General features: G+C 48.3%; 1 protein-coding gene across 2 annotated transcripts; it reads left to right on the top strand.

Annotated features, from left to right (window-relative positions):
- The first annotated feature begins 67,109 nt into the window (after positions 1–67,109).
- Positions 67,110–112,684, top strand: LOC125946007 (uncharacterized). Of its 2 annotated transcripts, XM_049668477.1 has the most exons (9): positions 67,110–67,244; positions 69,325–69,526; positions 79,410–79,488; positions 81,065–81,120; positions 89,910–90,056; positions 96,174–96,205; positions 97,522–97,589; positions 106,636–106,725; positions 112,399–112,684. In XM_049668477.1, exons 3-9 carry the CDS (start codon positions 79,419–79,421, stop codon positions 112,545–112,547), a joined length of 612 nt encoding a protein of 203 aa, XP_049524434.1. In that variant the 5' UTR covers positions 67,110–67,244; positions 69,325–69,526; positions 79,410–79,418; the 3' UTR covers positions 112,548–112,684. The 2 variants fall into 2 exon arrangements, with proteins under 2 accessions (XP_049524434.1, XP_049524433.1); XM_049668476.1 differs by lacking the exon at positions 69,325–69,526 and having other exon boundaries at positions 67,145–67,244.
- The last annotated feature ends 31,495 nt before the right edge of the window (positions 112,685–144,179 follow it).

Genomic DNA, 144,179 nt, shown 5'->3' with positions numbered 1-144,179 from the left:
TTGGCGTCACAAAGGATTGGATTGGATTCGAAATGCAACCTCGCTGGCTATCACGTGGGGTTCACCAAGTCGAAGCTTCATTTTCCACTCGATAAAATGGACCGGTAACTCATTACAAGCACCCGTCTAGATACTTCATGAAGAAATAAGTTATATATTTGCGTTGTTCGTTGTAAAAGTGACAAAACGGTTTTTTATTTTGTTTCACTACGCTGAATTTGTCCAGAAGGCGCTGCAACTACGAAAGGTCCGCTCCGCTACGCTACACGCATAACTAAAACGTTAAAATCGCCCGCCGCTCCGCTGTGGCTTAGCGGGGCAACTTTGAGCGGAGCGGACCGTAAAGACGCTCAACTAAAACACTATATTTTGCTTGTGTTTCTCTATCTCCTGAATATAGATAACGTCGGGAGGAATTGGCGCTGATTCTACATAGTGCGGGAAATTAGACAATTTCTTGCTTGGCATGCCGCAATTTCACTGCCAGATTTCAATGTCTCTGGTCTTTGTATTGTTTGTAGTCCTATCCATGAATGGTACTGTCATTATCGGTATGATCTACGGCTTTCGGTGTCCGGGTAGGAGCTCCCCGGCTCGGGCTGACTCTTTTACGGGGGGCGGGTATTGATTTTATTTGTGCATCCTCTAACACTTGAGTTTGTGCACCTCTGCGAACATTATCTGCATGTTTTGTGTTAACTGTCGCTGCGTTACCGATTGAGCGCTGGAGGCGGTACTTTGTAGCAGTAGTGCCTGCGGTGCTTTGGAAGTGTGGTCCGCAATTTGTATGCGCTGCTGTGATTTCTCGTTATTTACTATGCGCTTAAAAGCTTCAAAGTCGGCTCGTAACTGGGATAAATTGTTACGATTGTAAAGCGTTTATTAGAGATTGGAGCAGCACAGCGTCGCCAGTCAAATGAGACACAGCTTTCAAACACGAGCGCCGTTGCGATCAAAAGCGCTGGACCCACTAGCGTCTGGCCAGACTAGAGCTGGACCCACTAGCGCCTCTCTTCGCTACAATTACCCCGGGAGTGATAAAGGAGCCGTCCGGCGACCTAACAGCTCGTCAGGATGACAGGATCGTAGTATGGCCTGATGCGGTCGACGTGGACAATGTCTCGTCCATGACGGCGCTGGTCCGGAGACGGTTGAACTGGTTCTATGACAAAATTCACGGGAGATGCGCGTTTAACGACGCTGTAAGGGCCTTCATAGTTCGAGAGTAGTTTCGATGAGAGGCCAGGGGCGGTGAACGGGACAGAGAGCCACACAAGCGCGCCAGGAAGCAAGGTGACCGCGGAAGTGGAGTCGCTGCGAGTGCTCTTCTGGCGCGCTTGGTCGTTTGAAGTAAAGGCACGTGCGAGGTCACGGCATTCTTCAGCATCCCGTGCTGTGGCAAAAATAGGTGAGCCCTTGGATGCATCCGGACGGTAAGGTAAAATTGTGTTGATGGTATGCGGCAGGTGGTGACCGTATACAGTAAGAAAAAGGGCGAAAAGCCAGTGGTGCTCTGAGTAGCGGTGTTGTACGTGTAGGTGACGGAGGGTAGAATGGCGTCCCAGTTCGTGTGGTCGGAGGCGACGTACATTGAAAGCATGTCGCCGAGCGTGTGGTTGAAGCGTTCTGAGAGGCCATAGGTTTGGGGGTGGTACGCCGTAGTTGTGCGATGAATAACGTGGCACTCTTTCGGAATGGCTTCAACCACTTCCAGCAGGAAGACACGTCCGCGATCACTAAACAATTCCTGGGGTGGGCCATGCCACAGGATGAATCGGCGAAGCAGGAATGAGGCAACATCGCGCGCTGTAGCTGCTGTGAGAGCAGCGCTTTCGGCGTATCGTGTGAGCTGATCTACTGCCACAATAGCCCAGTGGTTACCAGTCGACGTCAATGGAAGTGGCCCATACAAATCAATTCCAACGCGCCCGAACGGCCGGGTAGGGCAGGGTAGAGGCTGCAGACCAGCCGGCGAGAGCTGGGGTGAAGATTTCCGGCGCTGGCAGTAGCGGCAGGAGCGAACGAACTGTTGAACGCATTTGTACATTCCTCGCCAGTAGTAGCGCTGTCGAAGGCGCTGGTAGGTTTTGAAAACTCCTGAGTGTTCGCACTGTGGATCGGCGTGAAAGGATGCGCAGATTTCGAAGCGCAGACTGCGTGGAACTACTAACAACCACTGGCGGCCGTCTGCGGCATAACTGCGTCAGTGAAGCATGTTGTCGCGAACCGCGAAATGGCGAGCCTGACGACGCAACGTACGAATGGTTGACTGTGGTGATGGGTCAGCAAGCAAGTCTATAATCTACGGGTCCTTGCGCTGCCCGGAAGCGATAGTCTCAAGGTCAATTGTAGAAACAGCTAGCTGGGATAGTGAGCAGCAGCTTTTGTCGTCAGGCAAGGGAGAGCGTGATAGGGCGTCGGCGTCAGAATGTTGACGTCTGTTGCGGTAGAGCACGCGGATATCGTAGTCCTGCAGGCAAAGTGTCCAGCGGGCAAGATGACCTGAAGGATCCTACAACGATGACAGCCGACATAGAGCATGGTGTCGCCATAGTGCATTGCGCCCATTTGATGTCGGTGACGACATCAAATGGGCGGCCATACAAATAAGGACGGAACTTAGTAAGAGCCCAGATGATCGCCAGACATTCTTTTTCCGTGACAGTGTAATTGGTCTCGGCTTTCGTAAGGGTGCGACTGGTATAGGCGACGACTTATTCAGGAAAGCCAGGTTTGCGCTGCGTAAGGAGAGCGCCAAGGCCAGCACCGCTTTCTTCTGTGTGTACCTCTGTAGGCGCCATCCGGTCGTAGTGGCGCGAAATTGGGGGAGTCGTCAGCAAACGACGGAGATTTTCGAACGCTTCCTCGCACTGTGACGACCACGAATGAAGGGGTCCGTTGCATCCAAGGAGCTTCGTCAGAGGTAATATGATGGCGGCGAAATTTTGAATGAAGCGTCGGAAGTAGGAACACAAACCTACGAAACTTCGCAGTTCTTTGATGGACGTAGATTTAGGGAATTCGGCGACGACACGAAGCTTAGCTGGATCGGGGAGAATTTCATCCTTGGAAACGACGTAACGCAGTGTCGTCAGCTGCCGCGCTTCAAATCGGCACCTCTTTAAATTCAGTTGTAGGCCGGCGTTTCTCAAACACGCCAAAACCCGCCGGAGGCGTTGAAGGTGCGTAGAGAAGTCCGGAGCAAAAACAACAACGTCATCAAGGTAGCACAAACACGTGTGCCATTTTAAACCGCACAGAACGATATCAATCATGCGCTCAAAACTTGATGGTGCATTACAAAGTCCAAACGGCATGACGTTAAATTCGTATAAGCCCTCGGGCGTGACGAAGGCTGTCTTCGGTCGATCGTCATCTGCGATAGGTACTTGCCAATACCCTGAGCGCAGATCGAGACATGAGAAAAATTCTGCTCCTTGTAGGCTGTCAATAGCGTCGTCGATTCGTGGAAGCGGGTAAACGTCCTTAGGAGTGATCTTGTGGAGGCGCGATAGTCCACACAGAACCGTACAGAACCGTCTTTCTTCGTATCAAGGACGACGGGAGATGCCCATGGACTGTGGGAAGGTCGGACCACCTGGCGGCGGACCATTTCGGCCACTTGTTCATTAATCACGCGACGTTCTGTAGCCGATACACGATATGGGCGTTGCCGCAATAGCGATTGGGAGCCAGTATCGATGTGGTGCGTAAACGTTGACGTCTGGCCCAGGGAAGGTTGCCCGAAGTCGAAAGAAGCGCGACATTCTTGTAGGAGGCACAGAAGCTGTGATTGCTGGCCCGGTCTAAGGTCATCAGCAACAGAAGAATCGAACACATCTATAGGCAATGGGCGAGACGTAGAAATCGAGCCGAGCATACTGTAACGGGCACAGTAGGGGTCTTCGGGAACATCCATAATTTGTACGCCTGCGAAAGCTTCGGCACTGCCTAGACATTCTCCTTGCAGTAGCAACACAGGGTACGAGAACGGGTTACAAATAAATATAGCACTAGAGCCCTGTGTGATGTTCACCATCGCAAAAGGTAGCAGTATACCTTTTCGAGTGGAAAAGCGGCCAAACGGAAACATAATGCGACGGCGTCGGAGAGGCTGCTGCAGTACATATAGACAACCACTGACGATTTGGGAGGAACGGTGGTGTCGTGTCTGACGAGGAGTTTGTTCGGAAGAGAAGCATTGTCGGAGAGCGTCAAATCTGAGAGAGGCGACAGTTCTTGTTCGGCCCGTGCACAATGAATGACGGCTTTGTGGCGGGAGAGAAAATCCCAGCCGAGGATAACGTCATGGGAGCACGACGAAATTACAATAAATTCGATGGCGTATACAACGTCCTCAATGACAACACGAGCTGTGCATGCCGCTAACAGGTCAATACGCTGTGCGCCGGCTGTGCGGAGGGACAGTCCATTAAGGGGCATCGTGACTTTCCGAATCAAGCGACAAAGTTTTGCGTGCATAACTGATACGGCGGCTTCGGTGTCCACGAATTCAGATGTGTGAACACCATCAACAAACACGTCTATCACATTCGTCGGGCTACCCTGAGGACTTTCCCGTTTCGCCGGCGTCGCAGCCCTTGCCTCGTGGACTGCGACGATTAGTTTTCCTCTTCGCGGGCTGCGGGACTAGGCCGCATCGGTGATAGTGAGCGTCGGTGTGGAGAAGGTGAGTGGCGGGTATTGGGCGGAACGTAGGTGACGATGCCGAAGGGTCATCGTAATATGGGCGGGCAGAACCAACCACACGATTTGGCACGTATGTTGTAGCGCTAGGCGACTGCAAGCAATTACAGTAGCGTGCGACGTGACCTGCGTAGCCACACGCAAAACAGATAGGCCGGTTGTCAGATGTACGCCACCGATTCGCTGTGTTGGGCCCCGTCCATGTAGGAGGACGCGTTGTGCGGGTCGGCTGGTGATATGGTGGCATGGTGGGCTGTGGTCGGGGCACAGTGAAGGAGTCGGCGTAGGTGAGAGGCCCACCTTGAGGGAAGGGGTGGGGCCTGGGGACGACTTCCGCGAAGCTGAGGGGCGCAGCCGGAGGGATCTGTTGGGGCCTGGTGACGACTTCAGCGTAGCGGAGAAGTGCGGCCACAGGAACGTGTTGGTGCCGCTCAGGCAAAATCTCGTTGAGTTTCTGCGCAATGCCGCGGCGGAGCGGGGCCTCAAAACTTGACGTTGGCTCTTGTACGGGTGGCGGTTGTGCAAAGGACATTAAGGAGAACTGGCGTGCAATTTCCTCGCGTACGAACGCCTTCATTTCTGCCATCAACGCTGACTGCTTTAAATGTCCGTCAAGCAAGCGAGGTGTTCGTTGCGTGATGGAGGGCGACGAGTCAACGACCGCTGCCTGGGTAGCTCCTCGTAACTTTGTCCCAGTGTAATTATCTCTGCCACAGTTCGAGGATTTTTGGCAAGCAGGATGTTGAAGTCATCGTCTTCTATACCTTTCATAACATTCCTGATCTTATCAGACTCCGACATGGTCGCGTTGACTTCCTTGCATAAGCCCAGGATGTCTTCGATGTAACTTGTGAATGATTCACCGACTTGCTGAGCTCGTTTCCGAAGACGCTGATTTGGCGCGCAGCTTACGAACAGCAGGACCACCAAAAATATCCACAAAAGACGTCTTGAAGTCTGACCACGTCGGGAAATCGGTTTCATGGTTGTTGTACCATAAGCTGGCCACACCCGCGAGGTAGAAGAGCACGTCGCTGAGCTTAGCTGCTTCGTCCCATTTATTGTGGGCGCTTACCCGCTCGTAGGTCGTTAGCCAACCTCAACGTCGGTGTCATCTGCGCCTGTGAAGATAGCAGCGTCCCTGTGGCGATGCACACCAGAGCAAGGTGCCGGTGCAGGGGGAGGCACTTGTTGGGAGGCTTCTTCAGGCATGGTCGAAGGTACAGTGCGCAATCGAAGTACCAGGTTGCAGGTTTTGAGGGCGCAGCACCTCCACCAAGTGTAAAGCGTTTATTAGAGATCGCAGCAGCGCAGCGTCGACAGTCAAACTAGACACAGCTTTCAAGCAAAAGCACTGGACCCCCTAGCGTCTGGCCAGACTTGAGCTGGACCCACTAGCGTCTCTCTTCGCTACACGAAGTACTTTGTTTTCGCCGACTATTTTCTTGTGCTCATGGTTGAACTTAAAATAAAAATGGATGAACAAAACAACTTGCCGCGGGTGGGGAGCAATCCCACATCTTGGCATTACGCGTGCGATGCTTTTACCAATTGAGCTTCCGTGGCACCGTTTTCCTATCCGCTTTCTGGGGGTATTTACGTTTTACTGATAAAACTAGCCCTACGTGTGGTACTGGGTATTTGAGCACTGGATATATCACACTCGCTTTGTGGGGGTCGTCAATCTGTCAGTCAGTAAGCAAACTTTATTAAGGTCTTAAGGAACTACTAAGTCATAGTTGCGGGCCGCTCTCACGTTGGGGCGGAAGACAATGGTCCTCCGCCCGTTCGTGGGCGTCAATGAACCCCTTTTACACTTAAGTCACTGGGTATGTACCAGCAGGTGTGTACTGGTCTTAAGTGAATGTCTTTGACACCAACTTGGGTAGCTTGGTATGTGCCACTGATAATGTGCCGCTCTACACTGACGAAAAAGGCCGCAAAAGTTTATTCAATGCAGAGCATAATTGAACCCAGGTTGCATGGGTTCCTCATGGACACCAACCCTACGCATTAGCAGGCTGCGTCACAAATACTCTGGGTATGTACTGCATTTCAATGAACGCCTTTCACGCCATAGCTTTACCCAGCTGCGCCATGAATGCAGTGGGTATGTGCCGCTTTTGATTGAAAGTCTCGCGAACTTTGGTAACTGAGTATGTGCAGTTGAGTGTACGACAAGCCAGGGAACAATTCTGAGCATTCGCAGGCACCGCTGCACCACAATTCTCGCCTTGGAGGTCGCGCGCGCGCTTCTCGACAGTGCCACAAGATGGCGCAACGTGTCCAGACAGAAGCGCAAAAGAGGTGCCCGGTTTCTGCATGACGCCATGCGCAGGCGTCGAGGTGGCTGCGCAACATGGCGCCAAATTTTCTTAAGGAAGCGAGAAAGAGCAATCCTGCTACAGCGCACGCCGCATACTTTACACGTATCGACGGCGACAATACGTTTTGTTACTATGTCGAATCATTGCTAATCGCATTACCGTGGACAGTCCTCATGAGACAGAATCCGCCGACTTTTTTTATTGCGTTAGCATTCGCAGTGTATTTACGCGCTTTCTGGGGGCCAACTATTTACCTATGTTTGTATGCATGTTTGCAGGGTATACATACGTTCATGTCTGTGTCTAATCGTTTTCCCGCCTGCGTGGGACACTGGGTAGTCCGTGGCTAAATGAGAAGAAGATCTGGACGCTGTGCTGAGGGACCGGAGTTCGAAGCCAACCATCGGACCAACATGGGTCAATGAGTATGTTGCAATGTGTACATACATGCCGCTCTCCAACGACCCTGTTTCATGCCGACATGGGTCACTGCAATGCTGGACAGCGTAGATACCGCTGTTCGAGAAACATTGTGACGCCGACTTGGAACGCTTGTTATGTGCCGCTCTGTCAGTGCTGGTCTTCAATGAAACTCATTGATGTCCACTTGGTCACTGCCTATGTACCAGTAGGTCTTTGCAGCTCTTTAAGGTGAAGAATATACTTTAAGTTTCTCCTGTGCTGGGCGGAATCGAGCCCACGTCGCACGGGTTTCTAAAGAGCACCAATGCGACGCTTTTCCAGAGTGCGTCACAAGTGCACTTGGTGTAGGCCGCGCTTCAGTATACCACTCGACAACTTGGCTCAATGTGTCCGTGCGATAGGGTGTGCTGCAATCGTAGGGCAATTCTCGGTGTTCGCATGCACCGTGATGCCAGGCTTCTTGTCTCAGAATCCGCGCGCGGTCTTCCCTGCCGCGTCACTAGATGGCGGAGCAAGTTTTAGAAAGAAACGCGAGAGAAGAGCGTGGCTGCCTAACAGCACGTTTCTTATAGTTCGCACGCACCGGCACCCATGCATTTCGGTGCCATGCGCAGGCTTCTTGGTGGCCCCGCTTGATGGCGCCGATTGTTCATAAGGAAGCGACAAATAGCAGTCCCGTTGCTGTACATGGCTCATGGATAACTCATTTAGACGGCGGAAATACAGGTGACCCTATATTGACTCAATGCTAAACGCATTACCCTCGACAGTCATCTTGAGACGTGCTCTGCCGGATTGTATTTTTAGCACATGAACAGCTCTAACGCCCCCATTCGTGCGTTGAACGGCGTCGGCGTCGCCACAGCTCAAACCCATAACACACCCCACCACACGGCAATGGGAGGCAGCGCTGTCCAGCTTCGACTCGACGGACCAGCTCAACCTGGTCAACCGAGCGAGAAGGGCAGCTAAGGCCGCTGGACTCCTGGACTGAGGGGACCACACACTGCAGAGCGGAGGAGCTACCAACGCTCGCGTGCTCTTTCGATTAAAGTTTATTCTCTCTCTCTCTCTCGCCGTAACCGAGCAAACGATCAATTGGTACAGGGGAAGATGAAAGAGAGCGAACGATGAGCGCAGTGCAGAGTGAATGACAGTGATAGCGAAGACAGCGAGATAAAGAAAATTGAGGAAGGTACAGCGGAAGCATGTAAAGGAGAGCGCAGGAGGAGAGGAGCGATCGAGGGAACACAGTGCGGCATGAGTGGAGGTCTGTCTGTGGCGGCTAAGAGGCGGCGCCAGAGTAGCGCGCCGTCGTCCGTTCGCCGATGACTTCATCAGTGAGGTGTGCGGTGAGCACGTCCGCCTATACCCTAAGTAGAAACAAAGCGGTGCTCCAGCGGAGGTCTGTCTGTGACGACCGCTGTGAAACGCATCCATGGATCAATGTATTGTACCGCACAACATTTTGTCCACGCCAGCCACGCTACTCACAGGACCCAGCAGGTGGAATTGCGTCGTCTGCAGCTGCTGCTAAACTAGCTGTCCGAGCAGAGGTGCAGCGATGCGAACACCAGAATACAGAGGTTATCGCAAAGTCAAAACACCTAAAGACCTGCGCTCAAATTTTTCATTACGGATTATCGTAATCTTCGGTAAATTTCTCGTCCTAGTCTTAGCATTCCCCCTTTTCAGACTGTGCACACTTCTTTATCTATGCTAATGCGCTTAATAGAAGAAGAAAATGAAACGCTGTGATGTTCTTACTGCACACTGCGAGATGAAACGAAAACCGAGGGATATATCATAAACATGCTAACCCACGCGAATATATCACACCTTCGTCTCTGTCTCCTGCTACGAAAATATGTTTTTTTGCTGTAACAAATGCGACGAAACGGTTACGTAGTTCATGCATCTACACAAGCTGCTTTTGGCGTGTAACGCTGGTATTAAAAAAATTTAGTCTTGCATGCTCGTAAGAGAAAATGTTGGTCTTAATACCTATGACCTCTTTGAGCTGCCCGTAGATGTCGAAAAGTTATATATATATATATATATATATATATATATTGTTACGGTAGGCAAGCAGACAATGTAGACGACGGAGAGGAGGACGAAGTGCTGTTCGTGGAAACAGCCTCCCTGTATTCTCAGCTGCTGTTTATCTATCTCCTGTAAATACACCTTGTAAATAGTTTATACCCGTGACATTTTTGGTGGAGGTGCTAGGTACGCGTCTTCGCCACGGAGCTCCGCAGCTGACGTCTCGCCCAGCCTGGGAACATGCATCAAGCGGCAGGCACCGCGTCTGCAGCTGCATCGCCGACTACGCAGACCCAGTACGTTGTTCTACCTCAGCCGCAAGACCCCGGCAAGTTCAACGGCCTCAATGGTGTTGACGTAGAAGAATGGTTGAAGATGTATGAGCGCGTCAGCAAGGTGAGCAGGTGGGATCCGACCATAATGCTGGCCAATGTCGTGTTCTACCTCGACGGAACACCGCGAACGTGGTATTACACACACGAGGAAGAGCTCACCAGCTGGGAGTTGTCTAAAGAGAAGCTGTCCGACGTTTTTGGCAATCGAACCGGTCGACAGCTAGCCGCCAAGCAACAACTCGCCACGCGTGCCCAAACTGCCACCGAGTCGTATGTCTCCTACATTCAGGACGTCCTCGCCCTCTGTCATAAGATCGACATGTCAATGCCAGAGGCGGACAAGGTTGGGCACATTATCAAGGGCATCGCGGACGACACATTCAACCTTCTGGTCTTTAGAAACTTATCGACTGTCGACGCCATCGTGAAGGAATGCCGCCGTTTCGAGCAGGCGAAGAGCCGCCGTATACATAATCAGTTTACACGGCTTCCAAATACTGCAGCGACCTCTTCTTGCACCGACCCAACCGACCAATCTAGCTTGCCACCACCAAGTGAAAATGTGACCCGCATTGTGCGCCGTGAACTCGAAGCAGCGTTTCCTGTCTCGCCTCAACAGATGTCTTTGACCAATACTGCTGAGACAATTTCGCTGATCCAGTCCGTGGTTCACCAGGAGATCACTAATATGGGTCTCCCCAGCGCCTGCTCCTTGAGTCGTCCTGACACCGGCCCTGCTCCTATGCCTCGGTCCTATCACAGTCCACCCTACAGTGCCCGTTATCCCTACAGTGCGCGGAATCCATCGGACTGGCGTACACCTGATGACAGGCCGATCTGTTTCTGCTGTGGCCGAATCGGTCACGTTTCCCGTCACTGCCGTAGCCGTTGGCCGTCCCCGCCTCGAAACACATTCTGGAATCCAAGTTCGCCCCGCAGTTCTTCACCCCGTCGCTTCTACGACTCTTCCGACGCCGCTACCTCTCCTCGCCGCTATACTCGCTCGCCCTTGCCTCAACGTCGCCAGCCACGTGCGCCCCAGCTTCACCGCTCGCCCTCGCCGACCTACCCAGGACCACCCCAGCCGGAAAACTAGGCAATGCGGCACCTTGGGGTAGTGCTGCAATGTCGAATTCGCCGCAAAATCCTCCTTTGACGCTGTTTACGAGACATAACCTTCTTGACGTCCACGTTGATGGTACACCCGTCACAGCACTCATAGATACCGGAGCGCACATATCGATTATGACCAGCCGCCTTTGCCGCCATTTAAGGAAAGTTGTTACGCCTGCCGTTACTCGGGTCGTACGAATCGAGGACGGCAGCACGATAGCCGTGATCGGACTGTGTACTGCACGTGTGAGCGTTTCCGGCCTCCAAACTGTCGTCCTTTTCACTGTGCTTGACCAATGCCCCCATGACCTCATACTAGGCCTCGACTTCCTCTCTGCCCACTCAGCGCTCATCGATTGTTCCTCTAGTACTGTGCCTCTTGACCTGCCTCTGCTGGACGATCCTCCGACACCTCGAGAAATTAGCCTAAGACCGACTGATTTTGTTCCCGTTCCACCACAGGCCTTGACATACGTTGAAATGGCGCCATCTACGCCAGTTCCCGATGGTGATTACATCTCCGCTCCTATAACTACATCATTCTCAGCCACGACATTACTGTCCCGCACACAATACTGAGAGTCACAGACAATCGCACGTATCTCCCTGTGGTGAATTTCGGGATCACAATGCAAATTCTGCCTAAAGATATCACCCTGGCTACGAGGAGTTCACTGCGCTGAGACTTTTGCGGTCGACGCATCCTGTGAATCTTTCCGGTCTGCCACTTGTACTGACCACGAAATTAGGAAAATGATGGCCCCGAATCTCACACCTGTGGAGACTGACCAGCTCTGCAGTTTATTGGTTTCGTACAAGGACATATTCGACCTGAACAACGGTCCCTTAGGCCAGACGTCACTTGTAAAACATCGTATACATACAGGCGATAATAGAGCACTGCACGGGCAGTGCTCTATTATCATTGGGCGGCCCGCCCGAGCCCGATAAAAACTTTTATGGCGAGACCCGGGCCCGGCCCGGGCCCGGAAATAATCTACGTTACCCGCCCGGCCCGGCCCGCCACCCCATTACCTTAAGCCCGAGCCCGGCCGGATCCCGACTCGAAACCGGCCCGAATCCGGCCCGAGACCGAAAAATACATGTTTTTCAGAGTTGAGATGCCCGAGAATAACTCGCAGAAAGCCCGAGCCCGGCCCGGGCCCGGGTCAAAAAGCACACGCCGTGCCCGAGCCCGGCCCGAGCCCGTGAAAAAACTCCTCTACCCGGCCCGGCCCACAGGCCGAGCCGGGCTCGGGCTTTCGGGTAAGCCCGAGCCCATGCAGTGCTCTAGGCGATAATCCTCCTATCCATCGGCGCCCCTACCGAGCTTCAGCTACGGAGCGCCAAGTCATCAAAACGGAAGTAGACAAGATGCTCACGAAAGACATCATTGAGCCGTCGTCAAGTCCCTGGGCGTCACCTGTTGTGCTGGTCAAAAATAAGGACGGCACATGGCGATTCTGCGTCGACTACCGGCACCTCAACCGCATCACGAAGAAGGACGTCTACCCTCTACCTCGTATAGATGACGCCCATGATTGCCTATACGGGGCACAGTATTTTTCATCCATCGACCTACGGTCCGGATATTGGCAAATCGCTGTGGATGATCTCGATCGTGAAAAGACCGCCTTTATAACACCTGATGGTCTTTACCACTTCAAGGTTATGCCTTTTGGGCTATGCAACGCTCCGGCTACCTTTGAGCGCATGATGGACTCATTACTGCAAGGATTTAAGTGGTCGACTTGTCTCTGCTACCTAGATGATGTTATTGTGTTCTCGCCGACATTCAGCACACACCTTGAGCGCCTTTCAGCTGTACTTGCTGTTTCTCGCAAGGCCGGTTTACAGCTCAACTCGAAGAAATGTAACTTCGGCCACCGTGAAATTACAGTCCCTGGACATGTCGTCAATGCGTCTGGCATCCGACCGGACCCGGAGAAAATTCGCGCCGTGAAAGAGTTTCCTGTCCCGCAGTCCGCAAAAGATGTCCGAAGTTTCGTGGGCCTTTGCTCTTACTTCCGCCGCTTTGTTAAAGGTTTTGCCACCATAGCACGCCCTCTGACAGATCTTCTGAAGAAAAGTGTGCCGTTTTCATGGGGAGACTCTGAGGCCGCCCCCTTTTCACGCCTTACCACCATACTCACCACCCCGCCGATTCTAGGACACTTCGACACGTCAGCCCCTACAGAGGTGGGCACCGATGCCAGTGGCCACGGCATCGCTGCCGTCTTGGCACAAGTTCAGCACGGCCGTGAACCTTGTGTTTGGCACTTGTGTGGGCAGTAGTGAAATTCCGCCCCTATTTATACGGCAGGACCTTTTCTATTGTAACGGACCACCACGCCCTCCGTTGGCTTTCGTCCTTAAAAGATCCCACAAGGAGGCTCGGACGATGGGCTTTGCGGCTACAGGTGTATTCCTATTCTGTAGTGTATAGGTCTGGTCGCCTACACAATGACGCTGACTGCTTGTCCCGTTACCCTGTCCACACGCCCGCCAACGCCATCACGGATGCTTCCGCAAGTGTCCTTTCCATTTCCCAGCTTTTGGACATGGCCCACGAGCAACGCCTTGACGCTACCTTGAGGACCCTCATTGACCGAATGGAATCTGCTCCCACTGATCCATCGTTACGGTGGTTCGTCGTCAACGACGGGATATTGTACCGCCGCAATTTTCACCCTGACGGCCCTCCCCTTCTATTTGTCGTTCCCCAACACCTCCGCTTAACCGTGCTTCAGGAGCTTCATGATGCACCTACTGCCGGAAACCTAGGGGTTGCTCGCACTTACGACCGCGTGCGCCGTCGCTTCTATTGGCCCGGCCTCGCACGCTCCGTACGGCGATACGTAGCTGCTTGCAAGCCCTGCCAACATCGAAAAAAACCAGCAATGCCTCCTGCCGGGTACTTACAGCCGATCGCCATTCCAACTGAGCCATTCTTCCGCGTGGGTTTGAATCTCCTTGGCCCTTTCCCCGAGTCCAGCTATGGCAACAGGTGGATAGCTGTGGCTACTGATTACGCGACGCGCTACGCCATCACTCGGGCGCTTTTCACGAGCTGCGCGACTGACGTCGCCGATTTCCTACTCCGGGATATCATTTTAGTCCATGGGGCCCCGCGACAGCTCCTTACTGACCGTGGCCGCACTTTTCTCTCCCAAGTCATCGCCGATATCCTACACTCCTGTTCTACCAAGCACAAACTCACTACCTCCTATCATCCCCAGACCAACGGCCTTACTGAGCGGCTTAATCGGACCATCACTCACATGCTATCGAAATACGTTTCACCCAACCACAAGGACTGGGATATTGCGCTACCCTATGTCACGTTCGCCTATAATTCGTCACGCCACGATACTGCTGGGTATTCCCCCTTTTACTTGCTCTTCCGTCGTGACCCTGTATTACCACTGGACGCTTCGCTCCCCTTGGTACGGAATTCCCGGGCCGAGTATGCCCGCGACGCCATCGCCCACGCTGACCATGCGCGCCAGCTTGCCCGTACTCGTTTGTTGGCATCGCAGGAAACTCAAAAGCAGGCTTACAATTGCCGCCATCGTGAGACATACTTTTCACCAGGCTCTCTGGTACTACTTTGGTCCCCTTGCCGACGAGTGGGGCTCTCCGAGAAACTCCTTCCGTGCTACAAAGGTCCTTACCGCGTTCTACGTCGCGTGACTAATGTCACCTATGAGATCATTCCAGTGACATCCGTCGGGCCACCCGGTTCCACATCACCTGACGTCGTACACGTCTCTCGGCTTAAGCCCTATTATGCCCTTACCGACGGCCCCATCTGAAGCACCGGGACGGTGCTTTTTCCGCCGGGGGTTGTGTTACGGTAGGCAAGCAGACAATGTCGACGACGGAGAGGAGGACGAAGTGCGGTTCGTGGATACAGCCTCTCTGTATTCTCAGCTGCTGTTTATCTATCTCCTGTAAATACACCTTGTAAATTGTTTATACCGGTGAATATATATATATATATATATATATATTGTTATGGGAATAACGTTTATTTAGCTATTGGAACTATATACAAGCAGTGGCGACGGATGTAAGGCTGTCGCGCGCTTCTGAACACATCGTCGCCGTCGCCTTCGTCTGACCCAGAGTAGCAGCCCCTTCACTGTCTCGTGGCAATATATATACATATATATTTATATATATATATATATTAGAATACCTCAACTAAAGGAAACACATAGCGTAATACTGACGGATGGTTTCCGCCATTTTATTCTAACTCAAACTGCCCTCCTCGTCCTCCTCTTCCTTCGTCCCCTTTGTTCTTCCTCTTCTTTCGTGGCCTAAATGCGGCACGCTTCACCATCCCTGGCTCTCTGTTCACACCTCCTGGTGTGGTACTTGAAAACATTTCCGATGGAGGCACACTCTTCTTTACCAGAGGCTCCCAGATACCATATTGTCTTCAGGATGCCATGCTGTGACGCCGTCTTCATCACAGAAAAGGGTCCATGAAATTTCACATTTGAAGCCCCAACGCCTTTTCTTATTAGGACCTTGTCATCAACCTCTATGTGTGGCATTTCGTTGTTGCGTCTTCTGTCAAAGTTTCTCTTCATGCGTTGTTTGTAGATATCCTCCGTCTGCGCGCTTTTCTTTGTTTCGGTAAGTTGAAGCTTGCCAAGGATACCCAGTTCACGATCCGCAGGAAGTGTCGGCGGGACTCCTGAGGCGGCAAAAAGTGGGCTGCACCCCAAGCCACTGGTGTATGACGGGTATGGTGCCTCACAGCAGCCTCTAGGCAGCATTTCCACCCACCTGTAAATTTTGGGTACATCCTTATAAATTGCTTCACATCTCGGATGGCACGCTCTGCAAGACCGTTTGCGGCGGGGTGGTAGGGCGAGCAAAATTTGATAGTCATGCCATGATCTCGAGTCCACTTCGCTAGTTTAGCACTACGGAAGGCAGGCCCATTGTCACACACTATGGTCTTCGTGTGTCTAAAACATTCGGCTTGAAGAAGAGCAATGACGCTGTGGGCGTCTTCCTTTCCTGCCTTAGCCGTAATCATTATGGTGCATTCGTCTATGCAAAGTAGAAACGCCTGCGTTTTCCTGACACCTTCACCCGCTTTCTTTAGCTCTGCAAAATCCAAGTGAACTACTTCAAAGGGGACTCGCGAATGCTGCGGGATTATCATGACGTCTGTCGCCTGTCTGTACTTCACTTTGTTTACTTGACATGTGTGACATGTCCGTACATAGTTGCTGATCTCTTCTTTCATACTTGGCCATGTAAACCGCTTCAGTAGTTTGTTATATGTGCGCCAAAAGCCATCATGCCCACCTGACTCTGGAGTATCGTGGTAAAGGTGAAGGATCTTCGGAACCATTGTCGGTGGCACGTGGTACTTTCCATCGATCTGTTTCATTTCTTCTCTTCCTTCCCACAGCTTCACGTAATTTATCTGTTCTGACTGTTGGCTTGTTTCATAGACGAGCAATCTGGACAAGGCATCTGCATCGGTGAGCAGCGGACCAGGGCGGTGCGAAACGACGAAGTCAAATTGTTGCAGGTAGTTAACCCACCTTGCAATGCGTCCTCGTGGTTGTGCCATATCAAGAAGGTGTGTCAATGCCTGATGGTAAGTGAAAAGTGTGAATTTCGCTCCTTCTAGGTAAGTCCGGAAATACTGAACAGCTTTCAAGACGGCCAGTGCTTCCTCTTCGGTGGTGGTGTAGTTCACTTCTGCAGGCTTCAATGTATAGCTGTAGTATCCCACCACATGATGTCTTTGGTCAGGTTTGTTTGAAAGTTTTTGATAGAGAACTGCCCCAGTTGCATAATGCGATGCATCATTGTTCAACACAAACGGTAGCGAGAAGTCAGGAATGCGGAGAATAGGGTCGGATGATATAAGCCTTACTAGCTCACGGTAGGCACTTTCACACTCGTCATTCCATAGGAATGGTACGTCTTTTTGCATCAATCGTGTGAGGCATCGTGTCTTGACTGCATAGTCTCTTATAAAGGCCCTAAAGTGTCCAGAGAAGCCCAGGAAGACACGAAGGGAATGTACGTCGTAAGGATTCACCAAGTTAGAAATTATTTCAACGGATTCCTGCTTTGTGCTTTTGGTACAGCCGTCAAATGCCCTGCCTAGAAATACCACTTTTTCTTGGAAGAATGCACTTTTCTTAAAGTTTACTTTGAGATGTGCTAGGCTCAGCGCATGGAGAACTAGGGAAATGTGACTTTTGTGATCTTCTTTTGTCTTCGAGAAAACGATTATGTCGTCTATATAAACATTGCAAAAGGTGCCCAAGTATGGTTTCAGGATGTCATTCATGATCTTTTGAAACCACGCTGGGGAATTCTTCCATCCGAAAGGCAATCGGTTATATTCGAACAAATCGAATGGCGTAACAAATGCGGGGTACTTTTTGGTCTCCTCAGTCAAGGGAATCTGCCAAAAGCCTTTGCAGAGATCGATCCGGGAAAACCAGTGGCAACCACCAGTTTCATCAATAATAGCATCAATTTTTGGCATCGAGAAAGGTATTAATTCTGTTTGGCGATTTAGAATCCTATAATCTGTACAAAGACGAAAAGTGCCATCGTCTTTAGGAGCGATTGTTATAGGCGAAGCAAACGGTGAAATTGACGGTCGGATGATGTCGGCGTCTAACATTGCTTGCAACTCCTTTTTCAACCAAGCCTTTTTCTCTCTTGACATATTATATGGAGCTTTCCGAACCACTGTTTTGTCTGCAAGTTCAAAAGGAACTGCATGTGACTTCATCGGCGGAGGATAGTTTTCTATGCATACGAGCTCTGGATACATTGCTCTGATGTCTTCTTCACATTGAACTAACTTTAGAGGGCTGGCTGTCTCTCTGCTTTTCGTCAGTTTAGCATTTTCTTCAACCAATACCCTGTCATCCCAATAAAGGTTTATCTTGAGCTTTTTCATGTCAGAGCGAGATAAAAGGAAGTCATAGGTGACGTCAGGTATTGCCAGCACATCGCTCTTTACGCAATGTCCTTGAAATTCAATCACTACAGACGCCCACTCATTATGGGAGCTTACTGCCCCATCGTAACCCTGGACACGTAGGGTCCTCCCACTGTGGAGACGGCTGGTGTCTATTCTTTGCTGGTTGATGATGGACACAGACGGTCCACTGTCCACGAGTGCGTTCATCTCAACACCGTCAATCTTGACAGGGACATGAAGTAGGTTAGAAGACGCCAAGTACACAGTTTCGTGGCAGTCTTTCACGAGAGGCCGATCGTCTTTACCCAGTTCTGTGTGGGGTTCGCCGACAGTCAGAACGCATACAGTGCTACCAGGACTACTAGAGCAGCAATTCGAGGACTTCAAAACGTTGTTCTGAAGGCTTCCTGCGAGCTTGAGGGATCGTATATGCGACTGAGGTTCTACGAGCTCATTGCTGTCCAGGAGTAATTCTTCTCCGCAAGGACTTTCCTGTGCTGGCTCCACGGGCAAATTTTTCAGACACCGCATGAGGTCGTCTATTGTATCGGGGGCTTTCAGCTGGACCTGTTTTCGAATACTGAGGGAGAGTCCCAGCATTACCAAAGCTATAACTGCGAGTGTAGAGAGTTCAGGTTCTGCCATGCGCAACAGACGACGCTTCTCAAGGCAGTACTCTAGTAGGGAGCCACGCGTGTGTCTGAAGCGCAGCGCCAACTCCCATCTCTCCAATGGATTGCATTGGAACGCCACCAGGAAGCTGCGTTTCCACTTCTCCCAATACGCTGGCTTTTGATCCAGGATCTGCAGATCGTACCATTTTCTGGCAGTGGCACCAAGGTAACGTCGCATGTTCTGAACTTTCTCTTCGTCGGATAGCCACCCGTTATTCGCAGAAGCATACTCATAATACCATAACCAATATTGCGGGTCTTCGGAGCCACCTTCAAAAACATCAGGTTCAACCATATCCGGCGCTCGTTTTCCTTTCCTCAGAGACTCGGCCAGTGCTGCCATAAGCTGACTCTGTTGCATCATCTGTCGCTGTTGCACTTCAAAAACTTGCAAAACGTGGCTCACCTTCTCTGTTGACATATCCTCTGTCGGAGAACCACGGCGCATGGGTGCCAAGACAAGCTCTTCTATTGTCGCCAGCTGCAGGTTCACCTTGACTGATCCTGCCTGCAAAAGTTCCTCACGGCATGTGGACGCTTCTTTGAGCACTGCGTCGACGAGGCCAGGGGAGCTGACGTGGCGCGGAAGACTTGTTGACGGTTCATCTTGCACTTGGTAGCCAGTGAAGATAATGCGCTGCGACGAGGTCTGGTCAACGAAGAATGTAACCCACATCCTGTCGGGCTGCGCCAAACTATATAGCGTTCCTAGTAAACACAACTAAAGGAAACACATAGCGTAATACTGACGGATGGTTTCCGCCATTTTATTCTAACTGAAACTGCCCTCCTCGTCCTCCTCTTCCTTCGTCCCCTTTGTTCTTCCTCTTCTTTCGTGGCCTAAATGCGGCACGCTTCAATATTGTTATGGGAATAACGTTTATTTAGCTATTGGAACTATATACAAGCAGTGGCGACGGATGTAAGGCTGTCGCGCGCTTCTGAACACATCGTCGCCGTCACCTTCGTCTGACCGAGAGTAGCAGCCCCTTCACTGTCTCGTGGCAATATATATATATATATATATATATATATATATATATATATATATATAGAATACCTCAAGGACCCTGTACACAGGGTCCTTGAGGTGTGGGCGGAAAAGAGGTCGTTGATGTTTACAAAGAGAGACTCAGCGGCGGCTTTGAACTGCGCAGGGTTGACGTGAAGGACGATGTTTGAGGGAAGATCGTTCCAGTCGATGTCTGTCTTGACTAAGAACGACTGAAGGTGCGTGACGGTGCGCCCACGTAGGGGGTATACAGCTTTAACATGGCTGATGCGTTATGAGATGCGATGAGCTGGATTAATGGGAGAACAATGAGGCAAAACATGAAAAAACTTGTGATACAGTGAAATCCTTGCGATCTTGCGGCGAACTTGAAGACTAGGTAGACATAGTTGTTCTTTTAGGTTACTTACGCTGGTAGTGTAAGAGTATCAGCATATACATATCTAATGGCGCGGTTTTGTCTTGAATCAATGAGATCGGTTATAGCCCGTAGGGTGAAATACCAAACAGAACAAGCATATTCTAATTTAGGTCGGATTAGTGTTTTGTAAGCTAGTACTTTTAAAGAACGAGAGGCATGTGTTTAGATTTCGCTGGAGGTCCCCTAAGGTACGGTTAGCGTCGTTAGTAATCTTCGTTATATGCATTGTCCAAGTTAGGTTGCTGGAGAGAGTAATGCCTAGGTACTTCGCATAGGATTGTGAGGAGATGTTGTTGCCGTTAAGGAAGTATTTAAATACTAGCTACTCATGCCACATATGAGAGGAAACCAAATACGGGTTGTTAGTATTCACATGCACTAACCAGTCATTGCAACAGTTATCTAATCTTAGTAAGTCACTTTGGAGTGCACGGTGATCGGTTATGTCAAGGATGGGGCGATAGACGACGCAGTCATCTGCGAAGAGGCGTAGCGAAGAGATGTTACTGGGCAGGTCATTAATGTAAATAAGGAAAAGTAGTGGACCCAACACGGTGCCTTGTGGCACGCCAGATAAAACACGAGATCAATTTGATGAAGTAATATTTGCATGTACTAATTGTCGTCAGTAAGAAAATCTTTAATCCAGTCTAGGACAAGGGGATGTAGGTTAAGCCGTAATCGTTTTATTAGCAAACGCTTATGTCGGACTTCCTTAAATGCCTTTCGAAATCGATGAACAGGGCGTCAATGGGTATGTTTTGATCGATGTTAGTTTAATGTTGTGAAACAAAAGTGGCAATTTTGTTTTACAGGAGAAACAATTTTGAAGCACATGTTGACTTGAGTTGAAAAATTTAGGGGAATTTAGAAAGTTGATTGTATGGTTGTAAATGATATGTTCCACGATTTTCGAGCAGACACTAATTGGAATATTTGGGCGGTAGTTTGAGGGGCCTTTCTTAGGAACGGGAACAATCTTAACGAGCTTCTAATCCCGAGGCAGGGTGCTGCATGACAATGACTGTTGAAAAATGTGAGACAACATAACACTTGTTATGCGTGTAGCATTTTTCAACGCTTTCGAATTGATAGCGTCCGGACCTGCAGATGAAGTAAGCTTTAGTGAATGAATAATTTTGCCAATACCTTCGGTGGAAAATGTGGTGTCTGCCATAACTGGGTGATCAAAGAATGGGAAATGACGGAGGCCACTATCAGGTTTTTTGGTACAAACAGAACGTAGAATTTGGTGTTTCCGGTACGGCGATATCGGGAATTGCTTCACCAGTGTCGTCTTCGAGATACACAGACGTTTTACTTTGTTTAGGACTGATAATTTTTCAAAATTGTTTCGGATTAGTCAGCAATAATTTTGGTAATGTGAATTTAAAGAAAGAGCGTTTAGTCGGGGCTAAAGTAGCGTCATATGCTTTAGCAGTAATGCGATATTTTTGCCTCGCGCGCGAGTTACTGGAGAATTTCGCTTGCTTGAAATGCTTTTTTTATCCTTGAGACTCTTTAAATTCCGACGAAACCCGGGTGACGTTGCACGTTCCGTTATGGAAACCATAGGAATGTATTTTTTGATAAACCTATGCATCTACGATTTAAATAGTGCCCAATTTATTTCAACAGAGCGTGAGGAAAAATCAACTGATAAGAAATGCCAAACCTCAGCTCCCTGTTAATACCTTGGTAATTACCATTCTCGTAAATAGATAAAGCTTAACGGCTATGTTCCCCTCCAGAGGTGTTAAATAGAAACTGGTCAACCTTGCGGTCAGAACTTAAATACACGAGAAATTTTACCAGGTAATGAGATTTTTTATCGTTTCCAAATGAATTCTGCTGTGCTTATCACGCGAAGTTTGGCCAATGTTTTACTAATCTTGGGCCGGTATAACGTAAAACTTCTAATTTATTTTTACTATGAATCGGTCTTTAGTCCTCTGTGATAGGTGAAAATGGCTCCAGCTCTGCCTATATGGGCGGCCACACCGACTATGTGGGCAGAGCTGGAGCCGTTTTGACCTATCATGGAGGACTAATGTCCCATTTGGAATAAAAACAGATTGCAACAGTTTTACGTTATACCGACCTTGTTCAATTCTTCCATGCAATTTTTATGCTTGTGTTCATGCGTGTAAACCCCATCTTGGCGCTTGGCGCTTCGCCAGAATGCGTGAACTGGTTTTCTAAAAGGTAACGACATGATTTAATGTTTGTCTGAGTTTGTCAATGTGCGGTATTGAAATAACCAACCCCACTTTGCCCAACGGGTGGTTTTCTCTGTGCTATTACTATGTCGTTTTCTTGATACTAACGCACGCACAGTAGTTAGGAGAATGTATTTGACTTGCATTCCATGACTTGCATGAAATTATGGAATATACATTTCTATAAAGCTCGCCTAAATACAAAATCAGCTTTTATTCTATTATTTTGGCTGAGACCTGAGATTTTTGTAGGAATGCCTGAAGGTAGCGAAAAAAATATTGGAGGACGATTAAGCTTCGCCTAAGTAGAACGCGGCAAGGAGACACAATCTCTCCAATGCTATTCACTGCATGCTTAGAAGAAGTATTCAAGCTCTTAGAATGGCAAGGATTAGGAGTGAGGATCGATGGCGAATATCTCAGCAACCTTCGGTTTGCAGATGACATTGTCCTATTGAGCAACAATGGAGAGGAATTACAACAAATGATTGAGGACCTTCATCGAGAAAGTGCAAGAATTGGGTTGAAGATGAATATGCAGAAGACAAAGATAATGTTCAATGGCCTGGCAAGGGAACAAGAATTCAGGATCGCCAGTCAGCCTCTAGAATCTGTAAAGGAATATGTTTATCTAGGTCAATTACTCACAGGGGACCCTGATCATGAGAAAGAAATTTACAGAAGAATAAAATTAGGTTGGAGTGCATACGGCAGGCATTGCCAAATACTGACTGGGAGCTTACCACTGTCGTTGAAAAGAAAAGTGTACAATCATTGCATTCTACCGGTGCTAACATACGGGGCAGAAACTTGGAGGTTAACAAAGAAGCTCGAGAACAAGTTAAGGACCGCACAAAGAGCAATGGAACGAAAAATCTTAGGAGTAACGTTAAGAGACAGGAAGAGAGCGGTGTGGATCAGAGAACAAACGGGGGTAGACGATATTCTAGTTGACATTAAGCGGAAGAAATGGAGCTGGGCAGGCCATGTAATGCGTAGGATGGATAACCGGTGGACCATTAGGGTTACAGAATGGATACCAAGAGAAGGGAAGCGCAGTCGAGGACGGCAGAAAGTCAGGTGGGATGATGAGGTTAGGAAATTCGCAGGCGCAAGTTGGAATACGCTAGCGCAAGACAGGGGTAATTGGAGATCGCAGGGAGAGGCCTTCGTCCTGCAGTGGACATAAATATAGGCTGATGATGATGATGATGAAGTAGAACGCGATAGCATTCAAAGATCCTTGGCTGCTTATCAGGCTTCCCAGCAACTGCAGCTTTTTTGGGTAAAGCAGAGAGGGACAAAATTAAAATTATAATCAGTAAAGGAATCAAGACCGCGCGAGGTTTTCCCCCAAAAACCTTGACGGTAAAGCTTCTAAGTCTGGGAGTCTCCAACACTCTGGATGAACTAACTCATAGTACCCGCCACGTGTCGCAACATCAAAGGCTTTTGAAAAGCAAAACTGGAAGGGAAATCATGGAGCGCCTGCGGTTAGAATTCTCGGAGTGTTCCAAGCAGACAGGTAACGTACCCAGACCAACCAACTGGGACAATCCGGATAATCGACACAGACGACTGCAGAGATTGGACCCTACCATGAAATTTAGACTACCACCGAAAATTCAACGCAGCTGTGCCAGTCTTCTGCACAGACTAAGGCTGGGGGTAGCGTTTACGCGCGGATACGTTCACCTCAAGCGACGCACCGAGTCTCCACACTGTGAATTGTGCAACGTCATTGAGACTATATATAGGTCATGTGCTTTGTGACTGCCCTAGGTACGTGCAAGAACGTCAAAGGTTGAATAATTACCTTACGCGTTTTGACAGCCCACCGTTGTCGGAGGACGTTATTTTAGGCCCTTGGCCAGACGCTCAACCAAGTTTCAAGGCCATCCAGGCGCTACTGAACTTTTTAAAAAGTACGGGCCTGGACTTTGACTTTGGGCATGCCAAAGTACTTGCCATATGTTTTACATCCTCCTTCTCTCATCATCGTCACCCATCATGCGCCTCTTTCTTCCCTCTTTCTTTTCCTCTTCCCCTTCCCCTGGCTAGAGGAATTTACCTCAGGCCGACCTCTCTGCATTTCGCATCATTAAACTTCTCTCTCTCTCTTTCTCTCAGACCAACTAGGAATGGGCTCCAAATTCCACCGCTGCCCAAGGACATGCATCCGGTATTTCACGTAGGCAGACACTAAGATAGAGCTCCAGCACTGCAGGTCTGATTTGAAGGTAGGTTCGATGTGCTTTACAGGAACGCTGCCGCATACGATAGGCAGGGCATCACACGCTGCGGTAGTAATTCGCGAGAGTGGAGACCCGGTCACGTGCTGCACCGTTAAAAGCACAAGTGTAACTGAGGTAGAAGAAGTTGCCACTGCTCTGGCAATAACACAAAACAGTACAGGGCGCTTGTTAGCGAATCCAAGGCTGTCATTATGAATTATGATATAGGAAGGATATCTGCTGCAGCTGCCAGAATTCTCGGAGAAGGACAAGTACCCGCACAGAAAATCTCACTGATATGGCCCCCGCCCCGCTGGGGCATCTACGTAAGCAGGCGTTTGGTGAGTTGCGCCACCAGGTACCCGAGCACACGAGGGTTGGACCCTCTCGCGTCTTGCCGTGCGCGGCTTAGCCGTGTCCGGGGAAAAGGGGATCCTGGGGGTTGAGCTGATGCCGAGTGTTTGGACCTTTAAGGCCCCTCGGCGGAGGCAACACACCCCTTTGGCCTGGGCTTCACGTAGACGGCACCCCCGGACTGACCCACCCGGGGGAAATCGGTAGTTGCCTTTTCCTGTCTCTCTCTCCAATCTTCGTTTTTCTCTCTCGCCTCTTCACCTCTCCTGTCTTCTACTCTCTTCCATATTACTTCCGATCTTCTTGGCAGCGAGGGCAGCGAGGCAAAATGCACAAAGGCAGGTACAGTTCAATTTTAGAGAGCAGTTACATATCATAGGTTGGGGACGGCAGGGCCTGGAACACCTAACTACGCTGTCTATCATAGCAGAAGTGGCGCCTTATCGTCATGTGCGGCTCCGAGGATTCGCACCAAATGCACTTCGTCCACGACCTGGTGAGCGGCCGCCGGAAATAAAGAGTTTCGTCGCGAATCGTCGCAATGGTGATCAACGGTGGCACGAGCCCCGTTCGTCGTCTCCTGCTCGTTACAGGTCACCATCACCAGGCCAAGCCTTCTCTCGTGGCGCTCTCAGACGCCGCTCGCCAAGCCCGGCGGCTCGGGAAAACTGAGTTCAGCGACCTCCGGAGGTGAGGCCGCTGACGTCGACTGTGCGCAAGATCCTCCACTACGACGACAACGACGAAAATAGAACGACGCAGACGTACAGACGCAGTCAAACACCGTACGAGAGGTAATAACGTCGAACATTCCCGTCACCGTAGACGACGAAGACATAACAGCATTAATCGACACTGGAGCGGACACCTCAGTTATGAGCATGAACCTTGCCTGCAAGCTGAAGAAAGTTTCTACCGAGTGGACTGGGTCGCAGATTCGCACTGCAGGAGGCCATCTGCTAACCCCGGTAGGAAGATGCACAGCGCGAGTGAGCATTCGTGGGTTTATGTACCTCGGAGATTTCGTTATCCTCCCAAGCTGTTGGAGGGACCTAATTCTAGGAATGGACTTTCTGCAGGCTAACGGAGCCGTGATAAACCTACAAAAGTCGCTGGTAACGTTTTCAATGGCGCAGGCCTTAGCAGGGAGCAGCACTGTCGACACGTATGTCAACGCCTTGAGGATTGTCGACGAGAACATCACGGTGCCGCCAAGGAGCAGCGTATTGACCCTCGTAACCTGCGACGCATTCGACGACTATGAGGGTATTGCCGAGGCAAATATCCCGCTGTTGCTCGACAGACACATCTGCATCGCCCGGGGCCTTGTTCGAATACAGAATAAGTGCTCGCAAGTTTTGCTGAAAAACTTCAGCCATGAGTATCAGCACGTCCCTCAAGGTACAGCTGTGGCCTTTCTGAACGGCATTGCTGACTTCTCCGACGTCGGCACGTTACAAGTGACTTCACCGGATGCAACAACTCACGCCAGCCTGAGTACCCCCGTCCACATTAATGCTGACTTAGCAGATGTACAGAAGGATCAGCTACTGGGCCTAGTGACAGAATTCTCTGGCTGTTCTTCCACAGAATCTAAAGTCCAGCGCGCCTCCATTACGCAACACCGGATAGTTACAGAGGAGTCGGCGCGGCCTGTTCGTCAGCACCCGTACCGCATGTCACCTATGGAGCGGGAGGCGATTAAGCGTCCAGTTGAAGAAATGCTCAATGATGACATCATCCAGCCGTCGACAAGTCCGTGGGCGTCGCCTGTCGTACTAGTAAAAAAGAAAGACAACACGCTCCGCTTCTGCGTTGACTACAGATGGCTTAACCGAGTCACCAAACGCGACGTTTACCCCCTGCCACGGATCGATGACGCTTTGGACCGTCTGCGTCATGCGGAGTTCTTTACTTCGTTAGACCCAAAGTCAGGGTACTGGCAAATCGAGGTGGACGAGTGTGACCGTGAAAAAACCGCCTTCATGACTCCCGATGGGCTATACGAATTTAAAGTCCTGCCTTTCGGTCTCTGTTCCGCTCCTGATACGTTTCAACGAATGATGGACACTGTACTCGTCGGACTAAAGTGGCAGACGTGTCTAGTGTACCTTGACGACGTTGTTGTGTTTTCCAGCACGTTCGATGAACATCTCACCCGACTACGAAGTGTCCTTACCGCAATACGCAAGGCAAACCTCACCATCAAGCCTGAAAAATGTTACTTTGGCTTCCGGGAACTCAAGTTTTTAGGCCACGTGGTTAGCTCCCAAGGAGTACGACCAGACCCAGAAAAGCTCGCTGCCGTTGCCGAGTTTCCTCACCCTAAAGACAAGAAGGCTGTTCAGCGGTTCCTAGGCCTCTGCGCTTACTACCGCCGTTTCGTTGAAGGCTTCTCGAGGATTGCTGAACCTCTCACGAGACTGACGCGACAAGATGTGCCCTTTGCGTGGACGGAAGACCAAGAGCAGGCCTTCACCGAATTGCGCAAATGCCTTCCATCCGCTCCAGTGCTGGCGCATTTTGATGACACCGCACCAACTGAAATTCACACAGACGCAAGCAACGTAGTACTCGGAGGTATTCCGGTTCAATGGCAAGACGGCGCAGAACGTGTAATTGCGTACGCGAGCCGTAGTCTCACAAAAGCAGAAGCTAATTATTCAACCACCGAAAAAGAATGTTTAGCAGTCGTGTGGGCCATCAGCAAGTTCCGACCTTACTTATACGGCCGGCCATTTCGAGCGATCAGTACCACCATTCGCTCTGCTGGCTTGCCAATCTACGAGACCCGTCAGGTCGCCTCGCTCGTTGGAGCCTCCGCCTCCAGGAATACGACATGACTGTTGTCTACAGATGGGGCCGTAAGCATAGGGACGCTGACTGCTTGTTACGTTCTCCTATTCCCTTGACATCCTCCGACTTGGAGCTAGATTTGCCGTTTCTTGGTGTCGTCGACGTGGTGCGCATGGCTGACTACCAACGTGCAGACTCTGAACTGCTTCCAGTCATCCGATATCTCGAGGGAGCTGACGTTGTTGTCCCACGCCCACTTTCACGAGGATTGACATCGTACTGCCTGCGGAACGATGTCCTGTACAAGAAAAATTTCGAGAACAGCCAAGAAACGTTCCTTCTCGTCGTTGCGACGTCGCTGCGCGAGGAAGTTTTACAGGCGTGTCACGACGAACCCTGCGCCGGCCACTTAGGCTTCGCGAGGACATTAGCGCGCATACGGCGGACATACTATTGACCACACCTATTTTCGTCGGTTCAGCGCTATGTGAGAACGTGCCGTGACTGTCAGAGGCGTAAAGTCCCACCCGTCAAACCTGCCGGCCTCCTTCAGCCTTTGGATCCGCCTCCGGCGCCGTTCCAGCAAGTGCGAATGGACCTTCTTGGTCCGTTCCCCACGTCTTCCTTGCAAAACAAGTGGATAATCGTGGCAACCGATCATTTAACTCGCTATGCGGAGACAAAAGCAGTGCCGCGGGGAACTGCTGATGAAGTCGCCAGCTTCTTCGTCCACAACATCGTGCTTCGTCACGGTGCACCCGCTGTGCTGATTACTGATCGCGGTGCAGCGTTTACAGCGGAGTTGTTGCAACAAGTCGTCACGCTGACGCATACTGACCACCGAAGGACCACAGCCTATCATCCCCAGACTAACGGCTTAACAGAGCGCCTGAACAGAACATTGGCCGACATGCTATCCATGTACATTTATGTGGAACACAAGACATGGGATGAAATTTTGCCATACGTGACGTTTGCTTACAATACCGCTGTGCAGGAGACCACCGAGTTTACACCATTCGAGCTCGTTTACGGACGTCGCGTGGCAACCCCCTTATACGCCATGCTCCCGGTAGACCACGGAACCACAAGTAATGACACCACTGAAGAGTTCGTCGAGAAAGCGGAGGAAGCTCGCCAGCTTGCTCGTAATCGTATCCGCACCCAGCAGAATACCGACGCCTGCCGTTACAACCGGACCCGACGGAACGTCCAGTACTCACCAGGCGACCGCGTGTGGGTGTGGACACCTATCCGACACCGTGGGCTCTCGGAGAAATTGTTGCGCCGCTATTTCGGCCCCTACGAAGTTGTACGCCGCCTCAGTGATGTGAACTATGAGGTGGTGCCTCAAAGCTCTGATCCTAGTTCGAACCGACGCCGTCCCCGTGCTGAAGTCGTCCACGTAGTACGGATGAAGCCGTACTACGCAGGCGAGGGATAAGCAACCCTCACAAACCGCTTCAGCACTGTGTACATTCCTGTATGTTTTTTTTTTCTTTCCATGTTGGCACTCTTGCCCATATTGCTCGCCCCATCCCCTTGAAGCGACCGGGTCGGTCGCTTTTGAGAGTGGAGCAATGACGCGAAATAAGTTGGCACGTGGTGACACTGGCCCCTTGAGGCGAGAACGACGAAGTTCGTGGTTGCGCGCGCGCTCTCCGAGGTCCAGCCATTAGCTGGATGACAATATGCGAGAAAGCGGATAAGGAGCGCGAGAAGCGATTGGCGGAACGAGCAGTTGAAAAAGCCTGTCTAGAACAACAACTTCGCAAGGTATGCCTTCGCATCAAATGCATAGATCAGGCCCTTGCTGATACTTGCTCGGAAGGTTCGGGCTTAATTTGTGAGCATGCAGTACCAGAGTACGATGACGTCCAGAAAGTTTTACCTAACACAGCGCCAAACCTTTGCAACCGGAAGGTGTCTCATGTAAAGACAACTTGTAATGATGACAACGTAGACAGAGAGTCTACTTTTTACAAAGAAGACGTTTGCTCACGCAGCAATGAGTATATTGCATCCGCATGTCCACCAGTGTTGCACGAGCCCAGCGTAGACGATGACCGGCTCGTACATGTGTCCGAGCTGCCGTGCATAAGCCTCGTTGAGGAAACTAAAAATAAGACTGAGAACTGATTATCTCCTCGCAGTTAAACATAGTACGTTTGAGTATTTGTCCCCTTGTGAAACTAGACATGATGATTTCAAGGCTTCTGGGGAACCGCGTTGGGTTTCCATAATAAGTACTGGTGTATCTTTATTGCATTCCTCCAATCCGACCAAAGCAACTGCTCGTAACACTATACACACTTGGGAGGACTTATGCCTGTCTACCAAATCAAATGATGGCTTTAAGGACGCAAAAGTTCCCTTGTGTTCTCGTGTGCTCGTGTGTGGTTCGACCATTGACAAGCGCGACCCTTCAACCACAAAGGACAAAGTTCGGAATTCTAGTACGCCGACAATGACTTGTTCGATGCCATGCAGGGTCACGAGTCTAGCTTTACGTAAAGCCATTTGGGTAAAGCTTACAACAGACAACGCTAGATGCATAATTTTATGCAGATATAGAAACATGACTTCCTGCAGCGATATGATCGCTGATTGGCCAGTGCACTCCAACAAAGAATATAGACCTCTAGTTCGGTTGATGTGGGAAAGAGTCACTTAGAGGAGCTAATGATTGACTTGTAGCCTTTGTGGGACTTTTGACTTCGGACATGGTGACTTATAGACTTGGATATGTTTATTCGAATGATGTGTGTGGTGATAGACTATCGCGCACTTAGCGGCAGTTTTTGTTTAAAAACTTCTTAAAAGGGGGCTTATGTGATATGTGAAGTGCGCGAGTGCCGTGATCGTAGTGGGCAAGTGCCAGAAGTGAGCTGCAAGCAAGCAAGCGACAGCCATGATGGGGACTTGGAAGCAGAGGGAGAGGAAGATGACCAGGTTGCGGGAGTAGCGGCCAGTCAAGTTCCTGGCGCAAGGCCGCTCCAGGCTCTCACCTGGCATCGACACGACAACCAATTTCTTCCTGCAGCCTGCGGTTGGTGAACGTCGGAAGGGCGTCCGACGCAGGCAGCCCAGCGTCTCCAGTGCCGTGCCGGAGCTTCGGCTGGCGAACGCCGCAAGGGCGTCTAGCCGTTACCCGTCTCCACCATGCCTGTCTTCACAGCAGTGTCGATCATGGCTGCCTGATGATAAGGTGCCGACCGACGTGGGAGAAATGAAGCCCTTGTACCGGTCGCAGAGGTGAAGCCCTTGGACTTGGTGTCCGGTGACAAGACCTCTACCGTACCAAGGCTATCTATCCAAGTTCCCAACGTCACAGTGGAACTGGCGGAACTTCCTCCTGCATTATTGGATCCCTGGTGTTCGCCTGGGGGCGACCAGGATTTTCATTGACGGCGTCTAGCTTCGCCACCGCTACTCCATTTCGTGCTCCACCTCTGTCGCCGCTTCTAGGCCAACCCACAGCTGCAGTGCTAACCATGAAACTGTAGGCCCCTTCTGGCTTTTTATGCTTTCTTTCTACACTTAATCCTCGTTTGTTTTTGTGATTAGTTTGCTTAGTTTCGTTTTCTCTTCGGCTGTATTTTCTTTAATGAATGGCTTGTTGTGGTAACGAACGACTTCGTGATTTCATGCGCTGAGGCTGTGCCTCAGCAGCGAGTAATTTATTGAAAGAACCTCATCACAATTCATTTGTGATGATTAGGTTCTTTATAGTGTGATAGGAAACGCATCCAAAGTGTTGCGCCTTGTTGCTTCCAATGAAAGACAAGACTGACTGTAAACCACACGCAAGGGAAACATTTATCAATAGAAAATAACACTCTTATATACACGGACTAGGAATAATGAAGCGAAAAGATTGCAACGACAGTTATATCACGCGATACACGGATAAATTCACGAACAAAACTAGAGTTCACTAAGATAAGTAGGAGTAACAAAACAAGCGGAGGTTACGTGAAAGTAAAGTGTTCACCAGTTATAAGCGGGGATGGTGGTCCAGAAGTCTATGTGGAGGTGGCACCAGCAAAATGAAGCCTGGGGTCGCAGTAAGTCTCGAACGGCCGACGTGACGCTGGCTCAAGCGAGGTCTTGCCGTTGAGAAGAAGTCACATATGTTCGTCTCGAGCGTCTCCAGCAGGTCCGCTGTGATCAAGTGGAAGGCCTAGGCATCCAGGCCCAGCCACATGGCAGCCCACTCTTCCGCACCTCGTCGTCCAGCTTCCGGAGAGCGCTCACCGTCGAGCAAACCGTAGCTTGCTGTGGGTAGATGCCAGGTCGTCGGCAAGTGCAGAGCCGGCCAGGTAAGGCCTCGTAAGCCCGGGTCCAAGCGCCCGTCAAGCTCACACCTCTGCACCCTAGCCGCCTGCCCTTGTACCAACTGCCGAGGTGTCTCCTCCCTCTTTCATGATCATGATGATGATCTTCAACCATGGCACGTACCCGCTCTTCCGTTCTTCTCTTCCTCTTCTTTTCTCATAGTCTCTCGTGGACTTTTCTTTAGGTGTTGCTTTTTTTTCTTGCATCGCCTCGCGCACTTCACATATCACAACGGGTACCGGTGGCCTTGCCTTGAGGGCATGTTATTATTTATTATGAAGCTTTGTGTTTCCTCTCCGTAAGTTATCTTGAAATAAAGAAATATAGCCACTCGGTAATATGGTGGTCGTTGTGATGGTGGAGATGTTGCTACGGGCGGGGTTAGTATAGACTTGTCAAGCAGGTGTTGCGCTGAGCGTCTTTCTCTGCGCAAAATATGTCACCCTGTGTCCATGAGTCCTGTGTCTCGCAGAAATGTCAGAAGGATGCGCGAAACTTCCACTGCCATTCCTTTCATGGCGGTGCGGTGAACGGGCGAGAGTGGTTGCGCTTGTCGGTGCTGTAGCAGGCGCTCGGAAAAAGAAACTGCAGAATAGGGGTGTGTAGTGATGTGCCATAAAAATATAGCCTTAACCACAGATGCATGATGCGCGATCATGCTGTTAGTTGACAGCACTTGCTTCATTCCTAGTTAGTTTGTTCCGAGCTTTGCTTCCTCTTCGCTCTCGTGCGACACCGTAAGTTAAATACGCTGCCACTACGGTTGCACCGCTATGTTAGATTAAAAATATTTACGCTAAAAAATTGTGCATGAACGCAATTTCTGAGTGAATTCCGCCACATATTCTGATTTTTTAGGCCATTACCGTTTAAATTATACACGTGAACAGGTAATAACCAATTAGAGATATCCCAGAGATCTCCAAATGCCCGTGTCTTGCGCTAGCTGACTCAAACCTGCGCCTGCAAATTTCCTATTTTCATCACCCCAACTAATTTTCTGCCGTCCTCGATTGCGCTTCCCTTCCCTTGGCACCCATTCTGTAACTCTTATAGTCGAACGGTTGTCTACCCTACAGATTTCACGGCCTGCCCATGCTCCATTTTTTCCCTTAATGTCTGCTAGAATATTGTTAAGGCTGCCTCCTTGCATTAAGGAAGAAGACAACGATCGCCGGGAAACGCTTAGGGAGCCTACATGCTAGCGCTGTTTTCATGTAGGCTCCCTAGAAACGCTGCGCGTGTTCAGCCATCTTGGCCATCTCTGCCAACAATCCCTGTACATAAATCTTGTCCCGCTTCTACCTGTTTGACACCCCGTCAGACATTGGTGGGAGGTGCTGGGTATTCTCGCCAGACGACGGAGCTACGAAGGGGTCGGCGCTGAGGTGCGACCACCATGGCACACCAACCGGAATCTGCTTCAGCGCCGCGGACACCGATAGTAGAAGTCCAACCCCGAGACCCTGGAACGTTCAATGGCACCGATGGCATCGACGATGCGAAATGGCTCACGCTATACGAACGGGAGAGCAACTCCAACCACTGGGACCTGACAGTCATGCTGGCCAATGTGGTGTTTTATCTCAATGGAACGGCGAATTTATTGCATGACAATCATGAGGCCGACTTTAGGAGCTGGGATACATTCAAACAAAAGCTCCTTGACCTGTTCGATAAGGCCTCCAGTCGCAAAATTGCTGCGAAGCAACAGCTGTCAACGCGCGCCCAGACGTCCACGGAATCATATTTGTCTTACATACAGGATGTGCTGGCGCTGTGCCGTAAGGCTGACAGTAACATGCCAGAGTCTGACAATGTTGGCCACGTCCTAAAAGGGATAGCGGACGACGCATTCAATCTGCTCATGTGCAGAAATTGTGCTACCGTCGATGCCATGATCGAGGAGTGTCAGCGCTTCGAGCAGGCTAAGAGCCGCCGTATTGAACGACCATTCGCCCGGCTTCCCAACACCGCTGCAACGTCTTTATGTGAAGAGCGGCCGCAATCTAACCTTTCGCCGCCGTCGGCCCAATTGACGAGGATTGTCCGCCATGAAATCGAGGAAATTGCTCCAGCTAGCCTCTTTACCACCTCTAACGCCGGCAACTCGAGCGCCCCAGCGGTTTCACTCGTCCAAGCCATCATGCGAAACGAACTCGCGAATCTCGGGGTTCACGCTGCTTGCGCCGTTGTCAGCCCTACATCCGCTTCGCCCCGACATCGTTCGCTCGGTATCCACGGTTCGCTCCACGATCACGAAACACTGCTGATTGATGAACTGAAGACGATCGGCCTATCTGCTTTCACTGCCGCCGTGTCGGGCACGTTGCTCGCTGGTCGTTCCCTACACAACCGCTGGTCGTTCCCTACAGGTACTCCATCGTTTGGCCATGCTCGGCGCCTTGATCGCAGCCCTTTTGAGCCACTATATGCGGCGCACCCCTACAATCGTGACGCTGCCACGACATGATCCAGCCGCTCGCCTTCACCTAGAGGTCTCCAGTCGTGTTCGCAACCGTACCGCCGTCCGCCCTCTCGCTCCCCGCCACCTCGCCGCGCCCCGTCGCTGAGCAACCGTGGCTCCTTCACTCCGGAAAACTAAACGATGCAGCGCCCGGAGGTAACGCTGCATCTAAGGCTCTGCCCCAAAACCCTCTAGTTACTCTGCCGACTCGACGCTGTGTGTTGGACGTTCACGTTGATGGCGTGACGATTTCTGCACTCGTCGACACCGGGGCTTATATTTCTGTCATGAGCTCTGGTCTTCGCCGTCGCCTAAAGAAAGTGGTCACACCTGCTGTTTCCCGCGTTGTAAGAGTGCCGATAGAGGAACCCCCACCATTCTTGGCATGTGCACCGCCCGCGTCACACTCGCCAGCCTACCAACTACTGTTTTATTTGCCGTTCTTGAACAATGTCCGTACGACGTTAATATACAGTTTTAGTTTAGCGTGCGCTAGACAGTACGTACGCCACGTGCGGCGCGCTACGTACGTTACGGTTGAGGTTGTCCCCCACAGCATTAGTTTAACGCGCGCAACATCTGAAACGTGGAGTGCGCCTAAGCGTCAACACCCTTGCCTCGGAGTGTTACTTGGCGCCATCTAGTGCCTAAGCAATAAACTCGTATAGCCAACATTGGTTGTCACAAGTCAAGGCACGAGACAAGCCAAGCTTCCGATTTTGTGTTCAGGCGAGCAGCAGAAAGGGAAGAGAATGCCGTCAAGCATCCTGTGGAATCGCCGCCTTTTGGGTACTCATTCATGGCAAGAAATAGATGATCTGATGCTCACAACCGGCGAGTGGTTGCTTTTGAAAGGTGACTGCAGCCTTGACGACATAGAATACCGCATAAGGCGCGATCGTGAAAGCGAGCTGCTGCGATACCGCTCGCGTAACGGACTCCTCGATGTGGACCAAGTGGAGTCGACGTTGTTTCGACAACAATTCCGCTTCGAGAAACGGGATCTGAGTGAAGTTGTTCATCTGCTGCTGATCCTCGACAAAATATGTCTTGATACACTGATCCCGTGATGCACTGTGCCTTTTGCTCCGGCGGCTCGTCTATCCAAACAAATGGTGTGACCTGCAAGAAATCTTTGGGTTGCACACATCAGTTATGTCAAGCGCGAGCTCGCAAGTGGTAAAGCACATAACGGCAACGTTCGGACACTTGTTGGAGGACATGAACAACCACTCCTGGCTGTTTCAGAATGCCGGAGGGATTTCGCAGACGTAAGTCGACTGCGTATCTCACTAGCATAGGTTGCTTTTTTATATTTAAAGCATTTCTCGGTATCGATTAACAAGGAAAAATGTGTGTGTGCGTGTGTGTGTGTGTGTGTGTGTGTGTGTGTGTGTGTGTGTGTGCGTGCGTGCGTGCGTGCGTGCGCGCGTGTGTGTGTGGAATGTTATGTAGTGGTCAGTAGATATAATTTAAATGTTGATCCGTTGCTGTTTGTTCCAGGCTGTGAGAAGAAAAGGTGCAACACTGGACAACTGCTGGGCGTTCATTGATGGCACTGTCCGCGCAATATGCCGCCCGAAACGGAACCAACAGGCCTACTTTTCGGGCCACAAAATGGTACACTGTGTGAAATATCAGTCCCTAATGTTCCCAAATGGCATTGTATGCCAATTAGATGGCCAATACCCGAGACGGCGGCATGATGCAGGTTGGTCACGTGCTTACTTAAATGCCACTCTAAATGAGGCAACAGCTATTAATGCAGTGCTGCTTACTTGTTACTGGCACACATTTGCAAACGTTGTACTGAATAATGATCACAGACATTTCGTCCAGCTTGCACTTTCACTTATTGCTATATTCAGCCGTTCGTCAACTTATCGGTTCCTCTTCTATGCAGGAATCCTTCGAGACAGTGGCCTATATGCAAAGTTGGAGTGCCTGGTCAACGGGCGAGACTTTGTAATATATGGCGACCCAGCCTATCCGCTGCTGCCCTTGATCATGAAGCCCTATAGTGGGTTTTCGATTACACCTGCGCAGCAACATTTTAATCACGCGATGAGTAGTGTGCGGCAAGCCGTGGAGTGGGGCTTTGGAAAAGTCGTAAGAGAAATCGGTTTTCTGGATTTTAAGAAAAACCGGAAACTTCTCCGACAACAAGTGGCTGAGATGTTTAAGGCGGCTACCATTCTGACAAACTGCCACACGTGTGTGTACGGTGGCCAAGTTTGCCGGTATTTCTCAGTAAGCCCGCCAAGCCTGCAAGACTACTTGAAGCCACGTCAGTACTTACCGAGTTAATCTTATGTTAGTACTTGTGTCAAAAACTTGTCAAGACGAAATGACAATGAGCGTTTAGCTTTTCACTTATCTGATCTCTTGGGGCTATTTAATTTAAGACTTATGTAGTCCAGGTTCTACAACAACATTTACCCAAGGACCTGAACTGTATTCTCAATGTGATTGTAATGTTATTGTAATTAGAAAATGTCGTGCTTATTTTTTCTATACATTGTAAATATTTAATTGTGCCTTTTTCTTCTTGTTTGTTGCATAGCAGTTGTGATACTGCTCCTGTATCCCGCTCATTGCAGTGAAAATATATGTTCTTTGATTAAGTGTTTGTGAGAATAATTTTTCTTTCCTGTAAGAATCAGTAACGAGTACTGCACATGCATTACTTGTTTATTTTTTCTAAAACTCTTTCCAGAATACTCAGCAGGCATTGTTGCTGAGCGAGAACCTTGTTGTGCTCCTCTGCCCTCTCCTTCTGCTCCTGCGCTCTTTGCTCAGCGAGCACTCTCTTTTCTGTTCGTTCTTGCGCCTTCATTTCCATCTATTTTTCCTTCAGCTGCAGCTCAGCCCGAGTCCGTTCCTCTTCCCACGCCAGCCTCCTCTTCTCAAGAGCCAAACGCCTGGCCTCCATGGCGCACTCTTTTTGTTTCATGAGCAGGTCATGATGGATACGCTTTTCTCAAAATTCAAAACCTGCGGCCTGCTCCTGCCCTTTCTTTCCTACAGGAAAAAATGTCACAGTTTCGCCCTAAGGGCGAAGCAATGAATGCGATAGCAACACAGCAATGTCATACGAAGTAAGGTGAGCGGCTTTGGTAGCAATATGAATTGTAGTAAACATGAGCTGATTAAGTAAGCAGGTGTGCTGCGGCGTAAGTAGACCGACATGAAGAGAGACTCGATGACCACGAGAAGGCGCCTGTGAAACCGTGATGTTGATGAGAAGCGCTTCCCGTGGGCAGCGCGTGCGAAGGGACACACCTGTAGTGCTGCACTGCCGATCCGGGCAGCATTGCATGTGTAGCGTGCGTTGGAAAATGTGGCCCGACTATTACTAACTGAATGAACAAGCGTGGTGTGAGCGCGCACAAACAAACAGGAATAGATCACACTGAACGACTGCAGACAACGACTGTCAAAACGCTGGCAGCGAGCGTATATACGCCGCAGCGGGCGAAAGTACGTGCGGTCTATCGCTTCAACGGAAACTGAGGGGCGAATACACGGCGCATGACGGCGCCGTGTGGAGATAAGAGACGGTGCGGACGAGCGACGAGCGCGGTTGTTGGCAGCGTAGAAGTGCGCCCCCCCCCCCCCCCCCCACCCCCCTTGCGCTCCCTCCGGCGCTGGCTTCCCGCTTCCTTGCTTGCGCGTGGGTGATTGAGTGCGTTCGCTCTCCGTGAAGCGCGCGTCCCGCATGCTTCCGCTCGGGCATACGGCGCGCGGCGAAGATTTTATCTATAGGGAACCTCACGGCCACGGCGACGGCGACGACGACGGCAGAAATCCGGTAGAAGTGTCCATATAATTGCTATCGCAATAAAAAGAAAAAAATTCATGAGCAATGAATTGCAAGTTAGTTCATTTCCGGGCTCGTTAGGAAGTAACAGCGCAAGGACATAGGAATGCGTTTCAAGCGCATTCTCTCTTCTCTCGTCCCGACAAGCACACTGGAAGCTGCAGATGAAAGGATGACACAGGGGAAAGAAGTTGTGGCAGTGCGCATCACGACCCTTACTTCCGAACAAGGTTGTAAAGGTCACTTTTATAAGCCGAGCGGTTCTCGAATAGCTATAACAAATGGTCTAGAGGTAGCAGCTAAGGTACTGGACACCTACCTCGCACTGGCTCAGTCCGCACAGCCCCTTGTGAAATTGACACGTGCGAGCTGTCCACCTGAGAGGCTGCTTTAGTTGCAGACAGCAGTGTCTGGCTATCGGATGGAGATGGCGTCGCCTGGCTTCTTGACTCCATGGAGCTGCCACTACCGTCGCCATGCTGCGAGTCTACTTCCTCAAGCTGGGAGTCCAATTCTGCCCCTACCTCGTTGTATTCCTCATTCTGAAGCATCTTATTAAAGAGTTCAGCGGCCGTCTCTCCGTCTTTGCCACCTGCAAACGATTGAAATGATTCGGGTTGTAGAAGCGACTCGATATCACATGGGATGCCAACAGGGAAATTTTCGGACACAAAGTGTCGTGATGTGAACGAGCTGTCGTACGCTATTAGCTAAAAAAAATGCCAGCGTCTCACGATAACTTTCAACCGTGAAATAAAGTCCAAGAAGAGCGCACAAAAACGTCTTATATGCAGCTTATGTGCTGAACGCCATTTCAACCAACATTATTATTGTTAATATGCTTACAGCATATCGTTATTTATAAATAACGATTTGCTGTGAAATGATAACGTTAAAATTTGCTATATCCGCGAAGTCAGCGATTGTGAACGCGTAAAACATGCATATCTTAATTGTTCGCTCATAATTACCGACACGAAATTTCATAAATGCTCTGGACCCACTACGGACACACGGTGCGGTGCAACTCACCCAAACTCGATCTCGACTATTGAACCCTACAGCACCGATGTCCGTCGATCGCAATCGTGTGCTGTATAAATGCATGCGGTTGCATCTACTCACAGTCTATGTATGAGCTGCTGCTTGGCTGCGTTGCCAGGTTCCTCGCGGCAGCCGCATCCCTTTTTGCTGCTGCCGACTTCCGTGCCGCCTCTGGGGCCAAGGTGCATCGGTCTCGCGGCACCGGTGCAGCATTCCCGATACGGCGACGCCAAATTTGAACACCGTGCTCGCGAGACAAGTCGAGCAGCTCCTGCAGCAGAGCTTCCCGTGTGCTGTACTGTTCCTCTGATCCTGACCTGAAACAATCGTGTGGTGCACAAATTTGCAAGCAATTGCCGAACGAAAATTCACGCAGTCAGACTCGGAACTTACTTTCTCAGGTTGACTATGTCTTTTGCAGCGTAATAGGATAGCAGGAGCTCCGTTCGACTGCGGACATTCCGGGCAATAAACGCCATCCCAGCGATATCCTGCTTCTTTGCAGCGATCACGGGCCACTGCACAGGGTCCGCGAATGGATTTAAGTTCCTCACATAGGCAAGGAGATCCAAATCGAGGGCGATACCGAAATGCACGCGGGATTTCCTCGCTGCCACGACCACTGACCCGCTTGTTTAGCTGTCGGTCGCCGCCATGTTATTAAGCTCTCGGCAGCGCGAGATCTCGCGAGAGGGCCGCCGGTAGGGTACGCAACGACTGTAGCGAGCGCAACGCAAGCCCGGAGAAATAGCGCGCGTATCGCATACGCGCGCAAACGCATGCATCTCTCATAGGTTCAGCGCATGCGCAGTCGTGCCCCCACTGGCGCGTTGCGTGCGCAAGGCCGTTGCGCGCGCTAAACTAAAAATGTCTATTCTTGTTCTGGACTTTCTCGCAACTCATTCTGCCCTAATTGACTGTGCAACTGGCCTCCTGCAGCTCGAACCACCTCACCTAGCCGATGCCCCAACGAGGCCTTCTGCCCGTCTCTGCTCTCTCGACTATGTGCGCATGCCCCCGCAAGCCGCCATGTATATCGCCATGGTCTCGAGCCCTCCTGTCGCTGATGGCAATGACGTGCTATCCCCGGTAACGGACGTTATGCTCGCCAAGAACGTCGCCGTGCCTAACACCCTCGTGACTGTCACCGGCAACCGCATCGCCATTCCTACTTTAAACTTCAGCTCCTCTCCTTAACTGATTCCGGCAGGCATGTCACTCGCCGCCATCACTGCTGCCGAAGACTGCGAGATTTGTGCGTTGGATCCCACCAGTTCCTCCAGTTCGTCCTTCCTTTGTGCCACAAGCAGTTCGCCACGCGATGTCTTTGTCGGAATGATCCGTGATGACCTTCCTTCTGATCAAGCTACTGACCTTCGCCGCCTCCGGGAGTTTTGGCACGACATTTTCGACTTCGACGATCGTTCTCTGAGCCAAACGTCTGTTGTCCAGCATCGCATCGACACGGGAAGTGCGAGCCCTATCCGTCGCCGTCCCTATCGTGTCTCCCTCGCCGAACGTCGTGTGATCCAAGGCGAAGTTGACAAAATGCTCACAAAAGGCGTTATCGAACCTTCTTCCAGTCCGTGGGCGACCCCTGTGGTGCTAGTAAAAAAGAAAGACGGCAGCTGGCGCTTTTGTGTTGACTACCGACACTTGTAGAACATCGCACTCAAGGACGTCTACCCCCTGCCACGAATCTATGACACCTTGGACTGCCTCCACGGCGCCACGTACTTTTCCTCCATCGACCTACGCTCCGGATACTGGAAGATTACCCTTGATGCCATGGACCGTGAATAGACTGCGTTTGTCACACCAGGTGTACTTTACCAATTCAACGTTTTGCCTTTTGGATTGTGTAATGCCCCCGCGACCTTCGAGCGAATGATGGATTCTCTCCTTCGGGGCTATGAATGGTCTACGTGTTTATGTTATCTAGATGACGTGATTGTCTTTTCGCCTACTTTTGAGGACCACCTAGCCCACCTGTCAGCCATTCTTGATGTGTTTCGCCGCGCTGGCTTACAACTCAACTCCTCCAAGTGTCGTTTCGCTCGGCGTCACATCACCGTTCTCGGTCACCTTGTTAGTGCTAGCGGTGTCCAACCTGACCCCGACAAGGTGCGTGCCGTCCGAGACTTTCCTGTTCCTCGCTCAGTTAGCGATGTACGGAGCTTTGTAGGCTTGTGTTCCTACTTCCGCCGCTTTGTCAGGAATTTTGCCGACATTGCCCGGCCGCTTACTGACCTACTCTCAAGAAGGACATCTCTTTTTCCTGGGGTCGTGAACAAGCTGCCGCATTCACCACCCTTGTCAGTTTACTGACTTCACCGCCCATTTTGGCGCACTATGACCCGTCGGCCCCTACAGAAGTTCGCACCGACGCTAGTGACCACGGCATCGGTGCAGTACTCGCCCAACACCAGAACGACCAGGACCGTGTCATTGCCTACGCCAGCCGCCTTTCTCGTCGTCGTAGCGGAATTATTCGATAACTGAACGCGAATGCCTGGCTTCGGTCTGGGCTGTGGCGAAATTCCCCCCGTATTTGTACGGCAGAACGTTTTCCGTTGTCATGGACCACCATGCCCTTTGCTGGCTCTCGTCGCTGAAGGATCCTACAGGAAGGCTTGGCCGCTGGGCGTTACGACTACAGGAGTACACCTTTGACGTGCTCTACAAATCTGGCCGGATGCACCAAGATGCTGACTGTTTATCCCGCTACCCTGTCGACCCTCCCGGCACGCCGAACGTGATACCGGTGACTTCGTCATGGCTATTGCAGATCTGGCCAACATACTGCTGAACAGCAAAGTGACGACACGTTACGATCTATAATTGACCACCTGAATTCTCGTCAGCCCGACCCATCGCTTCGTCTGTTTGAGCTTCACGACAATATTCTTTACCGTCGTAGTACCACTCCCGACGGCCCAGAGCGTGCGTTCTCCGCAAGCATCTTCGTGCTACTGTTCTCCAAGAACTACACGATGCTCCGACCGCTGGCCATCTTGGCGTATCCCGCACATACGATCGCGTGCGGCACCGATTTTTCTTGCCTGGTCTGCACCGATCTGTTCGACGCTACGTTGCTGCGTGTGACATTTGTCAGCAACGTAAACGGCCCTCAGGGTTGCCTGCAGGCCTTCTGCATCCTATTGACATACCCCAGGAGCCATTCTACCGCGTCGATCTCGACCTCCTCGGTCCATTTCCTTCGTATGCTTCAGGGAACCAGTGTATCGCAGTTGCGACCGACTACGCTACCCGTTTTGCCATCACGCGAGCTTTGCAGACTAGTTGCGTCACTTACGTCGCCGAATTCCTCCTTCATGACGTCATCCTTCGTCATGGTGCTCCTCGGCAACTGCTCGCAGACCGAGGCCGCTACTTCTTGTCGAACGTTGTCGATGACCTCCTTCGTTCCTGTTCTGTGGAGCACAAGCTCACTACTGCGTACCACCCGCAGACCAACGGGCTCACCGAAAGGCTGAACCGCACTTTAACTAATATGCTGTCGATGTACGTGCCTGACAATCATCGGGACTGGGACAGCGCTTTGCCATACGTCACGTTCGCGTACAACTCCTCCCGTTACGACACCGCCGGTTTTTCGCCGTTTTACTTCCTTTATGGCCACCACCCTGCATTGCCTTTTGACACGCTCCTACCTGCTGTTCTACAACATACCACGGAGTATGCCCGCGATGCTGCCGCGCGAGCCCATCTGGCACATCAGATAGCTCATTAGCGACTATCTGACTCACAATTATGCCAAAAGGACCGTTACGACTGCAGCCACCAGCACCTCTGCTTTTCTCCGGGATCTCTTGCGCTTCTCTGTACTCCTTCTCGTCGCGTCGGTCTCTCCGAAAAGCTTTTATCGCGTTACACCGGCCCTTACAAGTTTTTACGGCAACTTAGTGACGTGAACTATGAAATCCCCCCCTGAAGAGTTCTTCACCATCTACCCTGCCATCTCGTGACGTCGTGCACGTATCCTGACTGAAGCCGTACTTTTCCGTCGCCTCCTCGTGTAATCAGTCTGCGCCGAGACGGCGCTCAGCCCGCTGGGGCGGTTACATGTTACGGGCCGCCTCCTTGCATTAAGGAAGAAGACGACGATCGCCGGGAAACGCTGCGCGTGTTCAGCCATCTTGGCCATCTCTGCCAACAATCCCTGTACATAAATACTGTTCATTTTTTATCCATTTGACGCCCCGTCACAATATTGCCTATCACAGTTTGCCCTTTGATCCACACCACTCTATTCCTGTTTTGTAACCTTACGCCTAACATAATTCATTCCATCGCGCTTTGCGCGGTCCTTAAATTGTTGTCGAGCTTCTTTGCTAACCTTCAGGTTTAGGCTTCATATGTTAGTACCGATAGAATGCAATTATTGCACACAATGTGTGTGCGTTCCTATCACATCGATGACCGATCAAGATCGTGAATAAGTTTCATCCTTTGTTAAAATCCTTTGTTTCATCCTTTGATCGAAGAAAGGCTCCAGCGGGCAGCCGACATCATAGACTTCCATGCCAAAAGTAAAGGACTGAGCTGCTCCCCGACGAAGTCAGAACTACTACTAATCAGGTCCAGGACGACGACAGACAACCCATCTCCTCCCAGAATCTCGATAGACTTAGACGGGAAAGAAATTCCGCAAGTAGATGAGATCCGAATTCTGGGCATGCTCATAAGCAAAACAGGAAACAACCACACGACTATAGCTAAACTAGACGTGCACGCAAACCAAGTGGTAAGCATCGTTAGAAGAATCTCGGCCAGAGGCAGAGGGCTAAAGGAGAAGAACAAGTTAAGGCTGGTCCAGGCCTTAATCTTGAGTCGGATCTGCTACTCAACCCCATTTCTTAACATCAAAAAAGCAGAAAGAAAGAACTTAGACGTAATAATAAGGAAATGCACGAAACGTGCACTGGGACTACCAATCTCGACCTCAACTGAGGCACTAGAGGGAATGGGGGTGCATAACACATGGCAGGAGTTAGCGGAAGCGACGAGAACGGCACAACTCGAACGCCTGAGTCTAAGCGACACAGGACAGCAGATACTAAACTGGGTAGGACTACAAGCGAACAGAGGAACTAAATATCAGACGTTCCACATTGAGTCCAAAATCAGGAAAGCTCCCACGATCGCACCGATACCTAAGAACATGCACCCACAACACGATCAGGAAAGGCGCCTGCACAGAGCCAAACACTTGACAACAAAGCTAAGCAGAATGCCACCTGAGATGGTTGCCTTCACAGACGCCGCCCTTGGCGGAGACGGAAGCTCCGTCTCAGTGGTAGTCGACGGGTCCGGAGTAGAACAGGGCGCGATATATACAAGCGGAGTAGACGCCACGGCAGCGGAGGAAGCAGCGATCGCTCTGGCGAGCGTTAGCACGGACGCGAGGGTGATCGTTAGCGACAGTAAATCGGCAGTAAGAAATTTCTGCAGAGGCAAAATGTCAGACTACGCGCACAGCATAATATCGAAAGGTTGCATAGAGAGAGGGATCACCATAACCTGGGCCCCCGCTCACTGCAACATAACAGGAAACGAAGCCGCCAACGTCCTCGCCCGAGCGCTCATTATCCGGGGGGACGGCGGCCTCAACCTAACTTGAAGGTCGAGATGCTCGTGACCTACCATGAGATCACAGAGCACTACAGATTAGGACGCCGGAAATATCCACTCCCGGATAGGTCCCTCACGTCTGCAGAGGCGGTCACCTGGCGCCGCCTACAAGCCAAGAACCAGATGTCTCACAGATGGAGATACCTCACGCAAACGGGAAATCCGGAGGACCAATTCTGTAGATTCTGCGATAAGATAGGAACTTTAAGGCATATCCTATGGGAGTGTAGCTACTCCCCGGGATATAATTTATTCACCGATGAACAAGCATGGGAGACCGCGCTTCATAGCGAAGACCCGGCGGCACAGGCCAACATTGTCCGTCTGGCAGCTGAAGCAGCAAGCCGCTTCGTCTACTAACCCCTGCCCCTTGGGGTGATATCGGGCTCCCTGGACGCCTACGAGTGGTACCGGAGCTCCGGTGTCACCCCTTACGAACAATAAAAGTTTACTCACTCACTCACTTTGATCCACACCACTCTATTCCTGTTTTGTAACCTTACGCCTAACATAATTCATTCCATCGCGCTTTGCGCGGTCCTTAACTTGTTGTCGAGCTTCTTTGCTAAGCTTCAGGTTTAGGCTTCATATGTTAGTACCGATAGAATGCAATGATTGAACACAATGTGTGTGCGTACCTATCACATCGATGACCACCGAACAAGACCGTGAATAAGTTTCATCCTTTGTTAAAAATTCTGTGTAATCTCTGTGTCATCTCTGTGTGTCATCTCTTGTCATCCGCCAGCACATGCGGAGTGGAATGGCGCAAGAGTTTTTCAGATTCACTGCAATCAATGACCGTGCCAAGGCGGTATAACAGAAGCTAGGTGCGATAACGGGAAGTTTGTATGAATCCGATACCTAATTCTAAAGTAACACTGTTCGTCTATAGTGCTATTTTTTTCTATGTCAACTACAGTCATTAGTTTGGGGGGAGTACTACACCATCAAACTTTTCACAGCTTTTTTTAAATGCAAAAAAGAATTTCGAAGAAATTGCAAATTGCCAATTCTGCGCCCTATTGCCCAGCTCTTTAAAAAAACGTTGATGGAACAAAGCACCCTACAAATTGTTAGGTGAATATTGCGTGAAAGCGACCATCATAATTCTCTGCTGATGGCGTTAGAAAATATACGTCGGAAAGAAGTGCCGTATAGCATAAGAAGAAGACAAATATCTAATGATCCGCACTGTCGCACTAATTATGACCAGCAAATGCTTCGCCACTTCGAATTTTACAAAATGACTATATTAAAAATGAAATCTACATTCGCGACGTAAAATTATCGGAATTGTACACGCTCTTTCTAATCTAATATTGACATTTGGAGTGGTATTTGATTAGCATTTACTTTCATTCTCAAATGTACGTTGTAAAGAGCAGTTGTGCTAATGTATGCTGCTGATGTGAAGTGATAATTGCTGATACTTGATGCTCTTTGTAGACCAGTAACTAATGATATCTTCAGTTTGATGGATTCGTTAAAGTGTATGACAATGTTGTGCTTAATTGCATATCTTTGTCAAAGTGTATGAAAATGTAAATAATATGCTTGCGTCTCTGCTGCTGTCTTTGCCTGTATGGGCTGACGGACTTCATGAAGTCATCCTTGAATGTCTGCTCCCTTCGCTTCCAATCGCATCTATTCTGTTAAACCAATAATGAATCAATCAAACGAAGACGGTGGTAAAGCGACAGCGTGACGATGAAGGCAAGAGGTGAGTCGGATGACGTATTTAGAATGACGACATTAGAACGACTTCTTCTGCAGGGAAGAAGTTTGGGCGTGTTGGTAGGTCATTGTAATTTTAACTGGGATTCATAGCGCTAAAACGACACAAGGACGACGAAGAACACGGGACGAGCGCTAACTTTCAACAATTGCTTTATTGCAGTTGGTTAGCATATATATACTCACTGGGAAAGGCACTCCAAAAGGCGCACTGAAGGAAAGAAGAAAAGCAAAAAAACAGTCATGTAGCTACTATGCCAAAAGTGCAAGCTCTTTCTTGGATAAAAGAATAGACGGCGTGCTAACACAATCATCACATCCTCTAACTATCTCTGCTGCTTCGACAATTTCCCTCGTTATCTTATTCTTCTGGCGATACACAACAGCAGTTTGTTTAAAGAGAGGGTAGCATGGTTCCTTCGCGTCACATTTTCTACAGTGGTCAGCCATGTGCCCATCTATCGCGGTGCTCTCTACTTTATTATTATGCTCCGCCAGCCGCACGTTTAAACATCTGCCCGTCTGGCCCACGTAGTACTTCCCACACGAAAGTGGAATCTTATACACTACGTTCCGAGTGCATGTGACAAAAGGTTCCTTGTGTGTAGTAGCGCAAACTGGCTTCCGCTTCCTCGTAGGACAGCTCAGCCCACTCAAACTCAAAAGTTTGTTAGGTGCTGTAAAGACAACCTTTACACCCGACCGTTGCCCTACTTTTCTTTAGGTTGCGGAAAACCCCATGAAAATAGGGAATTACAGCCACCTTTTGTTTGTCCCTTAGTTCTTTCTTCCTTCTTTCGTCATCGGCTCTCTGCTCTTCACACAGGCGTGAAGTTGCCTTCCTTCGACGATGCAGGCTTTCAGCAACCGAGATAATGATGTGTCTCGGATAGTTCGCTGCTTCCAAACGAGCCACCTGCTTACTAAGTCCTTCATCCAACATGTGGGTACAAGACTTAGAAAGAGCGCATGACAAGGAAAGAACGTACAATACTTCTTTTTATGAGCATTGAGTGAGCAGAACCGTACCTTAAGGGCGGCTTGTTTGCTCTGGGCTCATACACCCAACACACGTGTGCAGCTTTAAAATGCAAACGCAAATCTAAAAACCTGATATTGCCCTGCGCAGGAAATTCAGAGTTGAACGTGAGTGGCCTAAAATACTCATTGAACGCGGCAAGAATGATATCAACAGCAGGGTTTGAACAATCTAAACAGCAGTCTACAAGAGAGCTGGCCGCCGGATCAACACGTGATCTATCTACAAAAACCAAAAAAAATCATCCACATATCTAAAAACCTTAACAACGCCCAAGTTCCCCAGCTGCGCAGAAATGGCTTTGTCACAACGAGCTAAAAACAAATCACTTAAAACAGGGGCTATGCATGAGCCTAGGCAAACACCCTGCTTTTGCAGGTAAATGTTATTGTCAAATTCAACGAACGTGGACCTCAAATAAAATGATAAAAGCTCTAAAAACCTTGCCCCACTAACACCACGAGTGTTAGAAAAAGGGACAGCGCCGTGCTCGTCTATTGCCGCCTCTATGCTAGAGAGCAAACCGCGCTCGTCCCGTGTCCTTTCTCGTCCTTGTGTCGTTTTAGCGCTATGAATCCCAGTTAAAATTACAACGATTTCTTCTTTCTGGGGTTTTACGTGCCAAAACCAGTTCTGATTATGAGGTACGCCGTAGTGGAGGGCTCCGGATTAATTTTGACCACCTGGCGTTCTTTAACGTGCACTACAACGCAAGCACACGGGCGTTCTTGCACTTCGGCCATTAGAACGACGGCCACTGCACCAGGACAACGGTATGGCAAATAATTCATGACAGTGACTGTGTGACGAGGTGACAAGGACGACGATGACACGAGAACGGTATGAGGTCGGTGGGACGACGACGAGTGTATGATGACAATGACGTGCCGACGACGGCTGCGTCACGCAATGTGTATGACGGCGATGCCGTGACAATGACGTCATGACGATAGTTGGATGACGGCGTTGGAGTGACGATGATGGAAAAACTATGACGACATCGTGACGGTGGCGTCACAACGAATGCGTTACTAATGTACGACTACGATCGCACGACGGCGACGGTAGGAAGAATCGGATGGCAAAGCCAACCTGTATGGTGACGATTCAACTGCCACGATGACATCAAGATCACGAAAACATTTTTAGAGGCCCATATGAGAAAACTGGGACAAATGGGTGGGCGTAGAAGGCAGACGGCAAGGGCTTGACGCGAGTCTTCCCGAAGCTGGAATTACGACAATGGGAAAACCTCTACAGTATCGAGTTCACGAGCATATACCTAGTGACCCAAGGTGGTTTACAACTTGGGACCCTGCATTGGCGTAACAGGCTATATAGAAAGATTGAATAATAGATATATAGGCTGAAAATGGCTGAAGTAGGCAAAAAATGTTGATGGCATTAAACGGACGTATGTTTGTGGGCGTTACTAGGCTACTCCTACCACTTGTGGTAGGAGTAGCAGCTAAGTAGACTGCTGCAGTATTATGACTAGTACATTTACACCGGGTGCCTGATTCCGAGATTCTAACCACTGCTCGTATCGACCCAATCTCCACCTCCGACTCACAATTCGAATTACCGCACTACTACGCATCTACAACTATTGCAAGTAGAGAAATGCTTACTTTAGCGCGAATTGCTCCTGAATTTCCTGTTTTATGTGTATTAGCACTCGAGCTAAGACACATTAAATAGGAAATTCAGGGGCGATTCGTGCTAAAGTAAGCATTTCTGTACTTGCAATAGCTGGAGATGCGTAATCAACCGAGCAGGGCAAAGCCAATCGTCTCATCAATCCCCACCCTTTACATTCGTGCCCCTGCCATCAAATTACTGCGACCGACTCGATATTCAGCGACTAAACCGCAGAATTTATCCTCCCCCTCACAAAAAGCTCCTCACTGAAGAGGCAATAGCCCTCAGACTTATCCAAACAAACACATTCCCAAACCTACACAGATACAGCAAAATATACCCACAAACATATCGCGGCCTCTGCCCCTGGTGCGGCACCACACGCCCTACAATCTTTCACATCTCGTGGGGGTGCGGTGGCAAACCTCAACATTTAAAGACGCCTAACACTTCATTTGAGCGGTGGGAGGTACAGCTGACCGGCGATACCCTGGCGGGACAAGAAGCTCTCGTCCAGCAAGTACGTAGAGCAGCCATGGCCAGTGGAGTCCTGGAATGAGGACACCACCCACTCGTCCTCAAGATCAACGACCTCGATTTTCTAAATAAATAATTTTTTTCTTTGTCTCTCTGTTTAATGTGTCACTGTACTGATGACGTCCATGCTATATTTAAAAGCTAGAAGTTTTTCATGCGACCTTCAGAATAAGTTTATGGATTTTCTACGGCCCACCGTAGAAATAGGAAGTTCAGCAACGTCTTGTATGATCTAATTTTTTACAACTGCTGCCCACCTAGCACTTTATCTGATAGATCTATGCCTATGTCCATAAAAAAAGACAATATCATCACATTTAGAGCAATATCGGTTACCAGTAACGAATACCACCCGGGGAAATAAAAAATACCACATATAAATGCGCAAACGTATTTTTCAAACGTCGTTTAATTGAAAATATACCAGTGAACGAAGTTCTTTTAAATTTCTAAAGACGCATCTGAGTGAAACGACTTCATTGGCTAGGGAGGTAACAATATTGTAGACATGGTTGCCTCATAATATTATAGCATATTTTATACTAGGAACTCCGGCTTTGTTATTGCAATAGCTGGAGTTGCAATAGCTCTCCGTTTTTTGGAAGATGAGTGAAAGAAAACTATCTGACATGCTAGGACGAAATAACATACGTCCTTCTGCAAGTCCCTGGTCTTCCCTAGTCGTTCTTGAGCAGTAAAATGACGCTTAAGTGCGCTTTTGCGTCGACTAACGTGCGCTAAACAAAATCACGCGCATATACATTTACCCTCTGCCACGAATCAAAGACGCACTGTATTATTTACATGGCGCCTACTATTTATCCAGTCTTGATCTTCAATTTGATTATTGGCAGTTACCGATGTTGGAATCAGACGAGGAGAAAACCACTTTTGCCACGCAGGTAGGCTTTACGAATTCAATGTAATGCATTTCGGGCTCTGCAATGCGGCGGCCACATTCAAACGCATGCTTGTGTGGTCGGAAATGCAAAAACTGGCCTACGCCATGTGGACAGTATCGTATTATTTTCTTGCACTTTCTCACAATATCTTGAGCACCTTGATGGAGTGCCCGCCTGTTTTGCGTAGGCTAGAGTAAAGTGCGATACAAATTATTGCAGCTTGGCAAGCGAAACCATCGCGTTTGTGGGCCAATTGCTCATCATAGCAGGAATTCGATCGAAACTTGCGGTCATCCTGAACGTTCCCAGTCCGCTGCCTCAACTCCTACTTTCGGTGCTTCATACGCAAGTTCGCAGAGCTTGCTTCCGCACATCATCAACGACTCGCAAGTGATGTTCTCTTCGTTTGGTCAGAAGACTGTGAAAGCGCTTTCAGGCTTTGAAAGATGCCCTTGCGTCCATCACTGTGCCATTCCAAGTGACCATTTCCACCATTATTCACACTGACGCTAGCGGTCATGGTCTCGCTTAGAGCACTGCACGGGCTCGGGCTTACCCGAAAGCCCGAGCCCGGCCCGGCCCGTGGGCCGGGCCGGGCCGGGTAGAGGAGTTTTTTCACGGGCTGGGGCCGGGCTCGGGCACGGCGTGTGCCTTTTGACCCGGGCCCGGGCCGGGCTAGGGTTTTTGGACGCGGGTCCGGGCCGGGCTCGGGCTTTCTGCGAGTTATTCTCGGGCTTCTCAACTCTGAAGAACATGTATTTTTCGGTCTCGGGCCGGGTTCGGGCCGGTTTCGAGTCGGGCTCGGGCCGGGCTCGGGCTTAAGGTAAAGGGGTGGCGGGCCGGGCCGGGCGGGTAACGTAGATTATTTTCGGGCCCGGGCCGGGCCCGGGTCTCGCAAAAATATTTGTACGGGCTCGGGCGGGCCACCCAATGTAAAAACGGGCCCGGGCCGGGCCCGGGCCGCAAAAATCGGCCCGTGCAGTGCTCTAGTCTCGCTGCCGTTCTATTGGAACGTGACCATACCTTCTTTGAAGTCACTGCTAACCATAGTCGTTCTCTAACTCCTGCAGACAATAATTATGCGATCACAGAGCACGAGTTGGCTTGTGGATAATTGGATCGTGAAAAATTCCGGCCTTATCTCACAGTCATTGTCAACCATCCTGCGAATACATTGTGCTGGCTGTCATTGCTGAAGAACTTATCGCGATGCCTTAGACACCGCGTGCTTTGCTTAGGTGAGTGCAGCTTTGATATTACCTACAGCTCTGAAAAGAAGCATCAGTGCACCGATGCTCTGTCTTGCTGCCCTCTTCCGATAACTGTTCGGTCACCATCACCTTCCCGCACAAGGCTACGGGCCCTTTTGTCTTCACACTCTTTAGTTGTCACAACGCTAGACCGGCAAAGCTCGGTAATCCTTCTGTTCTGGTTTCCCGCCAACATCCCGACCCAGACTGGGAATGACCGCAAGGTTCATCTTCACCCTCGAAGGCCCGACTGCGTCGACAACCTAAACGATTCAACGTTCATGGTGGCGTTTTATACGGTTACATTTAACACCAAGATGACAACAAATGGATCGCCGTAATGCCGCGTTTCCTCCAATGTTAGGTTCTAGAATCCCTTCACGACTACCCGACGGCTGGTAATCTCGGCTCTCACAAGACGTGTGATAAAATCCAAAGTCGCTGTTGCTGGTCTGGCCTCGCTTCAGCCGTTGCCAAGTACGTCGCCTCTTGCGTGCCTTGCCAACGCCGCACACGACCCACGTCTGCCCCACTGGCCCCCACGTCTGCCCCCATTAGTTATTCATCTCAGCTCCCATAACCTTCGCTGCTCCCATTTTCCCGCAGTTTGTTTCTAGCCTGACCCACTGCCATCATCTCACCAATATTGAGGCTTCATTCACACAGCCGCCAAACGCTCCGTCACGTCACCGTCACGGCATCCGTTTTCGTCAGGGGAGAGGGTTTCCGAGTCGTTTTCCCCTCAAAAACGGCTCGCCGGCGACGCAGAGCGGTGCTCTACGTTTCCGTCGCCAGCACGGTGACGGATCCCCGCCCCTCAAATATCGACTAATCAGAAATTAAGAAGCCGACGCTAAATACAGCCATATTACAAAGCTGAAGCTGGCAACAGCAGCGGCGGCTGGTTTGTTTACATGCGTTCCAGCATTGGTTCCACGTGCGGCACGTCGAAAACTCAGCTGTGCGTTTCGGTGGTGCTCAGATGTGAGACATGGACCACGCCGATGGCCGAACTTGCGATTCCTGCACATTTTTCGCCCCCACGTACTTGTTCGTCGCCGAGCTTTGCGCCCTTGTTGCGGTCTCCGCTTGCAAATCAAGAACAGCAGCAGAAAACCGCTCGGCATTGCGAAAGTCGCCTATTCGTACACTGCTCCGTCGCGCCTGCTGTGCGTTTTTTTGACGTGACGGTGACGTGACGGAGCGTTTGACGGCTGTGTGAATGAGGCCTAACACTTGCATCTGTCAGGAAGCCCGCAAGTGCCATTATGACTCGACTCGCCACGCTGTGACTTTCTCCTCTGAAGGCGAGGTTCTCCTCTGGACAGCTGTACGCGCTCCTGGCTTATGATACAAATTTCTGAGTCGTTTTATTGGACCTTACGAAGTAATTAAGCAGACACAGCTGTTAATAATCGCATCTCGCTTGTTCGTGCTCCTTCCCACCGTCATTGCCGCGGGACAAAGATAGGCCATGTCTCTCGTGCAAAACCATTTATTCAGCTCATTTCACAATATTCCATGCAGCCATGAGGCGATTTCCAATGTGAGGGTGAAATAGTGTGGGTGGAATATATGAGTGACTTTCATCTTCCTCACCGGTACGTATCAGTGTCACACGTTAATATTTATCATTCGTTTCGCTGGCCAAATCTTTAGCTGGCTTGAGTCAGCACCGACTTTCTCTACGCCAGCGCCTTAGGACAGGAGCAACCAAACAAATGACTCTGCTGTCAGCACTAACTTTGTGAGCATGAGCTTAACCTGGACCGTTTCGCAAGCTTGCTCCACCATAACGCGCTCCAAAGAAAAAAAAAAAAGAAAGAAAAAAATGGTGCTTGCGTGAGCTAGCAAAAGATTTGGCAGGCTGTACACACCTTAATCCGCGCGCTTCGAGTCTTCTTCGTCATCATAACGCTGCGAGACTAAAGCGGTTCCTCGTAATATATATATTGTAGTGACAAATACGGGCGCCAGCAGAAGACGAAGAAGAAGACGCTTCTTGTTCTTGGGGCTCGCACTCGCTCCGCTTGGCCATTGCCTGTTTCTGGCACCCATAAAAACGCAAAGTCCATCTAACCTTTAACGCGCCCTATCAATTGGTGGAGCGTGCTGGTTCCGTTTCCATCCTGGAACTCCGTACCCGGACTATACCCCCAGCCTCGGCAATGCCTGACGACGCGCCACAGCAAGGTGCTCCCGCACCACCCGTGGTCGCCTGCTCCGGCATACCACGACAGCGAGACCCTGTCATTTTCAACGGCACTGACGAGCACGACGTCGAGGACTGGCTCACTTCGTATGAGCGGGTAAGCAACCACAATAAGTGGGATGACGGTGACAAGCTCAGCAAAGTCAACTTCTAGCTGGCGGGCGTAGCACAGCTGTGGTTCCGCAACCGTGAAGCTGATGTTGCCGACTGGTCCTCCTTTAAAACGAGCTTCGCGGAAGTCTTCGGCCTACCCGTTGTTCGCAAGCTCCGTGCACAACAGCGTTTACGCGGTCACGCCCAGCAATCCGGCGAGAACTTACGTTCTACATCGAGGATATTGTGGACCTCTGCCGTCGCATCAACCCTGCTGTGTCCGAAGCCGATAAAATCAGACACATCATAAAGGGGATCGAAGACGACTACTTCCACATGCTCATTGCTAAAAATACCCAAACTGTCACAGCCGCGGTCCAATACTGTCAAATCTACGACGAGTTGCGGAAACAGGCCTCCCGAGCTCTGACAGCCAACATGCCAGCGTTAACTGTAGGCGTCGTTTCTACTGACACCACCATGCTCATGTGGCAGATACAGCAGTTTGTCTGAGAAGTGGCGCGACAATTGTCCCTTGTTTCCTGCGTCCCGGACTCCGCGCAGGCGCTTGCTCCGAAGTTACGACAGGCCATAGAGGAGCAAACTTCCGAGGCTCTACCAACTACCTTCCCAGCACCTCCGCTAATTGATAGGATGAATTGCGTATGCGGCATGCTGTTAGTATTTCTTTGCGAAGTGATGCCGGTACGACAAGCAGGTACGTGTTGCCGCTGGCAGAAAAGTTCTTATAGAGAACATCATTCCGCAGACAAAACGACGACAGTCCCCTGGCAAAGAGTCGCGGGGCGTCTTTACTTCGGCCTTCCAAGAAATTAATGAGTGGGAGTAGCTCTGGGTCGTGGCGCTGCTCCTGTGAAACGCTGACGGCGTCGACGAGTCCCAAAAATGCAGCGTTCACGTCCACGTCATCGATACCTGCGGGCTCGACGGGTGACCGCGAAAGGCAGTCGGCGTCGGTGTGCCTTTTCCCAGATTTGTAAATTATGGTCAGGTCGAACTCCTGAAGCCTGAGACTCCAGCGCGCCAGACGGCCAGATGGATCTTTCAAGTTAGTCAGCCAGCAAAGAGAACGATGATCCCTGACAACCTTACATAAACGGCCGTACAAGTACGCGCGAAATTTGGTAACCACCCACATCACGGCGAGGCATTCCTTCTCGGTAGTCGAGTAGTTTTCCTCCGTACGAGAGAGAGTTCGGCTGGCGTAAGCGATTACTCTTTCGAAGCCGTCTTGCCACTGCACCAGTACGGCCCCCAGACCAACATTGCTCGCATCGGTGTGAAGTTCTGTAGGGGCTTCCAGGTCAAAGTGTGCAAGAACTGGAGGCGTTTGCAGGCGCTGGCGTAGTTCGTCAAATGCTACTTGCTCATTTTCACCCCACAGAAAGGGGACATCTTCGCGTGTAAGGCGTGTTAACGGGGCAGCAATACGTGAGAAGTTCGCAATGAACCGCCGGTAATAGGCGCACAGCCCCAAGAAGCGCCTCACTGCCTTCTTGTCGGGCGGTGTGGGGAACTTTGCCACGGCGTCTATTTTATCTCGGTCAGGTCGTACACCCTCGTAACTGACGACGTGGCCGAGGAAGCACAGTTCGCTGAAACCAAAATGACACTTCTCGGGCTTTAACGTCAGGCCAGCTGAGCGTAGTATGGCTTGAAGAACAGTAAGTAACCGGCTCAGGTGCTCCTCGAATGTAGCTGAGAACACTATGACGTCGTCTAAGTAGACCAAGCAAGTTTGCCACTTCAGGCCTGATAGTACGGTGTCCATTAAACGCTGAAAAGTGGCTGGCGCTGAGCACAGACCAAACGGAAGTATCTTAAATTCGTAAAGACCGTCGGGCGTCACGAAGGCCGTTTTCTCAGGATCTCTCTCAGCGACCTCTATCTGCCAATACCCGCTTCGCAGGTCCATTGATGAAAAATAACGTGCAGGCCGCAGCCTGTCCAGCGAATCGTCTATGCGTGGCAGCGGGTAGACGTCTTTCTCCTTGGTTTATCGGTAATCGATGCAGAAGCGCAAGCTGCCGTCTTTCTTTTTGACCAAGACCACGGGTGACGCCCAGGGGCTGTTCGAAGGCTGTATCACTTCATCCTCGAGCATCTTGGTCACTTGCTTTTCAATCTCTTCACGTTCTTTTGGAGCTACACGGTAGGGGTTTTGTCGAATCGGCCTCGTGGTATCATCCGTGATTATACGGTGCTTCGTCAGTGGTGTTTGTTTCACCTTTGACGTAGTCGAAAAGCAATCTTCGAACTGGTGTATCAGCTCCAAGAGGCGCTGTCTCTCAGAAGGCGACAGGATGGAGCTGACGTCGAAAGACAAATGTGTCGAGGCCGGAATGGTCGATTCTTGACGTTGTACAGCCAAACAGTCTTTTACATGGGTGACTTCATCGCAGTAGGCAATTGCGGTGCCCTTCTGGATGTGACGGCGTTCGTCACTGAAATTCGTGAGAAGTACTTCCGCATGCCCATAAGTCATGTCGAGTAGGCCTCTAGCAATCGAAACGCCTTGGGTTAGATATAGTGCAACGATTTGCTCCGCGATCACATCCACATGGTAGGGCTTCTGGCACAAGACAACTACAAGGCGGCAGGAACGCGGTTGGATGGTCACATCGTCGGCGATTCGCAGACGCTCATATTGCCCGTCATGAATGGTGTCGGCAGAGGGGCTTGCAGAGAACGTCACCATGCGGTCCGGAATCTTTATGACGGCGCCGTGATCTCGCAGAAAATCCATCCCTAAGATGAGGTCTCTGCAGCAGTCGGCGAGAATGACGAAAGTGGCAACGAAGCTGGAATCACCGATGTGGATTCGAGCGGTGCATGTTCCTGTTGGCGTCAGTAATTGTCCACCGGCACTTCTTATGTGTGGACCGGTCCACGACGTATTCACTTTCCGAATGCGGTCGGCTAGCTCCTGCCGCATGATTGAGAAGTATGCGCCAGTTTCAACAAGTGCTGCGACATGATGTCCATCTATCAGAATGCTAAGATCGGCACGGGCAACGTTGTCGGCGTTAGTATTCGTCGTCGTCGTCTCGTCTTCTTGGGTAGCGTGGGGGATATTTTTGGCGTCGCGGCACTGAGCAATCTTCCCCCCGGAGGTGGCTGCTGTTAATTTTTCCGGCGCGGACTAGGGGAACGACCACCCCTGACGACGTCAGCGAAACTCGGGCGGTTTGGGGAAGTGTAACGAACAGGTGACGAGGACTGCAAGCGACGACGTGGTGAAGCTGCTTGGCTGGTCGACAGGTGATCACGGTTTGGTGCACAACGGTCGTCAAAGTGCAGAGAAGCGGCGGGCGAAGAACTTGCTATTCCAGCATCTCGATGGGGACAGTAACGGGCAATGTGGCCAGGTTCCCCACAGTGGACACAGAGTGGTCGACGGTCGGCCATGCGCCACATGTCAGTACGGCGAACAGGAGGTCGTCTCACAGACTCCCGTTGCCACCACGGCAAGGGAACGGTCCGAGGCTGAAATGGCGGTACCTCCGGTGAAGGGGGAGGCTGTCGGACCACGTCGGCATAACTCAATGGACGTGCCTCATGGCATGGGGCGGGTGAGGAGAAGGCTTGCCGCAACTCTTGGCGCACGACTTCGGCAACCGAAATGACTGGAGACTCCGTAGGAGGAATGCCGAGGGCTCGCAGCTCTTCACGCAGAATGACTCTAATCATTTCCCGCAAAGAAGCCTGGTCAACACCCTGAGCTGCGGCGCTTACTGGTGTGTTGTTGGGTAGGCGGTCTAAGTGGCGGCAACGTTGCTGCAGTGGCCGCTCATTGATAGTCGCTTCTTTGATAAAGTCGTCGACCGTTGTAGGCGGGTTTCGTACAAGACCAGCAAACAGCGCTTCCTTAATTCCCCGCATAAGATGACGCACCTTCTTCGCCGAGCTGACCCCGATATGACCGAGGCGAAGAAGGTGCGTCATCGAAGAAGGTGCGTCAACAGACGGGCCATATCCTCCGCATACATGACGACGGATTCGTTCGGCTGCAGCACGCGAGCCTCAATAAGTTGTTGCACGTAATCGCGCCGGTCAGAGCTTGCGAATGTATCGAGGAGCTGACGCCGAAAATTTCCCCACGTGTGGAAGCTCGCTTCCCTGTTCTCGTACCACGTGCGAGCACTTTTTTCGAGCGCGAAATAAGCATGGGTGAGTTTCTGTCGCTCGGTCCAGTGATTGACATCAGCGACGCGCTCGTACTGATCGAGCCAGTCCTTGACATCTTCAAAAGCATCACCGTGGAAGGTTGCCGGAACGTGAGGCTGTTAAGAGTCACCTGGGAAAGACTCGGCGCCGTCTGAGAAGAAGGAAGAGTGGCCGATGTTGTAGGAACCACGATGCTGGTGGGAGGCGCAACGGGAGGGAATTCCGGGCTCAGTCCGAGCAGGCGCCCACTGAATCGATGGACTGGAGTCGTGACGAGAGGTGGAGCTTCCGGACTGGGTGTACGGGGCCTGATAGGGGTTGAACGCATGAGGTTCAAGGCTCCAGCACCTCCACCAGTGTCGCAACGCCAAAAACAGAGGTCGCACAGCCCTGATCAAGAGGGATAGCAGCAGGTCGCCTTTTGAATACAGCGCGCTACTGAGACTTCTTCGCCGCGCCTTGAGAGAAACGCGCATGCCTGCTCGTATCGTCCTCCTCTTCATCGGAGTACAGGCGCGGCAATATATATATACATATATATATATAGTTCAAAAAACTGAAAAAATAGAAGCATGTAGGAGAAACATATCAGGACTTTACTGACGTTTCGGCCGGGGTCCGGCTTTCATCCAGAGTGACCAGACCCCGACCGAAACGTCAGTAAAGTACTGTTATGTTTGTCCGACATGCTTCTATTTCTGAAATTACTTTTGTGCCAGCTCCCGCGATTCTTTGCTTCACTGTGATATATATATATATATATATATATATATATATATATATATTGTAGTGACCACTACCGGTGTCAGCAGAAGACGAAGAAGAAGACGTTTCTTGTTGGTGCTCGCACTCGCCCCGCTTGGCCGTTGCCTGTTTCTGGCATTCATCACCCTATCCATATCTATATATATATATATATATATATATATATATATAGAGAGAGAGAGGTCGCGAGAGCGAATTCCGACCACGGCGGCCTCATTTCGATGGGGGCGAAATGCGAAAACACCCGTGTACTTAGGTTTAGGTGCACGTTAAAGAACCCCAGGTGGTACCAATTGCCGGAGTCCTGCACTACGGTGTGCCTCCGAATCAGGTCGTGGTTTTGGCACGTAAAACCCCATAATTATATATATATATATATATATATATATATATATATATATATATATATTGTAACGAGCATACAAGAGGCAGTTGAAAAGAAGAGGAGGACGAAGTGCTTCTAGGCCTGGTTGCGCGCTCACCATCATCCATCTCCTGTAAATAAAGTCATTTCTGCCCAACTCTCCGTAACAGTTGTGGTGGAAGGTGCTGGGTAATCGACACCCGAAGACGGAGGTTATACCGCAAGTTCTTCGTCGAAGCCGCCGCCTTGCTGGACTTCCACCGAACCCAGCGGAGTTGGAGATGTCCCGCGACGCGGAAGAGCAACGGCCTGTCCCAGCCTCTGCCAGTTCTGCCCAGCAACTACGAGATGCACGTACCTTCGCCGGAAAACCGGGCGAAGACGTCGATGAATGGCTCATCCATTACAAACGGGTGAGCGCCTACAACAAGTGGAATAGCACTTCCCAGCTTTCCAACGTTGTGTTCTTTCTTACGGATACCGCGTTGGTGTGGTTTGACAACAACGAGGAGACATTCACAACATGGGAAAGATTTGTTTCGCAAATCAAAGAGCGCTTCGGTGACTCCGTGACGAAAAAGAAAAGGGCAGAGCAGACGCTTTCACAACGCGCGCAAGTACCGGGCGAAACATGCATGACCTACATTGAGGAAGTGCTAAAACTCTGCAGGATGGTGGACTCTGGCATGTCCGAGGAAGACAAAGTCGGGCACATCCTAAAAGGAATCGCCGAGGACGTTTATAGCTTTCTGATTGCTAAAGACAACCTGGCCTCTGTCGCCGACGTCATCCGGCACTGCCGCACGTTCGAGCAGCTTAAGACAAGGCGTTACGCCGAAGTTTGGCAGATTAGCCAACGTTACGACCGTTGCAAGCATAGATAACGACCAGTCGCTCGATCTTGCTTCAACGATCCGTCAAATAGTTCGAGAAGAGCTCAGCCTACACTCACAAGTGACTCACCGCGATACTTATCACCCATGCTCGTCCCCAGCTGTTGAGACAACCGTTTCATCCTTCTCCGAGTATCCAGCGGAATATAGACTCCCGCCTCGACAGCCACCACTTGTTTACGAAAGCGGCGCTCCCTCTGACGCTCGATCACGATGGGCAGAGCCACGGTATTATTGCCAAGGCCCCGTGACTTATGATGCCGGGACGCGACCAGAGCAACGTCGACCCTACTACCAGGACCCCAATTACGACCGATACAACCGATCCCAGCGAACACCGGAGGCGAGTTACCCAAGAGAGAACGAACTCGCTTACCGCCCACAGAGAGCAAGCATTGGTTTTGAAGAGTATACAGTGAACCGTGACCCTCCCGTGGGCTACAGCTGCGGTTCCACGGGACACATAGCTCGTTACTGTCGCCAACACCGTCAGCCACGAAGGACACCGCCGATGTTTTCGCCACCTGGAACCCGTACTTCGCACGACCCATGGACCAGTTCACTTCCCACGGACCGTTTCTCGCGCGAGATCAGACGCAGCGATTCGCCAGCGTCTGACCGCAGCCTGACACCACCAATTAACCGTCCTCGTCGTTCTCCGTCCCCTCGGCGCCGTGCATCTTCGCCCCCGCCGGGAAACTAGCCTCCGCGGCCGATGGACGTGAGGTCGCCGGACGGTCTTTGGATGAAATACCTCTGCCTGCTGTGATGATCAAAAACAAAGTGAATGTGCTAGTTAACGGATTGCCGACCACTGCTTTAGTTGATACTAATGCGAATGTGTCTGTCATGAGCCTCGTTTTCAAGAACCGCCTAGGCCACAAAGTTATGTTTTCATGGGACGATGCCGTTACCTTTCGTGGAGTGGGCGGAGAGTGGCTCCACCCCCTCGGTGTTTGCGCTGTAAGTGTTACGTTGGCTGGGAAAGTGTTTGTATCGGAGTTTTTAGTCCTTTCCCGCTGTTCGCACGATGTGATTCTCGGCATAGATTTCCTTCAACACTGCGGCGCTTCTGTGGACTGTGGAAATGGTGAAATCCATGTGAACGAGGTGCTTTTACCCGCGCTTTCTGAACAAAGCTCGTGTGACGAAGAAAGGAATACACTCAGTGTGCTTGATGCAGTGCTTGCCCCCTCATGGTGCCTAACGCCCGTTCGTGTTTGTGCAACTACTGTTGACGCTCCTTGCGTTGACCTCGTGATTAGGCCCATCAGCATTAACTGTGCTAAAAAATGTATACTCGTGCCTTGCTCTGTCGTGTGCTTGACGAGAGGAGTCGCAACGTTGTGGGCGCTGAATTGTTCCGCCACGCCAGTAGTTCTGCCTCGAGGCATGAAAATTGCCCTTTTCGATGAAGCTTCATGCAGCTCAATAGCAGTACTCACAGCAGAGCCCGCTCCTGCTTACTCTCCATGCGATTATCGCCCTTCTGAAGAGCTGATTCTCGGTATGATCAGCAAGGCTCTCTGCACACCTGAGCGTCAAGCACTGGTACAAGTCCTATCTCGACATGTTGCTGCATTTGATTTTACCCACGGAGATAAGCCACTTGATTTACCATCATCACGAGCTCGCCACAGAATAGATACCGGCTCAGCACACCCCATTCGCCAGAAGCCCTACTGCGTGTCATCCTCAGAGCGCAAGGTTATCGCAGAACAAGTTAAGGAAATGATGAAAAAAGGTGTTGTTCAAGAGTCGTCCAGCCCATGGGCAGCTCCAGTAATCCTCGTCCGGAAGAAAGATGGTTCCTGGAGATTCTGCGTAGATTACAGACGTCTAAACGCTGTGACGAAGAAGGATGTCTACCCACTACCGCGAATCGACGACGTCATCGATTGCTTACACGCTGCTTCTTATTTTTCGACGCTTGATCTACGATCGGGGTATTGGCAAATACCTATGGAATCTAAAGACAAGGAAAAGACCGCATTCGTGACCCCAGATGGCTTATTCGAATTTAATGTTATGCCCTTTGGCCTCTGTAATGCTCCCGCCACCTTTGAAAGATTCATGGATACAATATTACGTGGCCTAAAGTGGGAGATATGCATGTGTTACTTGGATGATGTTGTAATCTTCGGCCGCACGTTGGAAGAACATAACGCCCGCCTGAGTCTCGTTCTGAGTTGCATCGAGAAAGCTGGACTAGTTTTAAACTCAAAAAAGTGTCGGTTTGGCGAGCGTCAAACATTGGTTCTGGGACATCTAGTCGACAAGGATGGCGTCAGACCCGATCCCCGTAAGATTGAAGCAGTCAGCTCTTTCAAACCACCACAGACAGCACGAGAACTTCGCTCCTTCATTGGTCTATGTTCCTATTTTCGTCGTTTTGTACCCCGATTTGCCGATATTGTTCACCCGTTGACATCTATTCTGCGACAGGATGTATCCTTCACATGGACACCGGAGTGTGACGCATCATTCTCGCAACTGAAATTTATACTAACGTCAGCACCCCTCTTGCGTCACTTCGACCCATCTTGCCCGACTGAAGTCCACACCGATGCTAGTGGAATCGGAATAGGAGCGGTACTTGTACAACGTCACAACAACGCCGAACATGTCGTTGCATATGCCAGCCGTTGTCTGAGCAAGTCCGAGCGCAATTATACGGTTACGGAGCAGGAATGCCTGGCAGCTGTTTTCGCCGTGCAGAAATTTCGATGTTATCTTTACGGAAGACCATTTAAGATAGTCACCGATCATCACTCTTTATGCTGGCTGGTTGGCTTGCGTGATCCATCAGGTCGACTCGCGCGCTGGGCGCTGCGCCTACAGGAATATGACTTCGTGGTGTCATACAAGAGCGGACGTCGTCATGCCGACGCAGACTGCATTTCTCGCATTCCTCTTGCGACTTCCGACTGCGAAGCTGAGAATTTTGATGACTATCTCGCTGCCATTACTCGTACGTTCCCCGACGCGGCAGACTTTCAGAGAGAGCAACGCAATGATCTCAACCTGGATCCGCTGTTTGCCGCCGCTCGTACTGCTCAAGGCAGCGGTCGCTTCACCATTCGTGATGAGTTGCTGTATAAGAACAATTACTCCGGGAATGGAGCACGTTTTCTTCTAGTTGTTCCCGAGAGTCTCCGCGCCGACGTCTTACGCGCCATGCATGACGATGCGATATCTGGTCATTTTGGTGTCGTGCGAACGCTACACCGCACGCAAGAGCGCTTTTATTGGCCCAACATGTACCAGACAACCAAACACTATGTCGCTAGTTGTGAAACGTGTCAACGTCACAAGCGACCAACCACCGCTGTACCAGGTCCCCTGCAGCCATTGACACCGCCCAGTACACCTTTCGAGCAAGTAGGCATTGACCTTATGGGTCCATTCCCGTTATCTAACAATAAGAACCGTTGGATAATCGTTTGCGTGGACCATCTCACACGGTACGCAGAAACTGCAGCCATACCCTCTTCCACCGCTGCATGTGTGGCGCTTTTCCTGCTGCGTTCCGTAGTTCTTCGTCATGGTCCGCCGCGTGTTATCATCAGTGACCATGGTCGCCAGTTCACTGCGGACGCCGTTGAGGAGCTACTTCGTCTGTGCACTTCTGAGTTCCGTCACTCCACACCGTATCATCCACAGACCAATGGCCTCGTTGAAAGGACGAACCGAACACTGACCAACATGCTTGCCATGTATGTTTCCTCCAACCATAAGAACTGGGACGACGTGCTGCCCTTCATAACCTACGCATACAACACGGCGAAACATGAAACCACGAACTACAGCCCATTTTATCTCCTCTATGCAAGGCTACCGCGCAGCCCTCTCGATACTTTCTGAAACTTTATTCTGCACGACGACGATTCTGTGTCAAAGACTGTGTGCCTCGCTGAAGAAGCCCGCCGAATAGCCCGCCTTCGTACTTTGGCCTCGCAACACCGTTCAAAGGACCGTTACGACGAGCGTCACGGGCCTGTTTCGTTCGCCAAAGGCGACTTGGTGCTTCTTTGGACACCACAACGCAAGCGGGCCTTGTGTCAAAAGTTCCTGTCCCACTATTCTGGCCCATACGTTGTCCTGGAACGTTTGAGTGAACTTTGTTATGTGGTAGCTCGCCTCCTGGACAATGGCCGGCGATCAAGTAGAACGCAAGTGACTCATGTTGCTCGCCTGAAACGTTTTTACCCTACTGATGCCTCCTAACTCGCCCTACGGGCTTCGTCTGCTTGTGGGGGAATGTAACGAGCATACAAGAGGCAGTTGAAAAGAAGAGGAGGACGAAGTGCTTCTAGGCCTGGTTGCGCGCTCACCATCATCCATCTCCTGTAAATAAAGTCATTTCTGCCCAACTCTCCGTAACAATATATATATATATATATATACGGTTTGCAGATGACAATGTCCTATTGAGCAACAATGGACAGGAATTACAACAAATGATTGAGGACCTTCATCGAGAAAGTGCAAGAATTGGGTTGAAGATGAATATGCAGAAGACAAAAATAATGTTCAATAGCCTGGCAAGGGAACAAGAATTCAGGATCGCCAGTCAGCCTCTAGAATCTGTAAAGGAATATGTTTATCTAGGTCAATTACTCACAGGGGACACTGATCATGAGAAAGAAATTTACAGAAGAATAAAATTAGGTTGGAGTGCATACGGCAGACATTGCCAAATCCTGACTGGGAGCTTACCAAAAGTGTACAATCATTGCATTCTACCGGTGCTAACATACGGGGCAGAAACTTGGAGGTTAACAAAGAAGCTCGAGAACAAGTTAAGGACCGCACAAAGAGCAATGGAACGAAAAATCTTAGGAGTAACGTTAAGAGACAGGAAGAGAGCGGTGTGGATCAGAGAACAAACGGGGGTAGACGATATTCTAGTTGACATTAAGCGGAAGAAATGGAGCTGGGCAGGCCATGTAATGCGTAGGATGGATAGCCGGTGGACCATTAGGGCTACAGAATGGATACCAAGAGAAGGGAAGCGCAGTCGAGGACGGCAGAAAGTCAGGTGGGATGATGAGGTTAGGAAATTCGCAGGCGCAAGTTGGAATACGCTAGCGCAAGACAGGGGTAATTGGAGATCGCAGGGAGAGGCCTTCGTCCTGCAGTGGACATAAATATAGGCTGATGATGATGATGATGATATATATACGAACGCCTCTCTGGTGGCTAAGCGAATGCCTTGAGCTTGGCAGTGTTAGTACCATCATGTAGCTTAGGTTCGTTTAATGGCGAGTGGCGGGTTCCTACTAGAGCAGTGCACGGGCTCGGGCTTACACGAAAGCCCGGGCCCGGCCCGGCCCGGCCCACGGGCCGGGCTGGGCCGGGTAGAGCAGTTTTTTCACGGGTTCGGGCCGGGCTCGGGCTTTCTGCGAGTTATTGTCGGGCTTCTCAACTCTGAAAAACATGTATTTTTCGGTCTCGGGCCGGGTTCGGGTCGGTTTCGAGCCGGGCTCGGGCCGCGCTCGGGCTTAAGGTAAAGGGGTGGCGGGCCGGGCCAGGCGAGTAACGTAGATTATTTGCGGGCCCGGGCCGGGCTCGGGTCTCGCCATAAAAGTTTTGATCGGGCTCGGGTGGGCCACCCAATGTAAAAACGGGGCCTGGCCAGGCCCGGGCCGCAAAAATCGGCCCGTGCAGTGCTCTAGTTCCTACTACTATGCTCTATGTGACGCCATGGTTCACGCATGTCATCCACTGCATAGGTACTGAGTGGCGCTAAGTAATCCCGCGGCTAATCTTAGGTAATATCGTGTGCATACACAGATGGCGAAGAAAGACGGAGATAGGATAATCACCACGATAGATAATTTTGTGAAGCCCGCAAACGTGCAACAGTTTGACGCGCTGCCTGGGAACTGCTGCACCTTGGCTGACAGGTGCGAAAAAAGCCCAGACAAAGAACTGATGATCATAGCTGAGAATATTTTGTTTTGTGATTGTTGCTACAGTAAAGGCATTGCAGATAGCTCCATACGCACACACACGAACTTCTTCCTAGATTTGCAGGACCAAAAAGCACTAGCATATTGTTGCGTGCCAGGTGCGTGCATCGAGACGGCCGATTCTTCAAACTGTGGGACAATAGTGTGCATGGACAATGTAATGTATTGCGGCACGTCATGTCTACTTGGAATTTTTTTCCTAAGGTACCATTTAGAAAGATCATGCAACACTTGGAAGTCAGTAAAAAGAACAAAAATAAATTAGAGTGCTGAAATACTGACACAATATCTCTTAGCATGCTCATCCGAAATTTCTAAACTGTTCAGTCTAATTAGAAAACTGTCGGTACTTGATATCTAACAAACGGCGTGATATCATCTGAGAAATGAATTCCATTTTCTTTAAAAATGCATGCAGCTGCCTGTTTCCTTCTTTACGTCTCTCAATGTGTTCTAGTGCCGTTGTATGAAGCGGCGAAATGCAGAAGCACGGGTATATTTCAATAGCGCATTATCATGCGATGGCAGCTGTATATGCGGCGAGCAATGTAGGTCATCCACTCGAGGTATAGATTTAAGCGTTTCCTTTTTCATATATTGCCAGTAGTAGGTACTAGTAGCAAAGCCTCACAGCTACACTTCGTTTCAGTATACCCTAACTACATTTTCGGGAGCGTTCAGGTGGGTAATAACTCTTTCCTTGTGCTTGTTAACCACAAACGTGTTGCGCCACCTGCGAAACCTGCATTGTTGTGACGCTGAATATTGTCGCAAGATGCGAAGAACGGAACACAGAACGACGGTGGTGCGACAGCAAACACAGGCTCTATATTCAAGTCCCAACAATAATTGTCCGCGCCAACTTTAACTTCTTCGGAGAGAGAGATGCTTGCGCTCGTGTCCATCCCTTCATTGTCTTCTTCAGTCCTGACATTGCCTCCTTTCTAAGAAAGCATCGTCCCGATGCTTTATCGTGACGATGCCAGGATCTGTCCACGCGTACGCTGCAGTGATTTCATTCGGACAAATAAGGCTTCATCCGGACGACGTGCACAATCTCCGGTGTATGCCGTCGACGCCTTGAGGAATGTGGACTATCGTAAACGACTTCATAGTTGACATCAGAGAGACGTCGTATGACTTTATACGGACCGAAGTACCACCTCAGTAGTTTCTCTGAAAGGCCACGATGGCGAACAGGAGTCCAGACCCAAACTCTCTCTCCAGGCTCGTAGGAGACTCTTTTGTGGCGAAGGTTATAGCGCCCTGCATCGTACTCCTGCTGCCGACGAATACGTATGCGTTCAAACTGTCGGGCTTCTTCAGCACGCTGAGTGATGTAGTCAGCATCAATTTCGACGCCATCGCATCCATGTTCATGTGGCAACATTGCGTCGAGCATGGTTGTGACATCGCGACCGTGGAGAAGGCGGAACAATGTCATCCTCCTAGTCTCTTGCGGAGCCGTACTGTATGCAAAGGTGACATATGGCAATATCTCGTCCCAGTTTTTATGCTCCACATCAACATACATGCAAAGCATATCCGCAAGTGTCTTATTGAGGCGCTCCGTGAGTCCAGTCGTTTGCGGATGGTACGCCGTTGCCTGCCGATGAGATGTGCCACTAAGTTTTAAAACTGTGCCCAATAGCTCAGCTGTGAATGAAGTTCCTCTGTCAGTTATTAATACTGTGGGGGCGCCATGTCTCAGTACAACATTCTCTATAAAAAATCGAGCTGCTTGACTGGCCGTTCCCCGCGGCAGAGCTGTGGTTTCGGCGTAGCGCGTGAGATAGTCCGTGGCTACGATAATCCATCGGTGTCCCGTAGCAGAAGTTGGAAATGGGCCCAGCAGATCCATTCCGACTTGTGCGAATGGAGTTCTGGGTACTTCGATAGGATGGAGGAAGCCTGCTGGTTTGATGGCTGGCACTTTCCGCCGCTGGCAATCAAGGCATGTACGGACGTACTGTTGAACGGTCGCCGTCAATCTTGGCCAGTAATACTTTTGTCTCACTCTGTAAAGTGTTCGTGTGAAGCCCAAATGGCCGGATGTTGCTTCATCATGACATGCCTGCAATATTTCATTCCTGAGAGATGGTGCGAAGACAAGCAAGTAGGGGCTGCCGTTCGGAGAAAAGTTCACTATATAGAGGACGTCGTTGCGTAAGCAAAACGACAGAAGTCCTCTTCCAAAACGTTTTGCCAGAGTAGAAGTGCGACCCTCCAGGAAGCTAATAATGAGCTCCAGTTCTGGGTCTTCGCGTTGTTGCTGTGCAAGCGTAGTCGTGTTGACAACCGCAACAAACGCTGTAGCGTCGCCATCTTCTGTACTTGCAGGTTCGAATGGGGCACGAGAAAGGCAGTTGGCGTCCGTATGCCGCTTTCCCGACTTGTACACAATAGTCATGTCGAACTCTTGAAGTGTAAAGCTCCAGCGCGCCAATCGTCCTGATGGGTCTTTTAAGTTCGTCAGCCAGCAAAGTGAGTGGTGGTCCCTCACAAGAGCAAACGAGCGGCTGTACAAATATGGGCGAAACTTGATCACCGCCCAAACCACCGCAAGACACTCTTTTTCTGTGGTTGAATAATTTTCTTCTGTGCGGGAAAGGCTTATACTTGCATAAGCTATTACTTTTTCAGCGCCGTCTTGCCACTGCACAAGTACGAATCACCTGTGCAGCATTGCTGCACAGGCGATTCGAGGCTGCAGGCAACGATACTTGTACAGCAGCTAAGCACGCCCCTATGTTTTCTACAGATCTCTACCTGGCTCATGCGCATCTACGTGGTCATCGTGTTCGCGGAACGCATCCCGGTGCCACAGCAGCGACCTTCTGCGGCAGGCCTGCTGATATAAGTCGTCACATTAATCATCGAACTATCATTGCTGCACAGGCGATTCGAGGCTGCAGGCAACGATACTTGTACAGCAGTTAAGCACGCCCCCCTGTTTTCTACAGGTACTGTAAGACTGCCACCTTTTCTTTTTTTCCGTTGAAGGAAGCCCTCGACTCGTTTGTGCACGATGACTGTTGCATCACTTGCAAAAGAGTTTGAAGAATTCAAGCATGTGTTTGAAAAAAGAATGAAAGAGATGCTTCAAGCTATCAATGATTCAAAAATAGAGCTAGCTGAGCGATCGAAAGCCGAATTTGACGCACTAAAGGCAGAGATCGAAAGTTTCAGGTCAGGCATGTCGTTTATGAGTGAAACAGTTGAAGAACTAAAGTCTGCGCACGCTGACATGGCCTTCCAGTTTAAATCGCTTGCTGATAGCAACGAGAAGCTCGCTCGCCGTGTGGCTGAGTAAGAACAGTATTCCAGGCTTAGCAATCTTGAGATAAAAGGCCTCCCTTTTACAAAAGGTGAGGACTGTACCCAGATAATACTGAAGGTTGGCGAGAAGATCAGCTGTACTGTGGCGCCTGAGGATTTTGAGGTTGTGCATAGGGTTCCTACGCGCTCTAATAACAAGAATCTGATTGCACGATTTCGTTCCCGGAAAAAGCGCAACGAGTTCTTGGCAAGGGCGCGTAAAGTGCGCCTGTCTACGAAAAGTCTTGGCTGCTTTGGGCAGTCTGAAAAACCAGTGTTCGTAAATGAACACCTTTCACCTGCTAACAAAAGGCTGTTTGGAGAGGCGCAGAAACTAAAGAAAGCAAAACAATGGATTTTCCTTTAGACGAGCAATTGTGTCATCAAAGCGCGCCAATCAACAGACAGTACTGTGTTCAGAATAACATGTGACAAAGATTTACAGGCTTTTGCCTAAACTTCAGATACAGCAACCGCCGATTGAATGGATTACTTTTCGGCTTCGGATCTAGCAGATCAGCTGGGTAAACGTAATCTTTCTTCTGCTGTGCATTTCAATGTTCGAAGCCTGAGGAAACATTTCGACGATGTCTCTGCATTCCTACAGTTAACAAACCAACACTTTTCACTCATTTGTTTCTCAGAAACTTGGCTTTACCCAGAAGATGAGAAACTGTTCTTTTTGCACAATTACCAAGCTGAATTTGTTCATCGTAGTAATTGTCCTCATGGGGGCGTTGCCATGTTCATTTTATCTTCCCTTTCATACAACAGGCGTGAGGATTTAAGTATTAACGTGTGCAAATGTTAGTCACTATGGCTAGAAATTGAAAATTTCTTGCCTCAGTACAATAAAAAGAAAACAATAGTGGGCACTGTTTACCGATCCCCTTCGTGCTCAGTTGTTGACTTCTGCAACTCTTTCGCAGCAACACTCGAAAAAGTATCGGCTGAAAACAAAAACGCATTAATATTAGGCGACTTCAACACCAATTTACTTGATGAGTCATGTCCAGGCTATAAAGAGTTTACAAACGGATTTAATGGATTCGGTTTTGAATCTCTCGTAAACATACCGACTCGCTGCGTGTCACAGAATGCATATTCTTTGCTGGACACTATTCTGTCAAATGTTGAGCCGTAACCAAATGTTGGAGTTGCAGAGGTCAGCATCACTGACCACTATCCTGTCTTATTTTACTTTGACTTGTGTTATAACGACAACAAAACCAATTACATTACGACGAAACTTGATATGCAGGAATACAGTGATGAAATAACGCGAGCAGATTGTTCAACTGTTCTTGATAGTTCAGAGGCTGAAGTTGCGTTCGATGAATTCTCATACATTATAACAAGCGCAGTTACGTCCTGTACAAAACTCATAACGACCAAGAGGTAAGGCGCACCTCGCTGTCCCTGGGTCTCTCCAAGCCTACTAAAATCTCTCAGGAAAAAGACAACTTGTACAAAAAAGCTAAACAGAAACCATTTAATATGGGCCTTTTGCACCGCTACAAGCTTCCATCTGATCAACTAAACCAGGCTCTAAAATGCAAAAAAGGTGTTTTTCAAAGAAAACTTATGGAATGTAGTAATGATGCAAAAAGAAAATGGAAATTCTATAATCAATTTTTAAACGCGAAAACTAGTGCACAATCTATTACCACTATCATGAAGGATGACTCAGCTCTTCAAGATCCAGTAATGATATCGAATGCGTTTTGGGAATTTTTTTTCTCTCACTGAAACACTGGCGCACGTTGAAGCACCTGCATTAACCCGTGAGCCACAGTCTTTTTTTCCTGCGCGCATGCACGCCATATGAAGTCCAAGATGTAATAAGCAATCTAAAGACTACAGGACCTGGCTTAGACAATATACATTCGTCTCACATTAAAAGCGTGAAACACATTATTTCCGTTCCTCTTTGTCACATTATAAATCATATTTTTGAGACAGGAGTATTTCCCAGTCCATTAAAGCGGGCTAAGGTAGTTTCTATATTTAAGAAAGGCGATCGATCACAAATTCAGAATTACCGCCCCATATCTATACTGCCCTTCCTAAGCAAGGTTGTAGAAAAATTACTTGAAATGCAAATACACACTTATTATGCCAAGTTTAACATCCTGTCACCTTTACAATTTGGTTTTCGTCGTGGACAGTCTACGCAAAGTGCCCTCTTATATTTGTCTGACTGGATTCGAGCACAGCTTGATAGTGGTATGATAGCTGGAGCGGTCTTTGTGGACTACACCAAAGCCTTCGATAATATTAATCACTGTATTCTTTTTTCCAAACTCAAAAGCTATGGCATTACAGGTCCGGCATTAACCCTGATAAAAAGTTATTTATACAACAGGTACCAGTGTGTGTGTATTGAAGGTATATTGTCGTCTCATAAACTAATTAACAAAAGAGTGCCCCAAGGTTCAATTCTTGGACCACTGCTTTTTTTAACACATATTAATGACCTTCACTCTTATTTGAATACAGACCAATGTCTTTTGTACGCCGACGACACAACCATCATGGCTTCTGGTAACACATCTTCAGAACTAATTGCAAATCTTGACGCGTCGTTATGATCCTTAGAGGATTGGAGCCGCATTATTTCTATTAAAATTAATTTGTCCAAAACCAATTTCATGGTATTCCACGCCCCTCAAAAAAATTCTTTCGGACTTATCAATACATATCAATAATGCTGCCATACCACAAACACGTCGTGCTACATTTCTAGGTGTGATCGTTGACTCGAATTTTAGGTTTAATCATCATGTTACCTGTGTAGTAAACAAAATTGGTTTTGGAATAAGAGCACTTATCAGAACACGACCATTTTTCAATTTAGATACGTTACTCTCAATCTATTATGCTTTTATACACTCCCATATTAATTATTGTATCACGTCATGGGGTAATACGTACAGAACTCATCTTTCTAGGCTTATCTCTATGCAAAAGGAAGCACTAAGAATCACCACTTTTTCTTCATTTACCCAACCATCTGCGCCATTGTTCCAGTCAATGCATATCCTGCCCGTTGAGGGCCTACATAAGTTTCACATCCTGGTTTTACTTTTTAAAGCCAATAATAGATATGGATGTGTTAATTTCCTTCCTGAGGACATAATTACTAACAATAATATGACGCGTTTTGCTCTGTCAAACAATTTATTGTTACCAAATGCACGGACTAATTAGTAATTAAGGCAAGCAAACGACTACTTTCCTTGCCATATCAATTTGGAATAACCTATCTACTCCGCTTAAGTCACCGATGTCGTTGTATAAATTTAAAAAAAATGTTAAAGCAGCATGTGTTTGAATCCTTGAATCCTTAGCCATTCTGTATTGAACTTATCACTGTATATTTGTTTCTTATGTTGCTGTTTATTTTTTCATTTTTTATTATTTTCTTCTTTTTCTTTGTTTCCTTTTTTTCTACTTTTTTGTTTTCTTTTTCGCAATTCGGATTGTTGTGTATGCCCTTTTTAATATACTCTATTCATGTTGCTGTAGGAGGCCCTAATTGCAGTTTCGACTTTTGGGCCTCCTTCTGTATATACACTATGAAACATGTAATACAAATATGAAATGAACAACTTGATTGTTTGATTGATTGATTGACAGCTCCTAAGCCGATATTGCTGGCATCGGTGTGAACTGCTGTCGGGGCGTCTTCATCGAAGTGCCCCAGGACCAGTGGATTTTGAAGGCGTTGCCGTAGCTCGTCGAATGCTTTCTGCTGATCTTCCTCCCATACGAATGCTACGTCTTCTCTGGTGAGGCGTGTCAACGGCGACGCAATGCGTGAAAAGTTCTGAATAAAACGCCGGTAATATGCGCATAAGCCTAAAAATAGTCTGACTGCCTTTTTGTTGGATAGCACAGGAAAATGTTCAACGGCAGCTATCTTTTCCGGATCAGGCCGTACCCCCTCATTACAGACATGGCCTAGAAAAAGAAGCTCTTCGAAGCCAAAATGGCATTTTTCCGGCTTAAGCGTTAGACCAGTGTACCGTATGGCTTGAAAAACAGCACGTAGTCGCCTCAAGTGCTCGTCAAATGTCGCAGAGACTACAATCACATCGTATAGATATACTAAGCACGTTGGCCACTTGAGTCCTGATAAAACGGTGTCCATTAGCCGCTGAAATGTTGTCGGCGCGGAGCACAAGCCGAAGGGAAGTAGCCTAAATTCATTGAGGCCATCAGGTGTAACAAATGCTGTTTTCTCGCGGTCTCTTTCGTCTACTTCTATTTGCCAATAGTCGCTCCTTCGATCCATCGACGAGAAATAGCATGCATGCCGTAGTCTATCGAGAGAATCGTCAATGCGGGGTAGCGGGTAAACGTCCTTCTTAGTGACCTGGTTGAGTTTGCGGTAGTCGACGCAGAAGCGCAAGCTGCCACCCTTCTTTTTGACTAACACTACCGGCGATGCCCAAGGACTTTTCGACGGCTGAATAACGTCATCTTGAAGCATTTTCTGTACCTGGTTTTCTATCGCTTCGCGTTCTCGCGCTACCACACGGTTTGGGTTTTGCCCTATGGGTCTGGCCGTTTCGTCTGTAATAATTCTATGTTTGGTTAGTGGCGTTTGGCCAACTTTGTACGTCGAAGAGAAACAGTCCCGAATATCATCAATAAGCTCGAGGAGTCTTTCTTTCTGTTTAGGTAGCAAACCTGGGCCGACATCAATGGATAGAGGCACGTTCGGCAGACCGGGGGAATCATCTTGTTCAACAGTCATGCAGTCGATAACCTCATTCAGCTCTTCCACGTAAGCGACTGCCATACCTCTTGTAAGATGCCGGCGTTCAGGACTAAAGTTTGTTAGGACGTCCGTCCGTCCGCCAGTGATGTCAACCACACCTCTTGCAACTGATACGCCATGGCTAAACAGCAGACCAAGAATTTGTTCGGCGATCATGTTGGAGCACCTTGGCTAGTCGCATGTTACAGGCACAAGAGCGCTTGAGTGCGGAAGGATGGTCACATCGTCATCGAAGATACGTAAATGCTCACGTCGCTGATCGTCACAGGGTACGGCCAAATCTGCATTCATCCAAAACGTGACCGACCTGTCCGGAATGTTTATAATAGCGCCGTATTCGTGCAGGTAATCCATTCCTAGTATCACGTCTCTGCAGCACTCCAGCAATATAACGAAAGTTGCAACAAACGTCGAGTTACCAATATCAATTCTCGCTGTGCATTTGCCCGTAGGGGTCATCAATCGACGTCCCGCCGTTCTTTTGTGGGGACCAGTCCATGACGTCTTGACTTTATTCAGGCTATCGGAGAGTTTCTGGCTAATTATTGAGAAATCGGCCCCAGTATCTATTAACGCGGTTACTGGGTGTCCGTCTATGAAAACAGCGAGGTCGGCACTTACGACTTCTCTTGGGGTTGGCAGAGGCATATTGTCCGATTGCACAGATAGTGTTGAGGGTGTTGAAGCATTTCGACGGTCGGCAACCTCCCCCCCCCAAAGGTCGCTTCTGTTAGTTTCCCCGACGAGGGCTAGGGGACCTGCCGCCCCTGACTACATCGGCGTAACTGCGACCTTGCGGCGAAGAGCTCGGTGCAGGTGACGGAGAGCGGGTTCGACGAGTGACGAGCGGGTTCGACGACGATGTTGCTCCTTGCGGAGCAACATCGTCACTGTAGCGCCTGTTTTCGAAGCGAACTCGAGGAAAGGTGGGTGGAAAGCTCTGGTATCCGGGGTCACGATACGGACAAAAACGGTAAACGTGGCCGGCTTCTCCACAATGAAAGCACAAAGGACGGCGGTCGACGGTGCACCACATTTCCGTCCTGCGAACAAACGGTCGACTTGTGGGCGTCCTCTGCGGCCAAGCTGCAGTTGTCTGCGGAGGGAAATAGGCCGATGTTTCCACAGGTACACTAGGTTGCGTGGTAAGCGGCTGCGCGTTGTACGGCGGGGATGGCGGCTAGTTGAAAGGACGAGCCATTGGTTGTGAGTTGTAAGCTTCTGCAGGAGGAGGACAACGAACAGCCGATGCGTAGCTCAGAGACCGTTGGTCCGGTAGGAATTCGGGCAACGAGAATGCCTGCCTGATTTCTTGTCGCACAACCTCTGCTACAGAAGCCCCGACTGACTCCTGCGGGGTCACAAGGAGGTTGCGAAGCTCTTCACGAATAACCTCCCGTATGAGCTCACGAAGCTCATTGCCGGCAGCCAGAGCAGAAACGTTGCTCGAGGCGTTGCTTGGGTGATCGAAGGGTCGGCAACGTTGTTGCAGTGCTCGCTCGATGGACGTAGCTTCTGAGATGAATTCCGCAACGGCTATCGGCGGGTTGCGAAGAAAACCGGCGAAAAGTTGTTCCTTGACGCCTTGCATCAGATGGCGGATTTTCATTGCTTCCGGCATCTCTGGGTCAGGGCGGCGGAACAGGCGGGTCATGTCCTCCGCAAACAATGCGACGCTCTCATTCGGTTTCTGGATGCGCGATTCGGTTAGTTGGTGGGCCGAATCGCGACGATCGTTGTTTGCGAAGGTGGTGGAAAGCTGCTGTCGAAACTCATTCCAATCAAGTCAGTGTGGCTTCCCGGTTCTCGTACCACGTACGAGCGCTGTCCGCCAGGCCGAAGTAGACGCGTGAGAGTTTTTCATCTGCAGTCCACCGATTCGCCTTCGCGACTCGCTCGTATTGCACGAGCCAATATTGCGCGAGCCAACCCAACAGTGTCGCAAGATGTGAAGAACGACACACAGAACGACGGTGGTGCGACAGCAAACACAGGCTCTATATTCAAAGCCCAGCAATAATTGTCCGCGCCAACTTTAACTTCTTCGGATAGAGAGAGATGCTTGCGCTCGTGTCCATCCCTTCATTGTCTTCTTTAGTCCTGACAATATCAATGGTGCTGCTCAAAGTAAAACACTTCTGAAATGCGTCAGTGAAACGAACAGGGCAATTTATGCAATACCGTAAAACATAATGCTAGTAGCCTCGCAATTTTTACTGCAATACAAAGCGTTACACCACGGGTACTTTTGTACGCATCTTGCGCTTATTGTGTCACTGTGTATTAAAGCTTCCATCTTTCAGCACTGAATTCTTAAGATACGCACACAGTGTGACCATAAAGTGTCTAATATCAGAATCAAAGATTGTACAGGAAATCGGATGGAGGTAGGCAATGCCAAGTTTAGTTGCGTGAAGAATGTTGGTCGTCAACGCAAGCATGCTTAAAATACTCCGTCTAGTGCATTGATATGAAGAAATACCGTCAAAACCTTTCTGTTTGTGCACAGGTTACTCAAGCTCTTCATCGACAGGATCGCTCGAGCGCGCGCTCTTTTCGTCGGAGTCCGAATTCTCAAAGGAGTTTTCTGTTTACACCATTTGGTTCACTTTAACCTTGCTGGGAGTTTTTCTGTACATGCACGCTTACGGCAGCTTTTAAGGCCTTTACGCCAAAGCATCAACGCCTAATAGGAATTTTTAAAATTGACTTATAATGGCACGGAAAACGAAAGCAACAGAAGTGACCACAAAGGGCAGCAATACTGATTAGTTCACCAGTCCTCATAATTTGCCTACGCTGCCAAATGTTTTGCAACTTGGACAACGAAGGAAACCTAACGTTCCTTGCTTGACTGAAGTAGGGTGTTGTCTAAGTGGTAGTCATTGTTCTCGACCTAAGAATTTTAGGCCGTCAGTCGGCCATTTTTATACAGAAGCGACAATCAGCAACGTTTACATGAGAAAGGTTTCACAGCAATTTTTTTTACGATTTTCGGACAATGTGAAAATTGCCATGAATATTGGTGTAGGGCTGTTCACAGGTATTTCATTGCACCAACAACCATATTATAGGCTTGTATGAATAGCCTGATGCACTGTTACTAGCTGCATTCAAGTTCGCAACAAAGTACCGGCAAATGGCAATAAGAAGAACAGTCAATGAATTTGAATTTTGAATTTAAATTTGAAGTTAATAATCACAAAGAGATATTTACATTGGGTATAATATAAAGGTGGGGCCCTGTGACTCTCGTAGGAGTTGTGGAGGGGGCCCCTATGTTATATGCGTTTATATAAACACTAGAACGCGTGCGAAAAAAAAAGAATGTGTGAGACAGTACAAATATGGTGCATACTCAAGAAGCAAGGGATGCGAGCATAAAAGAGCAAAGATTAGTTTTGTAGCTGATAAATGGCTGTTGTGCTGCAAGATCTGTTGTTAATTTATTCCAGAGCTGCGATGCGGTATGCGAGTGATAATTCCATATGCTACAGGAGAAACGGTACACGAGCTGCGTTCAATATTCGTGGACAGAACGACTGCACAGGATTCTCGTGATCTCTGATATGATTTTGCTGTACGTGGCTGGAACTAACTTCAAGGCTGATAAGTGGTCCATGCGCAGAACAGTGGGCGAGGAAGAAGTGATTCTATTTTTTTCGTTTTATTTTTATTCTGAGCTGAAATTTGAATTAAAATATCATCCGTAAGATTACTATATAAATAAATAATCAAGCAGCTGTAATCAGTGCATTCAAGGTCAAGTTCAACAAAATTTCACTTTGACTGAATTAGTAAGAATTGAATGAATGCACTACTTAGGCAATCTTGCGAAAGCTGAAGTTTCAAATTATCGTCAGCCTATTTATTTCCAAAGCAGACCAAAGGCCTCTCCAAGCGATTTCTACTTACCCGTCTTGTGCTTGCTCGCGCCGCCCGATGCCTGAGAATTTCCTCATTTATTTACAGAATCTTGTTCTCCGGTATCCTAGACAACGATTCCATTCTTTTGAAATCTTTTCTGAAACTCTAATAGACCACCGGTTATAACCCTTTTGAATTATACGGAATGCCGAAATCCATTACTTTCTCCCTATATCTGTTAGAGTTCTGCACGTAATGTTGGACAGTCACTCCAATACGTTGTAGTGGTGGATGGTCTAGCCGAATTTCCGCATCCATCCCAACTGCCATACTCACTATTGTATGGTTTATTTTAAACTTCCTCAGATGTAAATTTAAAAACGCACCGTGCACACTTTAAGGACATCACTGCTTTATATATCGGGCCTAATACGCGTCTTAAAATGTGCCGGTGAATTTCATACTCTTTTCATGCGAGGCGCATGTCAATGCATTGAGAAAGAGGACTTACAATGATGGTAAAATAGGACGTCCGTCAAGGTAATGTTACGGTGAATGACGCAGAAGTACAGATACGCGATGAATCGTAGAAATTTAGTTAAGAGAGGAAGGTGTTGAATATAGATTAGCACAGTCCTTCGAGTGAATGACAAGGACGACTTTGAAAACAATATGCAGTAAGACCTTGCTTCAAATGACATTAATTTTGACTTCTGCCATTGCACGACAAAGTTCTATGAGCGCTCTTTACGTGAATACTCTTTGCAGTTATTTCGGCATTTTAATGAAGTTGCGAATCCTTTGAGAGGCGAGTTATTGTAATATAGGTTTGTAATACAGCCAAGGGTTGCACAACGAACGTACTCTCTTCGCAGGATCCAACCATGGTGAATATGACATTTTGGCCAGCTCTTGTGCTACTAATAATGACTTGGAATGGTGTTGAAGGCCAGAGTAAGTAAAATTATTCCTTAATTCATTTATATCCGAAAGGGCCGAAAGGTTTTACATAAAGGGGAACTTGGAGACATGTAAACTTACAATACCGAACACACCACAGGATAGAGATGTATGGTTAGTAGAGTACTAAAATTTCGAAGAAGAACGTAAACTTTATTATCAAATCAATCAGATTTGACTCCGGCGTATTTTTAGTGGGTCTGGGCACCCGCCGCGGACGCGGTTCCAAGATCTTGTCTCGAAGCGGCTTCCTCGGCTCGCTGGATGGCCCAGAGTTGTACTGTCAGGTTCCAGCTGAGCAGTGCGGTCTTCCAACGCGAGCGGAGGCTGGCGGTGGAAGAGACGGAGGTGTCGGCATTGCCCGAATTGTTTGTTATGTCCTGACATTCCCATAACATGTGAATAAGTATGGCAACCTCGCCACAGGATGTGCATCTGTTTGTAGTGTACCTGTCTGGATACATGGCGTGCATGAGTCTGGGGTTTATGTAAGAATCAGTTTGTAATTGCCTGTAGTGTACTGCTTGCGCCCTATCTAACCTAGCGTGAGGGATTGGGTATACGCGTCCCTGTAACTGGTAGTGTGTCGTGATGTCGTGTAACCTGGTCAAACGATCATCTCATGCCCAGACGTTTGCAGTACCCCGCAAAATTTGGAGAAATAACTATTTAGAACAAACTGAAGGTAAAATTGAAAAAAATATAAAAGGGTTAATGCAAACAATGGTGAAAGTCGGTAGCAAGAGGTACCCGTCATGTCACAAAAAAGTAGACAAATCAATAGAATACTCAGGAACAAAGTGCCTAAGTATGTCTCAAAATTTTACGTGATGCATCTGTTCAGAAGTAATGGGCGTATGAAGATATCCATACGCACGCACAATGCGCACATGCCGCTTTTTCTAACTGCTCTCACCACAGTACTGGCGCACGTTTCTTTGTCCAAAATGTTGTAATACTGCGCTACCATGTTACCGCACACACACCCTCTCCTCAGTGTTTCTAGTACCTTATCTGAGTGTTTTTACACTTCACTATGGGTTAATTTTATCTGGTATCCAAGACAGCACTATCAAAATTTGGGCCCTCTCGTGGTCTTACGTGACCATTCTCAAGCCAAGGCGTGTTTTGCACTTGGCCCCCAGGTTAGTTACCCATGCACAGGACGCTCTGCTACAAAAGGCCGTAAATTAATATGTTTAGTTCTGTTAGCTTACTGACGGTTGTAAATTATATAGTGTAATATGGACGGCTTCTAGGCCTCGTCCAAAGCTGGCTATTGGTGGCGTCTTGCATCATTCCTTGCGTTCTACTTCTCCGAAGCAACGTCCTGCATTCTTCAGCTTTAAATGTGGTCAGCGACCTGAAAAGAAGAATTTGAGCAAACTGATGACTGACAAACTAAGACGGCTGTATTATTGCACATGTCTTGCATCTCCCATGCTGGTTACTGTGGATTTTGAGCGCAGCTTGAAGCATTCTGCAAAGGGTCATTGCGGTCACGTTTCCTTATTGCAGTGGAAGATGTGTGCATTTAGTGTGCCTTGCACTTGAATGTTCCAAATTTCAGATGATTCTTCAACTCTACCAACTGAAAATCAAAACAAAGTGGAGGAAGTCAGGAAGGTATGTCAGCCATAAAGCACATTAACACCTCCAATAATTTCCACTGCTGCGTAATACTGTTTTTAATGCTCCATAACAAACACATTAAGAAAAAAAATTCTTCATGCGGTAGGTCTTCACCTAAATGCACGTATTTAACTTGAAGCGCAACAAGCACTTTGAGGCATTTATTGCGCTTTTTGGGCTGATTGGATAACTTCCGCCAGTGATCGGTTCACTTTCAATGCAACACAGGAGTAGTCATTTAGTCGAATAACAGAAAATAAATATTGAATGCTTCCTTATAAACAACGTAACAAAGAACCTAAATTCGGAATTTTGTGGGAAGTAATTATTGAGTATGATATATGCCTTGCTTCGGAAATGAGGTATGAGACATATTCAATGCTTTTGGCCGAGCCAAGCTATAGAGCGATTGTACCGAAGAAAATATCCGTCGGACTATGCTTCGTCGACATCTTTGTGGGCGATAGCTTGCGCATTACGACAACAGGCGCTGCAGATTTCAGTGACGAACGCATCCTTCAGTAGCCATGCTGGTCCTTTCAGATAAAGGTGGGCTTTTATTCAGCATTAGAACGTGTGAAATCGCAAGACACGACGTGCTTGACCTTATAAAAACGCACCACTGCGCCGCAGTACTATATGAGATGCGCAGCAAATTTCAGGAATGGGTGCATCCGGTAACTTCTTTCTTCGTCTTCAGCTAGAACATACGCGCGCTCACTTCATAATTGTTGCTATGCGACGCGCCTAACCAACGCCTGCTAAATAGCAGGCTTGTGCACTTTTCTTTATGACATCATGCTACTTGAATCCAAATTTCAAACTCCGGCATGATGAAATCGGCTACCTCGAAATCACCGTGACTTACTTGGGAGCGTCCCCATGAGAATCTAGGCAATCGGGCAAGGTAGCGTAAAGGCCGGAGTGCATGGAGCGAATAACCGACATCCGAGCGACGAACTTCGTCGGGCGGCGAACGTGCGACGGCGGGCGTCAAGAAATTTGCCGTCCGCAGCCGATCTGCCTGTCCAAACATTTTCGTCGGGCGAACGCCGCTGCCGGAAGCGTTTAGCGCGCAGCGGTGGACGACAGCCAATCAGGAGGCACTAGTTCCGATCGCAATGCATGCTGGTGTTTCGCGCGCGCGCGCCTTTTCGCGTCGTCTGCAATCGCGTTGGTGTAGCCATGTCTGCATGTCTCTGCACCGATTGAGTATTTCCCACTATGATCTCTCAAGAATCCCTTTGTATTTGTACATCCCATATCCGCTGATCTGCGAGGAAACAGACAAGCAGTGCAAGCTCTCTACAACAACCTTCAACAGAAATCTTCTGATCTCAAAGACGGCATGCTGTCGTCATACCTATCTCCCGACTTCCCCGATAGATGGCGCTGGCATCGGATATTTCTTTCGTTAGGCTTAGACGCGTTCGAAACGAGAAGCGATCTCGAAAACTACTCAAGGTTATTCATAATACTCTGTCGTCGAAGCGGCCTGAGACAAAGCGAAAGCCGTTTATGCAGTCATTTGCTACCAACGAAGTGAATTCTACAAGGACAACGCCACATTCAGTTCGAAGCGGGCGGCCGGGACCGCCGCCAACACGGCGGCCAACGCGCGGCGGCGTTCGCCGCATGTATCGCGACACAGCGAACATCCTGAGTCGTGTCGCCGCGTCGTTACTTGACGCGTGAAGTTCGTCGAGAAGGTTCGCTCCATGTATCCCGTGCTTAACGTCGCGGATGGTGGTGCGCCAGTCTTCTGCTATCTAGGAGGCGTTGTGCTAACGCGCCAAGCATCTCAAGCTAATGGCTTGCACGAGATTATTCCACCGTTTCAGGCATGCGTTCATGCTGTAATTATTAGAGCATCGGGATTCTGTGCCGGGAGATCTTGCTTGAAAAAAAAAAAACAATTCGAAACATTTATTTAGCGCTGTTTATTTCTAGTGGAGAATACTGACATATAGTGCCCCACGTTGGCCATAAGCAACCAGAAATAGACATACCGCAAACGGGAGAAGAAAGTACAAGCGAAACGTCCACTTAAAACCGCAAATATGTTGTGCTGCTTATTGGTCGACCCTAAATGTAGCACCTTTTGTTCGAGAGGGCACGTTGCCCAATGTGGCGATAAATTAAGAGAAATAATCCATCAGTGCTGGTTGCTTTTACATCTGTAGAAGTGAATACAACTAGGGGGATTGTGACCAATCACTTTATCAATAACAGCAACCGCTTTATATTCACACGCAGGAACGCTTGCCTGAATGCAAAGTTTATCTTTCGCATATATTCATTTTGTTTTCGCTTAGGTTGCCGCTCGGCATAACCTCTGTATGAAACTAAATGTGAGCATGCAGGCCTCTTTTGTAGAGATACTGGAATAGGGACTTATAAAATGTGTTCTACATAAATCATCGCTCATCTATAGCATTCAGCTTCATCACTGTTCACATTCACACCTATGCGTGCACTTTCGCGAATTGTCTTTGGCCCAGGACACGTCCAAAATGGATGGCAGACATCCGCTGCATACGCAGGACGGGAGTACTTCGGACACTGGGCGATGACTTCGTATGGTTTATCTGAAGCAAAAGTGATGGCTGGTGTAAGGGCCACTCAGGCCCGAAGTCTCAGATACTTCCTCCGCCGTAGAATAGTTGTGGGAAAGGGAGCAGACACGCGGGGGGATGAGGGCACGCGTGTCACGCCGGAGTATAGATTTTCGGAAAATGAAAATAGAGCAGGGGTCAGAGGCAAGGGAAAGAGGATGAGTTACAGGTGTCGAGAAAGAGTGAACAATGCGGTACACAAGGTCACTGATGTGCAGATGACCATGTGCCTGGAGCAAGTGGCGTGTAATGTTCGCAAACAAATTCACAGCCCTTCCACTATGTGAAGCAGGAAAACCAGCGAAGCAGTTGGTTTTGTTCAATTATATTTTATATTTTTTAACGTTGGGGTTATCTTAACGGGTTGAAAAGGCACAGCACATAACTTGGTTGCGACGCCGCGCGCCATGTGCTGCATGTGCGAGTAAAAGCGAGTTTACGCGACTGCATTCACCACACCTTGCACCATCGTCCACAGCACGCTGGGCCGTTGCACGTTCGGCTTCTCGTTGCTTTCCCATCCATTCGTGCTGTTGAGTGCGCCGGTGCTCCCTAAAGGTGCTTTCTTCCTGTTTGGAGTGAGCGACATGGGTGTTACCGATACCGTCTGCAAGGGGCAACTGGTGACGTCGCTAGGGGAATTGCTTAGTCAAGAGAGAATGAGACACAGCTGTTGGTTGGTGGAATATTACATTTTATCACGGAAGTTTCGGCACGCATCGTCATAGACCACCGTTTGGGCAACCGCATTCAACGCTCCGGCGCAATGTGATCCACGCCACTGTCTTCCTGTTTCTTAACGCTATGCCTAACATTTTTCGTTCCATAACTCTTTCCGGGGTCCTTAATTTGTTCTCGAGCTTCCTTGTTAACCTCCAAGTTTCTGCCCCAAATCTTAGTACAGGTAGAATACAATGATTGTACACTTTTTGTTCAATGAGAGTGTAAGCTCCCAGTTCGGATTTCGTAGTGCCTGCCGTGTGCACTCCAAGCCAATCTTATTCTTCTGTAATTTTCTTCTTATGATCAGAGTCCCCTGACAGTAATTGACCTAGATAAACGTACTCCTTTACAGACTCTAGAGGCTAACAGGCGATCCTGAATTCTTATTTCCATGCCAGGCTATTGAACAGTATCTTTGTCTTCTGCATATTGATCTTCAACCCCAATATTATACTTTCTCGGTTAATGTCTTCAATCATTTGGTGTAATTCGTCCCCATGGTTGCTGAATAGGACAATGTCATCTGCAAACCGAAGGTTGCTGAGATATTCGCTGTTGATCCTCACTCCGAAGCCTTCCCACCCATTCTAAGAGCTTGAATACGTCTTCTGAGCATGCAGTGAATAGCATTGGAGAGATTGTGTCACCTTGCCTGACACCTTTCTGGATAGGTAACATTCTACTTTTCGTCTGGAGAACCAAGGTAGTTATGGAATTCTTGTAGATATTTGCCAAGATATTCACGCATACCTCCTGTACTCGTTGATTGCGCAATGCCTCTATGACTGCTGGTATCTCTACTGAATCAAATGCATTTTGCATAATCTATGAAAGCCATATAGAGAGGTTGATTGTACTGCACAGATTTCTAGATGACCTGATTGATGACATAGATGTCATCCATCGTAGAATATCCCTGCCTGAAGCCAGCCCGTTCTCTTGGTAGACTGAAGTCAAGTGTTTCTCTGATTCTATTTGAAATTATCTTGGTGAATATCTTATACAACACTGAAAGCAAGCTAATGGGTCTATAATGTATCATGTATCTGTTGTCAATCCATCGTTGTCATGCCATCCCGTTTCTTCATCCGGTTTTCGTCACACCGTCATCATGGCGCCGTCGGCTTCATACGGTTGCCATCCCATTTTCCGCATGACATCGTCGTGACATTGTCGTCGTTATACCATCGTAATATTTTAAGAATCGGCATCTCCTTTTCGTCATGCCCTGGTTGTTATGCGGATTTGTCGTTCCATCGATACCATTCCTTGTTCGACATTTCATCGTGACTGCGTCAGCCTCGTACAGTCGTCGTCGTGCCTTCATGCTCTTGGTTGACTTAGGTAAGCAAGTGTCGTATCATAGTGCGACGATATCGGAGTATTTGGCATATAGCCGAAACAACAAAAGCGTCAGATTTGCTACTACACCAGTCTGTCGCAACATTGCTCGACTGCTATTCGCACTACCATCGATGGTCATCATATGATGAGACTGCCGTAATGTTTTTAGCTGAGCAATCCATATTAGCTAACAAGCGCAGAAAGTCGAATTTCAATGCGGACAAAATTGGTGCACCATTTCAACGTCATAGTGATTTTTTTTCTCGCGTGTATTTGAATTTTTTGCTCTGGTTAGCCCTCATGGATTGGAAATTACAAGAATCCCAGTTTAGAACTTTAGTAGAACAACTTTACCAACTGCACTTTCAAAATTTATCTGCATTTTCTTGAATGCCGGCCCATTGCATGTTTCTTGACAGTTTGCTTCATAGAAGAAAATTCAGTTTAAGAATATTGTCACGTTGAAGTGACGGTGAAGAAGAACACAGTGTCAAAACTGTGAGTTACTATTTTTACTCTGTATTGGACGATCTCTTGCCCACCAAAATAAGTAACACTCAAGCGCCGCAACACCACCGAACAAAGTTACGGTTTCTCGAAAATGTGATCAGCCGGTCAAGAGCACCGGCATTTGCACATGACTCGTCGAAGGTTTTAGCATATTCCCAGGTGCCAACGTGCCTTCCAGAAAGTACAGCACAATTCGCGCCCTGCACACATTCAGATTACAAAAGATTTGGTGACAACAGATAGCGGATTGAACAGTCGATAACATTCGAGGGACTTCCGATACATGCATCCGCGTCCTGCGCCGAGTGCTAACGTTTAACATTTGGTAGCCGGTGAAAAGCGCTCAACGAAGAAAGATTAGGTATACGTGTCAATATGCAGAAACAGCCATTAAATTTCGGAAGAGACAAGACGCTGCCAAGTTTCGCAGCCTACTCAATATAAATTCGCTTGTCTTTCGCACGCTAATGCAAAGTTGTAGCGAAGATAAATTGTTGAAAATAACGCGCCATTCCACTGTTGTGAAGGTCGATTACCAGTGAAGAAATTTTTCACTCGACATACAGGTGACATAAAATTGAGATCAAATGTATGAGCAAACTTTATTTCTCCTGAGCGGTGATGGCGGTCATCCCAAAAAAACACGCAAAAACACTTTTATTTTGATCGGCGGTCTGATCAGCGGCATACATTCGCTTGGAAGACTGCTGCCACCTCGGGGAGCCGGCGGAAACTAGACACGCGCGACGGGACCACCTCGGCGAGAGAGCGGAAGGAAACTAGGCTCGCATGCGCTTGGAACAACGACAAGCGATGCGATCGTACACATGGCCGACGCGGGTCGCACAACGGCAAATTTTTTAGAAACCCTTATTATCTATCTGAGAGTTTACTGATTTTGAAAATGGAGTCTATTGATAACTAATAACCTGAACATAAATGTCCAAGTGATGAGACATGTAAGCTTTTGCACAGAATGAAGCAATTTTGCATCTTATTCGGGAGCTGACGATTTGCACATGCAGATTTGTTGACGGACACGAAAAATCCACACAGCGCTAGCCAGAGACAGCTTAGCTGTAAAATACACCTCTGAAAATGCCGCAACAGTCTGTAATATATTTCAATAAATATCCCAGAAGCACAGAGAGGAACATAAGGTTATGCATACCTGCAGCAGGGCGATTATGGGCTGTTTTGTGAGGTCAGTTTTTCTGGCCATAAAGCAGTGGGGAAAATTATAGAGTGGGAGATGACGAGCAGCAGTGGCGGGTGGCAGGGGGAGTGAGCGTGCCGATGGACAATAAACACATATCGGACCACTAGTTCTCGCGATTACGACAGGAGGTGCAACTCGTTTGACAGGGTGCATTTTGTTGGACGATACGGCCTGAGCTCAAGCTTCTTTATCTTTTGTAAGGCCAGTTTCCTATTGTCCGGCGGCCTTTAGTAGCATTATTCGTTCGTCGAAGACACATCTAATAGGAATTGGGAGTGTTTCCCACCGGTTATTTAAGAGAATGACACAAATGCCTTTGTTAGTAGCCAGCTATGTCTCGATAGGATTAGGGAACGCTGCGCGAGGCGGCTCAGCGAGGTGGGTGACCGCGGGGTCAAAGCAATCATGCCTAGCTAGGACCATGTTCAGGCACTGCGGTTCCTAATAACTTGGTGCGTAGCGCATAATGGCGAGAAGCACTGAAAAGCCCGACGTAAATAGAAAATGGACTAGGCAGCGACGTCGATTGGTTGCATAAATAGGTAACTGTAGGACCGGTACGGAATCAGCAGAAGCTAAAGGATTAGTCATCCGCTGCTCACTATTTATTCATACTCTTGGTCCGAAAAAAGGTGTACGGGTGCTGACGGCGCAGGTCTGTTGAGGTTACTCTGGCATCTCTGCGGCAGGTCTGTTAGGTTTGTGCGGCAGGAGAATGGTTAACAAAGCTTACATAGGACACCGGGTCCATACTGACAAATTCCTGGTGAACAGCGACCTGGATCCGTCAAGCAATTGATGTCGAAGTGTGTGAGATCGGACGTCGGAAAAATTTCCAGATATGCTATCACGAGGTCTTGCCACACAATGCGCGTCTAGTTATCAGGTGTCGGGGCCTTAGAGGTCTCCTCGCTGGACAGATGACGCAAAAGGAATTGAGAAATGCGGCCGCCTTGCTGGCTCGATGCGGCTCGGCTTTATATTTTTGCGTCAACGGTGGTGCGTTCTTAAAGCTTAGCAAACTAATATCGTTGTTTCCTATTCTTTCAAGAAGGGAATTAAATTTGCGGCGTCGGACAACAACTTTGTTTCACAGTGCTATAACGTCCTGTCTCAAGAGAGTTAGAGCTCCGTTGATGTCAGGAAACATGCTCATTCTTCGCGACAAGCTCTAGGCCGAACAGGTTTCTGAAGAGGTCGTGCAGCTGCTGTTTCAGGGCGTCCCAGCTAGTGATCTCGGCCTTGTCAGTCGGAAATGAGGCGCGAGATCTTAGAAGGTGAGGTTTACCAGCTTGACGGTTGGATCCAGTGGCTATTATATTGTGATTCTTAAGTTCACGTACCTTTAAGTGACTGTCTGAAAGTCGGGATGGGCCTCAAACCAATTCCTGGCTAACTTGTGCCACTGGGTTAGTTAGATCCCATTGTCTAATGAATAGAGTGTCGGCCTGCTGTGCTGAGTGAATCCTATTGGAAACGAGCCGTCCCATGAACTTGGGTCACTCGGTTCGTGACGTAGGGTATGTGTGACTCTTCACTTCACCGCTTGGCCACTTCAGTGCCTGGGTATCTGCGACTAGGTACTCGTATGTGCCCGATTTCAATGAACCTCTTTCATACCAACTTAGTTAACTTGGTATATGCTGCTTTTCTATGAGTTTATTTGAATACAATTTGGACCAATGAGTGTGTGCCAGTGGGCATGTGCCGTTCTTATATGATGAAAAAATACCTTAAAATATATCCGTTCTTGGGCAGAAAATAATACACATCACAATAGAGGGTGTTTCACTTGGGCCAAACTTTACAAATACTCAAATGACTACGTACCAGGACAGAACCAAGTTAATTTTGTTTGCCATTGCTTGGTGATGCTAAGATTATTTGTTGCATACCGTCTAATTACATAATGAGGGATAATTCAACTTCTCAAATATTATATTGAGATTAAAAGTGTCGATGAGAAAATTGTAGATAAACATGAAAAACTCCCCATACAGCTTTCTGTTGCTCAATAGGGGCTAGAAAAAAAGTGTTTTTCCAGTGTGAAAGATGACCGTGGATACACGCAAACTGCCGCGACCGGCCAGTCACGCGGCTGTCTTGCGTGTATTCGCGGTCATCTTTCACACTCGGGAAAGCAGACTTCAACAGCATGATCCCGCAAAATGAACCCGGGGAGGCAAATCCTTTTACTACAATATGGCAAAATTATGCTAGCAAGCAATCTGAATGGTTTTTTTCACACGCTCTAAGCAGAAGTTAAAAGATTATAAAACAATTATATTATATGTGCGGTACATTAGTTTGCATTCCACTTGCATTTGTGAGAAGGGACTGCTTAAGTTTTGTTACGTATTTCCTTAACAAAGATGGTAAACGGAACTGAATCGTTGGTTATCTTACTTCGTACGAACTGGCCACCCAGAAGTAACAATACGAGATGCTGGATGTCAAAGAAAAATTATACTGGTCTTGCGATGCCTCAACACCATTTAAGGTATCAGCAGCAAGTCAAAGTGAGTACCTTAACTACTTTGCCATACACGCAACATTCGTTAACTGCCTTCTGAAACGAAAGACTTCTCACATTTAGATAAGCAGGATATGTAAATAGAATGGGCTTATAACGGCCAATGAAACTGAGAATAGACAGGCGCAGACGAAGTCATTGCCACACAAAAGCAAGTTCGTTATTGTGATAGTCGCCTGCCTCCCATACCTGCATGAAAAAAAGCAGAAGAAAAAACTTTTGTTGGCGTGCATTTGCTGTGTTTATTCAAGTACTTTTATTGTCACTTCACCAGATACGATGAACTTGTAGTTGGTTCACGTTTCAAAGTAATTCAATCCATAAAATATACCCTTTTTCTTTCGCGACATCTAAAAAACTATGTAAATCAACTTTTGTTTTTTTACCAAAGCTTTTCTTAGCCTTCCCACCATTCAAGGCTTGCTGAATGCTGGTTGTTGTATTGCCTAGTCGAAATTTGGAAGTCCTCTACCTATTGCAAAGTATGGCACTTCCAACTAGGCGGCATATTTAGTTACGTTTGTTTGTGAACAGTAAATGGAGAATGAGTGTTAGAAAAGAACCATTACTTAAGGTAGCCCTACCAAGGTCTAGCACCTATAAATGGTGTCACGGTGATGTTGCGAAATTCTGTACAAACAGAGATAAGACATCAGGACGTCGACAACAGAAGCCGCGAAGTGTGCGGGTCAATTGCACCACGCTTCCCTGAAAAAGCGCGTGCATAAGAAGGCGTAACGTGCATTTGCGACAGGAAAGACCCGAGCGCATAGGGGCCGATCCCTCCCGGCTTAGCGTTGCATGGTCCAGCCATGTTCGGAAAAGATTATGGAAATGCAAAACAATTGTCTGAGGTTTAACTCTTGTAAACGTAGTTATCACGAGCGAAAAGTCCGTTTGGTTTGCTTTTGCAAAGACTGCCCACACAGTGCGTCATTATTGCATGCTTCCGGGCTTTCTAAGCTTCTCTATAACGTGCTAACCCGGCCTCCCTTTGATCCGGTGTTTCAGCAGCCAACTTTGTCTTTGCTTGAGATTCCGCAGCCTACCGTGTAGCTATATCTACGGGATGAGTGGACGCAGCCTGCCGTTTCCGCTGGAGCACACCTACAGATGTCCCAGCCGGCACGCCATCCATGGCGAGACTGAGCGAGCAAGCGCCGGCGAAGCAGCCGTTAATTCCTCGCCTAGTCATGTGGCGCCGCAGCGGCGAGGTTCCAAGCGAGTGCAGCTTCGACGCCTCTCCGCAGCGAATAACGTCACACCTGCCCCAATTGCGCTCCGGCGGCTCAAGTCATTGCGACGCCATGAATGACCTTTCGAGAAATAGTGTAGTAGAGCATTCGCTCTAAAAAAGAAAGGACCTCGCGTTAACCTGATGCAATACTTCTTACCTTGGAAAAGGTAAATTAGGTTACAGCTGGCGTCTTCGGTTTCTTTAGGTTTCATCACCTCCCCTTGTTGGGCTTGGTGGTGGGAGGCACGGACTCCTTTTAAAGTCACCTACCGCTTTGGACATTAAGGCTAAATTCCTGGCTCCTTGACTACCCTCCTTTTAAGTGAGGATGCATGGATAAGTCTAAAAATTTTTTCACCCAGTAGAAAGTTGCCTTTCCAAAGTTCCACTTTTAATAAATCAAAAATGCTGAGAGGACTGCCAGAACACTTTGCTACTTTATGGATGCAAAATTACTCAAACGGCTAGGGGGGACATCCTTCTCGAAGTCTGTGACAAAATTGAGTGTGAAAAACTGTCAAAACTAATTTCATTTGGTGAAACCTCTGTCCAAGTGAGCGATCAGCGTTTCATGCGCAGCACACCTCCACAGTATCTGAATAGGTTGTGCTAGACCTGAGTAAAATGAAGTACACTGAGTGCTCAAAGGAACAGCATATTCCAAAAATGCCTCTAATCAACATCAGAAGTTATGACAAGGAAATCCCAACCAAATATCCCATTCTCACCGTCTGCGCAGAAAAACTGCCCAAATACGTTGAAATGGACCCAGTCAAAATTCACGTTCTAACTTTGATACGCATGCCACGCCGGTGCTTTTACCGTCAATGATTCTTCCATGGCTCTCAGATCTGCCGAGGCCGCCTCACTTTTGCGAAAATGCTGCGGCACGACTACCCTGCCGACAGCTGGGATTACATAGCCCGCTGTGTAAATTGCGATGGCGGGCGCTCAGCATATACTCGGTCTTGTCCTTTACGGAAGACGGAAAATAACGTCATTGCTCCTAATGTCAACAAATCATATTATTCAAAGAGGCGCGCTAGAGTCTCTTGATTGTTATGGGATCTTCATTATCGCCAGGGCACGGCAGGGGCAGTGTCAGAACAGTTCTTGATGGGTGTTTGGACTACCAATATTCCACCAGCGGTAAAGTCCCTTGATGTAGAAAAGTACCGCCACTCTTTGTACTCTGCCGCCGGCGCGCGACCTCCTCGCCTCCTCCTCGTCCCTCGCGAGTCCCCTCCGCGGCAGACAGTCTTGCGCCCGTTTTCCTGCACGATGATTGGTCTCCCTGCCGTTGCCCTTGGAATCGAGCGGAGCTTGCGTTTTGCTTGTGTTTTGCTTTTTCGTTCGCGCCATTTTGCGCCTCAGCTCGGCTGGCTCGGCGTATACAGAACGTCGTACGCTAACTTTGCGCGCTGTTTCGTGCACTCTGCTGGCGATATGCCGTGCTGCTGCGCATATAACTGCAGCAAGAATCGTGATGATGGCTATGCAGTTCTTACGATACCGCAAGGAAAGCGTGATGGCTTGCGCAAGAAGTAGTGGCTGCACAACATTGGCCGGAAGAATTTTGTTCCGACAAGGAACAGTGTTGTTTGCGAGGTAAGGGGCCTTTGTTATTGCTCGTATCAAAGCATCCCCTAATGCTGCATTTTTCCACTTCTTCCGGCCTGCTCATTAGCGTTTTTGCTGCCGCAATTTTTACGTTGCATAAAAATGGCGTTCTCCTCAGAGTGCTGAATATTCTGCTGGGACTCCATCACCTGGCACGTCGTCAACTCTTATTCAATCGGAAATGGCATATTTGTACACTAGCATTGTTTCTCATTCTGAATATTATATGATACTCTTCTACATTATCTGTATCTTGTCAAATAACGTTTTTTGCGCGTGCACGAAAATAAAGCATCGTACTGCCCATTCTTTTTGTTTTGTGTGATAAATGTTTTTCTGATGTCTAATCAAAAATCACAATTTTAACTATCTGCCTACTACGCAATTAAACGGTATGTTGGTGGGAACTATCAAAATACCTTTTGCAGAGGCGTTTCTTTTGCCTAAAAATATGGAATGCCTTCTCCCATAGGTATACCGATTATTTTTTAAGCTTCATTGACACCGACGCCTAAAGAATAATCTGTAAATACCTTTCCTCAGATTCTGTTATTGTGGGTGATGAGTGGCTGCCGGCACCGTTTCATCGCACTGAAATTGCGCAACCGTCCTATTCAATGCAGAAACCACAGCGCAAAAGCTACTTTGACATTGAGACAAACACATGGACGGACGATGCTCTCGCCAGTAATTAATTATAAGAAGGCACACTGAATATAATACCTGCGGTGCACATATGCGCACATACAAGAAAAAACTGCCAAACTTAGAGCGATCTGCCACAAGCAATACTAGATCAGATGCAAAAAGTAAAGCAGCGTATCGTGTGGAAGAAAAATAACTGGAGTATAGAACTCGCCTCAAAGCTCCTTTTACATCAGTGTGTGTCATTCATACGGCTTTAAGATAAAACCAACCTCCTCATAAACGTTGCCTTCAGCAGCTGTTATCACCATTTTTGAAAATATTCTACGCCACTGGGGCGCGCAACTGGCCCAAAATAATGCGCCTCCATCGAATTCTGCGGCCCGTCCGCGGGAGCCCAGGCGCAATAGCGTGCCGTGCGCAGCGCGCGCAGCCGGCGGGCGAGGAGAATTGCGGAGGAAAGCGCGCGCGCGGAGGAGAGTGTCGCTACTTTCAAGATCAAGGGGTTTTAACCAGCGGTAGCTTCATCTGCCCCCTCAGTGGAAGCAGCCTGCGCTGCACCGCAACAAAGCTAAAATTAGTGAGGAGACCTCCGGTACTGCGAGCTCTAAGGTCTGAGCTCCGGCAGAGAGACCCGAAACACCCAAGAGCATACCCGTGAGCGGGCATCCAGCTATTCGCAGATGATTCATAGTGGTTAGTAACAATCTGCTTAAGTTCTCGCGGAGCTTACTTGAGGGTGTTTTTCTGCCTCGACAAAAATATTAGAACACATTTTAGACGTGGCGGGCCAAAAACAGAGCCATAAACCTTTAAATAATAGTAGTGCGCCTATAAGTTTACCGTAGGTTACTTCTGCTGTATCTAAACGTACGAAGCGTGGTGCAGAACACCATCATTTGCTCCCTCATAAACGCCAAGAAAGAACGATGGGTTATAGGGGAATCCCAGGGACTTTGACCTTGCTCAGCCCCGTTGGATAAATGCGAAGCGGTAAAACTACGCTTGGCGACCACGACAGTTTTCAAACAGACAGCCGCTTGTGTGCTACACATCTATGGACCTTTTTCTTAGTTTTTGCGTTCATGTCTGTTAAGAGCGTTTGCAGGCTCTCACATATGATCGTCATATCGAAGTTTACTTCTGACTACTACCTGACACATATGCAGATTCGATCCTAGAAGACAGTGCGGGCGACGTGCGCGTGGGTTGAATATTATGTGGGGACGTGACCGTCTTGTTGGCGGCTGTTTAAATCAGTACATCGGCAACGCAAAGTCAACATGAAGACTTTCTCACCGTGTGCGTCGTTCAGAACACACCCGCGGGCAGCGATGTGCGGTTGCTACTGCTGCGACAAGGTGATGCCATTGGTCTTCACCGATGACTTTACAGTGAACCTATGAAAACTAAAGCACTTCCAGTTATTGACCTTCATCAAGGCAACTTCAAGACGGCTTCGGTGTTCCCCAGCGAAACCGAAACGTTCAACCTTTCTTTTTACGTCTCGTGTTTTTGTAGCGTTAGCTACACTGGCCTAGCCAAGCCCGTTTCGCGCGGCACATCAAGAGCCGTGCTGCGCATGCGCAAGGATCAGTCATGTCACACGGCTTGCGCACCGGAGCCACCGGAGCGGGCACCTCTCGCGCACTCCGCCGCCGCCGCGCGCGACTCACCGCCGCCGGTCTGCGCATTCCAGAGGAGTGATGTCGAAGCCGTGGTAGACGCACTGGCGCCGGCGCGCGCTCGCTGTGCAGTCGCCGTCTGACACTGCGCTGGAGCCGCTGCGCTTCTGACTGGCGTTTGCCAGTGTGGTATAGCCATGGAGAAGGAGAGCGCAAATGCTGCTCAACAGCGCAGAAGAACGGAGAAGCTTGACTCATCGGATCCCGAAGTAGTTGCCTGGCAATTAGCGGTTGAGCGTAGGAGGAATGAACAGAATAAGGCTAAACGTGCTGCGGAGACACTGGATCAAAGGGACCAACGTCTAGCAAAGCGGCGTCGCCAGGAGGCTGAGCGACGTGCCCGATCACCCCTGCAGCAACAACAAAACGCCGTCGATGACGTCAAGGCTCGCCGATCGACTGAATATACTGTGAAACTCAGCGAAAGCGCCAGTGCGACTCGGACCTTCAGCTGAACCTCTGCTAACGCTACGTATATCCTGGCATAGCCGAGCTAAGCCACTGCAACAATTTTTATGCACTAACGGCCTATCCCCGCAGGGCCAAGTCAACAGCAACAGCAGTGTTAAGGGCATACTCGATTTCGTCCAATGATTCGCCAGCAGCCGCAACATGATTCCACTGAAACTATGTTGAGCACCCCTTGAAGCAGTCGTTGTACCCGAAGATCACATTCCATTACTAAAAAAATGAGGCACGGTTCCAATGAGGCACTATACTAGTTCCGGCACTTTATCTGAAAGCAAGGTGCTGACGCTACCGTGTGGGCAAAATATTTAATTGAAGAAGATGCAATTCCTCTCTTTGTATTGAATGTTTAGAGGCCAAATATACAAAACTAGTGCCTCGAAAACAAAACTTCATTAAAAGAATGCAATGTTTTCTTCCTCTATACCCTCTTTTTTATTCTTTTTAGAACACTCAAGAAACTGAAAACTGGCAACGAAGGTGGGTATTTAAACATGCGGTCTCTTTAATACGATCCATATTTATCAACAGGACTTGAAGTCTAGTAGATTAATAGATATTATTTCTGAGAGCAGAAGCTGTGCACAGAGCTTTTTAGTTGATTTTCCTTTCCTGGCTGATGTGCAATTTATAATGGGGAAATTTTCAATTTTCCAATTATAGAATTGTGATCACTTCCAAAGTTTCTTTCACTAAATATTTAATTCCTCTTTTGTATGTTTCATTGCTTCGGTCTGTGGAGTCAGCACTCTTCTGCGGGTGACAAGGTTCTGTTGTGCTTTATAGCCGCTAAACGAACCTTTAATATTGGTCAGTCGCAGATCCAAAAACGTCGCAGATCAACAGATTATGATGTATTGAAGTAGTTTCCCGTTTTAATTGACGAGTAGGAGATAAAACAGGGACTAAAACGCCGTAGAAAACTTTGTAGAATAGGTGGCAGACATACAGTGAATTGCTTTCTACGCTGACTGCAGTTATACCGCCAAAGCTCTATGGCAATCATTTCCCACTGTCTAGGTGTATTCTGAAGGCAGCCCGAAAGAATTTGTAGAGAGCGTATAGCAAAGTGGCGATGACAGAGTGCGGTACATCTGAGCGTAGGAAACGTGGGAAGTGAGTGACCTGAACAATGTATAAGCTGTTGCCAACTTTCACGCAGTGTATGACATTTTGCCATAAAACACTGCATGGCCAACACGTAACAAACAACTCTTCCGTTCTTTTGAAATCGCTGCGCCGACGCCTCTCAGTATGCTCCCGTCTGAAAAGTTATTTGCATATAGTATTACATATGAACGGTGAAGGGCGTAAACGTAAATATTGCATGAAAATATGTGGTGAATTGTGCAGTGAAAAAATATAAACATTGTATCACTGGGTCCACATCTCACCGTGTTCATCCATCTAATTGTTGCTTCCATTACGCCGTACTTCGGCAACATTGTAGTGCATCAGCGTAACTATGAAGTGGGAATAAAGCTGCAACAACGGCTGCGCATAAACACTATATGTCATGACATTTCGATGAAAATTAAATAAAAGAACTGGTACGCACCACTTTAGTTGCATAGCATTTCACTCACCGTTTCACGTTGGAGTTGCATTTAAATTATCTTTATTTCAAAATGTGCTTTCGTCGGCATATTTCCTTTTCCTCGAAAGCTGTAGTTATCGACATGGTTATTATTTCGATATTTCACCAGTTATTAAGCTTAATGCCATATTTGACTTTCCCTAAATATTTTTCAACCATCTTTGTTTCTGAAATCAACTAAAATGCCTCTATATTGCAGGACTTTAACTGCATTGTATATAGCAGGTCTGCGAAGCAATATTGTTACGTTTGCTATGTTTACTTACGGTAAGAAACATTTTTTATTTGCTATATATTATAACATTTAGCTGACATCTGTGATACAGATTCCTTTGATGCATCGCGAATCTCTACGCAAATAATTATTCATTATAAAATATACTCGCCAGTCACATTTAAAACTGATGTTTAGAGGAGCGTTTAAAGGCGTGTTTCAATTATTGCATTTAGAGATAGTGGCATCCCTCATAAGCAATACTAGTCTAATATCCTAGCGTAACATCCACGAATACTTTATTTAGATAACCGCATGCGTACACTCCCTTTTTATAGTTTGAACGCGCAAATTCGGAAATTTCGGGCATAATACAACATTATTGGGTTACCTGAATAGTCACGATTTTTTTGAAAAACAAGTTTGCAAGAAATGGCACAATATGAAATTTAATCAAAACAATACGAAACCACAGAACCTAACCCCCGACAATGCCCACACAAAAATAAATGGAATCTCTAAATAAATAAAAACGTAATGAAGTAATGAGGTGCAAATGTGCACGAAAAGACGAGTTTTTGCAGGGGGCAATCCTAACTACTTATTCCGCATCATGACGCTTAATGTCAAAACTGGCTGTGGCCGTGAGCGGGACTCGCTGACATTTCCAATGGTAATCTATGAACACAGAAAAATACGCAAGAAAGCAAACTACAGAATAGCAATGGTTTTGGTAATTTCTGGCCCTTGCGCCAAAAAACAATATCCATCAATCAGAATAGCGACGTTGTAGCGCAATTTGTGAAGCACCGCACGGCCATAACTTAAAACAAAATATCAAGCCTTTGGGTCGCCCTGTCCCCGCAAAAAGCATTAAAGAAAAAACGAACATTTAACCTATTTGATAAACTGAAGCCACGCAGTAGTAAAGTTGTGTTAGGTAAGCAACAATACTTGTCGTAGCATAAATTTTGTGAGATCCGATGTTAAAGATGGCTGCGATATGTATCCATTGTCTATATGGGACAGTTTAGCAACTAAGAAGACAATACATTTTCAGCAGTTTACCCAGATGGATATCTCTGGTGGGGTGATAGTCCTAGAATATTTGTTAAGGAGACTTGAGTAAACTACTTCTCGGCTTCGATTTCGCGCTCGTGTTTTTCCTGCAACGTGAATATTTGTATGAACGCCTTTTCTAGATCCCCGCAGGGGCACCTTGTGTCATCAAGGTGTCGGTGTGTGGCATCACCACGGACCCCGAGCTCCCATACCAACGCTGTTATCCGTACCGTGGCTATTAGTTGTAAGGTGAAGGGTTAGAAACCGCAAACGGTGGCTGTCGGGATCTTGGTCAAGCCCCGGCCGGTGGGCTCTTGCCTGGCTATCAGGCTGGAAGCTCCAGGACCCTGCTGAGAATATGAGGGTGCACCTCAATCGACATATCGGGAACGCTCAGTCTATATATGACGTATGGCATTTTCAAACCCAAAGAAAAATAATCGGTCTCTGAAAAGAGGCCGCACTGAAGTCCTAAGCAAAGAAAAAGTTCTTGAAACCTTTCCAAAGTTCCTAGTTATTCACTCAGATAACGACAAAGAACCCATTACATCGAAATCGGTGTTTGAGACCGCGAAGTCCCTGGAAAGATCAATTGGCAAGGAGTACCAGGCAAAAAATCTTGCGTCTGGTGACCTATTTATCGAAGTCCAAACAAAAGCTCAAAGCGAAGAACTTCAGGAACAAAAAGAAATTGCCGAGCAGAGTGTGACAATGACACCACACCGTACCCTGAATTGCGTACAAGGGGTGATCTCCGAAAAGCAGTTGACGAAGGAAACAGACGCAGACATCCTAGAAAATCTCCGAAGCCAAGGTGTCAGCGCTGTTCGAAGAATCACCATCCGAAGTGCAAACGAAGAGATCAAAACTAAGCACATAGTGATCACGTTCAACCGCAGCAGTCTACCAGAAAGAGTAAATGTGGCATATATCAGTTGTCCTGTGCGAGCATATGTCCCGAATCAGAGAAGATGTTTCAAATGTCAGCCGTGCGGGCATGGCTCACAGTCCTGCCGAGGAAAAGTTACGTGTGCAAAATGTGCAGAACATGATCATCGATCTGAGAACTGCGACAAAACCGTCATGAAATGTCCCAACTGCAGCGGCACCCATGCGCGTACTCGCGATCCTGCGAAACTTTCAAAAAAGAAAAGGAAATCATTCAGCTTAAGGTAAAAGAAAATCTAACTCTTCCAGAAGCGCGCCGTAAATGCACTGTTTTCAGGAGCACGCTATGCGTACGCAGCTCGTCGGGGGGCGGAACGGCGTCTGTTGTCTACAAGCTGTCATTACAGCTTCGCTGATCTGGCCTTGCACCTCGCCCTCCGCGAGCAGCCACTGGCCGCTTAAAAGGTCCCTGCTGTCAAAGCGAGGGCCCCAAAGCCGACCAAGGTGCCCCAAGTGGGTTCTACTGTAGAGTCCACTGCGGCACCTCCTTTCCCTGCGGTGCCCGTCCCTACGGACATTGTACCGCCAGAGAACGCGGCACCTTCAGGCACCCAGCTTGAACGAATGCCTTCTGTGTCGAGGCTTTCTGAGGAAGCAATAGACACAACACCCAGTACATCGGGGACACTTACCCCGAAAGACCCTCCTTTGCTCACTGACAGAGGGAAGGCAGGTCGCCAGCCAGTCGCTGCCCCTAGAAAGAGCACGTGACTAAGTATTTCCTACAGTAAAGATAGATTTTCCGTCACCTATCCCACGTTTCTAACATATCAGTAAGTATTAGGATGCTAACAGCTACTCGATAAAATGGCTTTTATTGTTCACTGCAACTGTCGTGGACTAATACGTAACTTAGGTGACGTAAAAGATATTTTAAATCGATTCTGTCCCCTAGCCGTGTGCGTTCAGGAGACAAATTTAGGCCCGAAAAACATGAACTTTTTGAAACAATACAAAGTGGTCCGCCGAGACCGTAACACCACTGGTCGGGTTTCAGGTGGCGTGACCATCATTATGCACTGTAGCACTACTGTGCAAGAAATCCGGTTAAATACGTGGCTTGAAGCAGTAGCAGTTAGTGTAGTATCATTTAAAACATTAACTAGCTGCTCCATATACATCCCTCCTCATACACAGGAATCACTTAGAGACCTGGAGGAACTCGTTGAACAACTTCCAGAACCTTTCACATTGGTGGGCGATTTTAATGCGCACAGTCCCTTTTGGGGAAGTCCGACAACAGAAGGTAGAGGGCAAACTATAGAAGATTTTATTCTGACAAATAACATCTGCATTCTTAACACAAATAACCCAACGTACTGCATAACAAGCACAGGAAGAATGAGTTGGCTTGATTTAGCTCTGTGTTCTTCTGATCTTTAAGTCCACCTAAATTGGAAAGTACATGACAATCCATATGGAAGTGATCAGCTCCCATGCCTTATACACCTCGCACAACCAACTCCAACACCCATTAAACCACGGCGGTGGAAACTACACCTAGCAAACTGGACAATCTACACGACACATGCCGCATTAGAAAAAGAATATGACGAAAACTTTGGCGTAGAGGAAATAAATGAAATATTTACCGTCTGCCTTCTTCAAGCGGCATCTGTGTCAAAACCGCAAACATCAGGTTTGGTACGAGAAAACCGAAAACCGTGGTGGACAGAAGATTGTCTTACTGCAAAAAAGAAGCAAAATAAGACTTGAGGCACCTTCACGAGGTACCCAACATATGCCAACCTAATAAACTTCAAACAAGCTCGAGCTCAAGCACGTTACATCCGTAGAAGGGCGGAAAAAACCTCCTGGCAAAGCTTTGTATCCTCCATCAATAGCTCGACACCAACCCAAAAGTTCTGGGAGGGTGTACGAAAAATCAACGGCGATTACGCAGCCTACACAATCCCTCTGTTAACTCCTCCTGGTATTCAAACAACACTCCAAGAGCAGGTGGACAGTTTAGGGGAACATTTTGCCCAAGTGTAAAGGTCATCAAGCTGCAATACGACTTTCTTTTCTTACAAAAACACAACAGAAAAACAGAAGCTACCGACCAGAGGTGGTACGAAGGAAGAGTATAATAGTCTATTTAGTATAGACGAACTACGTAACGCACTTACTACACGCAAGAAAACAGCACCAGGCCTAGGTAACATTCATTACGCAATGATTCAACACTTATCTGAAGACGCAACAACTGCTTTACTCAATTTCTTTTACAAAGTGTGGGTTACGGGCACAATACCGCAACCATGGAAGAAGGCTGTAATCATCCCTTTCTTGAAAACAGGAAAACCACATACTCTACCTAATAGCTACCGTCCAATAGCCCTGACAAGCTGTCTGGCCAAATCATTTGAAAGCATAGTAAACATCAGACTCATGTTCACCCTAGAGCACCGAAACCTACTAGATACTAACCAGTGTGGGTTTCGGAAGACACGATCAACATTAGACCATTTAGTCCGGCTAGAAAACACAATACGAGAGGCATTTATACATAAACAACAGTGTCTAGCAGTCTTCTTCGATCTAGAAAAGGCCTACGACACTACCTGGAGGTTCGGAATTCTACGCGACTTGGCGGATATGGGAATAAAAGGTAGAATGTTGAGCAGCTTAGCTGACTTTCCCTTAAACCGCACCTTTCAGGTACGCATTGGCACAACCCTCTCGCGTAGTTTTATACAACAAAATGGTGTACTACAGGGTTGCATCCTAAGTACAACCCTCTTTATAGTTAAAATTAATTCAACCTCAAAGATAATACCCAGCTCCGTCGAACATTCTATATACGTGGATGACATAGAAATAGCTTGCCGCTCTTCCAACATCCAACCAGCGAACGACAGATACAGCTAACTATAAATAGACTGTATGAATGGGCAGACAAAAATGCTTTCCGATTTTCAAACGAGAAAATGTTGGCTGTGTTGTTCTTACGCACCTAAATAAACATATACCGCCCGTGAGAAAGGAACACAAATTCCTAGATTTGAGGTTCGATAAGTCACCAAGTATCATCCCCCATATAACCTCATTGAAAACAAAAGCAAATAAGGCACTTAAAATACTAAAGATTTTATCTCGAAAACGCTGGGGCTCGGACAGAAGGTGCATCCTACACTTGTACGGATCGTTAGTGCGTAGCATGCTTGACTATGGCTCAGTTGTGTACGGATCAGCATGGTCGTCATATCTTAGAAAATTAGATCCCGTGCATAACCTTGCCCTCCGACTTGCCACAGGTGCGTATAGAACATCTCCAGTTACTAGCCTATATGTAGAAGCTAATGAACCATCTCTAGATAACAGACGCTCTTTGCTGTTGGTTGCATATTCACTAAAAATCCGCATATTACCTTCACACCCGTGTTTTACCATTATTAAGCAGTGCCAAACAAAAACGCTTTATACCAACAGACCATCTACTATACGACCGCTTTGCCTTATATTTGAAAAAAATATGCAGAAAATTAAATATCCCACAGGATAGTAAAAAGCCAGTCAAAAGACGAAGGACAGAGAGGAGACGTGGCACACACGACGACTGTGTGTGTCGTGTGTGCCACGTCGTCGTGTGTGCCACGTCTCTTCTCTGTCCTTCGTCTTTTGACTGGTTTTTACTATTCAGTATGTACCAACTGACCCAGACTGCTACTCTACTGCAATGCATCCCACATGAATATTTGCAGGTTTTAAAAAAGACCCCAAGCACTACCTCCATGGAATAACCTGCGTACCACCTGCGATTTTTCTTTAACAAGCTTCAAGAAGAGCGAAGTACCACGGGAGCACCTGATCCAAGAGTTCTACGCCATCCAAGAAAAATACCGGGACTTCACAGAGTTTTACACGGATGGATCCAAAACACACGAACAAGTTGGCTGCGGAGTTATTGAATTAGAGTGGGAAAAAAGTGTACATCTACCAAGTAATGCCTCAATCTTCACTGCCGAACTTTTCGCACTCTACCTAGCGGTAACCAAAACAATATAAGACAACAACCATAACACAGTTATTTACAGCGATTCTCTGAGCGCACTTCAATCTTTAACACCCAAAAAGCACAGTTTACGAATTATAGCAGAGATTATAAAAACTATAGTAGAAGCAACTAATCATAGGAAACATATAGTACTCTGCTGGGTACCAAGCCATGTCGGGATAAGTGGAAATGAAAAGGCAGATACGTGTGCAGCTATAGCAAAAAATGATCCCATCGAACACTTAGAAATACCGTCAACCGATTGGATATCTGAATTTCGGCGAGAACTGAATCAAAAATGGCAAATAAGGTGGGACGAAAGCATAAATAACAAACTCCATGTCATCGAACCAACACTTGGTGAATAGCAATCTTGTAGACACCAAGAACGCTTCATGAAAGCAGTTTTATGCCGACTTCGAATCGGGCATACACACCTGATCCACAACTTCTTTCTACATAAAGAACAACAACAACCAAGTTGTGAGAACTGTGGAGAAAGTTCATCCGTAAATCATTCTCTCACCTCTTGTCTGAAACTAGAACGAGAATGGAAGCAGACCTTTCATCTTATATATGAAAAAAGCATACCTTTTCACCCGGCACTATTAATTGGGGACGAACCTGAAGTCAAACTGAAACATGTCATCAGATTTCTAAAAGGTGCACAAATACTACAGGAACTGTAAGACATGTGTGCTTTATTACCCCCCCGCAAATAACATAAACACACTTAATAACATCCGAAGTTTGTGCTAACCGGCACCTTGTGTTTGGCGCAAGATATCCACAGTTGCTTTTGTGCCAAAAAACGCGACACACACACCCGCATTTTATAGATGATTGAAATTGTATGGTCTATGTATGACGCCTAACGGTACAAAAAACAAGCACACATATTGGGCAAATCTGAAAGTTAGAAATGATTGCGAAAGTGAAATGAGGCGTGTTGTGCAGAGAAATTCGAATAAGCATAGTGCATTACCAGTCATTCATTGTGAGAGGCCTATCTCGTACTCTCTATGCTTGCACAAGCACAATATGGCAATTCCTTTGAGAATAAACCGACATAGTTTTTTATTTACCCATGTGCAGCTAGTATTGCCACGTTACTGAAAAACAAGCCTATGAGAAGCAGCCCTTTTGCAGGCGTAGCCGACAATACACAGTTACTGGCAGGACTGGGAGAATGACAACTCTTACATTTCTGCAACCAGTACATTTAATATAACCGCAACAATCGGCCTTCATAATCCAAGCCATCACCACCTGCATACTATTATGGGCTCCTTCCCGTGTTCTGTATACTCCTTCTGCGGCAGTCAGTGCTCGGTGAGTAACGTGTTAAAGCTCAGGTTCATAAAATAGCTAGCTGACCCCCCGGCATTCACCATGAATGCCTGACAGCAGCAAAAGGATGCAAAGCACGTACAATATTGCTTTTTTAGCATACATGGTGCTGGCTCTACCATACTCAGATTTAGAGAGCAGTATAAGAAAATGACCGTACAAAGGAGCCGTATAAGGACCGCACAAAGAGCGATGGAACGAAAAATGTTAGGCCTAACGTTAAGAGACAGTAAGAGAGCGGTGTGGATCAGAGAACAAATGGGGATATTGGATATTCTAGTTAACATTAAGCGGAAAAAATGGAGCTGGGCAGGCCATGCAATGCGTAGGGTGGATAAGCGGTGGACCATTAGAGTTACAGAATGGATACCAAGAGAAGGGACGCGCACTCGAGGAGGGCAGAAAACTAGGTGAGGTGATGAAGTCAGGAAGTCTTCAGGCGCAATTTGGAATCAGAAAGCGCAAGACAGGGGTAATGGAGATCACAGGGGGAGGCCTTCGTCCTGCAGTGAACATAAGTATAGGCTGATGATGATGATGATGATCATGATGAAAGAAAAGTACTGAGGTCAATATTCGACCAGCATGGAAGCTTTAGAATTCAAAGCTATGAAAAACTCGCTGGATGTGCTATATGGCTATTACGCGTTAGAATAGGGCACGGGCGTCGAAACTACGGCGAGTGGGGCGGATCTGGCCTGTGGAGGCCTGCCGACCAGCCCGCGCCTAGTGGTGATTGATCTGATGTCAGCCGGCTCGCAGATGGGCTGTTTGTCCCTGCAAAGTGCTAGACAATGACGCATAGGGCAAGAAAAAGCTGCTGAAGTTGGCGAATTCTCAAAGCCAATGGTTTGACACTGCTTGATTCACCAGCAGATCTTTTTCGAGAAATAGATAAACATGTTCTTTGTTATGAAACCCGTTCTTTTAGCTGGTAATGTTAACATGTCCAATGGCCTCAATTTGTCTCGTGTGCGGGTGGGGGATAGCTTCGAATCCTGGTGCCGCCGAAAACTCGCCGGCTTTCTTTTTTCTAATAGGTAGATATGTATCACTACATGGCGCTCGGTTGTTTTATGGGCTCTCCTCTCGAAAGGAGGCCCTAGATAGATTGCCGGCAAGGTGCTTGGCCACTAGAAAAGTTACATGACGCCTGCAAGTCACCCATTTGTTGGGACGTTCGCGGCATAGGGTGCCGCCTCCTTTTTTCCTTAAAGCTCTTTACTGAAAGCTGCAACTCGGAGTGGCAATAACTGTGGTGCATCATCTTGTGCTACCACAGTTTGTAGCCCTTCTTGCAATAACAAGAACACAAGAAAGCTTTATGCCTTAACCTAGTGGTCCAAAAAAGTGTAATGACAGCATTTCACTCTGCCATTGGATATATTGGAAGCGGATAACGTAAGCCTCTAAGTTGCATTGGCTCCCCTGGAAGTGCCTTCAGGTTTATTGTTCTTGTCTTTAAAAAAATAAACGAAAGCAGTTCTTGATATCGCTTTTCACATGAGAAGTAGCATTTAAATTGATGCGAGGAGTGGCAGCTTATTCTGTAGGTCGTATCGTACTAGTCTATGCTATTCGCAATAAAATTTGAAACTTGAAGCAGGATCTGGACTACCGGCTTTGTAAAGTGTATTGATGGAGAAGTTCTTGCCGTAGGCTCTTTGCCTTCAGCATCTAGGTCACTTGGATTGACTCGTGCGCAATTGAATCACGTTTTCACGTACACATTTTTCTTGCAGATAAGCAAATGAAACTGCAGAGGGAAACAATTGGTTATTTTTTTATTATTTACGCCAAACGCCCCTGTTTTGTTCTGCAGAGCCAAGAAGGTGAGTCATCAAGAGTTAATAGGAGAAATAAATAAGGTATGCGACCGTATGTCGGCGAGGTACGGATAGCACATTTATGTACGAAAAGCTTTATTTTATGTCAGTGTATTCGTCCTGAATAGCCAGGGTAGTGCCGTAACGCGTCGACCGCGGTGACATGGCCTGCAAGCACGACGGAGCGTCGTCATGGGGGTCGGCGATTCACAACATATGCTGCTCAAAAACCACAAACATACACAGGCAGAGTGCAGTCAAATGTATGAGAGTGACTCAGAAACCAAAAAAGTCATCGGCTCAGTCACAGTATCTACGACGTACGGCCCCGGCACAGAAGCAATCGCTGCGTTTCGCAGTTCCTTCGAACCATACACAGATGTCGATACAAGGAAGGATAGGCAGGTAGGCCGTAACGGCCTGGAAAGTACTGCGTAAGGGCTTTGGACACGTGGACGAGAAGGCTCAACCATTGAGGTAGTCGTAGAGGCCAGGCCTAAGCGAGTAGCGGCCGGGAAGGCTTAAACCTGGTTAAAAAAGGCAACAGGAATATCTGTCGTACTACAGAAGTTTGTGACGTTTCTGTACTTGCGACCACTATTTCTGACGGTACGACAGAAATTCTGACGTTGCAACAGAAATATTCTGTCGCGAGAACAATAATTTTAAGTCGCAACAAAAACTTCCGATCGCTACGATTATTTCTTCGCAATAGGAACTCATTGTCACGACGACAGACGCTTTCTGCCCAATTGTTAGAAGCGTGCGGTTTGGTGTCGCAAAGACCTACACTGTGACATCGAGACAGAAGCACTTTCCGCCGCGACCGTTTAAAATTTTGTCAGTTTCACATCGGTAGTGCACGCTGTACTTCTCTCTTATATAGGCGGTATTCAAAGGTTCGTTCTCTGAATGTGGAAATGCTGACAGCACCGACACCGGTTTAAAAGTAGCCGTGGCCAATTGTCGTAATCCTGCCGTGACGACGAGACACAAACAATCGCGCTACGCGGCTCCTTAAAATCTGCCGCTGATCGAAATCATCGCATCTGCGGCAATGGCTGCGAAGCCATTTTGATTTATTTTGTAAGATGTGACACACAGGCCTGTGGACTTACACGTGTTGTTACGCTGACACATTGGTTCATTTCCACGAAATATTGCATAAGCTTTTGCAAAGCGCAAGGGGAGTTCTTGGTTCTTCCTCAAAGCTGCGTGAAAATGTGTCTCACTCGGGCGTCATTATTCTGGCTTAAGCGCTACCCTGATGAACCGGTACACTGTCTAAATGAGCACTCCACGAATGTTGAAGTAGCTATTTTGCACTGGACAATTATATGCGCGCTCAAACCTGTAAAGAGCGAGAGAGAGCTGTCGAAATGAGGAGTAAGAACCCTTACAACGCCCCCGGTTGCCGTCGGCTATTTCGAAATTTCTTAATTGATATAGATATTGTAAAGAAAAATCAACGTTCTAGCACTTCATGGAGACTTGCCGATAGTAACAACACTTTTGATATTCTAGAGAGGCGTCAGTTCCCGTGGCAGAGTGAGAGCGCACCTTTAAAATCAACGTATGTAAATGTAAACCGCAATGCAGACAGATATTTTTGCTGCTGACATGGTCAAAACGCAAAAGCGCAAGGACGTTCGGCATGGTGCAGTGGTAAGATACTGTGTTCGGAAGCGTTATTTCATAAGTCGTCCCAACAATCATCCCAAAATACAAAAGACTGAAATTTCCTGTTGTGTTCGTCAACTGCGAATGCTTTCAGGGTGTTCTGGTGCGGCTGAACATATAATTAATCAAGATAATATTGAGTTAATCGTAGAGGCCAGGGCTAAGCGAGTACCGGGCGGGAAGGGTTAAATGCTTGCAGGGCGTTCTCGAGCGGCCACACGTGTAATTATTCAACATAGTAGAGCAGGGGCAAGGTGTTTGCCGAAACCATAATACGGACAAAGGGTTCCCTCGGCGATGACACTTCGCATCTCCGTAGGGCTGGGATGGCAGGCACGCACCTATACTGGCAGGTGCCGCGGCTAACTTTCTATACGGCTTAGATGGCAGGGCAGTTAGCGATGAAGGGAGAGATACTGGAGAGGCGTGCAACATGCTGGAAGACGAGATGACGAAGTACTCACTGGGGTGAAACCATTGAGGCACTGCAGTGGGACGAGTAGGGCTAATGGGGGGAGGAAGTGGTGCAGTGTCACTCGACTAAAGGTAAGATTGACGGTGTGAAGGTCTGCACTGCAAGGAGGACGTCCAAGCAGCTGACATGGTGTATAGTTATCGCTAAATTTATGTGGAAAGACGAGCGGTGACGTGGGTAGGGCAGTGGCGCTCCGACGGGGGAGGGGGGGTTTCGGGTGTTGTAACCTTGAAACCCCCCCGGCGTCCAGCCCCACGGGTCCAACGTGTACCTTCAGTGCTTTTTCTCATTGTCAGTACAATTCAGGAGGTGGCCTGAGGTCGAATTATCTGACTACCAAAAAACTCTATCACTGTCTTAAGTTGACTCGTTCACTCGTAAATTACTTTGAGTAAAACGCTGAAGAAATACACATCATCATTATCCTTGGTGTCATTATTATTATAATTATTAGGCATTTAATTTTTTAAATTTTTGTTGGATTCCTCTGGCTAAAGCAAAGAAATTGGATATTATGCAAAGTGCTTGCTCCCCCTCCCGCAACAGAAAAATTAACCCCCCCCCCCCCCCCCGGAAGATCCTGGGTGCGCTAGTGAGGCAGGGTGCAATGCTGGCTGCGACATCTAGCCCGGCACAGAACGAAAGCGCACTCTGCGTGCTCGTGGTTCGTAAACTGAACTGGCGAAAAAGATGGCGCTGATTATGGTGCATAATCATGACACTACTTTGAGCTGTCCCAGTTAAGTATGGTATCATCGATCATCTTCGCAACTGCATGCTTTCGCTTGACGATTTTCAGTTACTAACGTAATGATATCAGGATGGCCAGCATGTTCAAACTAGCCGCCTCTGCAATAAAACTCAAGTTTATTAGATGTTCGCATACATATTCAATGCAGAGTACAAACAGGCTTTAATAATTCATCACTTCACTATTTCAGAGTGCCTGGGCCGACAATCAAAGATACGCAAATCTCGGTTCCTAATATCACCATAGGCAATACGGTCGAAACACCAAACAGCTGTACTTGTCAACTTCCTAGAGAACACTGGTTTTATTCAGGCAGTTTTGGTGATCAGTGATCAGGGGCGCGATGTTGTACATGTTCCAAAATGGAACGGAGGCTGTCCGTTCCATCGAGCCGCACACGATTGGTCAATTTCAACCGTGACGATCAAATTGACCAATCGTGTGCGGCTCAATGGAACGGACCGCCTCCGTTCCATTTTGGAACGCGTACAAGATCGCACGCCTGGTGTGTATTTAGTCTGCTGTGTATCTGCCGCATATTGTGCGTATTATTTCATTCTTCATCATTATGGCATTGCGCAGCAAGCTAAGTGTACCGCCAGAATACCGCTCCAGGGGTGCTATGCAGGATGCGCCGAGTTTGGCGAAATCCGGGATCATCACGAGCTCTGGCGATGCCCCAATATGAAACAACTAATGGTAACAAGACAAAGTTTGTCCGTCGGCACGGCTCCAGTTTCACTGGTTTATCTAGATTCACTCTGGTTGGCTATCATCCCTTGGGCGTTGCCATATGGACGGTCGACAAACTGGGGCTCACGTGATGAAACAGTCGGTGCATGGTCGTGCCTTCTTTCACTTGTTTGTCGTTCCACCGAGTGCATTACAGGCGCAAGCAAGTTATAAAATAAATGCATTTAGTACAATAATATTAGTCACATTAACGTGGGTTGTAAGCATTTTAAAGTTTACAAGATGTACACTGAATGTGTATTACACTAATTTGTAGTTTAATACGTTTCGCGTTATACCACGAGGGGACGCTCGCCTTCCTCTTTTTTCTCTGGATTTGATTGGCGCGGCTTGCTACGTGCTTGCGCTAGCATTTCCGAGCACCGATTGGTGTACACTTGGTTTTCTCACAAGGCTTGCAACTGATCGCTCGTTGCTCCTTCTACAGTGGCTAGAATGGGGAAGTGTGTTGAACGCGCCGGCTCGCGTGTGCCCCTTTGGGAGGAAACCGCGAGGTGGCGCTGACACACGCTTACACGTTGGCCGCAACGGCGGTCAGCAGCCGCAGTGCAAGGGCGCGCGATCGTCGGCGCGCGCAGCCGAATATGCAATAACAAAAAAAGAAAGCTTCGCAATATATATTCTCGCTCGTGCATGGCGGCAAATGGCGATAGCGTGGCTATGCTAGCCCTTTCGTAATTGAAAGGCGCCAAGGTAACAATCTGATTGAGCGCTCGTCGATGGTAGAATGTAGCTTGCTTTAGACGATTCACTCCGGCTGACACCTTCTCGAACACAAAGCAAGAAAATTCCCCGTGGTAACTCGGAAGCAAACATTTTATTTTTTGACTCACTGTTTACGCAAACAAAAAAATTTTTAACACTGGCTCAAAATCCGTTCGAAACAAGCTTTTCTCCGAACTGAACCCTTCGCTCCAACTCCGATCTCCACCTGGGATTCACCGACGTGAGGCATCGCTTCTACACCGGCTGTGGTTGGGAGTGGCTTTTACGAAGGCGTTCTGTGCTTTGATCAGAATGACCGAAAGCGCTACATGCGACGCCTGCGGCAGAGAAGAGAGCATCGAACATTTATTGTGTGACTGCCATCGATTTCATTCGGAAAGACAAACATTATTGAACGCATTGCGACGACTGGACGATCGGCCATTGTCTGTGCAGGTGCTACTTGAAAACCGTCCCCATCGCTCGTCGGCCCATAAAGCTGTGAACGCACTGTTGTCTTTCTTGAGGGCGACTGGGCTATGTGAACGCCTTTGAATTAATCAGGCCCTCCGCGTGCATGCGCGAGCTCACCGTGTTCTTCCTTCCCCTCCCTTCCTATACCTTCTTTCCCGTCCTGCAGAGTAGGGTAGCCAACCAGACGCATTTATGGTTAACATCCCGGCCTTCTCTCCTTCTCTCCTCTTTACTTTCTGGCTGCCTTGCTGGCTTACTTCCCACTTTACATGCTGATTCTGAAATAAACCTGGTTACTGTTTTGTTCATTCATGTTACATTCATATTCCTGGGAAGCTGCCTATTTGTTTGCGAGCATCAGCTTGAATTGCTTTACTTTTACCCTTACTGCGTCTAGGCTGTCTTATTCTTGGCTAGTTTTGCTCGTTCTCTCTTGATAGAGTTGCCATACGTTCGTGTAGTATTTCGTCGGCTACTCGTATATTTTGAGAAATATTTGTCAGTAATTCGTGGTGAAAAATTTTGCTCAAACCATATGTCTGCCCTAGACATTATACGCAGGGAATTTCATTCCTTCCCGACTGGCATTATTATTTACCTTATATTAAAATGTATATCGAAAGAAATGAGGCAATCTTTAGAGCTATCAACAGTGGGACAGAAACTAAAAGATTACGTTTTGATTTAATGAGTAATACCATCCCTGGAGAATATACAAATATTTATGTTTTCTCAATCAGGTCCAAAGGATTCAGTTTAGCAAAGTTTTGTGTACATTTTGTATAGAGGAGTTTTGTCATTATTGGCAAATTCACGTGTGTTTATTATGTTTTTGTTTCAGATACGTCAAGTTGTATGGCCTGGGTAACGAGAAAAACTATTACCGAAAATCACGACGATTGCATCAAATCATTTAATAGCACATGTGTACAGGCTACGACAACTGTTCATAAATATGCGAAAAGTATCTGCAAAAAGTTGGAAAAATGAGACTAGAAGAAAAAAAAACACGAAGAAAGGCTATTCATTCTTTGTAGAGCTACGGAGTTCTGATGATTGTGAAATTTTTAGGCGGAATCTAAGACATAATAAATTTAATGATGTCTCTTTTTATCCCCTTTGGGACAGTTGCGCGGGTACGTTTGGCTTTTCCCACAACCTGTCCAATTTCCTCCACAATTAAGAGAACGGTGCCATCGGACTGCTCACGAGCTGCAGCCGCTTTTATAGTCCCGGCCGCGGCGGCCGCATTTCGATGGAGGCGAAATTCAATAACGCCCTTGCGTTGTAGTGCACTTTAAAGAACCCCAGGTGGTCGAATTAATCCGGAGCCCTCAACTACGGCACGCCTCATAAACAGAACTGGTTTTGGCACGCAAAACCCCATCAAGAAGAAGAAGAGAAGAAGCTGTATCTATGCTGTCGTAAGCAGTTCCTCGTCAGCGGCCAGCACAGACCTCAATCGCCAACAATTTATTTCAGTGATGCGTAAGTTATATGTGAGATAAAAACAAATGGAGAAGCACACGCAGCGGCTGACTCCGTAGCCAGGGGCCCGAGACGCAAAAGATATCAAAGAGAGGAAATATTTCTATACAGTGTTATTCCCATCCACCTTGACTTTTCTAATAAAGCTGTTCTTTGATCACGTTAGAAATCCTGTCGTGATTCTGACAGTTGCAGTGGTTTTGACTGACCTGTTTGTAGGTTCTAAAGTGATAACTTCAAAGGTCAAGAACGTGTTAATTAAAATGGCACTGATTACAAAAATATAAAAGTAGTAAACCTACTTGGCAAAACACGAAGAAATTAACACTTCACAATCAATGTGTCCAGAGAACCACACTGCGCTAGCTGTTTCATGGCATTCCCGCCGACAATTAATTTTGAGATACCTTTACATATTCCTAGCTCTGGGCTACGTCTGTGTCCTCTGGCAAAGCAATTCCGTCTTTCTATTATTCATCTTGCATAAGGGCACAATCTAGGGACACTTAAGTAGCTATATGTTGTCAACAGCTAACAATAGGCGTCGCCAACTGCAACTTTGCCACGAATTAACAGTGGGTCAACAACTGCAAGAAAGCCCCAACCTGAAGAAAACGTTGACAAGGGTTTTGTCAAAACGTAACGAAAGCATGTTTACTTGCCATTCACGGCAGTATCACGGCAGTATCATAATTCCATGCGCACTTATTGTTAATTACATCTCGTCATTTTGCTCTGATCACTTTGTCTTTTTCGTACAAGGTATTGAATACCGAGATTTTTAGGTGCCACACGCCTGCAAATCAACTTTTATAGTATGGATGCCAGTGATAGATCAATAGGACATTGTTAGCGAATGTTACATTATGCGGAATTGTTCCTGTATTAAAGTATATTTATCAACGTGCAAGTCGACAGTCATAAGCTATAAAATTCATTTATTATATTCTGCATTATTAGCGCGAAGATTGCGCATGTGAAGCGTGGTCACGCGGGCCTCATCTTCAAAGCGATCTGCGATGTGGACAAAGTGCGCCGAGCGGTGGTGGCTTCGTATGCGCTGTGCTTTCGACGCTTACCACGAAGGTAAATATTCTCGCTGCTACTGCTGTGCGCTTCCTCACTTCAGCGTTTCGACAGCGAGTTGCCACGGTCATCGAGTTAGATGTGTTCATGTTTAGCTGTGCGTGTGTGACGCTTGCATTTAGTAAACGAATGCTTACAAGTTCATACGGCTGACCTTGCTATCGATGCTTGGCCTTTAGGGCGGAACTGCGATTTTTTTTATTCTACTCCTTAACCGCGCGCGGTCGTCATGCGGAATCTTTTTATTTAGTAAAAATGATTACGAACAACCCTTATAAGCCTCCATTGAATCTGTGCAACACGCAGTTTCACAAGATACCCTCAAGACGGCTTGTGATATGGGAAAATGTTTATTTTTGCCTACATAAATGGTCGTTGCTGGCTTTTTGTGCGTTCATACAATGTTGTGGCAACAGATAAGCAGAGGTAGTTCCCGTACGAAGCTCCACAGGATGGCATCAGGTGAAAAAGAGTAAATTACAAACATGCGCCATTCTGGTATGTCGACCTTAAAGGAATACTGCGTGTAAAAGCGAAACGTGCGAAAGTGGTGAATGGCCGACATTACAAACAAAAGCAACTCTCTTGTACAAACATGGCGTGGAAAATAATTGACTCATCCCAAACAGTGACATGAAATATGAAGGAAACATCTCCTTTCTAAGCATTCCCCCCCTTCCCGGGCCTTATTTCCTGCGCTTTAAGAGCACAAAACACACGGGTGCATCGGGCTGCCATGCTAAGGTAACAGCTTGTTTATTCGGCCTTTTGAAGCGTTTATTGGGAATTTATCCCTTGTGAAACTGTCATGACGAAATTACGCTTCTGATAGAACGTCGTGACATTTTTGTTTGTTTGAAGATGCTTCGATAAATACAAGATGAAGCACTCCGAAAAAATTAGTACCAAGCAGTGGCTTAGCGATTTGCCTTCGCCACTTGGGCTGTCCGTAACGCGGAGTTGTACTGAGCTCATATGATGTAAGCAGCGTAGAATGTGCAGGAGAATTTGTTTCATAATCGCGGCTCTTAAAAAGCTCAAAGAACGTAAACAAGAAGAAATGTTAGTTTTTCTAAGTGCATTCGCTGGAAGTAGCGGGTCAAAGGCCTTTGTACCAATGCCACTGTGCAAAATACATGTTGTGTTTGCGAAAGAGCCAATATAGAACTTAACGCATGCGCCTGTACTCCGTCACGATGAAACGACGAGAAGTTAAAAAAAAAAACGTTTTTTCACACGGGAACTTATAAGACTATAGCACTTGATAATTTACTTGCAGAATTCAAGATGTAATGTTTATCAGGATTTAGGGAGACTGTGAAAAGCGCGTGGCTTCTACTTTATGAACATCCACGGATAATACACGCCCGATAGATTATATTGTGGGTTTTTACGTGCCAAACCGACGCTCTGATTATGAGGCACGCCGTAGTGGTGTACTCCGGAAATTTGGACCACCTGGGGTTCTTTAACGTGCACCTAAATCTAAGTACACGGATGTTTTCGTATTTCGCTCCCATCGAAAGGCGGCCGCCATGGCCGGGATTCGATCCCGCGACCTCATGCTCAGCAGCCCAACACCATAGCCACTGATCAACCACGGCGGCTTAGACACGCCCGATACGTGACTTCGCTTCCGTGCGTTTTACTTCACGGCTGCTGCCAAGATATCATTGAGCGGTTGTTAACTGACTTTTTACTTTCCATTAACCAACTCACGTTCATAAGGCTATCTGCAGGAAAGAGGATAATTGTTTGGTTTAATTCAACAAAATAATTGTTATTAGCAGTTTTTCTACGAAGCAAATCGCTACCAGCGTGTTATAACTGATGGCCCTGAAGTAGGACCGGTAGGAGGTTTGAAATTTAAAAAAAAATGTGCCACGTTAACTACTGCATATATGGCAAATAAACAATAATATTCTTCTATTTCAGCGCTGTATGTTTGTATTTCTTCGTTAATCCCTGTTCCACATGATGGTCTCATTTCTAACAACCGTATTTGGCCGTCCATTGTGTTTCATTATGTAATTACGGTACGATGACGAATGCTATAATGAATAAGTATAATATCATTGAAGAGTGTGTTACGTTTTTCAGAGCATTTATTCGGAACTTCGCACCTCTTTGCCGCGACGTTTCTTTCCTTTGACGCCGCCTAATAAGAGAACAAGTACGGAACTGCGTTGGCTTCACTTTTTTCTCTCCTTAGGCTTGCAATACGTTCGGCTAAATCTGATCATTTGTCAAATGGAGCTGAAACGTGACAGTGATCTCTGAGTATACTGTGGTAGGAGGACGACCTGTGATCGGTGTGCGGGGCCGATATTTGAAATGCGCGGGCGTTTCTATGCTTGTTCTCTGCGTGCGGGGTCGAAAAGCGCGGTAGTGCGCGTGGCTGGTGCACGTGCCGCGAGAGGCCATCTGGAACGACGGGGCAGCCAGGCTGACAGAACGGGCAGTGCGGTGAGATGGAGCGGACCGAACGCCGGCCCACGTCCCTGCATCCCGGTCCTGTACTGCAAACCGGACGCCGCCCCGGCTTCTACCATCGTCGCGGGTCCTGCTGAGCTGGGCCTCGTCTCGGCTCGCACGACCGCTGCCGTGCTGCCAACTCAGGCTACGTCCCAGAGCCCTGGTCTTGTTCTCCAACCCGGGCGTCGTCCCGGCTTTCAACCCACTGCTGTGCTGGGCTTCTTCGTCCTGGCTCTCGCCCCACCGCTACGCTGCCGAGCTTGGCTACGTCCAAGAGCTGACGCCCCGGAACCAGGCTACGTCCTGGTGCCACCCTGATCTTGGACCGCCGGCCGTACTCACCGTTGTCGGAGCCAAGTCCGCCCAGCCATCACCAAAAGGCCTGAAGTGCGAATTGGAATTGTGAGTGCTCGAGCGGGACAATAACCCAAGTTTATTTGTATAGTCCATGTGTTCCCGTATTCGTCCCATGTGCCGTTTCGTGTTATAAAGATGTCTCTTTGTGTCTCTGGGTGCCTTCTTGTGCGTCTGGCTGACCTGCGCCCACACAGTTGCCCACAATTCGCTTGTAAGAAGCAAATTTCGTCCATTTGCATTTGTTCGCACTCTTGAAAGGACGACGACACAGACATGCACATTTTTATTATACATGTAACTAAAAGTAAACGCCACTATATATATATATATATATATATATATATACATGTATATATAGTGAACGAGAAGAAAGAGAACCGAGGGGCCCGATATTTTAATAAGCATATCATAAGAAGCCAACAAACAATAACACCAAGGACAACATGGGGGAAATTACTTGTACTTATAATTGAATTGAAGAAATTATAAATTATTGCAAATGAAAACGGATGAAAAAACAACTGTCCTCAGGTGGGGAACGAACCCACGTCTTCGCATTACGCGTGCGATGCTCTCACCATTGAGCTACCGCGGAACCGTTTTCCCATCCACTTTCTGGGGTATTTATGTTTTACAACTAGAACTAACCCTGGGAGTGTTAGCCAGCGCCACCACTCACCACCCATAGGCCGGATGTGGAACATCCTTTCTGCCGCAGGCGTCACGAGCACGTGATCTTTTTGAGTGATGGCAACTGGTCAATAAACCCACATATGCTACCTACAGGCATCAATGTTGCCGCATTCGAGCCCTCGTTATGTAGTGAACGAGAAGAAAGGGAACCGAGGGGCCCGATATTTTAATAAGCATATCATAAGAAGTCAACAAACAATAACACCAAGGACAACATGGGGGAAATTACTTGTACTTATTAATTGTACCCATGTGGTCCTTGGTGTTATTGTTTGTTGGCTTCTTATGATATATATATATATATATATATATATATATATATATATTGGGTGTATGCGTTCGCAAGTGTATGTAAACAAAAAAAATGCCCGCCGTATTGAAACTTTGTAATGACATATGCAGCTCGCAATAAAAGCAAAATAATTCCTTGGCTTCCCAAGCATCAGGTGCAAGAATCACACACACACATGCGCGCACACACACACACACTATTAAAAAAGTAGAGTTACAGGAATTAACTTATAAATTACATACATTCTAAAACTAAAACACACGCGAAAGCACAACAAAAGATTTCTGACGGCACGAAGAGTTAACAAAAAAGTTCAGCGCAGTTATAGGTGCTCTGTATTGAACTGAACCAAGAGTCCGGCCATACAAAGAGCATAAAAATCTCCATGCAACTTCACCCAGAAATATAAGGACAGCTGTAAGATTCACCTCGCAAAGAACCACGTGATTAGATGAGGCGAAATTGTTACTCCCGATGTTATGGAGCCACCGCCCCGGCGCACGACGTTCTGTTCTCCTCGGGGGAAGGAAAATAATGCTCGTGGAACAGTGTTGGCCATATTCTAGAGCACTATTCACCGCGAGTTCAAGAGGACTCGCTGCCTTGAAGGGCATCGGCAGCTAGCTTTTTATAGATTCCTCTTTGAGTATTCTGCTAACTATTGGTGCATGTGGCGTGAATATTCTATGAAGACTTCATGAAACAGGGACACACATGTATAGGCTGTATAAAAAATCTAAACTATCTCAAGAGTCACAAATTTTGCTCGTGCTGCTATCTAATAAATGTGACAGAAATAACGAGACCGGAGTGCCTCCACTGGTCAACGGAAAAGTAAAGCTTCACCCATGTGCCCTCTCTGTATTCAGTGCAAAGACAGAATTTGCCATCGACGGTAGGGAATATATTGCAGAGAACGGAAAAGCAGGTGCAGGCGGATTGTGACGCCAGCGTGATCTATCTTCGCTGTCTTTCTCTCCAGAGCACTGGTCTCGCTGGTCATTTTGTATTCATAGCATTTCTTCAGTCCTACCACAAACAGCAAGAACTTCTGCGGACTTTCAGTGAGCTATTCAGTAGCCACCGACGCGGGCCCCACCATATCTGGTACTTTAGTAGGTTTAGTACCTGACAGTGTCCTGTAGTTGACTGCACCATATTAATATTGTAAAACCCAATTTTTACACTGAGAAAGGTTCCAGGTTTTATCGTAGTCATTCAATTGGCTTCTCCAAACATATTCGAATTTTGTTGTCTCTCTCTGTTTACGAATGAAAATGGTATCGATGCACGAAACTCTCCCATAAATATAAATTCAGATTTTTTTTTGCTTTTTAGTGTACGCTAGCCAATTGCCAAGGATTCAATATATTAGGGAATATATCCCGCCTGGTCTGTGCTGGCTTTAGGCAAGTTTTCACTGCAATGCATAACAAAGCAAACTGGAAAACACCATAGTGGATAACATTGCCAAGCAAGTTAAGAGCCTCCTACTCCCTACGAAAACAAAAAAAACTTGCATAGAATATGAAGTTGGAGTAAGATAGCACCATGTTGACCAAAGTTACAACGCCATGCAGGTGAAAGTTAGCGCTTTAGATTATTCCAGTGTCTAATATTCCATTCTCCTGCAGAAAGACCCCCGCATACTAGAAAAACCGCACGGTGCCCTATTGCAGTGTTGTATAAACAAATAAATAATACACAATAATAGCAATAAATTATGTTCATGCAGACTGGGCAGACTGGGTGACTGGGTGTATCGTGTCATAGTTGCCTAGCCTCTGCGCATTTGCTAGAGTGCAGAAAATGTGTAATTAAAATTGTGAATGTACTTATCCGTGATGATATTAAGAGTTATGAGCCGAGGAATAGATTGGTAGCTAGTCAAAATAATGATCTCCAGTTAAAGTCTGCGGAGCTTATAGTCTTCTCTCAATCTTTGCGGCTTCCTGGCTTTTCGTGTCAAGTTGCGCGCCTTCCAGCTGTTGTCTTTCTCCTTCCGAAAAATCTGATAGGGTGATATTGCCACGTAATAGTGATGCTGAAGAAAACAGTCGCAAAACTGTGAAGGACGAAACGGACTTTATTGGGCGAACATGTGCCCACAAAAGCAAGTTGCACTCGAAGCACAGCGATAGCGGCGAACACAGTCGGCGATCGTCGAAAATCTGATAAGCGGCGAAACGTGTCGGCTTTTATACATGAGTCATCGGAGGTTCCATCTTAATCCCTGGTACCCGCGTGTCTTCCAGAAAGTTCTAGACAATTCTCGTCACTCTTACAATCAGACTACATGAGCGTCGTTTACAAGAGCCAGCGGATAGAACCATTGATAACGTTCGAGAAACTTCCGGCACATGCAGGCGCGTCCTGTGCCTAGCGATAACGTTTAACATTTGTTAGCCGGTGAAAAGCGGTCACCGGTGAAAGATAAACATGCATACGTGTCAGTACCCTCCCCTTATAAAGCATCGTCCCGATACTACGAACACGAAAACCAAAAGAAAACCACGCGTACAGAGAGAGATAAAAAACAACAAAGCAACGAAGTACTTAAGTTCGTCAGCGGGCGTAGAAAGGCTTAAAGGGACACTAAAGAGAAACCGGAAGTTGAGCTTAAATGGTAGATTATCCTTTCACGATCACAGCCATACCATTCTTACTGCAAACAGATGTTTAACAAGCGAGAAAATAGCGAAAAACTGAAGGATAGGTGCTGACGCCCCTTCGAATTTCCCGCACTACACGTTCGTGACGTCGGAGATTACAAATGCAGGCCGGTCGCGATTGGTCGAGAGCGATTTATCGCTGTTAATAAAACGCAAAAAGAAATACACCTTAAACGTACATAAAGAGCATTTGCCAACTTTTTACACCGTTTCAAGCGAGGAAGTACAAGTTTAGCACCAAATAAATAAATAAGAAAAAATGGCATGGCGATACATCAGGTCGTGATAGTTTAGTACTTTGGTTTTTAGTCAATGCATCGTCGCGGGCGCCTGTTCCGCTCCACAGTGTTTGGTTGCGTGTTGCGTGGCTCGAAAAACGTTGACTTCGCGGGAAACAGCCATAAAATGTCTCGTGTGTGTAGAGTTGAGGGCTGTATATATGGCCCAAGGCGCTTGCTCAGGGGCAGCGGCAGTGTTGACTCGATTGTGTCCTTTCATGTGGTGTCCTCGCGGTGAGCCCCGGCTCCCCGGCGTTCGCAATGGCTCAGTGCTCTGCCGATGATAAAACGGCAAAAGAGCCAGAGAAACCGATGGTGTGCTCTCTGCATTTCTCTCCCTCGGATTATGTGTATAATCCTGCCCTCGGAAAGTACCTTGGCGTGCCCTAGAGGCCAGTCCTTTCTCGAGCAGCTGTTCCCTCAATGCGGCCTTCATCAAACCCCCTACCGGTGCCCCTGCAGCAGCAAACTGGCGGCTCAGTGAGTGCTGAATGTCATTAAATAGAGCCACGAAATAACCATACCGAGTACGTGCGCAACTTTCTAGGCTTGTTCTGTCGGGAACATCGTCGCCTGGCGGACCGGATGCTTGGCCTTCCGTCGACGAAAACGAAGCTCTGCTTTCGCGGCCGGCGGCTCACCGCCATCGCACGCGGAAACACCTACTGTGACCTACGGTGACTCGAGCACGGAGGATCATTTCGTGCTTCGTTTCACTGAATATTGCTGAAATGCAGTCCTGCTTCCCTGGCGAGCTCTTCGTTGCAAGGTTCAGCGGCAGCATCGGTGTCCATCGCGGCGAACGCAAACGCAGCGACCATGCATGCAGCCATGCAGCATTCGCTGAGAGCAACGAAATCTTTGACGACACTGCTTGAGCGCCAAATCTGGGGTGAGAGAAATTGAGGAAGAGATATTTGGTTTTTGTTTACGAATTTCCCCGCTAATAACTCATATTTTTGCACCCAACAAAAACTGCCTCCATTCCTGAAGGGCCCTCTTTTATTCCAGCTGAACCTCCTGTTTCTCTTTAGTGTCCCTTTAAGACGCACCACGTGGATGACTTCAGGCCGTGCCCGGCGCCGCTGTGATTGCGAAATGCCGTCTGGCACGACCTCATAGTCCAGTGCGCAAAAACGTCGAATGATCTTATATGGTCCGAAATAGCGACGTAACAGTTCGTCGCCAAGTCCTCGTCGGCGTACCGGAGTCCAAACCCAAACACGGTCGCCGGGCTGGTACTCGACGTAGCGTCACCGAAGATTGTAGTGTCTGCTGTCTGTCCTATGCTAGTTCTTGATAAGCAGGCGGGCGAGCTGTCGACCTTCTTCGGCACGCTGCAAATAGGTGGCAACGTTGAGATTTTCTTCGTCGATGACGTCCGTTAGCTTGGCGTCAAGCGTCTTCGCAGGGTTCCTTTCGTAGACCAGGTTGAGTGGCGCCGTGTGCGTCGTTTCTTGCACAGCTGTCTTGTATGCGAAGGTCCCGTACGGAAGGATGGCATCCCACGTCTTGTGTTCGACGTCGACGTATATTGCCAGCAGGTCGGCGATGGTCATATTTAGGCGCTCGGTGGCGCCATTCGTATACGGGTAGTTGGCGGTGGTCCAGCGATGGCTTGTCTGGCTTTTATCACAGGATGGCTTGAGTTATATCTGCCGTGTAGGCCGTACCTCTGTCGGTGATGACGACTTCTGGGGCAGTGTGACGCAGCAGCATGTTCTCAACGAAGAATCGGGCTACCTCGTCGGCACTGCCTTTGGGCAAGGCTTTTTCTTCGGCATAGCGGATGAGGTAGTCCATAGCTACACGAACCGTTTATTCCCGGCGTCGACGTCAGAAAAGGCCCCAGTAAGTCCATCCCGATCCGATGGAACGGTCGGCGAGGTGGCTCGATCGGCTGTAGAAGTCAAGTTGGCCTTGTCGGCGGTGTTTAGCGTTGCTGACAGTGTCGGCATGTCCTTACGTAATGGGCGACGTCGGCAGTGAGGCGAGACCAGTAGTATTTTTCTTGTATCCTCGCGAGCGTGCGGGCAAAACCGAGGGATCCAGCCGTTCGGTCGTCATTGAGAGCTTGCAGAACCTCTGGACGCAATGCTGAGGCTACCACGAGGAGGTAGTTGGCCCGGAGATGCAAGAAGTTCTTCTTTAGCAGAATGTCGTTTTGCAAAAAAAAAAAACGACGCCAATCCTCGCCTGAACACCTTCGGCACAATGACGGTCTTGCCTTCCAGGTAGTCTACAAGGCTCCTTAGTTCCGGGTTGGCTCGCTGCTGTTCGGGGAATTCGTCAGCACTGGTGGGTCCCTAGAAAGTGTCGTCATCCTGGTCGCCCTGTGGCGGCGGTTCGACGGGGGCGCGAGACAAGCAGTCGGCGTCAGAGTGCTTTCGCCCGGACGTGTAAACGACGGTGATGTCGAATGCTTTAAGTCTCAGACTCCATCGTGCGAGGCGACTTGAAGGATCCTTCAAGTAAGCTAGCCATGCACAAGGCGTGGTGGTCGCTCACAACTTTGAAGGGCCTGCCATAGAGGTAGGTGCGAAACTTTGATGTAGTCCAGATGATGGCGAGGTACTCCTTTTCTGTTGTGGAATAATTTGCTTCCGCCTTCGATGGCGACCGGCGAGCGCAACTTACAACCCTTTCCGGTCGGTCAGTCAGCTCCTGCACAGGCACGGCGCCGGGTCCTATGCTGCTTGCGTCGGTGTGGACTTCGGTATCGGCGTTTTTGTCGTAATTTGCAAGTATTGGCAGCGTTTGAAGTCGTCGCTTCAGTTCTTGAAATACTTCGATTTGCGGCGTCTCCCATTTGAACTCGACGTCGGCCTTCGTGAGGTACGTCAGTGGCTCGGCGATCCGTGAAATGTTCTTGACTGAGGCGCACAGTCCAAGAAATCTACGCACTGCCTTCTTGTCGGTGGGCGTAGGAAAGTTAGTGATGGCCGCCGTTTTCCGTGGTTCAGCGCACACTCCACACTTGTTGATGACGTGGCCCAAAAACAAGAGCTCCTGGTATGCGAAGCGGCATTTTCTGGCTTCAACGTGAGTCCGGAAGTCTTGATTATTTGAACAACTGTTTCAAGGCGCCGGAGGTGTTCCTCGAAGCTTGAGGCAACAGAAAGACGTCGTCTAAATAGACGAGGCAAGTCTGCCACTTAACGCCTGCCAGTACTGTATCCATGACGCGTTGGAAAGTCGCAGGTGCCGAGCAAAGACCAAACGGCATGACCTTGAACTCGAACAGTCCGTCTGGTGTGATAAAGGCAGTCTTCTCCCGGTCCTTCTCGTCGACTTCGATTTGCAGTAGCCGGTTTTGAGGTCCATCGACGAAAAATACTTTGCGTTGTAGAGTCGATCCAAGGCGTAGTCAATCCGTGGGAGGGGGTATACGTCCTTCTTCGTGATCTTGTTGAGGCGACGATTGTCGACGCAGAAACGCAGGGTTCCATCCTTCTTCTTCACTAACACCACGGGGGACGCCCACAGACTCTTGGACGGCTGGATGATGTCGTCGCGTAGCATTTCGTCGACTTGTCGCCTTATGGCGTCGCGTTCGCGCGCCTAAACTGGGTACGAGCTCTGACGGAGTGGGCGGACATTTTCGTCGGTTATGATGCGGTGCTTGGCAACAGGGGTTTGTCGAACTTTCGACGACGACGAGAAGCAGTCCTTGCATTGCAGGAGCAGAGCTTTTAGTTGTTCTTTCTTATGCCTGGGAAGGTTCTGATTGACGTCGATAGTTGGTTCAGGCACTATAGTCGTCGTTGCAGGTGCACTGGAATCCGTGAAGGCGAAAGTGCCGCTGGCTTGCACTATTTCGTTGATGTAGGCGACCGTGGTGCCTTTGTTAATGTGCTTGAATTCGTGGCTGAAGTTCGTGAGCATCACCCTTGCTTTCCCTGCACGTAGCTCAGCTATGCCTCTAGCGACGCAAATTTCATGATCGAGCAGTAAGTGATGATCGCCCTCGATGACGCCCTCCAAGTCTGCAGGCACTTCGTAACCGACGGATATCATTACGCTGGAGCGAGGCCGAACGGTGACTTCTTCTTCTAGCACATTCAAGGCATGGAACCTGATGTTTGTATCCGGTGGTATCGCGTTGTGCGTTGATAGCGTTATCGATTCGGACCTTATGTCGATGACTGCACCGCGTTAGTTTAGAAAGCCCATACCTAGGATGACATACCTGTAACAGTGCTGCAGGATTACGAACTTCGCCGGGACAGGGTGGTTGTTTACCGTGACTCGCGCTGTGCAGATTCCAGTCGGCGTTATTAACGCGATAGCGTTTAGGGCCCCGTGTCGCAGAAAATCCGGCGTCGGCAACCGCATGTTATCGAGGGTGGCGGAAAAATCAGCCAACCACATCGACCGCGCACGCCCTCCACGTGGTGCAAGGTTTTGGTCAGGAAAAATTGAATTTCTCACAGTGAAATCCGTCAGAAAAATGGCAAAGTACCACTTTACCATTCGGCGCCGGATTCGCCGTCGGATTGTTTACCAATCTGCGACGGATTGTAATTTGAATGTACGAGAAAACCCAATTCTGCTACCAGGAAACTCAAACACAAACCCATTTTCCAGCATTTCTACCACACATGCGCGCGTCGGGGCAATAGCAAACAATTATAAAATCATAAATTTGGCAGCCGATCCACGAAGTGATTGCTGATGATGGAGCGAAGCTCCTTGGACGATTACGGCTGCTGCTCGAGCTTTCGCTTCGGGGTCTTGCTGCCGTTGCCGGCGTGCTGCTGCTTTTTGTGCTCGTAGCTCGGGGTTAGCTTCGTGGCGTTGCCGTTGGGCTGCCGCGTCTCGTTCTCGAAGTGTAGGATCAGAGTCACGACGTTTGCGCTTACGTTCACGCTCCTCCATACTGCAGTGCTAAGTGTAGCGACAGCGGCGCGATGCCGGCGCAACACCTGCGCGCAGTGGGTATGCGCTCTGAGACCGGTTCTGCGCATGACGTCGTGCGCTTGCTCGGAGAATGGTTTCGGAGCGGCGCCGGCGCAGCACAACACCTGTGCGCGGTCGGTATGCGCGCTGCTTGCGCGACGGGGAGCTACGACGTCGACAGCGACTATGAACATCGTGATAGCCTAAGCAGCTTCGCTCCTAAAATGGTGCTAGGGCCTTCAAATGTTTATATAAGACCACTTATATTCCCGCTGGAAAACGTCTCTACAGCAATGCATTTCAGTTTAAAAGTGAAGCCGACTTTAAGGGGATTGGTGTAGCTTGGTCTTTGTAAGCTGGCTTTCCACGTTCAGTGTTGCAGTGAAGGAAGCCTACGTGCCGTATGCGGACGATGCGATGCGAACGGGTCCCGATAACGCTATCGCATTCCGCTCTCAAAGGCGAAGCTTAAGCGTCCTCCACTTTTTAGGTGGCTTCCCACTGTCCAGATATCAGGCCCTTGCCAGGCCATTTTCACCTTCTTCAACTTAGTGGTGAACGGACCACTGAAAACAGAATAGTCGGCTCCAGTGTCGACGAGAGCGGTGACGTTATGACCATCTATTAGCACGTCTAGGTCGGTAGACCGTCGTCTGGCATTGCGGTTAAGTCGTGGCGTCGAATCACGGCTGTGTCTGCTTGCTCCGCTGCTGCTACGTCGTGTCGGCAGGTCTTCTTGTGGTGGCGAAGTGTTGTCGTCAAGGCTTTTGCCAGGCGCTGTGCTGATACCTCGTCGTGACGATTCGCGAATCTACTTCTTCGGTGCCGGAGGATCTTCGGCATTGCGTCGTACAGCAACCGCACCTCCATCGGTTGCTGCCTTTAGTTTCCCGGGTAAGGGCTGGGAGATCGGCCCCGGGTTGGGCCGGCGTACAGCCGGCGATGCGGCGAGATGTAGCGGTCTCGTGATGGCGAGCGTGAAGGTCGTCGTGGTTGCCACTGGGCTCCGGTGAGGTAGTCGGTGATTTCATGTGGTAGCTCGCCAACCTGTGGACGTGGCCTGTTGACGGCGAACCCCCGTAGGCCCATCTCGCGGTATGGGCATCGGCGGTAGACATGGCTGGCTTCCCCGCAGTGATAGCTGAGCGGGCGGTGGTCGGGGGCGCGCCAAATGTCTGTCTTCCTCTGGTAGCTACGCTGGGCGACGGGTGGGCGTGCTGGCGGCGGTGGACGACGGCACTGCTGCGTTACGTGGCTCTGGCGCGAGCACGGAGGCCCTTGACGGCGGGCGACGGCGGAGTAGGTCATCGCTTCTTGCTAGGGTTACGGCGATTGCGGCTGCACATCTGGAACTCCATGTTAGCGCAGAACTTCTTCTTTGACGATGACTGCGATAGATGCCACTTGAGGCTGCGACCTGGGAAAGAGCTTCTGCAGTTCCTCGCAAACAACCGCTGTGATGGCCTCGCGCAGGTCGTCGATACAAAGTGCTTGAACGTCTATGTTGTTCCCGGCCAGTGTTCGGCGGTTATATTGCCTCGTCCGCAGTCGAGCGTCTTCTCAATGGTTGTGGCCTCGGAAACAAATTCAGCAACAGTCTTGGGCGGGTTGCGTACCAATCCGGCGAAGAGCGCTTGCTTGACACCCCACATCAAGAATCGAACTTTTTTTCTTCAGACATGTCGGGATCAGCGTGGCGGAAGAGGCGAGTCATCTCCTCTGGGACGATCGCGATATCCTCGTTCGGCAATTGTACTCTGGAGCTCGATCTTGTACGCGTTCCAAAATCATCTGCAAAACGTCTGCTTGGGGACCGTATAACATAATTAGAAGCGTTTCTAACTTGTTTAGAAATATTTGACTAGTATGACTGAGTAGCAAAATGTGTTGGTGTTGCTTTTCAAAGATTCAGTTCGGAATGCGGAACGACTGAAACATATTATTGCGGTTATTGTCTTAAAATGGCGCTAGATGGTGTCGCAGGTTGTGAAACAGTTAGTGGTGGCGCTAGCCACTACCCCGTTTCAAGCAATGCTTTTATGCATGTCTCCACCACTATTGAAATTCAAACGGCGCGAGTTTTGAAGCGGTTGGTTCAGTCGAGCCGTTGCGTGTGGAGACCTATGGCGGAAAACGTGTCAGCTTCTGCACCCGTAAGGGCCCGCGCGTTTCCGAGGGCCAGCGGGAGACGGTGCTCGCTTTTTTGGAGCAGCATCTCCAGCTGGCTTTAAGATCCAGTGAGCTGCGTCCGGGCTTTATTCTTATTGACCGGCGACGGCTGTGGCAGCAGCTGGCTGACGCGCTGACACGGAACGGCCCGTTTTGAAAACGGTCGACCAGTGACAGCAGGTCTACGAGGCCCGCCGCGAAGCTACCGCTATCGCCTAAGGGCAAAGGTGAGTGACCGTCGAATGGTCTCGGTGATTTGTCCTTCAACATTGGTGTGTATTTTCAGAAGCACTGGAGGGGGTCGCGCACCCGGCTTCCGGGGCCGAGTGCTCCAGCTTGCGGGCATGGCCCGCTTCCGTGGTGTCTCCGACCTCCCTTACCAAGAGGTAAGCACACTGCCGGCGTAATATCATGGGTTCCTGAATGGTGCCGACTTAGAGTTTGCCATTATCTGTAAGTAGTACCTTTAGCGGAACGCGACACTGTTGGTGAACAGGAAATTAGAGAAGGAGAGAATGGCAAAGCAGGTAGGTTAATCACCTAGAATCTCAGTTGGCTGCGCTTTCGGGAAAAGGGGGATTAATTGATCCTCACAGAAATAAAATGCCTTCAGGCAAGTGCACGAGGATGTTAATACATGGGATCATTAAGCAATCAATAATTGCAGAATATTCCCGCAGACGTGTAGTACGAAAACTTATAACATAGCCAGTGTAACGAATAGCCAGTAGCGAAGGGACGCGCTTATGACACTTTCCAGCAGGCGGACTTTCCCACTGCCGCCATGGAGGTCGTCGTCGAGGCTATGGACGAAGCTGCGGGCATGAGGAGCGCTGCGACACGTAGGCATCAGAGGAATGATTTTTTTAATCACGGTGTAAGAAGATAGTTGTTCCGACGGCGCGCCCGCGCTGGCGCGTGAGAGCGGCCACTTCATGTGACCGGAAGTGAGCGCCGCCGCTAGGGGCAGTACGTGTTCAGGAGGCCTTGGAGAAGCGGCACAACAGTGGATATTTTACGACCTCCGTCAGCATTTAAACACCCATACCCAAATATATGCAATTTTTGGTTATTTAGACGCCAAATCCTGATCAGGTAGAAGGTTTCATGCCGCTTACAGTCAAAATACCGTGATTTCGAACACGAGATAGACGCGTCGTCTGCTCCAGCAGACGGCGCGCTGCGCTCACCGCTACTCGCCGCGTCGGAGTCAATCGGAATGTCGGCAGAAATATAAAGGGACGTTCCTCCAACCAAGTAGAGTCGTTTTAAGCAGGCGAACGACATATATTAATCGAAATAAAGCACTTCTGCCGCGCGTGCCCATAAAAGCGCCAGCAAAGCGAGCGAAAAAGTGGCCCCCAGAACAGGTGCCGCCCCTTGCGGGAGCGGCGTGCGTAGAGTCACACTAAGTGGCCGCGCCTCGCGCCGCCGTCGGATCACCTTCCTTTTTTACACCGTGGTTTTAATTATCGCTAAATGTGTGTGCAGTTCGTAAACTTGCGATGTGTTTACTCTACAGCGACAGAGGATCCTCCTCGCGGCACATCAGGCACGGGAAGGGTGGCCGCTGCACCTGGTAAGTTATTGGTCCTCAAGCTGTTACAGAAAATAAGCTCTCCTATTTTATTGAACAAGCCCAATAAACCATAACATGGCCATAGCCACTTTTTATGAATGCCATAAAATGCAGTGAAACTGTAGAAAATGATGCATGCTTTCAGTGTTGCAGCGTCCTGTACGACCACCACGTGGACAGCGACCACGACCGGTGGACACCCTCACAACCATCTCGTCGCAGTGCGCCCGCAGCCTCGAACAGGGCGACAAGAGGCTACAGGTTGGTAGATCCTTTGGTGTCATTTTACATGAAGGACATAAATATTTTTTATGCTCTGTTATAAGTGAATCATGAATCTGGAAAACAAAGCAACTTTGGATGTAAATAAGAAATATGCGTTGTATTGAGGACTCGGTAACATATCTTGCCAACGATCAACAGCCGGGCAAAAGGTAGGTTAGCCCTGAAAAGGGCTGTTTGGTGGTAAGAGATGCATTTGAGTAGATGAGGGAAGAGTAGTGCCAACAGGTCTTTATCTGTCCAAACGAAGAGGGCATAGCTTGTACACGACGCTTGACACTGCCAAAGGATGCCATCAGGCCAGTGGCTCTTTAACAGAGAGACAGAGAGAGGGAGAAATCACTTTTTTTATTCTGCGATAAAAAAATTCATCGATGCCCTCAGTCCAGGGTGTGGCTTGCGGCGTGCTTCAGCGCTACGCTGATCAAGTCCGCAAGGAATCGTTGGTCGTGGCGGTCAGTCACTCGGAGGAAGGGGTAGATGGGAAGACGAAGGTTTGGGTATAGGGGGGCACTTTTGGATGGCATTGCCATAGGATATGTGATGTGTTGGGAGGATAGACAAGACAGTGCTACAGCGAGGGAGGTCGGGAATTGTGCACGTTGCAATTCTTGACAACAGCAGCTTCCAGCCATGAGCTGGTTGCGAGTAATCAGCAACTCATGCGAACAGTTCCACCACAATTATTCATTTCAGGTGCTGCGGAAGACCGAACAATCCACCACCCGCCTCGCTGTCACGGCAGAGAAGACGGCAGCGGCTCGGGAGGGCATCCTGGAGAAGCTGCGCTCCCTGACACTAGTCATAGCTGGGCACCTGCAACAAGAAAGGCGGAATTAATCTATTGTTTATTTTCAGCTTTTCTATTTCATTTTAGTCATTTATTGTTTTGTGAGTTCAGTTTATCTTGTTTATTTATTGTTCTATATCTTCACTTTCATTTTATGCACTTATTGTTGCTTCATTTTGAGTTTTAGTGTTTAAGTTTCATTGTTGCCTTGTATGAGTAATACAGGAGGATTTTTTTCGACGAAAGGCTTAATGCGTGCACCCATTTTTGTATTGTAGTATTTTCCTCTTTCCATTTATGGCTAATCCAGCTGCAACGCCAGCGTGCTTTCTTTTATTTACACATTTAGAAGACACTAGAATCATTACAAGTAGTTGTCGATTTCTGTGTATGGGTTTTGTACTATGATATTTATATTGCTTCACTATGTTTTGTAGCTTACTGCACTCATTATGAAGCGTTACCGCATAGTGTTTGCACTGTGATATTTTCATTTCGGCACAGTGATGCTAAGGTACAACTACAATGTGGTCTTTTTTCAGAGCACCAAACTAGTCCCTCTTCAAGTTGCATAGTTTCACAAATGAAAATGGCCATCATCATTGCACCACGCCGGTTATTGGTTTCTTCTAGTTTTCGTTCCAAGTAAGCAAGAACAAGTTTCAAGTGCGACACGTTCTGGGTGCTGTGAGATTGCAGAGCCGATTATTCATGTTGTATGTAATTTATGCTTCATCATAGCTGGCAAGTGCACTCGCCTTTCTACAATTAAGATTCGCCTGTTTTTTAGCATCGCACTACAATTGCTGTCAAGAAATGAATGCTTCTAGTCAGTGACTCATAACACCGAGAAGGGAACGGACATACCTGTCAAAGTCATAATTTCTTGCAAGGTCACTTAAATGTTACTGCAAGTTTTATGTGCCGTGGTGAAAACAAATTGTGTGATGCTGATGTTGCAATGTTCTCACGTGCTTTGCTACGTGTAGCGTGCGGTATGTACAAGGTTCATGATGTACTTGTCGTCATAGCATGTGACAAAGTTGACCTTTGTTTTTTTTGTGCTTTTACGTTAATTTACGCGTATACTCATTTAGACATGATGTGACGATTGTAATGTCACAACACTGAGCACTAGAATTTTTCTTTTGTGTTTGAATCCGCATCCATTACGCTTTACTCGCTTGCCTCGTCTGCGTATTCATTGCTTGCACAGAAGTGTTCATGCACCTAGCACAAGAGGTGGCTAGCAAGCATATTGCCTCGTTTCTACCAATGTACACCAAGCGCCTGAATGCACAGCCTGCGGCGGTTGCAATCATTCTGGTGTGTTTTACGACAGTTATGCAAACCTTTTCCTGATGGTGAGCACAGAGTGCGGATCATGTGTACTGCTTCCATCAAGTCTGTCATAACTATGATGGGTCAAGGGATGGTTCCATTTGATATTTCATATGATATTTAAAGAAAATGTTGCCCTTTCACGTTGCTACCATGTTTCATGCTGCACTAGGAAAGAAGTACTTTGTGTCAATTACTCATTACTGTAACCACAAAGTATGGCAAAACAAACAGTTCGGTGTAGTGACCTGAGTGGAAAGTAACAATTGCTGCATCTACATGCACACAAGTGGCATATCATAGGATGCACAGGACACATACAAGCTTTTGTAGCATCGTATTTCTAATGTTTCACGAGGAAAGAAGCGTTTTGTGATGTGCATATTGCCGAGAACAATGCTAGCTTAGGCGCAGCAGCAAATGCAGTTCTTCACAGACAAAGGGGCATGACGCATTGCCTTAAGACTGCTTCACGAGTTCTATTGTAAATTAGTGGCAGCCTCGGAGACTCTTGCACAGTGAAGAGGGTACAATTGTTTCTGAGTCCACGGCTGTGGCATTCTTTTTAAAGGATTCTTTGTATAACTTTACTTAGTTTGTTGAAATTATCATAATCAGTGGGATGTTTTGATTTGGAAACATTGATCATCCGTATGGAGGGGTACTTGATGTGTATACAAATTCTTTAATGTATTTTCCTCTGTACAAACACAGCCATGTGATAGCCTAGGGGCATTGCAATTTGTATAAACAAATTATGTATGTGTTATGAAAGCTCACCATTCCTGTGACATCAATATTCCTGTGACCATCAATAAAGTTGTTACCAACCAAAGTGCTCTGCACTAGTTAGGGGTACCAATTACGACTACTTCAAGCAGAGACTCGCCAGGCTGCAGTTATGCGGCGAGGCGCGCAGACAATGGATTATGCTGCCACACGCAAGAGTCGTGGCCCGAACCAAGGAGCCGGGGGTCCACAAAAGGATGCAAAGTTCCGAATTCCACACCTGCAATGAGAAGCAATACAACATAGCGCTGCCGATTTGCTCAAAATTGCTTTGTGCCATTCATATGCAGAAAACGATACATACATTTACGCTGGTACAAGCAGCTACACTGTTTCAGTCATAGGAATGCCCAGAGATTCACATTTGGGGCACTTGTGCGCACGTCTATGGTTTGCACTAAGTGATCGCTAAATGAAAAATTAGGGCACGATGTGGCGGAAGAACACCCATATACTCCAAATCCAGCCCATGCACTGGTTTTAAGTACTTCCCTGTTCAAAATGCTTCCATCGTATCTTCCCTATAGTGTATAGATTTTTGCTACGACTGCTGCCCATGTTCCTCAATACCTCCAAAATGCACAACTCCATTGTGTATGCACACCAGAACAAAAACACAATTTTGGTATGGCAAACGGCTCATGCACAGTAACACATGGCACTCATCATTACCGCTGACATGTCAGACTTCAAAGAGCTCGTACACAGTTCCCCGGATGTCCTCTTTAATCGTTACATTACTATTTATGCCAGCTTGGGCATTAAACTGAACAATTGCTACTGTGGGCGAGTAAAAATGGCGACTACAGTTTGAAGTAAAACATTCCAACGGTACTTACGACCATGACGTTGAGGGCGTAATAACCTTTCCTCGACAAGAAGCTCGCCGTGTCGGCCGGGCTGAGTCCCTCTGGCTTTATAACGGCGGTCAACGTGCCGTCGACGCACGCTAGCACGCCTGGAATGGCACCGCGTCGCGCAAACGCCGCTTTTGCCTCATCATTGGCAGCCGGTGTCAATGAAAAGTCCACCAACTTTCTCCAGGCAGACACGCAAATGATGGCCTCCGTCACCTCGGGGATGGTGTTGCTCGCGGCCGGCTGCGCCATGCCTATTTGCTCCTCGCGACCAACGATCCTCTGGAAGCTTCCGGTGCCGAAGAATCGCAGCGCGCACAACACCTTCCTTTCCGATGAAATGCCACTGGCTCGCTGGCATCCAATGATGGGGTCAAACTCGTCGCACAAGCTACGCACTGTTTTTTTGATGATGATATATGTTGTTTTGTGCCGCAAGGGCCAGCTATGGCCAAAGAGCGCGAAGACGTGGTGTACTGAGTGAGCAATAGTATGATCAATGACAGTGGGTAGCTGTAGGATGGCGGTAAAGGAGCCTAAAATCCTGCGGACTAAAGGTGCGTAAAAGACAAAATAATAAGATCATGATAATGACGTGATAGGGGCGCAATGGATATAATATAGTATAAAAAAGCTGTGAGCGGTACAAGGTACTACTGCCTCACAGAGACCCTTAGAAGCAAGAGCCTGGAGGAGAGTGCATTTCAATATCCTGTCGCAGCAGCGTCCTCTGAAAGAGTACCCTGCTACGAATCTCTCGGGTGAAGAACTTTCAAAATGTCGATGTCGTTTAAAAAGGCTATAACTGAATCGTGCTGAAATACCGGGTCAATATGTAAAAACATCGCTGGGTGAAGGGGTATATTCTCTCTATAGGCTTGAACAAAGTGCTTTTTTCTTTCAGGTTCTATTTGTGGACACTGTACTAGGACGTGAAGTACAGTAAGTGCCTCCCCACATCTAGTACAGGTCGGGGGTTCGCCTCCAGAGAACAGGTAATTGTGCGTGCCGTAAATGTGTCCTATTACGAGCCTACAGAATAGGACATCATTTCTTCTAGATTTCGGGGCCGATGGCCAGTTCCCTAAGCGAGGCTTAATTAAGTGAAGTTTGTTATGAGTCTGGGCGTTCCACAAACGTTGCAGTCGACTCGAAGTCTTGCATAGGTATGGCTTCATATCGGGAACAGGGACGGGCATAGATGTGTTGCCAGCTTTTGCCTCGATGGATGTGGCAAGCTGGTCTGCCAGTACATTTCCCTCAATGACTCGCTGTCCTGGCACCCAGCACAACACAACATGCTGCCCGGACCTATAAATATTACATACGAGTGAATAAAGTGATACTATTACAGGATTTTTGTGCCTTTTAAGAGATTTTAAAGCTTTTATTACGCTCAGCGAGTCTGTGTAGATGATTGTTTTTGGTATTTTCGATTATGTGATGTGTTTAAGAGCCGACAGTATTGCATAAGCCTCTGCTGCGAAAATGCTCGTTTGGGGGTGGAGGGCGTCGGCATCTGAAAATGATGGCTCAACCACTGCATAAGAGACGCCAGCATGAGACTTTGATGCATCGGTATAAAATTCCGGACAGGAGTATTTGTGCTGCAGTTCAAGGAAGTGCATTCGAATGTGCGTAACCGGGGCGTGCTTCGTAACATGTAAAAAAGACAAATCACAGTCTGCAATCTGCCACTGCCACGGTGAGACCTGCAGAGTGGATGTCATTAGACGATGTTCAAGGACTGGGACATCCATTTCCTCAGCCAGACTTCTCACACGCAACGAGAAGGGCTGTCTTACTGCAGGCCGGTTATGAAACAGGTGGGATCTGGACAAATCATTTACGGTGGAATATGTGGGATGTTGACTGTCAGCGTTCACTCTGAGGAAATACATGAAAGCTGTGTAGGTCCTCTGCAAGTGGAGCGACCATTCATTGCATTCCACGTAAATGCTTTCTACAGGGCTTGTCCTAAAGGCACCTGTAGAGGGACGAATACCTAGATGGTGGACGGGGTCCAGCATCTTCAACGCGGTTGGGGTGGCAGACTGATAAATTATGGCCCCGTAATATAAGCGTGTTCGTATGAGGCTTTTATACAAATTTAAGAGACACTTTTTGTCACTACCCCATGTAGTGCGTGAGAAAACTTTTAAAATATTCATTGTTTTCATGCACTTGTTTTTTAGATGTTTTATGTGTGGTATGAATGTTAGCTTTGTGTCCAGAATTATGCCTAAGAATTTATGTTCCGTTTTTACAGGTAGATGCTGTCCTTGCAGGTCAATGTTTGGGGTCGGGGTGCAGTCCTCTCTTTCTAGAAAAAAGGACGCAGGTGCTCTTTTGTGGATTTAGGCAGAACCCATTCTCGTCTGCCCATTTAGCCACCTTGTTCAGACCAAGCTGAACTTGCTGCTCACAGATTGCAAGGTTGCACGATTTAAATCCAATCTGTACATCATCGCCGTACGTTGAATAAAACGTGTTGCGTGGGATGCATAGACGCAAGGAGTTCATTTTTATAATAAAGAGAAGGCAACTGAGCACCCCACCCTGTGGCACTCCGGTTTCCCGCACAAAAGGTCGTGATAATGCATTGCCAACTCGAACACGGAACGTGCGATTCAGCAGATAACTTTCAATCACATTTAGCATATTACCACGTATACCAAAGTGGGAGAGGTCTCTCAGTATTCCGAACCGCCACGTGGTGTCGTATGCTTTTTCCATATCGAGGAAAACAGAAAGGAAGAATTGCTTGTGGACAAAAGCCTCTCGAATCTGAGCCTCTATGCGTATCAGATGGTCAGTGGTGGATCGGCCATCGCGAAACCCACATTGGTATGGGTCAAGCAGCTTATTTTATTCTAGGAAATGTATCAGACGGCGGTTTATCATCTTCTCGAAGACTTAGCAGATGCAGCTTGTTAGAGCTATGGGCCGATAACTCGATACGGACGATGGATCCTTGCCTTGCTTCAGGATAGGGGTCACTATGGCCTCTTTCCAGGCAGAGGGGATCTCCCCGGAGGTCCATATAGAGTTTTACAGACACAGAAGGGTTTCCTTCGTTTCAAAGGGCAGGTTCTTCAACATTTCATATAGTATGCGGTCAGAGCCTGGGGCAGATTGGTTGCAGCAGGCGAGTGATGCATGCAGTTCTGCTAGAGAGAAAGGCAAGTTGTATGGCTCGTTCCCGGTGGTCTTTAGCTCTAGTTTTTGTTTTTCTATTACTGATTTGTATCTTTTAAACGCTGGAGAATAGTGCGATGAACTGGACACGTGTTCAAAATGTGCACCCAGATGGTTCGCTTGGTCCTCCAGGTTGTCTCGCTGTGTGTGTACCAGGGGTGGTGGATGTTTTTGTCGTCCTCTTACTCTATTGACCCTGTTCCAAACCTTGGCCTCATCCGTGTATGAATTGATACTTGATAAGGATTTTTGCCAGCAGTCTCTCCTGGCTTGTCTGCGCGTTCTTCTACCTTGGGACTTAATTTTCTTGAAATTGACAAGGTTTTCAGCACTAGGACAATCACGAAGCTGCCTCCGTGCTTCGTTCTGCTGCCTACGCGCGTTATTGGCATTGTTCATTCCACCACGGAACACGGGGTTTGCTAGGAAGTCCAGTTGTTTGGGGAATGTACTTAGATGCTGCATCAATTAGGAACTTAGTAAAATAAGCGACGGCACCGTCAACTCCGAGCAAAGACATGTCCGCCCACGAGATCGTACTGGTAAGTGTTTGGAATTTCTCCCAGTTCGCTGCATCGACCTTCCACCGGGGGGCATGTGGTGGAGATACGTATTGTCTTTGTGCTCTCAGCAGTATTGGGAAACGGTCGCTCCCATAAGGGTTTTTTATAAATTCCCATTCAAGTTCAGGTAGTATGGATGGAGAAGCTATGCTGAGATCAATGGAGGAAAAGGTTTTGTTTGCGAGACAATAATATGTAGCTTTTTTTGTTTAGCAGACACGCACCGGATGAGAAAAGAAAGTCCTCAATTAGACGGCCTCGTGCATTGATGCGACAGTCGCCCCACAGACCGCTGTGCGCATTGAAATCGTCAAGAACAAGATAAGGTTCTGGCAATTCGTCTATAAAGGACTGAAATTCATGTTTGTGTAAGTCGTAATGTGGGGGTATGTAAAGCGAGCAAATGGTAATGAGTTTGTTCAGAAGGACAAGTCGAACTGCCACTGCTTCGAGGGGCGTTTGTAGCTGCAAACGTTGACATGCTATGCTTTTGTGAATTACAGTGGCAACACCGCCTCGCATCATCACGATCTTTACGAAACGTAACATACTGTCGGAGAAAGTTTGTATTTTTCGATTTTAAATGAGTTTCCTGTACACACAGCACTTTTGGATTCTATTCGTGGAGAAGTTCTTGAACATCATCGAGGTTCCTAAGAAGGCCTCTGATGTTCCATTGTATGATTTGTGTATCTATGCTGAAATTAAATAGGTGCTGCGTGACCTAAAAAAGGAAGTGTTGCCTCAGATTACAGAGCCCTTTCCAGGCCCTGTAACGCGGGATTTGTCCTTTCTGAAGCGGTCGAGGGAACCTCGCCGCTCCTTAGGCGCTTGGTGCGCCGTCGGGATGGGTGTGGTGTCCATTGCTTCTTGTGAGGCGCCGGACACGCGCTCTTGCGAGTGAGAAGTTTCGCGGGAAAGTCTCCCCGCGAAGGACGAGGCATTCGCGCCCACCAGCGCTGAGGTCGATGGGGCTGCCTTTGGGCCTGAGCTGCGTCGGCTGTTGCTAGCACCAGCAGGGGCCGGTGAGGGTGAGGCAGCCTTGACTGCACCCACCGTGGGAGCTGCTGGCGGGCCTGCGGGTTCGCTACGCGTAGCGCAGGCTGCCACCAAGGACTGTTGTTGTGCCGGCAACCCTAGGGTAACCGGGCCTGTTTGCTGGTTGGGTGGAGTAGGCTTGGCTCCTTCCACCCTGGGGGCAGGAGCCACAGGCGACAGCTCGCTGCGCGCGGGCTGTGCAGGTGGCAGTAGCCGCTGCGACGCTGCCCCTTGACGCGCCGCACCAGCATAATTGGTTGTGTGGAATGGTGAGCACCTTTTGCGTGCTTCCCTGAACGATATGTTTTCACGGACTTTCAGTGCTATTATTTCTTTTTCTTTTTTCCAGCTTGGACAAGATCGGGAGTACGCTGGATGGTCACCATTGCAATTAACGCAGTGAGGTGTGGCCTCGCAATTGTCTGACGCATGACCTTGTAATCAACACTTAGCACAGGTGAGATGACCACGGCAGCTCTGCGAGCCATGGCCGAATTTCGAGCATTGGTAGCATCGCCTAGGATTAGGGATGTATGGTCTTACTGCTATCTTTGTGTAGCCTGTTTCAATGCTTTGTGGCAAAACACTCAATTCAAAGGTAAGTATCAGGTGTTTCGTGGAAATTTCTTTGTTCTGCCGTCTCATAACAATGCACTGCACATTTGTGACATTCTGCTCCTTCGATCCTTCCAACAATTCGTTTTCAGATTGGTCGATGAGGTCTGCTTCTGATACTACCCCCCCCCCCCCCTACTGTGTTCATGGACCGATTCGGTGAAATGGTAACTGGGACATCACCAAAAGTAACAAGTTTTCCGAGTCTGTTGTACCGTTCTTTATCAGGTAGTAAAAGGAGAAGGTCACCACTTAGCATTTTGGTGACCTTGTAGCCAGGGCCTAGCGTGTTGGTCAAGGTTTTGCAACTACAAATGGGGATATGGTTCTTGCTAGTTTTTCGGTTCTTTCAATGTGGACTACTTGAAATCGTGGTAAAATGTCTTTAGGTCGGGTAAAAAGGTTGTAATCTCATCGGTGCGTCCCCTCTTCTGAGGGAGACAATCAAGAAGCCGAGGAAAAGCGAGTGTTCCCATAGCATTTTGGTGTAGTTCGGCAGCAATGGCAGCCACCCACCACGGAGTCCAACAAGGGGACGCTGCAGCACTTAACGTGTAAGGCTGCAGGCGCCAGCCGTACATTGCCGTTATAACCTTATATATAAACCCAAGAGAGGGCACCTACAGAAGGTTAACCCAAGCCGCCTATGATAAGTGAGGATGTAACTGAAGAAAAGAGGTGACAGGACAGTGAGGACAGAAAAATAGAGAAGAAAAAGATCGGAGAAGGGGACAGGAAAAGGCGACCGCCGATTTCCCCCGGGTGGGTCAGTCCGGGGGCGCCGTCCATGTGAAGCAGAGGCCAAAGAGGTGTGTTGCCTCCGCCGGGGGGCCTTAAAGGTCCAAACGTCTGGCATTAGCTAAACCTCCAGGATCCCCCTTTCCCCAGACATGGCTAAGGCACGCACGGCTACGCGTGGGAGGGTGAAGGCCCCATGTGCTCAGGTACGTGGTGTGCGCAACTCACCAAACACCTGCTTGAGCAGACACCCCTGCGGGGCACTGTTGGTTTGGACCGACGAAAATACTGCCGGAACTCTTCCTCCATCAACTCTTCAAATGAATCATCTACCTCGGGTCGTCCTCTCTGCGCGACTGCAGCAGCCGCGCAGGCGACACGAAAAGACACGGCAGAGAAAGGAAACGACATTTTCGGCAACTTTTGGGATTCCCGATTTGGATTGAACCGGATACGAAAGAGGCTAACTGTCCCAAGCGCTTACGTTTTAATCCAATCCAAGCCGACTGGTAGCCGTTCTAATCCGTCCTATCAAAACGGACGGACTCGGCAACCGTTCCGTTGCGTTCGTCCGTTAGCAGACGACACGAAATGATTGACAGCAGCAAGACGTCACGGCCCACGTCACAAATGACGTCATGGCGTTCGTCATGGTTCAAATTGACCAATTGTGTGTGGCTCGATGGAACGCACCACATCCGTTCCATTTTGGAACGCGTACAAGATCGCACCCCTGGTTTCTAAGAGAACCTCGGCCCTTTCCTTTCGTACGACACTCGTGAAGGTCCTCGCGAAGTTCTCACGAAATAGGTCCCACGTTACGAGGGTGGTCTCTCTGTTCTCAAATCAGGTCCGAGCAGCGTCATCCAACGAATAATAGACATGACGTAGCTTGTCGTCGTCGCTCAATTTGTTGAACGTCGCGGTCCTCTCGCATGTCTCCAGCCAGGTTTCAGGGTCTTCGGCCGACGATCCACGAAAGGTTGGTGGCTCCCGAGGTTGTTGCAGCAGGAGCAGGGAAGGTGGAGCTGCCATTGGGGTCGTTGACTTGGCCTTGATCACTGTGGTCTTCTCGGAAAGAAGTCCGTACTCCGGTAGAAGTCTTTGCTGCCTACGGCTAGCTCGCAGGTCCTTGGTGGCTCTGGTGTTGTCCTCTGGTTTCGGACTTGGATCTCGGCTTTTCGGGGGCGTTCGGTGTATGAACGCACTAGCCCCTCCATTAGATGTCACGTATTAGTGACGCTGAAGAAAACAGTCACAAAACTGTGAGTGACGAAACGGACTTTATTGGGCGAATCTGTACCCACAAAAACAAGTTGCACTCGAAGCACAACGATAGCGGCGAACACAGTCGGCGATCGTCGAAAATCTGATCAGCAGCGAAACGCGTCGGCTTTTACACATGACTCATCGAAGGTTCCAAATGAATCCCTGGTACCCGCGTGTCTTCCGGAAAGTTCTAGACAATTCCCGTTGCTCATACAATCAGATTACATGAGCGTCGTTGACAAGAGGCAACGGATAAAAGCATCGATAACGTTCGAGAAACTTATGATACATGCAGGCGCGTCCTGTGCCTAGCGATAACGCTTGATATTTGTTAGCCGGTGAAAAGCGGTCACCGGTTAAAGATAAACATATACAGGGTGTCCCAGCTATCACGCAGCATGATTTAAAAAAAGAGGAACGGCGTTACGCGAAGCAAACCTAGTTTGTATTGTTTCCAGTACAGTGGAATAGCCGCCAGTAATTTTTTCGTTACTGAGATTTAATTAGGTAATTGTAATTAATTATCTAACTTGAGAAGTACTGTCCTAATTATCAAAGTGTCAATAAGGAACTTGTAGAGCAACATGAAAAACTACCCATACAGCTTTGTGTTGCTCAGTACGTGCTACATAAAAGTGTTTTTCCAAGCGTGAAAGAAGCCCGCAAATGCACGCAAAGTGCCTCGAGCGGCCAGTGGCGCGGCAATTCTGCGTGTTTTTGCTGGCTTCTTACACTCTCGAGAAAACGCATTTACGTAGCAGGTATTGAGCAACAGAGAGCTGTATCGGTAGCTTTTCATGTTGCTCTACAACTTTCTCGTTGACACTTTGATAATTAGGACAGTACTTCTCGAGTTAGATAAATAATTACAATTACGTAATTAAATCTCAGTAACTAAAAATTACCGGCGCCTACTCCACTGTACTGGAAACAATACGCACTACGTTTGGTTGGCGTAATGCCGTTCCTCTTTTTTTAAATCGTGCTGCATGATAGCTGGGACAACCTGTACACGTGCCAATATTTACATGCAGCGATCCATTGTACCTTTGTAGTATCACAATTTTACTTGGGAGCTTCTTTATTCTATCATATTACAATGCCATTTTAGTGAGTAAACGTTTACTATCTTTTGAGAGATATTTGTTCGATAATGTAATGTAAGTTATTTGATATCTCGTGGCTCGTGCTTTTTCTAGGCGGTTGGTAAAAGGCCGGCTCAAAAGTTGACTCGGTAAGTACGAAAACATTGACTTCTTTAATACACTATTCCAAAGAATATCTGCATAAATGAGCACTGCCGTAAAACACAACCCTGAATCAAGCCGGTAATACAGTAGATGTTGCCTGCATTTTGGTCAGCACGCTTTAAAGTCTACATTATTAAGGATTCTGCCTGTTACTCTTATTCGCATACTGTAACTGTCGTAGTCATTGCTCGCCGCAAGGTGCACCGCAAGATTCAAATTAAATGTTCTAACGTTGTCACTTCTTTTATAGCAAACGGATGTGCACTTAATCGAATTGCTATGCGTATCGCAAGTAGTGCGCTACCATCTAGAACATACGCGAGCGCCAACATTAATTTTGGAATTTACATGGACCTCGTACATATAACGAACGCATTAGAAATTGAGTGACCGATGGCTGCTGGCCATACCCTTGTTATCAGAGTGATGCTTGTTTTACTGCAGACTAGTTTGCCCAATAAAAGAGCATTTAACCGCAATAATAACTTAACCTACCGTGGAGTGTATGTGCGTTATATTGTAGGTGCTGCCGGCAATCTATGAACGAACTCAAGCCTAATAAGCGACTTCAAACTTGCTTTGGGCCATCGGGAAGCTTTAGGCAGAATTGAGTGCCTCACGAGTACGGACCCCTGCTGATACCACCGGGAAGGACCATCGGAATAGCTTGATGACTGGTTATGACTAACCATCACGAATGAATGACCAGTTGGATCATTGTTGCAATGAATGCACCAGTCGCACCTAAGGCTTGTATGTTACAACGACGGTGAGACTCACCGATCATCAAGTGATCTTCATCTGGCGACAGTTTGCCCCGACTATAATGTTTATATATAGTCGATATTTTCAATAAATCGAACTCTGGGGATAAGCTCCACTAGGTCTATTTCTCCTAAGAGTAGCGCACAAGGATTTGGATCGAGATTCGACAGCCAACCTTATCAACTTGGCGTTGGTTTCGCGACAGCTCTTGAAGGCCTGTACGAATGTCTTACGCCAAAAGAAAAAAAAAACGGCTGAAGTCCCGTTAGAAGCCCCGGTACAGTTATCCATTGAATACATTTTGATCTCTTCAGAAGCGTTGCATCATCTGTAGCGCCAATGTGACGCCGCCATGCCTGAGAAAAAATAAACGTTCGTTTGCTATGGCGGGGCGGGAAGTAGGAGTTCTGCAGTGCATTTAAAAATAATGTGCCCAAAGGCACCCTTGAGCTCAAGAGTATGACACAGAATTCAGTGAAGAGGGTTCCTCTGCTGCTTACCAGTTAATAAACGGCCACGTGCTGGGGTTAAACTGCCCTGACATTCGAGCACTAGGATCCGACCCCATCTACTGGAAAACCTGAGCATTTGGATGCAACGAACTACGTAAGGTGTTCTGAGAGTGAAATATTCAGGTGTATATTATTCGTTGACATCGTCACTGAGGATATGGGTAAGTAAAAAAAGTACCATATCCCCAGCACGAACTATCGCAGCCTCAGCCGGAAGCGATCACTTACATCGCCTCATTCATCATCAATTTCTGGTAACGGTGCAGCACCAGGATCCTGCAACGCAGCAGCTTCATTGCCAACCTTTGTTGGCCTCCCGACTATCCGTCTCCCCGACCACCTTCCCAACGAAGAAAGATGTTCGGTGGACCTGCAAGTAATAGGCGATTTGCTATCACTGCTGAAAAGCGTCCGCGTCTAACATCGTTGCCCGTAATGCGACATGGGACCACGTTGGTTTGTGATGAGCACACTGCACCCACGACAAGTGCAACGACCTTGAGCAGCAAGCCAGTGGAAACCATTACTTCCTCCCTCTCACCGTCTCCATGCGCCTCAGCACCGGTTTTCACTCCAGTGCCTGTCATACACCGGGACATCCTGTGGCAGTTAAGTTAACAATGGTCG

This window comes from Dermacentor silvarum, chromosome 5 (assembly GCF_013339745.2).
Source record: "Dermacentor silvarum isolate Dsil-2018 chromosome 5, BIME_Dsil_1.4, whole genome shotgun sequence".
In the NCBI taxonomy this organism is placed as follows: domain Eukaryota; kingdom Metazoa; phylum Arthropoda; class Arachnida; order Ixodida; family Ixodidae; genus Dermacentor; species Dermacentor silvarum.
Note: the sequence above shows the minus strand (reverse complement) of the source record. Positions and strands in the feature narration are given on the sequence as shown.

What these genes read in the sequence shown, in the direction of transcription:
- LOC125946007 (XM_049668477.1), top strand. Translation starts at nt 79,419, where the DNA reads ATGGTGAATATGACATTTTGGCCAGCTCTTGTGCTACTAATAATGACT. An exon ending in GAATGGTGTTGAAGGCCAGA is followed by an intron (nt 79,489 to 81,064) that starts GTAAGTAAAATT and finishes TCCAAATTTCAG; the next exon opens with ATGATTCTTCAACTCTACCA. An exon ending in GGTATCAGCAGCAAGTCAAA is followed by an intron (nt 90,057 to 96,173) that starts GTGAGTACCTTA and finishes TATTCTTTTTAG; the next exon opens with AACACTCAAGAAACTGAAAA.